The sequence below is a fragment of the Trachypithecus francoisi genome, unplaced genomic scaffold (genome assembly GCF_009764315.1).
Source record: "Trachypithecus francoisi isolate TF-2019V2 unplaced genomic scaffold, Tfra_2.0 Contig01440, whole genome shotgun sequence".
In the NCBI taxonomy this organism is placed as follows: domain Eukaryota; kingdom Metazoa; phylum Chordata; class Mammalia; order Primates; family Cercopithecidae; genus Trachypithecus; species Trachypithecus francoisi.
Window position 1 is genome coordinate 9,409,702 of NW_022681431.1, and position 110,299 is coordinate 9,520,000.

The window sequence follows — 110,299 nt, forward strand, 5'->3', positions numbered from 1 at the left end:
TGGGGGTGGGAGACGTCCAGGGGCGAGACAAGGCGGACGACTGTTGGGAAGAGAGGAAGCCACTGGGTGCAGAAGTCCCGGGGCGGCGACAGATCCCGGCCCCCATCCAGGAGCCCTCACCACGCGGACGAGCAGAAGAGGCAGCGCCAACTCCCACTCCAGCGCCCGCCAGCCGGAATGAGCGCGGCCCCTTTAAAAACCATGTAAACAAAGCTTTGTTCCCCCAGCCGCCCCTCCTTCGCGCTCCCGGGGCCCGCTCCTTCCTCCCACCCGGCGTCTCCGTGCCGCTGACGTTGCCCGCGCCTTTACGCCGTCCCAGCGGTGCTGCGCATTCTCCAACCACGGCCCGAGCCGCCGGGGCCTGCGCAGCTGAGCGGCGCTACGCCACGAGCGTAGCGCGACGAGCCCCCAGCGCGCAGGCGCAGCGGCGACGGCGTCGGCGGCGGCGGCGGCAGCGGCCCCGGCCGAGGTGCGCGCTGGGGGGGAGGGGGGGCCGGAGAGGAGCATGAATGGAGCAAAATGGCGGATCATGTGCAGGTGAGAGGAGCCGCGGGGGGGAGGGGGCGGCCACGGAGAGCGGCGAGTGGAGTCTGGGGCGCACGCGGCCCACAGGGCGCCAGCCGGTTCGGGGTTCGCCAGGCCCACGCCGCCGCCACTCGGGGCTCTGGAGCCGCCGCCCGTCCCGGAGCCCCGGGGCCTTTCCCGCCTCCCAGGCCGGGGGCCTCCTCCGTCCCCTCCCACCCGGTCCCACGCCTCGCGCGCGGGGCTGCAGGAGCAGGAACGGGCGTCCCGGCGCGCGCAGCCCACAACGCTTGTCAGTCACTGTCTTCGTGCCCGGGGGAGGCCTCCGTCAAGTCCTCGGGGGCCCCCCCCGCCCCACGGTGAAGCGAGGGGGACCCCCTTGCTGACTCTCTCCTGAGGGGGATGCCCCCATTACGCCCGCCATCCCTCAACAGATAACAAAAAGGAAACCTCGCGCTGATAAACCTCGCTCTCTGGAGTCTTTCCCGCCGCCTTCCTCTCACACCCCGGAATATGAGAGACCCCCCCCAGCCACCCCGGCCTCCTTCCCCCTCCCACGGATGCGCCCTTCGCTCCGACACTCCAAATCGCACAGCCCGGAGGGCCGAGCTCCCCGGTCCTCCAAAATGGGTGCTCAGGCCTCGGCCCGCCTCTCCTCGCGTCCTCCTAGCCACAGTGAAGGAGTTGAGCGCCCACACCTACCATGAAACACTGGGTGGAGGGGGGTGTGTCTGAAAGGAGAGATGCAGGGTTGGGTGCAGACGTTGCTCGGGAGGGTCTTGATCTGGCTCAAGAGCTGCCCCGAGCGTGCTGTGGGACCAGGCCACTCTCCTCAAAGACAGGCACAGGCCCTAGAAAGGGACAGCCCACACCAAACCCAGTAGCAGCTGGAGGACTGCAGGGTTTAATTTCTTGCAAACTAGATAAAGTTTTTCCTGTCCGTGCCTGAGATCTGATATTTTTGTGACAGTTGATGCACGTCCATTGTGGGGAACCTTCCAATTTTCTAGGTAACCAACTGCACAGGTTTTGTATTGTGGGAAGGAAAGATTAGAGGGCAACAAGTGTCGCCTTTATACTCTATGGCATCATTCCTCAAGTGAAAAGAATGATGTCATTCTTAATACGTCTACAAGAATCTGAAGTGATGTGACTTCTGCCCCTTTCTTTGTAGAAAAGGGACTAAATAAAATACTTAATTTTCGGGCCAGAGATCAGTAAAGTAGATCTTCGGAGTGTGCGGGACAAGTTGTCAGGACAGAATTATAGCAAGAAACGTAACCACAGATGGAAAACCACCGGATTTGTGTTTCAAAGTCACTACCTTGGCTTAATTCAGAAGTGGCAGTAAAAGTTGATACAAAGAGATGATGATAATAATAATAATAGTGTAGCACCTTGAGTTTTATAGCAGCCATTTCTAAGAAGCGTGAAAGATTTTACGTGATTTTTAAAAATTCTTGCATCTTACAAGACTCAGTAGGCAGGAATTACTTCTGTCATTTAAAGGAACAAAAACCAAAGCACAAGAATGATAATGAGATTTGCTTAAGATAAAGCTAAGTGTCCCAAAGTCTTTGGAGGTTGGATCTAGTGCACTTCCTTACTGGGGGATGGGGGGTGTCTATGAGCATTCTAGAACAGGCTTTGAGTAGATAGCCTTTCTGACCGTGCTTTGGCATGCAGAGAGGGTCAGTACTTTTATGAGTATGCATCGTGCTATTTGCTGCTTCCCCTAAAGAAATCTCTTAATGTGATCTCCCACATTTTTGAAGCGAAAAGGTTGTCGTTCTGTGAAAGTCAGGATGCATCAAAGCAATCTTCACAGCATTTGTCGCTCCAAGGAAGGTCTGTTTTATTTTTAGTAAGATGTTGTTCTCCCACTCACCACTCAGAAATCTACGGAAGTAAGAATTTATTAACTTTTCAAAACAAAGGGGAGCATCTTGGTCAATGTTTTATTTGTAACCTTTATTTACTTTTAAGAGCTGCAATCTGTTGGTCTAAATTAGTGCTTAGTGGTCTTCATATCACCGGGGTAAGTTTGTGAGTGAATTTTTTTCTTTGGAGAGAATGGGACATCCTGCTTTTCTTTGTTAGACCAGTAAGTGTTAATAGTATTGGGCACTCACAGACTTTAAGGTGGTACTTTATTGTGGCAGAAAACCTTCCTGTGAAAAAGATACACCCTTCCCTAGGTAGAATGAGTAATTAAAGGATTCATTCAAGACCTGTCTGCAATGAATTGTGGGGAGGGTGGCAGGGATATTTTTCTCATAACACTGATCAAACGTGAAGTTTATATAGGTGTCTGTTACAGATTCATGACTGATTATTTGAGAGCTGCATTTGTAGAACTAAATAGTCGAGTCATTACATATCTAGTGCTTTTCTGAACCACCAGGGTGAGCAGTTTTTTCATAATTGAGGCTGAGTGTCATATGATTCTCCGGTTCTCTCAGGCTTATGTCTTGGATATCTCTCTTCTAAGGATATGTGTTTTATGGACGATTTTAAGTGCTATAAAACTTTCGTAATGGGGAAATTACAATATTTGGTTTGCTTTTTAGCTCTGTTGATGTTATAGGGAAGTGTCTGTAGAAGAGTGCCCTTAAGCAGCTCCTCGATGTGATGGGTTTCTAACTCTTGGTCTCAGATAACCTTGTCTAACTTTCACCCTGAGGAGAGGGTAGTTACAAAGCTTTGCCTGGGAGAAAAAAAATCAAACTTATGTTTTGTGTTTAATTATCTTTAGTTGCCATTCCTTTCATGTTTTTTTTAACATACCTAAAGCTGGCAAGTTATTGCAAAGAGATGAAGACAATGCTCAGCAAACAGTGGTGATAAAAAAGATTAAGAAGGATCAGATGTTTTAATAGTGCTAGCTGGTGTTCCGGAGCTCGAGAGGAAAAGGAAAGAATATGATTTATATATCGAATATGCTATTTAATATGAATTAGCTGTACTATAAATAATGGAAATGAAGACTGATTTTAGGATTTTGTTGGAATTACTACATTGTTGTATTGGGTCTTATCCCAAATCCTGAAGTATTATTTAGTGGGCTCTGCATTATGACTATACTAGCAGAATGTACTATTTGCAACGTAGTCATAGTTTGTTTTAAATTCCAGGCACAGTCATTAAATATTGACTGCCAGTGTAACTCTAGGGAGTTGCGAAGAATCATTACAACTTGTCAGGTTAAATTTTAGCAGGGTGCAAAAATTCGGCCTGATGATAGCAAAAGTGATGGTTGTTTTTTCAGATTTTAACAATACACAAGGAAATGATAAGTGCTATGGGTAGTCCATTTTGAGAAGGGAGTTCCATATAACTTTTGAGAATTTTAAATGTGAAAAACAATAACTTTTCTAACTTTTTTCCAGTTCATCTAATACCAGAATGCTTAGTGTGTGCAAGGCCCTTTCTGTGCTGGGCACTGCAGAGGATTCAGAATGAGAAAGACACTGGAGCCAGACTGCTGAAATGTTCAATTCTGATGCTCTTTTGGCAGGCTTCAGGAGCACACACATAGATACGAGAAAGAATACATTGATTTCAAATCCCAGCACTTTGGGAGGCCGAGGCAGGCGGATCAAGAGGTCAGGAGATCGAGACCATCCTGGCTAACACAGTGAAACCCCGTCTCTACTAAAAATACAAAAAAATTAGCAGGGTGTGATTGCGGGCGCCTGTAGTCTCAGCTACTTGGGAGGCTGAGGCAGGAGAATGGCGTGAACCCGGGAGGCGGAGCTTGCAGTGAGCCGAGGTCGCGCCACTGCACTGCAGCCTGGGTGACAGAGCGAGACTCCGTCTCAAAAAAAAAAAAGAAAGAAAGAAAGAGTACATTGATTTCAAAACATGCTACATCTGTGTTGGATGATAAGCAATAACTATGTCCCATTACCCACTCCCACCCTGATATACCTCTTTCGTGGGTTTATACAAATAATACATGTATGTTTTATTTCATTATTTTACTTCCATTCACACTGGAAATGTCTGTATTTAAAACATATATATATATATATATATATTTACTTGATTACGCTGACTTTAGTATATTTCCTCTGAAAGCCTTGGGAAAAATTAAGAGATGTATATGTACATATGGGATCATTCAAACACTTAACACACGTGTAAAAAAATACAGTACAGTGATGGAAGAATCTCTAATTTAGATGAAGGTATAGAAAGAAGTATCAGGAAGATCCCTGTTATATGTCTACAGAGAAATTAGCTTCCATTTGACCGAGAAATTGATGTTCATAACCACCAGCTGTATTTTCTTTTTTCTTGGTTGGGTTTTGAAAGCAATATTGTACCACAGCCTTTCAAGGTGGGAAAGTTGCCAGTTTAAACCAATAAGCTAATGTCTGTCTGTAGGTAAAACTACTGAGGCTACTTTCCCCACTTCAGTATGTTAAGGAAGATAGTGTTTTGAAACTGCATGTTTTTTTTTAAACACCTAACATCTCACATTTTCTCAGGGTTAGGAATCTGGGAGTGGCTTAACTAGATGGTTTTGGTTAGGGGTCTCATTTGCAGTCAAACTCTTAGCTGGGGCTCCAGGCTGCATTCCACCTCAGGGTTTGACTTGAGGATAGAGAATTTTCTTTCAGGTTTACTCACAGTGGGCCTGGTCAGGCCTCAGTTCCTCACTAGCTGTTGTCTGGAGACTGCAGTTCGTTACCAGTGGGCCTCTCCTAGCGCATCATTTTTAAGGACTTCATTAAATTCTGCAATGATATATGCTGTGTATAAGTGACCCATCTTGTTATTTGTTTCAAAAACTTTTTATTGAAATATATACCTGCAGACAGAAATCCTAAGTGTTCAGCTTGATGAATTTTCACAAAGTGAATACTCCTTTGTAACCAGCACCCAAATCAAGTCAATATTACCGGTGCCCCAGAAGTCCCCTGATACCCTCTCAACAGCTACCTGTAGCCCCCCACACCCTACCACTAACTACTATCCTGTCATTTGAGTTTTAAATCTGCTTTTAGAACTTAAGCTGAGTAACTTGAGAGTTTTAGCTTCAAAGCCAGGGGGAGAAGCAGTACAGAGCAGTGATTATACAGCTTTGGGGGGATTTATTTCAGAATGTGATGGAAGCTATGTTAGTGCTCTCTGGTAGGGGTGGGGAGAGTGTGCCTACACAAAATTTTACCTACAATTTTAGGCCATTCATGAACCTTGTTAGAGTTTAAAGATAGGTGCCTTTTTAGATGAAAATGCTTACAACATTTTATTGAGAAACTGATTTACAAGTATTTCTGTTTTGACTTATTTGAAATCTAGTTCAGGACCATGATAGATGTTCCTGGAGAGTTACATGCAAGCTGAATTTTTAAATACTGAATTAAATTCTTGAGGATGATTAATGGTGACCACTTAAGCATCTACTAATATCCCATTTTTGTTACTGTGCAGACACATAGAAGGAAATACAATATGTGATAGTCTGCTTTCAGGGCCTTACATTGAATTGAGCATCATAACAAGCCTGGTCATTGAGTTGTGAATTTGTAATGAGACTGGTTTTGTCGACATGCCCCTGATTGAGGGGGCAGTTACTACCCCATTATATTTTTCCCCCATTCCAATACATCTGAGGAATACATTCATTCCTAACATTTATAGTGACTCATTACTAGGAAATTCTCAATGGAATGGGATTGGTACCCGGGAGGCATATCAAAATCTTGAGGGAGGAAGGACAGTTGTAAAAACCTAGATCCTAAGTATTTCTGATATTTGTTTCAATGGCTGTTCACCCCTTCACACATGTGTGCATGCACACAAGGACACACACACTTCTACTGCCATAAAATGGGAAGGATGTATTTAAGAGAAGGCAGAATTGGAAACTTCATGCCAGCATTAATTGATCTCATTTAATGCTCACCGCAGCACTGTAACATCGGTATAGAGATAATAGTAATAGAATTTTCCTTGAAATAAGGTGATTGAAAGACCTCGTATCTCTGGAAGACCGGAGAACTCGCTGTGGGAAGATTTAGATGATGTTCGTGGTGGTGGTTATTGTAAGAGTTACTGGAGTGTGACTTGGTTGGGCTTAGGGAAAGGGGGATACCAATATTAACTGAGTGTCTGTTATATGCCAGGCACCATGCTAAGCCTTTTATAGTGTTATGCCATTTAATTGGGAAACTCATTTGGTCTCTGAGCCTGGATTAAGTGATCTGTGAAGTCCCTTGTACTTCAGGCATTCCAGATGGGATTTCCAGTTGTCATCCTTATATTCTCTCCCCAATATACCACTGTGTTCTCAATTCTTATGTGCATGTTTGTAAAATTTCTTAAAATATTTATGCTCAAACTAACATTTCCGTTTCATCTATCTTAAATATCTCTTCCTCTTCTTGATGCCCAATTTCTAAAACTCCCAGAGTTTTTTTCTGTCAGATTAGTCATCTGTAGCATGTCTCACAAATTGAGTTCTCTCATGCCCCAAACAGTAACGAAAGAGGTCTCTTAGTTGGACAATAAGCAGTGAAAGATATTTCTTATGGGACAAGAAATTAACATTATTAGTCAAATGTTGATGCTGGTAGGCTGAGAAATGATTCTCACTTAAAAACCCTGGGTTTTAAACAAAGTCTCTTAGAAAAACATTAGTTAGATGAAAAAAAAAGATCAAAATAATTTTCTCTGGAAAATAAGGTTCCTCTGAAAACAAGCAGATTATTAAAATAATCCGTTATACTACTTCAGGAAATTGTAATGTTATAGCTGTGGTGGCCTTTTAGCTTTTAAGTATATGAACTTGTGTTGGACACATGCTAATCTCGTTGGTATTTGCATAAGAATGATATTTAAAGTGTGCAGTCTCAGAAAGAATTGAGAGTCTTGCTAGACATTTGCCCTAAAGTTTTAGTCAATTTATGGTTTAAAGGGGTGTATTTAAGGCTAGAAAAGGGAAATGAAGCGTTTTCTTAGGATTTTTTCCAATTCTATTTAGAATTGTTTGCAAAGTTTTGGAAGCATATGTCATGAGTTTGGCAAAAATTATTTCAAAGCTTGTTTTTTTTTTTAACCTCATTCACCTCCACTAACTCCTGAACTTCAGTGCTTTATTTCTGTCTTCCAAAAAGACATCTAAAATCAGTAATGAAATTTAACTTTAAGAACCTGTAACATAAAGTTTGCTCTGAAAAAGATCTGGGAAACCTGATGTATATTTCTCATATCTATGCATCTGTACTCAGTTGAAAAAAAATCTAAATTTTACCCAGTATATAGCCACAAATTATTTAGAATATAATGTTTTGTGTCAGTAGGTGATTTTTTATCTTCAGCTTGTCATTGACCCATCTAAGGATCCCTGCGAGGTCTTGTGAAAAACTAGCCTGGGGCATACCCAAGAATTTTAAAGATTAAATAAAACTTACTGGAAAATGTGACCTTGTTTTCCTTAGTCTTAATATTTTGAACTGATAATGTTCCAGAACTGACCAACTTTCTTCAGGCTTTCATAAAACCAGTATTAAATTGTTTTTAGGCGAATTAAACCTGAGCAACAGGGAGTATGTAAGGATAAGCCAGGCAGGGGCACAGATAGATGCTTATAGTCCCAGCTACTGGGGAGGCTGAGCTGGGAGGATCACTTGGGTACAGGAGTTCAAGTCCAGCCTGGGTAACATAGCAAGACCCCAAGTCTTAAAAAATAAAATAAAATAAAATAAAATTCAAATAAAATAAGGACATTATCCCACAGGTGTTACAAATGAAAATTTGTTGTAATGTAAAAGATTAATTACTATTTCTTGGAATTCTGCAGTTAGACACACTCCAAACAGGGAGAGCAGAATGTTGTGAGCAAGAAGTTTTAATTTCACATAATTCCTAAAACATGTCCATTCAGAGCTATTTGATTTAGGTTACTATTAATGTACCCTAAAGGTTCCTAGAGGCACATTTCCTGTCAATATTGATAACATTGATAGAGTGAGACTTAAAAACCAGCTTCTTTTTTTTTTTTAGATGGAGTTTTGCTCTTGTTGCCCAGGCTGGAGTGCAGTGGCATGATCTTGGCTCACCACAACCTCTGCCTCCTGGGTTCAAGCAATTCTCCTGCCTCAACCTCCCGAGTATCTGGGATTATAGGCATGCACCACCACGCCCGGCTAATTTTGTATTTTTAGTAGAGATGGGGTTTCTCCATGTTGGTCCAGCTGGTCTTGAGCTCGTGACCTCAGGTGATCCTCCCGCCTCGGCCTCCCAAAGTGCTGGGATGACAGGTGTGAGCCACCACGCCCAGCTGACCCAACTTTTTATCTGTTCCTCCCATACCTCTCACCTCTAATGTAAACAGCACTCACGAAAGTGGATATTTGGTTCATAAAAAGATGACTTTTGGGTAAATCTGATGCCAGTGGAATAAAATCTTTCCTTTTTACTCAAATTTTATGTGTACAGTAAACTACATCCATTTAAAGTGTACAAATTGACAGATACATACACCTGTGACTCTGGGATCGAAATATGGAACATTTCCATTTTGCAGTCTGTCCCTCCCTCAGCTCTCAGCCCCACACAACCCTGTTCTGCTTTCTGTCACTATAAATTAGTTTGCGTTTTCTGGAATTTTATATAATGGACTTACTGTGTACTCTTGTTTTCTGACTTCTTTCACTCAGCAAGGTGACTCTGAGATTCATTCTCATTGTTGCATAATAGGAGTGCTTGGTTACTTTTCATTGTTGACAAGTGTTCCATTGTATGAATATATCACAGTGGATGTATCCATTCACTCTTTGGGAGACATTCAGGTTGTTCCCAGTTTTTAGTCATTGTGAATAAAGGTGCTGTGAATATTCATATACCAGTCTCTGTATGGATGTACATTTTTATTTTTCTTGAGTACCTGGGAGTAGAATGGCTGAGTCCTATGGTGTACATTTACTTTTTTTTTTTTTTTTTTTTTGAGATGGAGTCTCACTCAGTTGCCCAGTCTGGAGTGCAGTGGTGCGATCTCGGCTCACTGCAAGCTCCGCCTCCTGGGTTCACACCATTCTCCTGCCTCAGCCTCCCTAGTAGCTGGGACTATAGGCACCCGCCACCACACCCGGCTAATTTTTTGTATTTTTTTAGTAGAGATGGGGTTTCACCTTGTTAGCCAGGATGGTCTTGATCTCCTGACCTCGTGATCCGCCTGCCTCGGCCTCCCAAAGTGCTGGAATTACAGGCGTGAGCCACTGCGCCCTGCCATGTATGTTTACATTTTTAAAGAAACAACCAATTTTCCAAAATGACTGTACATCGAGTTATTTCATAACTTCACCAATATTTAGTATGTCATTCTTTTGCCATTCTAGTAGGATCTTGTGTTTTTAGTTTGTACTTCTTTGATGACTGACATGTTGAGCATCTCTTCACGTGCTTACTGACATTTGTATATCTCAGGCTTGCAAACCAGGCTGGTGTTTTGGCCTGACAGCCTATTTTTGTATGGCCTGCACCCTGGAATAGCTTTTACATTTTAAATGATTGAAAACATCTAAAAGAATAATATTCCATGTTGCATGATAATTATATGAAATTCTGATTTCACTGTTCATAAATAAGTTTTATTGAAATATGCATTCGTCTCTGTATCCTCTATGGCTGTTTTTGTACCACAGTGGCAGATTTGAATAGGCTTGACAGACATTTTGGCCTAAAACATTTACTCTCTGGCCCTGTAGAGAAAACATTTGCAGACTCCTGGTAGATCTTCTTTGGTGATGGGTCCCTTCAAATCTATTGCCTGACTTTTGGGTGGAGGAGGTACCAGCCTAGTATGTTTCTAATCCAAGCCCAGTTTGACAGGAACTGCATCAAGTTCTTCAGTCGTGCCAACCACGTTTCAAGTGCTCAGTAGCCACATAAGGCTAGTGGCTACCATATTGCATAGTGCACATCTAAAATATTTCCACTATCATGGAAATTTCTATTGGACAGTGCTACTCTAGAATAAACTTGCCACTGAACCAAAGGGATTAGAAGCAAAGTGGAACATAGGTTATAGGATTGCTTTCCTAGATGTCAGTAAAAATAAGCTAGATCCTCGTCCTCTCAGATGTGTGTGAATGCAAATGGATATATTTTGTTATCCATGTATGTCCTGTTCTCTTGGCCAAGTGATGAGAGAAAGCAGTTAACTCGTAAAAGAAATTCAGAATTTTACTGATAGGAAATAGTTTTAGAAGAAAAAAACAAGTGTTAATGTATTATCTCCCAAAGCATTTTGCAAAGAACAAACCTTCTAAAATTCCTACATATTTGTAACTATTTTACAGATGACATGGAGGATATGGAGGGAAATACTAAACCATGAAATCACTATTTCCTGGTGCTAAGTCCTGATATACTAGCAATCCTAGTTCTCTTCAGCTTCTAATTTTAAAATATTATTTACCATAAAGTTTTTCATAATAGCATGAGCTTTGAAAATAATGCAGAATATTCTAAGTTGAAATGGCTAAGATAGCCTATTTTAAGATTGAATTTAAAGGGTTGTTTTTTTTTTTTTTTTTTCAGTGAAAACTGTTTTGTGTGACTGTGCTGAGGGGCAGGCATAACTGACTCTAAAGAGTGAAGTGAAAGTCAGTAAATCTATGATTACATAGTCATTCTCTTTGGCGAAAATATTATGTAATTATGCATTATTTTGTTCTTAACATAGAGATGTTTGTAAGTTTTTGGTGATTCATCACTCATGTCAATAACTTCCTAATCCATCCTAGAAATAAATGTTTTGCTGAAGTGGGAATATAAATGCACCAGCTAACACTGAGCAAGTAGGGGAAATGTGTAATGAGTAAATGTTTTAGAGGCATCCAGAAAGATATGTTTTAAAACAACTTCTGCCATTTCTGGTTTCAAACATGGTTTCTGTCACATTCTGTAATTGACCAGATATATTTTATTTTTATTTATTTTTTTCTGAGACGGAGTCTCGCTCTGTCACCCAGGCTGGAGTACAGTGGCCGGATCTCTGCTCACTGCAAGCTCCGCCTCCCGGGTTTACGCCATTCTCCTGCCTCAGCCTCCCGAGTAGCTGGGACTACAGGCGCCTGCCACCTCGCCCGGCTAGCTTTTTGTATTTTTTAGTAGAGACGGGGTTTCACTGTGTTAGCTAGCCAGGATGGTCTCGATCTCCTGACCTCGTGATCTGCCCGTCTCGGCCTCCCAAGACCAGATATATTTTATATGTACCCTAAATGTTCACCTATTTAATAGAATAGTATTGTTTAGAATACTATTATCCTCCTGGTTATTTGGTGAGATACACACATCAGTAAACATTCCCTCATTTGGCTGGTATTGTTTGGTCATGTGTTGTGTGCCAGATTGTTAGGCAATGGGAATATAAATGTGAATAAAATATAGTGTCCTTGTTCAAGGACCTGAATAGATAGAAATGTACACCAATAACGATTATAGAGCAAGATCAGTGATAGGACACTTTTATGCATAGAACATAAGACACAAGTGTCAGTCCTCCCTTGGAGATCCAGGAAAGCCTTCTTAAAGTGGTGAATCATTAAGCCAGATCTGAAAAGGCCTGGTGTTCTCCAGGTTGATAAGAGCACACCAAGCAAAGTACCATAGATAAAGCTATATATATGTTCACGTAACATTCCAGGAAAGCAAATATGGCTTCTATAGAGGAAATCAATGTAATGGTAGGAAGAGACCAGAACATGAAGTGCCTCTTGTAGCATAATAAGGAGTTTGTACCATAGGTGTGTAGTTGAAGGTTTTTAAGTAGAGTGACAGAATAATTACTGTAACAGTGGTATAGGAAATTGATTGTTTATCTGTTATCAAGTTGAATTAGAAGTCACTTTTTTTCATAGTGAAATTCCATTTCAGTAGTCTTTAGATGTTGTAAATATCTCAGATGTCAGCTGCTTTGTTGCCCAAGCTGGAGTGCAGTGGTGCGATCTGCACTCACTTCTGGGTTCAAGCATTTCTCCCACCTTAGCTTCCCAAGTAGCTGGGACCACAGGCACACACCGCCACGCCCAGCTAATTTTTGTATTTTTTGGTAGAGGCAGGGTTTCATCATGTTGGCCAGGCTGGTCTCAAACTCCTGACCTCAAGTGATCTGCCTACCTCTGCTTCCCAAAGTGCTAGGATTACAGCCATGAGCCACTGTGCCCAACCCGTGCCTATCTTATTTCTCTCTCTCTCTTTTGTTTTTTTAGACAGAGTCTCGCTCTGTTGCCCAGGCTGGAGTGCAATGGCACAATCTCAGCTCACTGCAACCTACGCCTCCCGGGTTCAAGCGATTCTCCTGCCTCTGCCTCCCAAGTAGCTGGGACTGCAAGCACCTGCCACCACACCTAGTTAATTTTTGTATTTTTAGTAGAGGTGGGGTTTCACCATGTTGGTCAGGCTGTCCTCGAACTCTTGACCTCGGCCTCCCAAAGTGCTGGGATTACGCGCGTGAGCCACCGCACCTGGCCCATGCCTACCTTATTTCTTATTAACTTACAGCAACTGCAAGACTTGAGTGAAACACTGATACTTTATTCTATTTTGTTTGCTGGAACAGCCTCAGATTCTGTTACCACTGACAAGAGTAAAATGTTTTTTACAACCAGCAATGAAATAGGCATGCATTTAATGCAAAAAACAAGAGGTCATAGTCTCAGGAGTTTGAATAAATCATGAAATGCTGACTACTCTGGCCGCCAATACCCCTTAAAGGTTTATACCAATTCTATCTTATCTACCCTTGGTCTGTTTTGTTTCTCCATCCCATGTTTTAACTGTTAGAAAACCGGGTTCATTTTCTTTATCTTTTATCAACTGTTGTTTCAAGGGTATCTAGAAAAAGACTTCTTTTTTAAAATCTTCTATTCTGTTAGATTATTTTATTTATTTATTTTGAGACAAAGTCTTGCTCTTGTAGCCCAGGCTGGAGTGCAGTGGCGCGATCTTGGCTCATTGCAACCTCTGCCTTCCAGGTTCAAGCGATTCTTCTGCCTCAGCCTCCTGAGTAGCTGAGATTACAAGCACCTACCACCAAGCCCAGCTAATTCTTATATTTTTAGTAGAGATGGAGTTTCACCATGTTGGCCAGGCTGGTCTCGAACTCTTGACCTCAGGTGATCTGCCCGCCTCCCAAAGTGCTGAGATTACAGGCGTGAGCCACCACGCCCGGCCAGAAGCTTTTAAATATGCTGTTTGCCTGGTCTTCCTTGTTTACTGACTTGATTAATAAAAAGCATTTTCCATAGATCATACAGCAGTGTAAACTTGAAAAGCAAATTGATATTTTACAAAACTGTTAAGGGAAAAATGATTTAGAATTCCAGAGAATGAGAAAACTAGCAATGTGTGGGGCATATATGTCAAAACTTCCTGAGAAACATTTACTTAATATTCTTTTTTGCTTTTTTTTTTTTGTCAGAGGGTAAATATGAAACCCTGAATTCTTTGCTTCTGTGAATCAAAGTTCAGGGTTCCAAGATTAAGTATTGTGATTGCTTTTATCTTTCTTCCCTTTAATGTTCTGTTTTGAATTTCTTATGCTTCTTTCTTGCCCAGACTTCTAAAGGAGTACACACAGTGTTTAGGGTTTTCTCGTGGGAAAAGAGATAAAGAGAGCTGAAAAGTTTCTTTTGAATTTTTATGCCGGTTAAAACTCTGTCTTCTTCCTTTATGCCTTTATTTCTTATCTCTTCTTTTATTATTTCTAACTTTTAAATGTTTATATAATAATTGGACCACAGGTCAGTAGGCCAGAGGGGATGCTAAATGTTAATGTAGTCTAGCAGCTAGGCTATTCGTTGTTTACACCTGTGATACAAAGCTCATACCTGTCTAAACTATAGGCTATTCGTTGTTTTTACCTGTGATATAGAGGCATATACATGAATAAATAACATACAAAATGGGAGCATTCAAGGAAAGTTGGCTGTAATGTATATTTAATATTCACATTGACTTCTGTTAGAGAATCAAAGGTGTGTTTCTACAGGCGAGAAAATATTCATTGGCATGTGGTATACTGTAGTATTTTACTTCCAGGATTATAGGCATATATTACATTCTAAGGTTTTAGAACATGGTGGAAATTTCCTTCTCCTTTTGCTGGATTTGTTTGTTTGTTTGTTTAAGATGGAGTGTCGCTCTGTTGCCCAGGCTGGAGTACAGTGGCACGATCTCGGCTCACTGCAACCTCTGCCTCCTGGGTTCAAGCGATTCTCCTGTCTCAGCCATCTGAGTAGCTGGGACTACAGGTGCATACCACTACACCCGGCTAATTTTTTCTATTTTTAGTAGAGACAGGATTTCACCATGTTAGCCAGGATGGTCTTGATCTCCTGACCTCGTGATCCACCCGCACGGCCTCCCAAAGTGCTGGGATTACAGGCGTGAGCCACCACACCCGGTCCCCCCTTTTGCTGGATTTTACAGTGTTATTGTTGTTACCGTTATTTAATAGATAATATACAGTTTGAAAATTTCTCTAATTTTTGGCTTCAAGGCCATATATATCATTACTTTCCTGAGCACATGTACACAAGTCTATTTAACATTGAAATATTACCCTGACTCTTGTTTTTAAACAGAGACAGCATTATTCTGTTAACAGTGTAACATTTTTTATATTATATTTTATTTATATGGTGGGTCTATTAAGAAAGCATTGTTCAGCCAGTTAACATTTCTCTACCAGGTCCACCCCTTTTGTTTGCCCATAGCTGAATATTTGTAATGTCTCATTTGTGAATGCAGAAATTTTACTGTGTATCCATGGTGTTCAGAATAATAACTGTTATCAGGTTGATGAAGTGATATTAGAATCACATAGTTTTTAAGCTAGAAAAAAATCTTGAGTATGATTATGCAGTAAAAATAATTCATACGCCATTTTTGTAGAGGGTAGCTAACTGTATATTGCTTGTTAGAGATAATATATGAATTTTTAACTTTTCCAGTCATCAAAATCTTAATTTTGTTACATTGTTAGCATAATGAAAGAAAATGTACAAGTAAACATGCTTAAGGTTTAAATGAGAAAATTTTTTTTCAGTTGTATATTGTTACGGGGCAAATACTGTGCTACATACTAGAGATAAAATGGAAAACAAAATAGACATGTCCTTGCTTTCATAGGGTTTATAGATACTCAGTAAATTATACCAATAAATATATATTTATAAATTGCAATGAGTGCTGTGAAGAAAAATGTTGTAATGAAATATTTTTATTTTGGGGTGACAGTATTCACTGAAAGAAGGGGACAGTGTACCAGACAAAAAGAAATGACATGTTGAAAGTTCCTGAGGTGAGAAAGACCTGGAGGAACTGTAAGGAGACATCCCGACTAAACCTCGAGGAGCTAAGGAGGCAGTGGGTCTCAAGAGACTAGCAAGAACTAGAATATGATAGATTGCTATGCAGGCATTCAAGTCAGATTTCCAGAGATTTGAGTGATTTATTAAAATGCGAATTCCATATATTAGGACAAAGCAAAGAGTGAAACCTTGTGTAAACATCTTGACTATGATTTTCAGTTGCAGGGACTCGCACAAGGTTAATTGTAATAGCAAAAAACTGAAAGTACACCACAAAGCAGGTTGTGACATCTGTGTGATTAATGAAGGAAAAACTTCATGTGTTTTCAGTTGGGCTGTTTGTTGGAATTAGATCATGAGAAATGATAAACTGAACTAAGGACATTTGCATTTTATGTAGGCATTACCGAGACCAAAATCCACACTTCCCGTTTGCATCAGGACAGTCACAAAGGAGCTTTCATGCTTACTGCTCTGGGTTTTAGTTCTCTTCGGTTTGGGCTCTAATTGATTTTGCCTACTCTTTAGTTAATACAGCCAGGCATCTAAAAGGATTTTTGTATTTAAATAGCAGCTGTAGATATTTGTGGCAGGAAGTTTCAATGCTAACTAGTTTGCCATATTGCTGGAACCAAAAGTCTCAACCTAGTTTACACAGTTTTCAAATGCATTATTTCTTTTGATTTTTATGTCAAGGTGCAGACTTCTTTCAGGTGAACAAACTAATTGGAAATTAAAGTAATTTGGACATTTTGCCTAAAGTCCTACATACAGTGAGAGTCAGGATTAAAACTCTAGTTAGCTTCACGTTCAGGTATCCTTCCAGTACTCCCTCCTTTCCATTAAATACAGATAATCTTAACTCATATGTTTGGCGTGTCCATTAGTTTTCACTGATTAGCTTGACCTTTTGCTTCTTTCTCATAGATAAGACTTTAAGAGGAATTTGTTTCATTAGACCGAATTTGGAGGGAGCATTGGATTTTGAAGCAAGATCTAAATTTTTTTTTTTTTTAGATGGAGTCTCGCTTTGTCACCCAGGCTAGAGTGCAGTGGCACGATCTCAGCTCACTGCAGCCTCTGCCTCCCAGGTTCAAGCGATTCTCCTGCCTCAGCCTCCCAAGTAGCTGGGAATACAGGCACATGCTACTGCGCCTAGCTAATTTTTGTATTTTTAGTGGAGACGGGGTTTCACCATCTTGGTCAGGCTGGTCTGGAACTCCTGACCTTGTGATCCACCCGCCTTGGCCTCCCAAAGTGCTGGGATTACAGGCTTGAGCCACCGCGCCCGGCCAATGCAAGATCTAAATTTTAATCCATTTAATAGTGGCGTGACCGTGGACAAATAACTTGAACCTTCAGAGCTTTAGTTTTCTTATATATAAAATGGTGTTGGACTTCCTACTAATTAAAACCATGGCCCTTCTCATGCCCATGCAGAGTCCTGTCATGAGGGGTGGTATGGGGCAAGATCTCTCTCTCTCTCTCTTCCCCCCCCCCCCATCTCTCTGTCTCTCTCGTCTGCAAATCCCACAGACTGAATCAGCTTTCCTCATTTTTTGGTAGTTGCCACTATTCTGTCCCTTGGGGTTTTCTTTTCTCAAAACCTTTTTGTGGAATATCTCTCTCCAACAGTAACAACAGTATTTATTGAACTCTTGTCACCTGTCAGACAATGTCTGCTAACCCTACCTCTGTTAAAATTACCTGGGACCACATTTGAACCTACTGAATCAGGGTTTCGTTGTGGCATGTTAATTTTTTTTAAGATCAACACCCTCAAGTCATTCCGATTAGCAGCCATTTGTGGATCGCTGATAATTATTCCTTTTACCATGGCCTCTGTCTCTGTCCAGAAGATGCAGTCAATCAACAGAAGAATTTTTGCCCTTTTGTTTCATAGGTGTAATTTGAATATTGTAGTCTGCAGTCTTGCCCAGTATGCAGGTCACTAGATTTCTACCCTGTAAAGAATGTTTGATGCTTGTTTTCACCAGTGTTACTATGTGTATTAAATGATACATATTCTAAAGATAGTCTCAAAAGATTAATCTCCCAATTTTGATGACTCTTCAAATTTTGTGAAGCCACAAAAGCAGCATTTCCTAAGTATTTGGTGTCTCATTGGTCTATCACCTATTGCCCACAACAAGGATTATTTGATCTTAAAGTTGGAAAGTACGTATTGTATCTTTCTCTTAGAAAATTTTGGCGTATATTAGCATACTAAAGACTCTTACAAGTTCTTCTGTTTAAAAATGGGTTAACTTCTGTTTAAAATTGGTTAACTGGGCAGTTCCCAAATTGGAATTTTTTTTATCGTGTAATCCTATTAGTGGCCAGTGTGAAACACTGCTCTATAGGTAGAATTTTCTGGGGGTTTTTCTCTTTTTTTTTTTCATTTGAAAAAGAGGAATAATATTTACTTCATATGGGGTGGTTTTGCAGGTGAAATGAGAGTTGAGGGGAGAGCATTGTTGAGTGGTTAACAAGGCAACGGACTACTGACCTAAGTGCCTTGCTGTTATATACTGGCCCTAGCAAAATAAAAGCTCACTCTGCCATCAACCTTTAGATCGCTCTTAACAGACTCAGACTTTGACTAATCTGTTAGTTCCAAAATTATACCTTATTTTTAATGCATAGCACAATAAGAGGTTAAAAATTTCAAAACTGCCTATCTTGTGGAATTTTTGGCATGGCTAGAAAATGTTTAGATTAACGTGTAATTTATATAATCATTGGTAGATTATGAACGACCACCATAGGGCGTACACAAATTCATATTAGTCGAATAAATGAATGAATCTTATTTGGATGTGTTAAATGTATTTCCAAAACACACTTGAGTTCAGTCATTAAACTGTTTGCTTTTTAAAACATCTTGATCTGTTACGTTTCAGGCTGAAGCACTTTTAATATCTTATGGTGATAGTTACCAAGAAGATTAAACCTCTTAGTACTCATATAATAGGGAAGACTTTTAATTGATGTTTTGCTGGCAGACTCCACAGGAGCTGAGTTTAGTGTACTTTTCAAACTGTGCTTGTCTAATTTCCTAGGATTCTGAAGTAGCTCATGGCTGTTTCCCTCTGTTCCCGTCACTGCTCCTGTCACTGCAGTGTCCCCATCTACAACAGCTGCCATTTGTCAGCAAAGGGAAGATACTTGTCTTTGGAGTTAGTTCATTAATTATTAAAATGTTCACTAAAATCATCAGAAGTTATTTATTGGTAACCCTGTTTAATTGTAGAGGATCAAGCAGAAATTGAAGTACCCTGGACCAAAAAGGAAGTCAGTATCCAATTCTTGGTATCTTTGTTCCTCTTTTATAAAAGCAGTATATATTTGTTAAGCAGATATGTTCAAATTAATCATCAGTTTTTGCAAGTAGAAATGTTATGTGAGTAAATGAGAATCTTAAAGATTTTGGAGTAATCTATAAAGTAGATATAAATTTTGCATTAAACTCCCACTTTCATTAAACTTTTATTACTAAAGTTTCAGAGAAATAAGATATAGATAATATTTATGAGTCTTTCATATCAGTTTTTTTTCAAACTTTCTTAATATATAGCCCCCCTTTAAATGGCTATTGGTGTCTCACAAGCCCTCTGGTATTGATTTAAATTATTTTGGTTTTAATGCAACAGATATTAACAAACATAAAAATAGATGTAAATTCCTCAGGGTTGTCTTCTTGTGCAACTATAAACTGATTTACAGATTTAAAACAAACCACAAAACCAATTATGTTCAAATTAGCAACATATATTTAATATGTTAGATGATAATGTCTATAATGCTGACTGATATACCATACTTTCTTTTCTTTTATATTTTTAACATTTACATAACATAAAACTTAAAATTTGAATGTTATAGAATTCATTGACTTCCAGTACATTCACAATATTGTACAACCATTAGCACTATCTGTCTAATTCACAACATTTTCATCACCCCACAAAGAAACCCTATACCCATTAAGCAGTCACTGTAAGTTCTTTTTTAGTTCAGTATATCAAGACTGCTGGTATGCCATGTGATGACTCAATTTTCTCACCATTTTTCTGCATTCAAGGCACTGAGAAACTCATTCATAATGTAATTTGGCTTTCACTTGGTAGGATGCATCGTTTACCTATTAGGTTCACCTCTGCTCCTTTTATTTAGTCCTCGATGATTAAATTATAGCTACTTGACACTAGTCACCCCTAAACAGGAATGTGAAAACCAAACATGATACAGTACTAGATATGAAGGTGATCAGCCAGATGATTCCGAATACCCTTATATTAACTTTTTAACAGTCATAAGAATGAAAATATATCATTAAAAAAAAAAACTCATAGAGAACTCATGGAGCACTGAGACTTATCTCAGGATCCCAGATTGAGAAATGTTATAAATGATTCTTGAGGTTTTATGCGTGCTGCTTAATGAGAATGAGGAGCCTGGGCCTTTTAAGTCTCGTATTATACTTTTAAATGTTTAGGATGATTGCCCTTCTGTCTGAAAATTATCTTTTTGGGAAAGTCTTATTCATGTCTCATTTGGTAACAGCAAGATTTTATTTACGTAATTTTTTTTCACTGGGAACATGAAAAATACTCCCCTTTGGAAATTTCAAGGTGATAATAAAATGAAATAATGTAGTTTTTAGCTCTTGTATCCTTATTTTGTTCTTTACATATTCTTTCTATCTTAAAAATAGATAGGTGTAGGTTTTGCCTATGGAATATGCCCATTGTTTTTAAGCAGTAACTTGGTTTTGGATTTTTTTTTTTTTTTTTAAGGTGGAGTTTTGCTCTTCTTGCTCAGGCTGGAGTGCAGTGGTGCAGTCGCAGCCACTACAAGTTCTGTCTCCCGGGTTCAAGCGATTCTCCTGCCTCAGCCTCCCAAGTAGCTGGGATTACAGGCATGCGCCACCATGCCCAGCTAATTTTGTATTTTTAGTAGAGACGAGAGTTTCTCCGTTTTGGTCAAGCTGGTCTCGAACTCCCGATCTCAGGTGATCCGTCTGCCTTGGCCTCCCAAAGTGCTGGGATTATAGGCATGAGCCACTGTGCCTGGTCTGTTTTGGATTTTTAAAGTTGCTTTAGGGCAGTTACTTCCAACAACCAAGTAATGATTTTTTAATGCCAAAATTAATTGAGTCACATTCATGTAGAATACTTGTAATATGAGCTGAGTCTAGATTTTTGTGGATTAATTTTTAAACATATCAGGAAAACAGTATCTCCAAAATGGACAACTTTTTTTAATACTACCTGAAACGATCAGAAGGTAAATGACAAAGTGGCAAGAAATGAAACTGAAGAGACCAAATCGTAACGTGCTTTATGAGCTAAGCTAATGAGATTTAGTTTTATTCTGAAAACCAAGGGGAACTCATTGAAGAATACTTTCAAATGTAATTAGCAAACATTTACTAGTCTTTTAAATTTTATCTGAATTTATTTTCTTTGTATATGTGTTAAGAACATTATATTTTATAATCTCCCTGAATTCTGTCGTGTTTTTGAGAACTAATGAGTTATCCTTTTCAGAACTGAAATACCTTTGCTAATGGAAATGTACCTTTTCAAATGTGAAGTTGATCTTCACACTCCTAAATCTAAATAGCTAAATCTAGTTCTTAGTAGCCAGAATGTGCTGTTTGAAAATTTGGCAGAGATTGATCAAATATGTTTAAATCCATGAGTTCTTAATGATATTTTAAAAGTAATAGTATTAAAAATAACACCACCTTCAGAGGATGGTAGAATACCAATACCAGTTCATTATCTTGAAAATTGATACAGGAAAAGAATCAAGTATTTACCCTGCCCTTTTGTGAGCTAAACCAATAGATAACCAAATAGTAGATGAGTAATAAAATGTTTTGTTAAGTGTATTCTGACTAATAACTGAAAAAGAAATGATAGAATTAAAGTATCACCATTTTGTAGTCCCCACTGACTGGAGAGACATGGGAAGTATGGGTAGTAAGCAACAGTGGCTCATGGGATTACACGGATCACGGGATTACAAAAAGATACAAAGTCAAAGTCAGGCTTTTTTTTTTTTTTTTTGGAACTGGAGTCGTTGCTCTGTCACCCAGGCTGGAGTGCAGTGGCATGATCTTGGCTCACTGCAACCTCCATCTCCTGTGTTCAAACAGTTCTCCTGTCTTAGCCTCCCAAGTAGCTGGAATTATAGGCATGTGCCACCACACCCGCCTTATTTTTGAATTTTTAGTAGAGACAGGGGTTCTCTGTGTTGGCCAGGCTGGTCTCGAACTCCTGACCTCAGGTGATCCACCTGCCTTGGCCTCCCAAAGTGCTGGGACTACAGGCATGAGCCACTGTGCCTGGCCAGTGGTCAGGCATTTTGATCATCCTGTATAAGTCTTGCCCAAAACACTACCTGTATGTAATCTTGCCATAGGTGGGGTAGAACCCCAGTCTGATCCAGTCTCTGGATCCATCTGTTAGTTTTCAGGAAATACCCCAAACAGAAGTACATGCTGGATTATACCAAGTATATGTAATCAGCACAACCTAAAACTAGGGAACTCTATAGGTCAAACAGCCTGGGTTCTTCAATAGGTAAATAACAGTCATGCCTTGGTGTCTATGGAGGATTGGTTCCAGACCTTCCCCATATATGTAAATCTTGAGGATACTTAAATCCCTGATAGAAAATGGATTAGTATTTGCATATAATAAGCATATCCTCCTATATGCTTCTTTTTTTTTTTTTTCTTTGAGTCAAGGTCTTGCTCTTTCTTGCAGGCTGGAGTGCAGTGGCACAATCCTGGCTCACTGCTACCTCGACCACGCCACCAGCCCACTCCTTGGACTCAAGCAATCCTCCTACCTTGGTCTCCCTAGAAGGTGGAACTACGGGGGGTGCCACCTGACTAGTTAAGAAAATTTTTTTTGTGAGACAGGGTCTGGCCCCATTGCCCAGGCTGGTCTCAAACTCCTGGGCTCAAGCAACCGTCTTGCCTTGGCCTTCCAAAGTGCTGGGATTATAGGCAGGAGCCACTGCACTCAGACTCATATACTTTAAATCATCTCTAGATTACTTGTACTAGCTAATACAATGTAAATGCTATATAAATAGTTGTTATACTGTATTTTTTGGGGAATAATGACAAGAAAAACAGTCTATACATGTTCAGTACAGACAAAATTTTGTTTTCCAAATATTTTCAATCCATGGTTGGTTGAGTCCATAGGTACAGAATCCACAGATACAGAAGGCCAACTCTATAAGGAAATGAAAGGGATGCTGGAGAAACCTATGGATTAAAAGAGACCTAAAAGGTATTTTCATTTGTTTGTTTGTTTGTTTTTCACAGACTCTATCTTCTAGGCTTAAGCGATCCTCCCCGCCTCAGCCTTCCAAGTACTAGCTGGGACTACTGGCGTATGCCACCAGTAGTGAATTTTCTAAATTTTTGTTGTTGTTGAGTTGGAGTCTCAGGATGTTGCCTAGGCTGCCAGTTTTTTTTTCTGATGGACAAAATAAACAAACTGTAATGTCGAAAGAAGCACACATAGATGCTAAAACCATAAAAAGAAAATGACAAGGAAGTGATTACTATAAAAGTCAGTAATGGGCCGGGCGCAGTGGCTCAAGCCTGTGATCCCAGCACTTTGGGAAGCTGAGACGGGCGGATCACGAGGTCAGGAGATCAACTAACTGGTTAGTCGATCCTGGCTAACACGGTGAAACCCCGTCTCTACTAAAAAATACGAAAAACTAGCCGGGCGAGGTGGCGGGCGCCTGTAGTCCCAGCTACTGGGGAGGCTGAGGCAGGAGAATGGCGTAAACCTGGGAGGCGGAGCTTGCAGTGAGCTGAGATCCGGCCACTGCACTCCAGCCCGGGCGACAGAGCGAGACTCCATTTAAAAAAAAAAAAAAAAAGTCAGTAATGGTTACTTACATCAGGGAGGGGAGGGTGTTATGTTTGGGATAAGGCACATGGAAAGGGCTTCTGGGGGTGGTTGGCAAAGTTCTGATCCTGGACTTGAATGATGTTCTTATAATATATCCTTATAATAATTCCATTGTTCATACATTGCAATATTGGAGAAGATACAGAGGTAGCAAATAGTATTCCTAAGTATTTCTTGGTAAATAAGATAAAGTAGATCATTTGTAAGTCCTACTGTGTGTAAAGTGGCGCAGGACTCCCCAGGGGGAAGCTTTTCATCATCTGTAGCAGCAGTTCCCAAATTTTGTGGTCTTAGGGTCTTTTTACACTCTTTAATATTTTCAAGGACCTCGAAGAGCTTTTATGTGGCTTACAGCTAAAATATTTGCTGTAGAAATTCAAACAATTTTTAGAATATGTGATTCATTTAAAATAACCTTCTTAAACCCATTATAGACATTATTGTGAAAAGCTTTTTCAAGCCAAAGCACACAATTTTAGTAAGGTAGCATTATTTTATAATTTTTTGTAAATTTCTTTAATATGTATCTTATTAGAGTACAGCTGGATTGTCATAGTTACTTCTGCATTCAGACTATTTATGATACATTGTTTTGGTTGAAGTGTGTGATAAAAATCCAGCCTCACACAGATATGTAATTTGAAATTTCATATGTAATATGAAAAGGGAGGAGTATTTTAATAGCCTTTTAGATAATTGTGAGTATTCTTCAACACTTCTTCAACAAGTGATAGTTTTGTAAAGGTTAATTGCAATGTGGAATCTGAAACCATATCTGAACTTTCCTTACTCCTACATGAAAACCCCTTGGTATGCAGCAGAAATATTTATTTATGCTTCCCATATTGTTGCATGGAATAGTACAAAGATGTGTCCTCAAGTTGAGATTTAGTAAAAATAATACTTTTTCTGCTTCTTTATGAAGGGCAGTCTTACTTTAAACTGGCTGGGTTTTTGTTTTGTTTTATTTTAAATGAGTGTGTGGCAGTGAAGAATATAATGGCTCCCACTCCGCCTTGATGCCACTGCCTTAGTTTGTGATAAAGTACCAGCTGTTTTATCCACCATGGCCTTTGTACCTTTGGTGTACTGTTTGTGCAAATGTCAGTACAGCAAAGTATATAAATAATGTCTTGGTATTGCTATGAAAATAGCTTAGCTCTTACAGACCTCCTAAGTTTCAGTAACCCCCAGGAGCCCATGGACCACATTTTGGGAACCTATGAACTGGAGAACTTCGTATATCCTCACTGGCTGTTATATCCAGCACTCTCAGGTTAATTTTTTAGAAAGGTGAAACTAACTTCTTGGATTTTTAGGGAATTGGCACACAGTACAGCTTTCCCCTGGCTTGTCAAGAATTAAGAACTTGATATTTTATGGCAGTTCCCTTCGAGTGTCATGAATTAAATAAAATATTTGGGACTTTAGTGTTAGAATGCTATGGTGATTGACAGCATGTTTTAAAGTATTCTAATTCACATCATGTGAGAAATGTATAGCCCCTTTTATTCTTTGGATTACTATAACTGAATACATTTTTCTCACAAGCGTTTCTTGCCTTAATTTATTTGAAGAAATTTAGATTTAAGGATATAAAACCAGATTTTGATACTATTAAAGGGTGAGTTATTTTGTTAAACGCGTAAAATATTCCTTATTTCCCTCCCTTGAGAGTAAATACAGAATCCTATTTTTTCCCTCCTGTTTTCCCACTAGTGAGGGTAGGGCTAAGATGAGAATTCTCGTTTTCTCACCTAAATATCTCACACATTTGAAAGACATCCTACTATTAAAAAGCATTTATTTATTGACTGCTTGCTGTATGTTCAACACTGTGGAATATCATGGGAAGATAAGTTATAATCTTACTAAACAGTCAAAGAAAAAGGCAGCATACGGTTAAAGTATTTAAAAAGTATATTACTGAATTTAAAGTTGTGCCGGAGAGAGTAATATGGTCTGAATATTCAGAAGAGCTTCATGAAGGATTTAAGACAAACTAATAATGTTCGTAGAAAAGGGAAATGTTAGAGACAAAAATGTTTCTGGAGTTTAACAAAGCATTTGATAAAATCTCTCTGAATACCCTCACAGACATTAGGTAATTGACTAAAATGTAAAATTTAATGCAGTCTCAAATATTCGTTGAATCGTTGAGTAACTAGTTGAATGGCCATACCCAAGAGTAGTAATCAGTGAATCACTGACAGCTAGGAGCAAAGTCTAAGGCCCAGGACTCTGACCATGAGCTTGTCCTGTATCAGTAACTTAGGTAAGGACATTCATTCAGTATGCATTTATTGAATACCTCCTGTGAGTTATACATTCCACATGCCATCAAAAATAAAAAATAAGGGCCAAACGCGGTGGCCCTGTAATCCCTGCACTTTGGGTGGGAGGCCTAGGCGCCTGGATCACCTGAGGTCAGGAGTTCGAGACCAGCCTAGCCAACATGGTGAAACCCCATGTCTACTAAAAATACAAAATTAGCCGGGCGTGGTGGCGCACAACTGTAATCCCAGCTACTCAGGAGGCTGAGACTGGAGAATCGCTTGAACCCAGGAGGCAGAGGCTGCAGTGAGCTGAGATCACACCACTGTACTCTAGCCTGGGCAACAGAGTGAGATGCCATCTCAGACATAATAAAATAAAATTTAAAAATAAGGAATATTCTTTCTTTTAATCTCAAAGGAATTATCCTTTACTCGCAAAGGAAACTCATATGAAAAACTGCTGGGATAAAAGTCTTAACATGCTGGTCATAGACAGAGAGGGGTAGATTATTTGATAAGAGCTAGAAAGATGTCTAAATTATACTGGAACAGTTCTCCAAATCTGACAAGATAAAATTTCATACAAATGCAAGATCCTGCAGGTAGGTCTGGAAAAACTGCATAGGTATAAAACAAGAAAGATATAGTTTAACAGCATGTTTGAGAAAAAATAGGTCTAATGAAATTTTTAGCGTGTGGCATGGTACATTATCTGAAAATCCTCCTACTATACAACACCCAAAAATGCTTAGTAAATAAAATATTGAAACAAATCCTTTTAAATACATAGTCAGCCTTACTCAAAGTAAGGAAAATCCCTTGGGAGCAAAAATGAGTAAGAATTCCATTTCCTATTGTATGGCAAACCAATTATTCTAAAGTGCCTTATCACTGTACTATAAGTAGATCCTCTTTAAATTTGAATAAGCCTCCTTTTTTAATGCATTGACAAGCTTGCAAGAAATAAGGGAAATCTCAATACCCTCACTCCCATTAATTAACTTAAATGAACCTGTTCAGCAAACTGGAGTGTTGGGAGTAGTGAAGTCAAAATTGCTGTAGGGTCAAATGCCAAAATGAAACACTTATGCCCGCTGCCAGATGAGGAAGCCGAAGCTGAGACTTCAGGACCCTAGAAAGCACCTTGGAGTTGTTAGCTCTCCATAGCCACTAACAGAAACAGGAAAATGGAGGTGCTCGGGATTTCCATAGATTTGTGTCAACATATTATGAGCTTATAAACAAAAACTACCACACACACATGTATCTGCATGGGAAAAGCCACCATAGAGATTCAGCACAAGCTGCAAGTAGCAGGTTTAGGTTACCCCATCCTCCCACACTCACACATCAGATACTGACTTCAGATACTGGAAAATCATCAGATACAGAATTTTAAAATAAGTTAAATGCTTAACAAAATAATATTTAAAAGGAAAAATAAGCAACCAAAAAGTGACAGTCAAAAACAAGGCATACTTGAAAAAGTATCAAATATAAGTTTAAAATATAACAGTTGAAATTTAAAACTCAGTGAATAGATTAGCGTATTAGATAGTGTAGAAGAGAACTAGAAGATCTGAAGATACTGTTCCGATTACAGCACAGGGTGACAAAGAACATGAAAAGTACAAATGGTTAAGAGACATGGAGGGTAAGATACCATGAAATAACTAGAAAGAGACTAGAGGAGAGGCTTTTCTAGAATGGAAAAAAAAAAAAAAAGCATGAATCTAAGTTAAAGAAGTTCCACATATACAAAACAGGATTTTTTTTTTTTTTTTTTTTTGAGACGGAGTCTCGCTCTGTTATCCAGGCTGGAGTTGCAGTGGTGTGATCTTGGCTCACTGCAGCCTCTGCATCCTGGGTTCAAGTGATTCTCAAAACAGGATAAATGTTAAAACTCATACCTACACACTTTATAGTAAAGCCACAAATATTAAAGACAAAACATCTTCTCAGAAAGAAAACATTACCTGCAGAGAACAGACTGGCGGATAAAGACATCTCAACAGCAACCTGGAAGCCAAAAGAGAAAAGTGAATGTCAGCCTAGCATTGTGTGCCCAACAAAATTATCTTTCAAGAATGAGGACACTAAAAGACATTTTTAGATAAACACAAACTGAGTTTACCACTAGCACATCTTTACTTAAGGAACTTCTGTAAGGGATATACTTAAAGAAGGAAAGTCCCATAGAAGTGTTTGGTTATGAAAGAAGTAAAGGTGACCAAAGAAATTGGTAAGCATAGGTAAATCTAAACATTGTATGATATAATAGTATTGTTTAATTTTTAGGGCTGTGGAGACAAAGCCAAAATAAGGGACAGTAACAGCGTAACACAGGAGACAACTGATTGGAGTTTATCTTCTAAGGTCACTGTTACTCAAGATGGAAGGAATAAGATACTGCCTAATTTGGGACTTTTTTTTTTTTAGAATATATGATAACTAGTACTGGGGAGAAAAATGGAATTCAAAAACAAGCAAAAACTTTAAAAAAGGAAAAATAGGACAAATATAGCACAAAGGAATAAGGAACAGAGGAGTCTGAGGTATATTAGTAATCACAAATATTAAGTAACCTCAAAATGAAATTTTGCATGAATTGAAAATAATAGTGTAAAGGAAATTAAACCTCACTAATACCATCACCACTACCCCTGCAACGTAGACACACATCATACACAATACTCAATAGGCTTTTAGATCTTGGGTGAAAACAAAAGAAACAGAGCTTTTAGAAGATAATAGAAAAGAAGATGTTTGGCCGGGTGCGGTGGCTCAAGCCTGTAATCCCAGCACTTTGGGAGGCCGAGACGGGCGGATCACGAGGTCAGGAGATCGAGACCATCCTGGCTAACATGGTGAAACCCCGTCTCTACTAAAAAAATACAAAAAAACTCGCCGGGCGCGGTGGCGGGCGCCTGTAGTCCCAGCTACTCGGGAGGCTGAGGCAGGAGAATGGCCTGAGCCCGGGAGGCGGAGCTTGCAGTGAGCGGAGATGGTGCCACCGCACTCCAGCCTGAGTCACAGAGCCAGACTCCGTCTCAAAAAAAAAAAAAAAGAAGATGTTTATGACTATAGGATAGGGAAAGATTTCTCCAACAGGGCAAGCAAAGGACTAATCATAAAGGAAGATAATGATAAATTAGGCTATGTTAAAATTAAGAATGTATGGTCATCAAGAGATGACCATACAAGGGAAAAAGCAATCTACAAAGTGGGAGGAAAGATTAATAACACATTCTGACAGAGGCCTTTACAGATTACAAGAGTCACTAAATAACAAAAGATTTAGCTTCTCAAGTTGTCTGTGCTTTGTGAAATAGCTTCAGAATATATACAGTAAAAACTGATAGAACTATAGGATAAAACTACAAAACAAACAAACAGAAAAAAAAACTAGCAGGTCTGAAGCACGGAGGAAGAAGGAGCACAGTGGATTTGAAAACCAGAGAGACCAGAGGATTCTCATTGAAGAGTAATGAGAGAGTAAGTTTAGAATAGATTAATGCAAAGTCAGATTACTTATCAAATTTGTAATAGCTCTTACTCTCATATATTGACCTAAAAGTGAAACCCAACCCTTAATTAGAAGCAGAGTGCAGATTTCAAAGTGCAGTCATGCCCTGAATAGCGATATTTTGGTCAACGATGGACCACATACATGACAGTGGTCACGTGACGTAAGATTATAATGTAACTGAAAAATTCCTGTTGCCTAGTGACATAGCTATCATAGCACAACATAGTACTTTAAACATACCTGCTTACGTGTTTAGATACACAAAGACCATTGTGTTACAGTTGCCTAAGGTATTCAGTACAGTAAGGTGGTACAGGTTTGAAGCCTCGGAGCAGTAGGCTATACCGTATAGCTTAGGTGTATTGCAGGTATGCCATCTACCTGCAATGCCATCTAGGTTTGTGTAAGTACACTCTGATGTTCACACAACAGTGAAATTGCCTAAGGCTGCATTTCTCAGAATGTATCCCCATCGATGAGCAAGGCATGACTGTACTTTAAAGGAGTTTTTAAATGTTTTTATATACTAGATTGACTCACATAAAATTGTCATTTTTACCAGTCAAAAATGTTTGGATATTTGGCATTTTCATATGGTTCAACCTAATATAAGATGAGGAACTGAGCTTTTCTAGTTTTTTTTTTTTTTAATTCATCCTTCTCCAGAAAAATAAGTATTGAGAGGCCAGAATTCAACATCCTATCAAAACCATCTATGCCAGAATCTTCCTGAATTCATTTAACATTTTACACACCAGAAGGCATCACAGGTTTTAGGAATGACACATTCTCAGGCTAGATAGATGTGGGATTATTTCAGAGAAACCATTTGGTTCCTCCAAGGATCCTTTAAAAAGTCACCCTAAAGAGCATAGCTACTGATTGTTAGACTCATCCATAGTTACTTGAGTCATTACCAGGAAATATGCCCCTTAGTCTGTGGGCTTCTGGCAGCAATCGCAAGTTATGGGCCCTGAGATGAGAACAGATGAAAGTTTCCACAAGTCACCTTAGTTTTCTAAAGGTTTACTGAGCTCTCTGTTCAAGTGATATCCCTGCTTCTAATTTCTGTTTTACTGTTGCATCACATTTTTCAGAAAAATCACGTGAATTGACATATTAGTTCCAAAATTAACGTTATACATAAAATTGTTTATTCTCACCCTGTGAAGTTTAATTTCTGCATTTATAATTAAGTGACTTTAGTTCCTAGGGTAGCACAAGTCATGGGGATTCCGTTGTTGCTCTGCCAACCATCAAAATACTGACCCAGACATCCTTAGCCCATTGCCTGCCTAGAGGCAGTTGCCCATATAGCTGCCCTTGTCTGAAGCCTACATACTGATAGCATGGCACTGATAATTCTTAATTCTTACTATGTGTGATACTTCTCCCATTGTTGCCACTCAGATGGAACATCTTTTTTATGCATTAATTGTGTCAGAGTAGTTACAGAAAGGGTTAGCATTTAAGAATTCAGTTAAAAGCAATGTGGTGGGGAAAGAAATTTTAGAAGAGCACTATGGTGAACACTATAGGAGTGTTACCTATAGTGTTAAAGGCCATGTGGTTCATGACTTTCTTTCCCCCATGTAACAACAAAGGCATGGCAGCCACTGCCCTCTGCCAGGAGTCAGGTGAAGCTCAGTCATGCCCAGGCTGGTGGTGGTGGTGGTTGTTTATTTTTGAAATGGAGTCTCACTCTGTCACCTAGGCTAGAGTGCAGTAGCACCGTCTGGGCTCACTGTACCCTCCATCTTCTGAGTTCAAGCGATTCTCCTGCCTCAGCCTCCCGAGTAGCTGGAATTAACAGGGGCATGCCACCGAGCTAATTTTGTATTTTTAGTAGAGACGGAGTTTCGCCATGTTGGCCAGACTGGTCTTAAACTCCTGACCTCAGGTGATCTGCCTGCCTCGGCCTCCCAAAGTGCTGAGTTTACAGGCGTGAGCCCCACCGTACTCTGCCCTGGGCTGTGTTTTTAAAAAGCACTTGACCTTGGTGTCTTCAGTCTCTTGCTCCCAGGTATTGTTCAGTTCTGAACTTGACTGAACACTGCTGGTCATTTTGGGTAGAGATTTGCAGGTAGACATTTAATGTATTACAGTTTGGGAAATCTTTTACGTTTCTAAAGAAGATGTGGGTAGTTGTAAGGACTTTGCTTTAAACCTAATCACCAAAGCAGAAACAGAAATTTAAGTTCCAAAATAAATTTTTAAGATCATTTTTAATCTCACTTGTTTCATAGACGTTCAAGGACATTTTCAAAGAAACACTTACCTGAAGGTTTAATTAGCTTTAGTGCCATTCATTGATGGAATATTTCATATTCCTAAACTATAGGATCTAATTTTTGTTCTTCTGAAGAGAACAAAAGTGAGAATTACTCTCTGCATCAAATGAGTAAGATTTGTTGGTTTGGTTATGTTGACATGTTTAGGTTGTATCGTGTGTGTTTTGGGGAACATTAACAGTGTTTTCACTTAAGCTGCTAGATTGTCAAATTAGTTTCAAGTTATCTTTATTAGTCTACAAATAATATTACATGGACTTTCCTTAGATGAATTCAAATTGATGTATCTTGCAACAGATGATTATTAATTTAAAAGAGTTCTATGAATTAAAAACATATAGTATATACATATATATTCCCATTTGTTTTTCAGAAGCCTTTCCTTGAATTAATTTGTGTAAAATTTATATTTGCCTTTTACTTTTTAGAAAATGAGAATACCAGTGGGATTTTGATATTCTACCATAAATTTATATAGAAAATGAGGTATATATAAAGTACCTAGGGCCTGGCGCGCTGGCTCATGCGTATAATCCCAGCACTTTAGGAGGCTGAGGAGGGCGGATCACTTGAGGCCAGGAGTTTGAGACCAGCCTGGCCAACATAACAAAACCTCGACTCTACAAAAAATACGAAAAAAAAAAATTAGCTGGGTTTGGTAGTGCATGTCTGTAATCCCAGCTACCCAGGAAGCAGAGGCTGGGGTGAGCCGAGATCGTACCACTGTACTCCAGCCTGGGCAACAGAGCGAGTAAAATAAATAAATAAGTAAATAAAGTAAGTAAGTAAGGACCTAGCACAGGGATCAGCACATAGTTGGTACTCAGCAAACTGACAGTCTTTCCCTTTTGAGGACTTTGTGGGCATTATCCAGAGAGAATCCTTGTTAGGTGACATAGGTAGATGTGCTCCCCTCTTTGGTTAAGTACCTCCTTTTCTTTTTTCTTTTTTTTTTTTTTTAAACCTGCGAGGCCTACCTTAATTACCCTTTTGAATACTGCAACCTGCACTTCTATATACCCACATATACTCTTAATCATCCTTACTCTTGTCTGTTTTTTTCATAGTATTTATCACCTGCTAACATACCCTATAATTTATTATAATATGTTTAATCAACCATTTAGAATTATGCTTGGCACAAAGGTACTCAGATATTTGTTGTTGTATGGATCCTGTTTCCCATGTAATGGAATGGAAACATTCAAGAATTAGGGGACTTCAGAGTCACATAGTCTAGGGCAGAGCTGCACATAAAACCACCAGTTAAAGCCCTTTTCTGATTTGCATGTTCAGTAGTCTGCTTTTCTGCCCATTTTGTTTGAATATTAGTGCAGCTTGTCAGCATCTGGTCACACTTAGAAGAACCAATAGCCATGTAAGTACGTTGTCAACTGTTTTGTTATTGTCTCCAGCTATTGCTGAGGCTTCTCAGAACCTCATGTTCTCAACCCAGTATTTTGGAAAATTCTTTCTGAAGAGTATGTAGGATATTGGAATTTACATTAAAGTCTTATATTAATAGTGAGTCTTATGACTGTCGATCCTTATGACTGTCGATCGTGAGGGGTTGCTGAATCCCTAGAAGTGATGGAGACACAGCAATTAATCAAAATAGGAGGGATTGATGATAACCAGCCCAGTCTCAGCAAATTTCAGTAAAAATCCAGTATCATCCCCACATTGTGGAAAAATGTCTCCTTGGCGTTAATAACCTGTTCAGCAGGTGTTACTTCTCTCCTTTCATAGGATGGCCTGCCTTCTTCCTTTGTGAAACTTTGGCCCAAAAAATATGCCACTTTAGGATGTGAGGGATGGTAAAATACCTATAGTCATTTCCTGCAGCAAGTTCTTAAATGAAAACTATTAGGAATATTCAAAAATAAATGTATTGGTATGCTGCACACTGACTTTTTTGTTACACAGTAACATATCTACTGTGTAACAACAAATCTGCTACAATTTACTATCAACCCTGTTCTTCAGGTGAATGAGTATTGTATTTTTTTTTTTTTTTTAATGGAAGCAAATGCTTGATTGAGCTGCAGGAACTTATAGAGAAAATATTTTCAACTGTTGAAGTATGTCAGAATTGTATTCAGCATTTTGAAAGGGGAGGGTAGAACACCAGAGAAGCTATATAAAATAGAAGACCCATACAGCAAATGAAAGTATACTTTGCTGACCTACCTGTAGAGACATATGTTTGGATGGGTGGCAGGCAATAATTTAGAAAAGTAACAGTAGATTATTTAATATGAGCATTACTTAGAAATGACTTTATAAATCTAACTAATTGAAGGACTTTCTATATAGATCCTCTAGCAGAAAAATATTTTATACCAGATAGGTACAGTATGGATTCTAGTTTAGAATGGCAGAGAGCCACCCTCGGTTACATTGGCTTTGACAGTGAATGTCAGTGTTTATAACACCTGTGTTTTCAGCTAGAGAATTGTAACCATTCTGTTGCCGTGTCAGGTGGTAGGGAGTGGGAGTTGGGTGTGAAAGCTAGGATATAAAATGTCATGTTTTAGTATTAAATATTGATTAGTAAACCAGCCAGTATTAAGATAAAACTCTGGAAGGAAGACTAGGACGTCTTAAACTGGCAAATTAGATGTTTTTACTAGACTTTATTTTTTAGAACAGTTTTAGGTTTATAGAAAAAATGAGCAGAAAGTACAGAGTTCTCACATACCCTGTTACCCTGAACATCTTGCATACTGGTATATTAACAATTGATGAGCCAATATTGATACATTATTAACAACTGAAGGGCACTCTTAGTGTTGTGCTCTGTGGGTTTTGACAAAGAGACAATGACATATGTCTACAATCATAGTATCAAAAAGAACAGTTTCACTGCCTTAGACATCCCCTGTGCTCTGCCTCTTCATCCTTCCCTCCCTGCCTCTGTCACCATCATTTATCCCCCCTGCAAACTCCTGGCAACTACTGTTCTTTCTGCCGTCTCTATTGTTTTGCCTTTTCCAGAATGTCGTATAGTAGTCGGAATCATCCAATAATGTAGCCTTTCATATTGGCATCTTAAACTTAGCAATATGCATTTAAATTCCTCTGTGTCTTTTTGTAGCCAAGTTTTGGTAATTATGAATAAAACTGTTATAAACATTTGTTTACAGGTTTTGTGTAGACATAAGTTTTCAAGTCATTTGGGTAAATACCAAGGAGCGCAATTGCTGGATCATATGGTAAGAGTATGTTTAGTTTTGTGAGAAACTGCCAAACTGTCTTGTAAAGTGGCTGTACCATTTTGCATTCTCACCAACAGTTCCTGTTGTTCCACATCTTTGCCGGCATCTGGTGTTATGAATGTTTTGGGTTTTAGCCATTCTAATAGGTATGTAGTAGTATCTCACTGTTACTTTAATTTGCAGTTTCTTGATGATACATGATGTTAACCATCTTCTCATATGCTTATTTGCCATCTGTATATCTTTGGCGAGATGTCTGGTCAGATCTTTTGACTATTTTTTAATTGGGTTTCTTATTGTTGAGTTTTAAGAGTTCTTTGTATATTTTGGATATCAGTCCTATATCAGATTTTTGCGAATGTTTTCTCCCATGTGGTAACTAGTCTTTTCATTTTCTTAAGCAAATTAGATTCTGTTTGCAAATGCAATTTCTGTCAATCCTGGAAATTTTACGAACTAGTAACATATTATAGAAAGAAAAGGGGCACTGGGGAAGATATTCTCTGGGTCATTTTATGTATTTGGCTAACCTAATAATAAACCTGAGTATAATTGCTTGAATCTAAAATCCTTTTTATCTAGTCATTGTAAAACATGATGATAGAGCTTAGTGATTGATGGCCTCAGAGAATTGATGATTGTGTGTTTTTGATTGCTTCCTTTGCTCTATTATATATAATGCAGTGTTTAAATGGCGGTTTAAATAGGATTCTGTACAAAATACACCCAATAATCCGTTTTGAATGTTGTATCAAATTGATAGTAAAAACATAAACTTAAAATAATAAATGTGGGCCGGGCGCGGTGGCTCAAGCCTGTAATCCCAGCACTTTGGGAGGCCGAGACGGGCGGATCACGAGGTCAGGAGTTTGAGACCATCCTGGCTAACACGGTGAAACCCCGTCTCTACTGAAAAATACAAAAAGCTAGCCGGGCGAGGTGGCTGGCGCCTGTAGTCCCAGCTACTCGGGAGGCTGAGGCAGGAGAATGGCGTAAAACCCGGGAGGCGGAGCTTGCAGTGAGCTGAGATCCGGCCACTGCACTCCAGCCCAGGTGACAGAGCAAGACTCCGTCTCAAAAAAAAAAACAAAAAAAATAAAAATAATAAAAAAATAATAAATGTGGGCTGCGTGCAGTGACTTACACCTGTAATCTCAGCATTTTGGGAGGCCGAGACAGGTGGATCACGAGGTCAGGAGTTTGTGACCATCCTGACCAACATGGTGAAACCCCATCTCTACTAAAAATACAAAAATTAGCCAGGTGTGGTGGCGCACATCTGTAATTCCAGCTACTCAGGAGGCTAAGGCAGGAGAATCGCTTGAACCCGAGAGGTGGGGGTTGCAGTGAGCTGAGATCTTGCCACTGCACTCCAGCCTGGGCAACAGCGAGACTCTGTCTCAAAAAAATTAGATAGATAGATGGATAGATAGATAGATAGACAGACAAATAAATAAATAATAAATGTGTCCCTCTGCGGTATAGCTTACATAAGAACTCAAAAACAAATAGTTCTTGGAAACCAGAACTTAATGAAGTGAGTTTATACAACTCTTTCTCATATTTTGACTCCTTTGATATCTAGCCAGTAGGTTATCATTTTCTGAACTTCAGAAGTCAGTTGTTTGACCTTGCTTGCTATATGGTAAACACTATTTGTAAAGAAAAAGTTGAAAAGATATTAAATTGATCACATCAATTTAAGTTATTTGAGATGTTGGTTAACATTCTTAGGAGTACTGAGCTATTACAGGATTGTTCTCCCAGTATAGACCTGCTTATAAAAATGCAGTTTTTAGGGAAATGGTAATATAGCAGAAAAGTTTTATTTACATACGTGGTTGTTTCACGTTGCAAATTTGGGTTCTCAAATAGCTGGATATTGGCATCCTTTCTTCAAGTAATCTGCCTGGCCTGTATAATCTTTCATACTCAGCCATTTTCATAGTGGAGTACGTTGTTTTGGTCTTTTAATATTGTCCATGCAGAATCAAGTTCCATAAAAGGCATTAAAAACCTTCTTTTTTATAAAGAAGGAGTGAAGGTGGCAAAAGCCAAGTATATTGGTTTTTTCTCCTCCTTATCAGAATTCAAACTGTCTTTTGTCTTTGGAACATTAAAAATGATGGTGCACCTTTGTAGAAAAACTTTCCAAATTTAAAATACAGTGTTTACTTTGTCAATTGAGGGCTTTTCTGTGCACTAAACTTCAACATGGATTAAGTTGAAATCTTAAATGAGAATTCTCATCCAGGTATTCTGTCCTCAGGTTAAAGCAGGCAGTAATGGCAGGGATCTTGGTGATGATTCTGTGACCATGACTTGTCCCTAAAGCCACACTGCTTGAATAAGACCTGGTTGCTCTTAATGGCCAACTCACAGTTGTTGTCCTGTGCCCTTCGCCGTCCTTCCAGAGGTTTCCTTGACATCCCTCTTCTCTGTTGGGTTTCATAGGATCAGCATGGCCGTATAACTCATGGCCTGTATTCTTACCCTTTTTTTTTTTGAGACGGAGTCTTACTCTGTCTCCAGGCTGGAGTGCAGTGGCGTGATCTCGGCTCACTGCAACCTCCGCTTCCTGGGTTTATGTGATTCTCCTGCCTCAGCCCCCAGAGTAGCTGGGACTACAGGTACCCACCACCACGCCTGACTAATTTTGTATTTTTAGTAGAGACGGTATTTCACCATGTTGGCCAGGATGGTCTTGATCTCTTGACCTCGTGATTCACCCGCCTCAGCCTCCCAAAGTGCTGGGATTACAGGCGTGAGCCACCGCGCCCAGCCCCCGTGCTTACCTTTTTATGGAACTACACTTTACTTTGCCGTGAAGCATATTCCTTAGTAGCTCTTCAAAAAGGGGAGCGTGGAGGATAGATTTTTGTGGCCTTAAACCCCCAAAGATAGCTTTGTTCTAATCACACGATTCCTTCCTTGACTGAGTATAGCCTCCTATGCTGGAGCTCTTTCTCTAGAGGATTTCATAGGAATTGTTCTGTTGGCTTCTTGTGTCCAGTGTTCCTTTTGTGATGTCCAGCACCATCTGATTCCTGATCTTGTTTTGTTTTCTAAGTTTCTGTCTCTGCTAAAAGCAGCTTATAGAATCTTCTCTCTGTCATCAGATTTCTGAGGTTTCCTAGTGGTGTGCCTTGGGTGTGGGTTGACTTTCATGTATTATGCTGGCATTAGGTGGACACTTCATTCTGGCAACTGATGTTTTTCAGTTCTAGGAAGTTATCTCAAATTATTTTGTTCATAACTTCCTTTCCTTCACCATTCTCTGTTCTCTCTTTCTTTTTTTTTTTTTTTTTTTTTTTTTGAGACGGAGTCTCACTCTGTCCACCAGGCTGGAGTGCAGTGGTGCGATCTGGGCTCACTGCAAGCTCCGCCTCCTGGGTTCATGCCATTCTCCTGCCTCAGCCTCCCTAGTAGCTGGGACTACAGGTGCCCGCCACCGCGCCCGGCTAATTTTTTGTATTTTTAATAGAGACGGGGTTTCACCGTGGTCTCGATCTCCTGACCTCGTGATCCACCCGTCTCGGCCTCCCAAAGTGCTGGGATTACAGGCATGAGCCACCGCGCCCGGCCTCTGTTCTCTCTTTCTGTAACTCCTGTTAATTGGATGTTAGACCTGTAGAATTGGGTCTCTGATTTTTTTAAATTTTGCTCTTTCCATCTTGGTCCTTTTGCTCTGTTGTCTGTGAGATTTTAACTTTATTTTCCCACCTTTCAATAGAATATTTTGTCTCTGTCATCGTATGTTTATTTTCTGACATCTCTTTTTATGTTCTTTGAATGTCTTCCTTTTTTTTTTTTTTTTTTTTTTAAGCACATCTTGTTATTCCACACTTGCAATATTGGGCTTAATTATATGTTTTCATCTTTCATTTTTTGGTCAAATTTCCTTCTCCCTGTATAGTTTTTACTTGTTCCAGATTGCTTTTTGTGTGCTTGTTTAGCTCTCTATCTTCCATGTTGAAGGCTTTCTTCAGATTTCTGATAATACTGGATTATTTGCTCATGATGAAGATTAAGATAATACAGAGTTGACTGGAAGCTCTGAAAACGTGGCGAGGCATGTCTGCTGAGGCATCACAGGAGACTAATCGGGTGTGCCATTTGTGGGGTAACCTGCATATTAGTGTATCTGCAACTTTTTGCTTTGTAGCTAATGAGATTCTCAGGGGAAAATCTTCCAAACTCCTTCCTAAAGAATATGTCTGCACACTGAAATTTCTCGGTGGAACCCCGTGAGGGAAGACTCAGCAGCACTCCCACTTCATTGACCTATTTGTTACAGGGTGCCCATAGCTTCAGATGTGCTTTTGACCGGCTTGGTGTCTCCCAGTCCGAAGAGAGGGACAGTTGCTGAGAGGCATACAGTGAGGACGACTCTCTGGGAATCTTAACTTCTCAAAGATACTTTCACCCTGTTTCTCCTTCTTTGGGCCACCCCACTTCACCGTAACATCTGAGCATGTAGTGTAAATGAGGTTTGTTTTCAGCTTTTCTCACTGCTGGCTAGGGATTTGGCTTTCTTAGGTCATTTAAGTCAGTTACCATTGATTTTTCTATATTCCAAAATTATGTTGCTATTGTCCCGTTCCTGTCTTCCCTATCTATCTTTGTGGGATCGTGAAGGTTTAGCTAGGGGTTTTGTTTTGTTTTTAATACCTTTAGTGTTGTGTTAGTTAGGTTTTGGGAGGGAATAAAATTAGTTATGTGATCAATCTGCCATTTTAATACGAAGTTCCTTTGAAAGCTTTGAGAGTTAGACTTACCCAATGTTAAGACATTCTTAGGAAGCTCTTACTCTGTGCCAGACACCCTTGTACTTTCCATTTCCATACCATTGCATGCACTGTGCTCACTAAAGTCATAATTCATGCGCAATTAATACAAATGGCGATTTAAGCAAACATTTGAGACAGTTGTACGGACATTAATATGGAAATTACATAGGCTAACAGATACTTCTATTTGAACAAATACCTTTAAAAAGTGGCAATAAATATAATTAAGTTTCTATGGGGAAGTATGTGCTGAATCGCGCCCAGTGATGCCAGAAGTAGAAATGATCCTCATTCCTTGTTGTCATGTTCTATAAAGTCACCGAGAACACAATTAGCAAATACTGACCCATTGCTCCTAGGGGAAGTATAGGATTAGATCTAGGCCAGCTCCTGGTCACCACATTTGCATCAAACAAGCAATATGTAACCATGTTTCATTTGTGTTTTTGTTTAAAGATACTTTAACACATATTGTTGATTTATTAACATTAAACTAATGGCCAAAAGCACAGTAACTCATGACTGAATGAAATTTATCTAACACACACAATTTCACCATAAGTTACATCACAGCCTTCTTGCACTTAGGAGCTAGATGTAGACAGCATTTAGCACTCTGTGGGCCATTTTAAGCAGTGGAATTAGCAATAAAAAGCACAAAACTGCAAGAAACAAGCAGTGAAAAAAAAGACCCAAAAAGGACCTTACAGTTGTTTATGTTGTGAAAGCTGAAATAAGAAGGCAAAGCAAGGCCAGGCATGGTCGCACATGCCTATAATCTCAGTGCGTTGGGAGGCTGAGGCAGGCAGATGACCTGAGGTCAGGAGTTGGAGACCAGCCTGGCCAACATGGGGAAACCCCATCTGTACTGAAAATACAAAAACCAGCCGAACATGGTGGCGCACACCTGAAATCCCAGCTGCTTGGGAGACTGAGGCAGCAGAATCACTTGAACCCTGGAGGTGGAGGTTGCCGTGAGCCGAGTTCACGCCACTACATTCCAGCCTGGGTGACAGAGCAAGACTCTGTCTCAAAAAAAAAAAAAGAGAAGGCAAAGCATGGCAGTGTTCAGCCTCAGCTGGGAATGTGTAAGTCAGGGAACTCAAATTGTTGATCACTCTGTCCATGTGCATGAATGACTGCGGAAGCACCCTGAGTGAATATCGATTTGATGATTACAAATATATTTTAGTGAGTAGGTGAATTCACAAAACAGAATCTCCGAATAACGAGGATCAATTATATATTTTATCCCTCATGCCCCTGGCCCTACAGGGAAAGGGCGTTTATAATCCCCTTAGAAGAAACAGTGCAGATTTTGTGTGCATTTATGCAAGCAATAAAAAAGCTGCTGTTCTCCAGAGGTTTTGATAGCCAGTATAATCGATAATAGCCAGTAATAATTAGCAGTGCACACACATTACTTCATTGATTTTTACAACCTTGTAAAGTGGGTGTTATTTCTATGTAAAAGAAAGAGAAAATGTTTGAATGATTTGAGTAACTTAATCATGCTCCTACACTAGACGGAGGAGTAGGGATTTGTCTGGCACCTAAAATCTTACCCATTACTCTGTATGGAATCAACTCCAAAAGAAACCTTGTTCCTGTTGCTAGGTCACTGAAGTTGTTTGTGGGTGAAGATCCTATGCTACAATCACAGGGATATGAGTGTTACCCAATTTATTTTTTAAAATATCATTCTCACTTTAAAAAAGAAAAAAAAGTCCTAATCATCATTTTCATGATCATTTTAACTTCGGTATTTGTTTACTTGGAATTCTGATTCACTAATATAATTAAAATATGAAGGATAGTATATTACAATCAAAGAATTTTAGAACTGGAAGTATCTTTTAAAAATCATGTAATAAAATGCATTTACTTTACCTATAGAGAAACTGAAGTTCCTGAAAGTTAACTCACCCACAGTCACACCTTAAGACCAGTATCTAACAATCCAGTATCAACCGAACTCTTCTTTGCCTAAGTTTTATGTAGTTCCTTGTGTTTCAACCAAATTTGTTGAAGCAGTAGTACCCAAAGGTAAGCCCAAATCTGTTGTCCTGTCATGCATGCTGCTTTATAAATTTGATATCCAGGAATGAACCACTGATAGGAGATAAAATTGCAGGAGGTCAAGAGGAGAAAACAGCTGTCTACAGAGGAGCCATGGGGAACTAAAGAGAACCTGCCCAGGAAAGCACTCCCTCTGTGACCCTTTGCAGACCCAGTGCTTTCAGAGCTTCTCATTTTTCATAGGAAGCTGGAAAACGAGATAGTGTGAAATATTGCCAACTGTGTCACTTTAAAACCACAGTGCAAGACAAAAACCAAAAATGACTGTGAGCCTGTTTCAGGGCGCCAGATTGAAACCTTTTCTTTAGCGGATTCACCTTGCCCTGCAGCTTTCATTACTCTGCGCCATTAGTGACAATGAGAAGGAATCCAAGCTAGTTTCTAGTGACAACTTAAGTGAATGCTTTTGGGTTAAACTTACAAGTCAATAAACCGTTAAGTGACTTAGGTACATTCTGGCTGTTTACTTCATGAAATAATTTGTTTACATGTGTTTTGACCACATATTACCCATAACACAAAGATCATCTGTGTTTATTACAAGTTAGAATTGATTAGTATTTTGAAGTAAGTGTAGAATTTTGCAGTCTCATATGGTAGCAGACTTGCCATCCTTATCTCATGCACGCCAGGCTCTGGCATAGCATTATCACTTGCTGAAAATGTGTGTTTTATCTTGTTTTACCGTAGTAGACATACACAGCATCTGCAACCAAAAGTGTTACTCACTGTCTTAGCCTTACCTTAGTTCTTCCTGAGAAATGAATGGGAATCGTGGTTATAAAAGCATTTAGTGTTGTAAAACTAAAGCATTCTGAATCTGAAGTGCATCTGTAGGTTGTTGATGAAAACTTATTTTCCATTAGTATTAAAAAGTAGTCTATGACAATAAGTAACTAGAGAATTTGGGCAGAACTATGGCATTCATCCATACATATACAAAAATACATGAATTATAAATGTACAAATAATTAAAATATGCAAATTAGAAATGCACAAACTCAGTGAATTTTCACAAACTGCACATGCCTGGGTGACCAGCACACAAATTAAGAAATGAAATATCCATACTGCTATTGATAGGCATTTAGCTTTCTATTTGGGAACTGTTAACGTTTAATGCTGCCATGAGTGAGCTTAGTATGCATCTCTATTGAGTGTATATCTAGGAGCAGAATAGCTGGGTTGTAGGGTGTTTTCTGTTGTTGTTGTTATTTTTTGAGACAGAGTCTTACTGTGTCACCCAAGCTGGAGTACAGTGGCATGATCACAGCTTACTGCAATCTTGACCTTCCAGACTTGGGCAATCCTCCTGCCTCAGCCTCTTGAATACTTGGGATGACGGGGCACGCTGCCATGCCCAGCTAATTTTTTTGTTATTATTATTTGTAGAGACAGAGTCTCCCTGTATTGCCCAGGCTGGTCCTGAACTCCTAGTCCTCCCACCTGAGCCTCCTGAAGTGCTGGGATTATAGGTGTGAGCCACTGTGCACAGCCAATATGTGTACCTTTACACTCCCAGTTTTCCAATGTATTTGAATCAATTCAGACTGAATTAGCAACATACGAGTTCTAGTTGTTCCGCATGCTAACACTTGATGTTGGCTTTTTCATTTTAGTCATTTTTTTTCATTTTGTTTTGTTTCTCTGAGACAGAGTCTCACTCTGTCGCCCAGGCTGGAGTGCAGTGGTAGGATCAGTGGCAGGATCTTGGCTCACTGCAGCCTCCACCCCGAGTAGCTGGGACTACAGGCATACGCCACCACATTCAGCTAAGTTTTGTACTTTTAGTAGAGATGGGGTTTCATCACGTTGGCCATGCTGGCCTCAAACTCCTGATGTCATGTGATCTACCTGCCTCAGCCTCCCGAAGTGCTGGGATTACAGGTGTGAGCCACCACCCCCTGCCTCATTTTAGTCATTCTAATGGCTATCTCATCGTGGTTTCAATTTACATTCCCTGATGATTATTGAGGTTGCACACCGTTTCATTTGTTTATTGGCTGCTTGGCTTATTCTCTTGTAAAGTACGTAAACAAGTATTTGGCACTGACTTGGTAAACTTTTTCCATAAAGTGAGTTTAAAAAATAAATAGTGTGCATTTATAAACATTCAAAGAGCAAGCTAGTTTGCCCTGTGAACTCCATTGTAGTAAGTAACTTTTGAGAGGTCTACTGATACATCTGTAAACCAAGATGACTTTGGCCACCACGATTGCCTTTCGTATAAATTTATAAACAAGAAGAACCCTTGAATGTGCTTTTCAGGCCACTGAGGCTACCAGCATTGGTAAGAAAAAAGAAAATAAAATTAGTAATAAATGCAAATGCAGTTTTTTGTTTTTTAGTTTTGGGAATAGCTTTTTGTCTTTGGTTTTATTAATTGTTGTATGAATTCTGATTGGTAACAGAATCAGCTGTTAATTAGTAAAATGTTACTAATGTGAAGAGTTAATTTAGGAAAAGAATGTAGCTTAAATTGCCCTTTTAAAAAATGCTTATTTTTACAGTCGTTAGGATTTTTTTTCTGCTTACAGAGGAATACGTGGTTGTGGTCAAAATTTCCAAGGTTACAGAAATTGAATGTTCTCACCTCCCAGAGACAATTAAGTTTGGTTTGTGTTCATCCAGGTTTTCTTCTATAAATTTACTAACATGTATCACAAATGGTAATATACTCAACATACTGTTTTGCCATTTGTCTTCTAATTAACAATAATTGTTGTTACTGAATTTTTAAAGTTTCTTTTATTATCTATGATAATTGGATACTCAATTACTGACTATAAGAATGCCTTGTTAAATAGATAAAAATGTAATTTATATGTCATTTAACCTTCTAGGTCCTTAAAATGATTCATTTTCTGGCACGGTCCAGTATAAATATTTTAATTTACTCAATACAGTGTTTCCCAGTACACAGAAAAATTGCAACTAAGGGGGATGTAAATTAAAAGGGTTTGTTAAAAGGGTGAAAGTGGCTTGGGTTTTTGACCATTCTTTTTATATTTGTGGCATTAGAATTGTGATAATTCAGCTACAGAATTGGTAAATCTACTCTAAGTTTGCTAGAACTTCTCTGGATTGAGCCTATACTTTGTAACATGATGGCAGCTTCTGCTCATCTCTGATGGCCGGGTGGCAGTCAAGTTAAGAATGTGCTCTTTAGAACACCTGCAGATCTGACTGGTCACCCAAGGATTATGCTTGTGTCTAGTTCAGTACTCAGTATTATTGGGAGTGTCATTAACTCCTTCCTAAAAGCAAGAGTCCTGGTCTCTGATTGGAACTCTCCATGTGGATTTTTTTTAAGCAGCGAGGCTAATTTTAAAATATAGACCGGGCACGGTGGCTCACGCCTATAATCCCAGCACTTTGGGAGGCCATGCTGGGCAGATCATGAGGGCAGGAGTTCAAGACCAGCCTGACCAATGTGGTGAAACCCCATCTCTACTAAAAATATAAAAAATTAGCCAGGCGTGGTGGCACACGCCTGTAGTCCCAGCTACTCAGGAGGCTGAGGCAGGAGAATCGCTTGAACCCGGAAGGCAGAGGTTGCAGTGAGCCAAGATTGCACCACTGCACTCCAGTCTCTGGGCGACAGAGTGAGACTCCATCTCAAAAAAGAAAAAAAAGAAAAAAAAAGTATAACCACTGAGCTATTTAAAGAGCAATTCTATACAAATAAAGTAAAATCTGAGGTATTCTGCTTTGTGGAGTAATATAACATCTAATGTACAAACAAAATCTTTATTTTCCCCTAATTTAGAGGCAACTTGCCAGACAAATTATTATATTCCAAGGTCTGTAATCTCAACAAATCTCGCCTTATGTTGAAATAAGAATAACTTAGCTGCATATCCTCTATCCAAGTTAAATAGACTAAAATACTGGTGTTGCTAGATATTAAAGAAGATGCATTATTTTAATACCTTCATCATAATTGTTGTTGGTGAAATCGGTCTGATTCTAGGTTTGGGAATTAATCCTCTTGAGTTTCTTATGCTAAAAAGCAGTATTTTGCTAGCTGAAGATCACCTTTCACTTTTATAAAGCATTTTACCAAATGTGCTTTTCTGTTTCAGCAAGACCAGGCAGAATTTTCTCCGTGGATTATAGGCAATTTTTCAGGAACAGAAAATAGACATTCTTCTCTGGAGGATTTTCTCTGACCAAAGTGGCATCACAGAATAGATATCCTTAATAAGAACTGGCGAAGAGGAAAACATTTGACATAGATGTTATCATGCCAAGGAGAGTGCCGTGGTGTGTTTTTGGCCACCCTTAGTGTGAAGTACTAGTTTTAATAGCTAATCAAATAATTGTAGGATAAATTATTTTATGCTAGGCCAAAAAAAAAGGTGATTCAAAGTAACCTAACCATTAGTTTTGTTTGGGAAACGCTGGTAACTAAAAAACCATAAATGTTAATGTCTCATTCCTCTCTCCTTCATTGGTCGTGTGGGCAACCCAAAGAAAAATGACCCTGTGTTTCAGATGTTTCCACTAATTGTTTGGGAAAACAAAATTGTTTCCCATTTGTTCTTCTGGGAACAAAAAAAATGGAGCTGTCGTTCTTCAAACTGTGTAAATGGTCAAATTGCATTTTTGTTTTTTAAACAGTCTTGTTTCCTGAGCTGAGAATGCATTATCAGACTTACCCTGCAGTATGTTTTGTCTGCTGAATTAAAGCAAATCAAAACAAAACAACAACCAAAAGCCCACCATAACCTGCATGTAGGTTTTTAGCAGTAAGGAATTACCTGTGACAGATGCTTAGCCATTGTCATGTGAACAACTTCGTTGTAATAAACATAAACAAGAGTTGCATGGGGGAACCATGGGAACTGATTGATCAGACTTTAAGGAGAGCCATTATACCGTAAGCATCAGGAATGTTTAGGGAGTGTCTGTTCAGGATGTTGGAAAGCTCAAAGTGTGTGATGGCTGTGGAGGTTCTGAGGCTGCTGCTACTCCTGGATACCTGATGCCGGGTTTTATAGCAGCTTACGTTTTAGTTACAGTGTCTTTCTCTTGATATCTTTCTTGTTACCTATTTTCCTAAATAATTTTTTTCAATACGGTCTTGAGCAGTACTGGCAAGCATAAAAATGGCTTTTGCATATATTTTATGGAATGTATGTAATTAGCCTTATCTTCTACTTGTGTTCATAAGCCATATGAATAAACTCAGGTCCTACTTGTAGAACTTTATTGCTTGAGATCTGACATTGCAATTGCAATTTTCTCCGTGCTCTTGAATTGAAGAAGATATTAAATGGGACCCCTGGAAATCAGAAACAGGTTAAACATAAACCTAATCAAAATCCCAAGATTATTCGAAAGATGGTTTGTTTTGTTTTAAGGGCAAGGTTGTTGTTTTGTTCTTTTGGGGGCTCTCTGAAGTGAGACTGATGATCTTAGGGTGTCAGTATTCATCGTTCTTAGGGTGTCAGTATTCATCGTTCTTGTTTCCTTACAGTTAGTGTTGGAAATTTATTAATCAGGTTGAGTAAAATATGAATCCTGCCCTAAGGGCTTTCCTACTTAGTGGAAAAGCTGTGATTTATAAAGACACAGTGTAATGAAATAAAGTGATAATGAAAAGCCTTGGGCAGACTGGCTGTGTAATATATTTTAGGCAATTTACACAGGTTGGTTTAATTATTATTATTTTTGTTCTTGTCAGAATTGTCCTTTCTAATAGTAGGATCTCTAAGACTATCCTTGCTACTGGTGAAAATAGGCTCCAGTTTTTTCTTAAAGTCCAAACCATTCCTTTAAAGGCTAACAGATGTTTACCCTCCACTTCAGTCAGTGAAAGGTGATATTTAAGTATAGTCTTAACTAGTTACTTTCCTCTTTGCCTTTAAATACCACATTAAGTGCACGTATACATGCATCCCTGTGGGTTTTTGACCAAAGCACACAGCCATACCCCTTCCTTCCTCCCTGGAACTGGTTCAAGATTTGGAGAGAAGAGTTTGCTTGTGGGTGTTTCCCTTGTCTTATCTCTGAGTGAGCATATGCTAGGGTTGAATGTATTTTGATCCTTTCATTTTAAATTTGGAACCGAAGTAAGAGTTTAAAGTGCAACAGAAGAGAGTTTGCTGAACTTTAGACATGAGGGATCCAGGGAGGAAGGTGCGTAAATACATCCTGAAGCTTTCTCTAGAGGTTTTCTCATACAGGTGACCATCTTTACACATATACAGTATTGTAAGCTAATAACTACTATTCAAAGGAATATTTAAAGCTATATGAAAATGTATGTGGCACTTATGTCATGTTTATGTGCTTAATTTTAGTAGCCGTGCCTCTAGTATTTCACACTTTTTACATTAATAGCAGAATAAGTAAATTCTGAATTTTTATTTGAAAGCCTTTTAGGAAAGCTTAGGAGGCTGGGTATTTGTAAGGGGAAAAATGTATCATGTGCAATTGATCTTCAAGGGAATGATGAAAAAGTATATAGGCATTTTAAGCATTTTATCATTTTGTCTTCTATAGCATCAGATAAAGAGACCTATAAATGGTTATTAGGTGAATGTTACCCAGGTCCTCCTCAGAGTTCAGAAGCAATTCTTTCTTTACTGATTATTATTTATCTTTGTTCGTTAATTTTAAGCACAGTTGCTTGCATTTGTAGTAGGCTGAACTGATTTCTTTCCTGACTGATCTTTTCCAGAGCCTGGCCCAACTAGAGAATCTGTGCAAACAGCTGTATGAAACCACAGACACAACCACTCGACTCCAGGCAGAGAAAGCCTTGGTTGAATTTACCAACAGCCCCGATTGCCTGAGCAAGTGCCAGCTACTCCTCGAAAGAGGAAGTGTGCGTAAGATCTGAAAATCCTAAAGGATAACAGGCACTTAGGAAACTTTATTCTGGTTGTGTGTGTAGGAATAGCTTGGGATAGCTTCTGTCTCCTGATTTTTCTAGGTGTCCCTGACTTATTTTCACTTTTAAAAAGTACCATACCTACCAGGTTGGCATAACGGCCATACAGCCTCATCAAGAAAATCTCTTTGAACATGCATTTCTGTTCTGTAATTTTTCATCCTAAATTTCCAGAACTTGTTTTCTGCTTTTACATTTAAGTGCCATATCCTGTCCTTTCCAGAATAAGATAGGACTGTAGATAAATGACCTTTTTATTTATTATATATATATATTTTTTTTTTGAGACGGAGTTTCACTCTTGTTGCCCAGGCTGGAGTGCAATGGCACAATCTCGGCTCACTGCAACCTCCACCTCCCGGGTTCAAGCGATTCTCCTGCCTCAGCCTCCCGAGTGGCTGGGATCACAGGCATGCACCACCAAGCCTGGCTAATTTTGTATTTTTTTTTTTCAGTAGAGACGGGGTTTCTCCATGTTGGTCAGGCTGGTCTCGAACTCCTGATCTCAGGTGATCCACCCACCTCGGCCTCCCAAAGTGCTGGGATTGCAGATGTGAGCCTTTGCGCCCAGCCAATAAATGACATTTTTAATCTGAAGTCCTAGTACAGGATCCTCAGTCTTCTCTGTGTTTTGTGTCCTCTCTGCCACAGCTGCTGTTTATTGCCTTACAAGTCCAGGAACAGTGACCTTGACAATGAAATTACAGGAGATTGTAGGATTTTAAATGGAATTAGAACCTCCTCCAGCTTAAAAATGTCATTGCAGTGATCAAAATAATGTTCCTAATGAGATATAATATGATAAAATCACTATCTTTGGCAAGATGGAAGTGTTGGGAAGGGCAGGATCCCCCCAGGGTCCCATGAAAGGGCATCATGAGAGGCAGATCCCAACTAGACTTCAGCAACAAGCACTGGCCTTCTTTAAATAAAGTGGCAACGTACAGTGCAGTCCTCATATTTTTCCTAATCCTCAAACAGCTTCCCAGTCGTGCTTAACTATATTACGCTCTTTCACAGATGAAAGAGAAGACACCAAGAAAAGGCACATATATTAGCCATCGTTCTTGTGTGTGTGAAAAAAAATGATAATGCCATGTGGTATTCTGAACAACAGTAATCCCTAAAGAATTAGTTAATCAAAATTTGCTTTCCAAAAGTTTCCTTAAGACTAGAATGAAATGTGAAAAAATGAAAGTTAATTGGTTGAGAGGATAGAATTCTAGTTGACTTTATTTTTGACTTTTTATGAGTATTAAAATATTGTTTATACAATAAATAGAACAAATTATGATTGGTTGAAATTATCCCTTAGTAGCTGAGGGATATAACTTTTTCCCCAGGTATCTGAATGATACAAAGTCATGGTCAGAGATTGTGTGGTGGTCTGTTCTGAGTTTTATGCACATAGTGTTTTATATATTTCTCTTAAATCACTTGGTGTTTGGATTGATGCGCTTGTATTTGTCCTGTGGGAGATGCCCAGCTAGCTCTGCCAGCTAACTCCTGCTGGAGCGACAGTACAGTCTCTCTCACTACTAATCGTATACCTGGTGGTATTATGTAATACTAACATAAATGAATAGTCTGAAGGACTACCATCTTAAGGACTTTCTGTGTCATAGAAAATTGTCCTTGACCCTTGATTAAAATACTTTAATGGTTCTGAGCCTGTTCCTGTTTTATGGCATTGTATATAATATAGCCACATGGAGGAATTCTTCCATGGCTCCTTCTTAGGCATTTTGATCAAATGGAATGCTTTGAGTCTCCATAAGGTTAAAACTTGTTAAAGCCACATTTGAGAATGTGATGAAGCTATTCCATTGCTTAAGGCATAATTTTTATTTCTCACAAATAACCTTAAGTTTACTTTTAAACTATCATATACATTCCCCAGCACAATAGCTGATTGATAGCTGCACTGATGGAAAGATAAAATTTGGAGATTAACTATACAGCGTAGTATGGTGGTTTCCTCTAATAATTCTTTTCTTTTTTCTCTAATATCATGCCATAGAAATATTTTGAGGTGAAACTGTTGGAAATATCATTATAACAGATACTGAGGGGAGATTTCTTGGTTTAAATGAGGGGAGAGATTTTTTTTTTCTAATCTCTCTCTTTCTGAAAAGATGCCCTCTAGTGTCTGTCCCTCAGAGTGAAGCAGATATCTGTATTAGATTCAGTTTGATCAGACTACTACTTTATCTTCCCCGTTGTTCATTGTTGAAGTCAGCTAAATAAACTTATGCTATGTGGTTCATTTTTCCTCAGAGCAATAGACCCTCTAAAATCCAGAGGATCAAATCTGCCAAAACTGATTGCCTTTTCTTGAGTCTGAGCACAGATCTCCAAGTTAAAAACCTGTGGCTGGCTTGCTCAAAACAATTTTAAGTCCTTTTTCCCTCTCTTTTCACAGTCCTCTTACTCCCAGTTACTGGCAGCTACATGCCTTACCAAGCTTGTATCACGCACAAACAACCCCCTACCATTGGAACAGCGAATAGATATTCGTAAGTGGAAAATTTTCTGTTCTGTCTTGAAGAAAATAGTTTGTTTAGTGATGTGCTAGTAATAGTCAAATGTATGTGTTTGTTCAATGATGTGCTGAGATTGCTAACCATACAAAAATGTCTAGAATCCAGCTTGTTTCCAGAATTTGGGGCTTATGAAAGTGAAGGGCCCAAAATTATTTCTGAATAAAGCCTAAGTCCTCCCTTTTGTCATCAGAAGATTTATTTCATTCATCTTTTCTTTACTGTCACTAATACCTAAGAAAAACATTGTTAACGATTTTTAATTCTGTGTAGACCACATTCTTTAGCTACCTAGGAGTAGAGTCAAAGTGGCTATACTGCAAATTCTTCACGTGACAAAATAAAATTCTGAATTAGAGCACCTACTAATCTTAAATTTGGAACAGTAGCATAAAGAATTAAGACAGTTTGGGTTAAATAGTCTAAATTTATAATTTCTTGGCCATTTAGCATATCTAAAGATATACACCCTTCTCTGGCAGAGCTTTCTATTATGTGGATTGGTTTTGTTTGTTGTTTTTTTTTAATAGGGAACTATGTGCTCAACTACCTTGCCACTCGGCCAAAGTTGGCTACTTTCGTGACACAAGCACTTATTCAGTTATATGCCAGAATCACAAAACTGGGCTGGTTTGACTGTCAGAAGGATGACTATGTCTTCAGAAATGCAATCACAGATGTCACAAGGTTTTTACAGGTACAGTGTATATATTGGATGTAATGGGAATGGCAGAGCCAGCATATACATATATATAAACATACACACACGCTTATGTGCTTATCTACTTTTTAAACATGACACAAAATAGAACTATTTGATATATTCTCTTCTACATGTTTTTTACCCTTAGTATGTCTTGGTAGTGTTTGCATGTTGCCAAAAACAAATCTTGTCTCAGTGTTTCAAATCCCTATATATGGTCCCAAGTGAAAATATGATAATTTAACTAATTAGTTAATATTTTATAGATGGGCATTTCCTGGGGGTCTTTTTTGTTTTTTTTTTTGAGTGTTAAATTAATACTTCAGTGAATAGCCTGGTACATTTATTTTGAATAAGTGTGTTTGTAGGGTCAATTCCTAGCCTTGGAAAGATATTTCCAAGTTATCCTCAAAAAAGCTATACAGCGTGTACTTCATAATGATGTTTTGGTCAACAGTAGACCACATACACAACAGCAGTCCCATAAAGTTATAATGGAGCCTAGTGATGTTGAACTGTCTTAATGTCGTAGCACAATTTATTTTTTAAGTAAATTTAGTGTAGCCTAAGTGTACATATTTATAAAGTCTGTAGTGGTGTACAGCAATGTTCTCAGCCTTCACATCCACTCACCACTCACTCACTGACTCACCCAGAACAACTTTCAATCCTGTAAGCTTCATTCATGGTAAGCGCCTATACAGGTGTAGCTTTTTTGAAAAAAATCTTTTACGCTGTATTTTTACTTTATCTTTGCTATCTTTAGGTACACAAACACTTACCATTGTTATAGTTGCCCACAGTGTAGTCATGTGGTATACAAGTTTGTGCCTAGGAACAGTAGTCTGTACCATATAGCCTAGGTGTGTAGTAGACTGTACCACATAGGTTTTTGTAAGTACACTCTATGATGTTAGCACAACAGTGAAATCCTCTAATACATTTCGTAGAATGTATCGCCATCATTAAGTGACTCATGACTGTATCTACTTCCACCAACAGTTGATAAGAGGACCTGCTTACCTCAGCCCTGGAAGCTAAACTTTTTACTTTTTCCCATTTAATAGGTTAAAAAAATTGGTATCTTATTGTTTGGGTTATGAGTGAGACTGGACAAATTTTCATATGCTTGTATTTATTGCTTATATTTGTTTTTCTGTGAACTTCTATTTATATCTTAAGCACATTTCCTCAGATTCTTTACGTTTTGCTTATTGTTGTATACAGTCTCTTTGTAAAATGTGTTGCTTACTTGTCATTTACTTTAGTGATGTGTTTTGCAATTTACCTTTTTAAAATGTATATGCTATAATGTTTATGGGAATTTTTTTAATGTAAAAGTTTTAAATTTTGATGAAGTCAGATTTCTCAGCGTTCCTTTGTGGTGACAGTTAGGTTTTATGTCCAGCAAAACAACAGTTTTAAACTATGATTCCTTGCTGCCTTGTCTAGGCAGTTTTACTGATGACACAGGAGCCCATCATTCAAAAGTATGAGTGCATGCCAAATGCCATAACCGAGCACCCATGACAGCTCTTTCTATCTTATGCTTTTTTTTAACCAGGATAGTGTTGAATACTGCATCATTGGTGTCACAATTTTATCTCAGCTAACCAATGAAATTAATCAAGTAAGTGCTACAGCCTTCCTCATTGAAGTAAGTGCCATATTTTTTCTTAGTATTGGTGTTTTCTGCTGTGTGTGGGATGATCTTTTTTGGCAGTTGTGTGCTTTTGCGGTAAGTGATTAATGCCCTTTTGAAACAAAATAGTTCCATTGGGTTTTCCTCTGTAAGTGCAACTCACTTTTTGTCCTGTTCGCCCTCTGCCTCCAGGTTATTTTCCCCTTTTCCATTTTAGCTTTTTTTTTTTTTTTTTTGTTACTAATTTTCATTTTAGAGATAAAAGCGATCCCAGCACTTTGGGAGGCCAAGGCAGGCGGATCACCTGAGGTCAGGAGATCAAGACCAGCGTGGCTAACATGTTGAAACCCCGTTTCTACTAAAAATACAAAAAATTAGTCGGGCGTGGTGGCATGTGCCTGTAGTCCCAGCCACTCGGGAGGCTGAGGCGGGAGAATCGCTTGAACCCGGGAGGCGGAGGTTGCAGTGAGCCAAGATCGTGCTATTGCACTCCAGCTTGGGCAACAAGAGTGAAACTCCATCTCAAAAAAAAAAGGGCGAAATACTACTGCTTTGCCTATGGAAGAGAATGACTTCTAAAAAGGGACCATAAAGGTCGACCTTTTGTGTGCCCTTTCTGCTCCTGTATACCTTAAAAGTTTTAAATGGTCATTGATGTCACAGAATACTACAGAGGAAACACCAGTGGCTTTCTTTTGCCCTGGCTATATTTTAGTCATTTACTTTTTTATCCAGCTAAAAATTTGTGATTATAGAACAGGCCCGTATCAATATTAGTTATAACATCTCACCCTTAAGTTGGAAGCATATTAATGATATTAGCATTACTGTTGCTATTGCTCATAATTCTGCAGACATTTTTATTAACCCTGAGAAATCTTAACTGTGAGTTGGTCCTATTTCAAATATGTTAGCTTAGAGCCTGTGAAAATTGGGAGTCCATGTTGTGTTCTCTTGCCACATGGATTCCCCATTGTGATCAGTAATTACCAAAATAATAACAGCTTACACTTTTGAGTGATCACTGTTACCACCATTCTAAGCACTTTATAGTAACTAATTTTATTCTCGGAACAGTCATATGAGGTAGGTACTGTGTTTATCCCATTTTCTGGATCAGGAAACTGAGGCACATAAAGATGAAATCATTTGCCTAAGGTTTCACAAGCAACCAATGTGATTCAAACCCAGATAGTCTTATCCTAGGGCCTGTGTTCTTAACAACTAATTTGCTGTTTAACCACTCTTACCTTTGCAGCAGAAGAGCAGATGCATTAACTAAGGATAGAGATTGTGGACTTAATGTTTTCCCCTTTGAAGCTTGGCCCCACAGAGCACATACATTTTGATATATGTATAATAAAAAACTTTTCAAGATTTTACTTTTCTAAGAAAATGATGAAATTGTGTGTACCATTTAGTGTGTAGTCATTCTCTGTATTATGATCAGGATAACAGATTATATGATATATAATTTAACAAGACCTTTATTATCTAAGACACATGATAACACAATGACAGAAGCAAAAATTGGAGAATATTTTGAGCCTCTAAATCATTTGAATTTTCCATTGTTTTGTGATTGTCAGATTCAAAAAAGAAAGTATATTTCTGTCACTATTCTTACTTAGAACCTAGAAATAAAATTAGGAAGACTTGTTTGTCAGTAATCTTGGCTGCCTTACACTTTAATGTGGCAAAAACAAAATGAGTCTCCTCTTGCATGAATTGATCAGTAAACAGAAGAGATTTAAGCTTTCAGTACGTGGTTAGACTGAAAATACTCTTGACAACTTTGAAGTTATTTTATTCCACATGTTGAGTTACCTACTGTGTGTTAGGACTAGGAGCATACTAAAGAAGTAAAAGATTTAGTTCTTAGCCACAAAAACATTTATAATTTAGCTGAAAAGACAAGAACAGCGAAATAAGTAAGAGGCCAATACAACCACTTAAATTAAGTTTTCTCTTCTGCAGTATAGACAATATGTTGAAATAGGTTAGAAAAGGAGGCAAATATTATGGGCTGTTGTCATTTGGAAATTCTGCAGTAACTTCACGTTGAGGTTTTGTTTTTATTTTTGTTTTTGTTTTGAGTTTTGCTTACCAAAATCAAAGCCTCGTTACTCTGTCTGTGGGTGTTTAAGAGACAGGATCTCACTCTGCTGCCCAGGCTGGAGTACAGTGCAGCCATGAATGCCTGGACTGAAGGCCCTCCTGAGTAGCTGGGACTTACAGGCATGAACCACAACACCGACTTTTTTTTTTTTTTAATTTTTAGAGGTGGTGGGGGGGTCTCACTGTGTCTGCTTCTGGGCTCAAATGATCCTCCTGCCTCAACCTCCCAAAGTTCTAGAATTACAGAGGTGAGTCACCACACCTGGCCCATTAAGCCACAGTACAACATGAAAGTAATTATCAATAATGTCTGCCAACAATTTAAGTTTTACCTCCCTGAATACAAAGGAAAATAAGAATTTGCAGCAGATTATCCATCCTTTTGTTTTCCTTCTGTAAGCTAGAGAGAAAGGATACCCTGGCTATTAGCAGTTTACTATCCTACATCCTTTCACTAGATATGGTTTCACAATAATTTAAATGTTAAAAATGTATTTTATGTTTATGTTGCTCTTACTGAAAAATCCTTCTAGCTTATTTGAAGTCTACATGAAAAATTCTTTTTTTGCAATTAATTCTTTGCATTGGTTTCTTCTTTTTCTGCACAGGCAGACACCACCCATCCTTTAACCAAGCACAGAAAAATAGCCTCTTCTTTTCGCGATTCATCATTATTTGATATCTTCACACTTTCCTGCAATTTACTAAAACAGGTGAGCATGTAGTTTGGGTTATGTTTCCCAGTTTCTTTTGAAGGAATGAGAATGGATGCGAATTTGTTAAATGTCAGCTTTTAACTGACCCCATGAGAGTTTATGCATCTCTTTAATCATCATCTCTTACATAAGACTCATTTGAAGGAACTGGTCAGAATGACCACTGAGGTTGGAGAAGTGATTGTCACTCCCCTGTTTCAGATCAATTCCTCTAGGTAAAGAGAAGTAAGTGAGCACTTATCCCATACTCCTATCTTAAAGGGATCTGGTTTACCTAACTCAAAGTTTGAAGTTCTGTTGTTGCTGTTTTTATAACCACATAAAATATTTCTATATGGTGTGAAAGCATGTTAGTTTTATGGTGTTTGGATTCTTAGCGCTCTGAAAGTAGGTTCAGACTACATTGTTAGCATACAGAAACCAGGCTGGTTCCCCTGTCCCCCGCTGAGTTAAAAGCAGCACATAAACAAGCAACATCTGTAAGGAAAAGTAGATTTTGAATTTTTAACATCCATTTAGATTTAATAACCTGGAGGGGTAGACAGTATCACATAAGGAAATTACCTGTGTTAAAATCGAAAGTTGGTGTTTCAGTTCATTTATTGAGAGAGCTGAACTGAGAAAGAAGTGTTAAGCTGGGAGTTCCACACAGTTGCAACAGAGCTCAGATGCTTTGTCCCTATAGAAAGCTAAATAGGGTTGGCCTCTGGCTTTTTGTTCATTTTTGTGGTTTTGTTCTCATTTTCCAACATTTCCCAGTTTTAGTTTTAGAAGCCAGTTTGTATTCTTTCTGTTATTCCAGTTAACGATATTCATCTTTTTCCTCAATTACTTAGTTTTACCTTAGAATTCCCAGATAATCCTCAGGTTAAGCAAAGCTGCCTAGCAAAAGCTGTTGCACCCCCTGGAGGGGAAAAGCTTTTAAGAAAACTAAGGATTGAGTCCTCCTTACTGATACCATCAGAACAAATAATTAGCCAGCCAGTCACGGAGGCTCAGCTAGTATAACCTTGGAAGGGACAGGCACAGTAGCTATGGCCAGTCCTCACCTGTAGTCTGCAGGTACGTTGCAGATGAGTAAATAAAATTCAGTGATGATTTTAATTCTGGTTTGAGAGATTTTTGGTAATGGTGGTTGTAAAAACAAGGAAAGAAAGTAGGGCAGGGTGTTAAGCATCCTCAGAGCTCCCTCCAGAGTTTAATCCCTGCCCTGTCTAGAAATAACTAGGATCTTACATGCCAATAAAATAATCACAGGAGCCGTATTGCTTCAGAATTCTCTGTGACCATTATGTCTACATTGTGTGAGGAATAAGTGTAAGTGTTAAAACGGGGCTTTCTTTAAATACCAACTTCATGTTTTTATAGTAAATATGTTTTAATAGTATATAAGGAACTAGGTATTTTCATAGTAACAGGTGATAGAAGTACGGTATCTTTGGAGAGAAGGGGACATTTTACTGTGCTCACACATAGCCCTCCATTTCTGACTTAACAGCTTTGTCGAATCTGGTAGCAAGCTGGGAAGAGAGGAGTGATTTTGGGGGCTCATTATGTGGTAATTTTTACAGGCTTCAGGAAAGAATCTAAACTTGAATGATGAAAGTCAGCATGGCTTGCTCATGCAACTGCTCAAGCTCACTCATAACTGCCTCAACTTTGACTTCATCGGCACTTCCACTGATGAGTCTTCAGATGACCTGTGTACAGTGCAGATTCCCACCAGCTGGAGATCAGGTAACAGAACTTCCTCCACCTCAAAGGCTGTCACTCCCCTACAGAGTATCTGTAGGATGATCTAAAGAACTCCTGGCAACCCCTGTGTATTCTTTCTTTCTTTTTTTTTTTTTTTTTTTTTGAGACGGAGTCTCGCTCTGTCGCCCAGGCTGGAGTGCGGTGGTGCAGTGGCGCGATCCCGACTCACTGCAAGCTCCGCCTCCCGGGTTTACGCTATACTCCTGCCTCCGCCTCCCAAGTAGCAGGGACTACAGGCGCCCGCCACCTTGCCCGGCTAGTTTTTCGTATTTTTTAGTAGAGACGGGGTTTCAACCGTGTTAGCCAGGATGGTCTCAATCTCCTGACCTCGTGATCCGCCCGTCTTAGCCTCCCAAAGTGCTGGGATTACAGGCTTGAGCCACTGCGCCCGGCCAACCCCTGTGTATTCTGAGGGAGAATTGAGAAAAAATTCGAACGTCCTTTTTGTTTGTTTGTTTTTTAAAGACAGGGTCTCACTCTGTCACCCAGGCTGGAGTGCAGTGGCACGATCACTGCTCACTGCAGCCTCAACCTCCTGGACTCAAGCAGTCTTCCCATCTCAGCCTCCCAAGTATCTGGAACTACAGGCACATGCCACCACACCCGGCTAATTTTGTTTGTTTATGTTTTGTAGAAGTGGGGTCTCACTATGTTGCCCAAGCTCATCTTGAACTCCTGGGCTCAAGTGATTCTCCTACCTTGGCCTCCCAGAGTGCTGGGACTACAGGTGTGAGCCACTGTGCCCGGCCAGTAACATCTATTTTATAATGTAGGGGAGGTTGTTGGAGTGATCTTATAGATATACCAGTGTCAAAGAACTTTTAAAATTGCTGATTAATAATAGTTATGTATTTCACCTTGCATTAATTGCCCAGAGACTTCTGTAATCTAGTTAGGATAATAACTATCTTTAAAAACAAAATCAAACAGAACAACTTGTTCTTATGTTTGTCTTTGTATTCCAGAAGGATAAAAGTTTTGAATTCTTTTTATGGACAGAGGTGTTCAGATTAAGTTCTCAGAGAATTGAAAGAATGAATCTGTTTCTTAGAGAAGCTAAAATAGTACTTTCAAAAAAAGAAAAGAGGCCGGGCGCGGTGGTTCACACCTGTAACCCCAGTACTTTGGGAGGCCTAGGGAGGCGGATCACGATCTCAGGAGTTCAAGACCAGCCTGGCCAACATGGTGAAACCCCGTCTCTACTAAAAATACAAAAATTAGCCGGGCACGGTGGCGCGTGCATGTAATCCCAGCTACTCGGAAGGCTGAGGCAGGGGAATCGTTTGAACCAGGACCTGGGAGGCAGAGGTTACAGTGGGCTACAGAGGGAGACTCTGTCTCAAGAAAAAGAGAAAAGAAAAAGGAAAACCGAAAAGCCCCTATTTGCTTATCACTTCCAAATGAAATAAATGCTCTGTAAGATAAGTAGGCATAAGGATGTGCTCCCTGATGTACAGTACTGGAAGTATGCCAGCGGCAATGTTCATCTCTAATAAAGTGATGTCTTTTGTCTTTTTCTTCCCCAGCATTCTTAGATTCTTCAACCCTGCAGCTGTTTTTTGACCTGTATCATTCCATCCCTCCTTCATTTTCACCTCTGGTGAGTCAGGACTACTGTTTCTTAAAGCAAACCTATTTCTAGAAGATAGCAATGGTGAATGAGCCTTATATTCATTTTGTTTTATAAAATTATACAAGTAAAGCATAGAAATACTAGGCTAGTTATCTAGTCATTTGAGATTAAGCTTGTAGCCTAAAGGTTCTAGCCATAAAGTCTTAATTATTTTTAAATTATTCCTGTCTAAAGGCCAATTCCTGCAGATGGTCAAGCTCTTTTGGGTCTCATCGTGTATCTGACTTATGCTGTTCCTCAAATGGCCACAGGCTAGCACCTGGGGATTCACCTAATACTGTCTAGTTGAACTATTAAGATTGTCCTGACTTAGAAAACCCCTCAGGTGTACATTAGATTGTCATAAATGGAAACTGTAATGGGAAGGCTAATTTGCTAACTTACCCTGAATAACATTTGAAAGCTATTGGGAATGGTGTATTTCTCCTGTAAAGCCATAATTAACCTAAAACCTCAAAATTCATTCAGATTCTAAAATACTATTGGTCTGGTATTTCAGATGGTTGGTGTAAATTACTGGTTGGTGTTGTACACAAAATATATAAAGAAAACACAGTGAAGTAATGAGTGGTATGCGTAGTGTTTGTGCAGTAGAGGACTTTTCTGGTCATTGTAGCACTTCTCCAAATTAATATAGACCTTTATGGTCGCTGAAACATGATTTCAGTGTTGTCGGATGTATCGTTAAGGTTACTGCAAGAAAAGATAGCACAGTCAAGAGGGATGATTAAGAAAGTACTACCTGCAAAGGTATGGTTAAAATTAAGGGACACCAACACGGGGTGGTGGTGCATGCCCCTGGGCTGGCAGTAGTGGGGAGCCTCAAAGGGCAAGTGAAGGAAATCTGGAGAGAGTTGAAGCTGTGGCTTAGAGGAGGGCTGGACAACAAGAACCATGGCCATCACTAGAGAAACTCTGCCACCATATAGCCAGGTGGATGGTCGGAAGAGGGGTACCTACCATCTTCCCTCTGCCCTCTGATCTCCTGCTCGTGCTTTCCATTGGGTGAAGTCAACTAGAAGCAAGAGGGCAAGGGAGCTTGGCTGCTGTCCTCAACAGAGGTCAGCCTTCTAGGGAATAGGGCAGGGTAGAGAAGGGTCGAAAGCAGATCTAGAGGGGCAAACAGAGAATATAAATACCTAACAGCAGGAACAGGGGGAAATATCTTCAGGGATAAAGCTGGGTTGTGTTTTTTTGTTTGTTTCTTTGAGGCAGAGTTTTGTTCTTGTTGCCCATGCTGGAGTGGAATGGCACGATCCATGGGTTCAGGCGATTCTCCTGCCTCAGCCTCCTGAGTAGCTGGAATTACAGGCATGAGCCACCATACCCAGCTAATTTTGTATTTTCAGTAGCGACGGGGTTTCTCCATGTTGGTCAGGCTGGTCTCAAACTCCCGACCTCAGGTGATCTGCCTGCTTCAGCCTCCCAAAGTGCTGGGATTACAGGCATGAGCCACCACGCCTGGCCAAAGCTGATTTTTTTTTTTTTTTTTTTTTTTTTTTTGAGACGGAGTCTCTCACTGTTGCCCGGCTGGAGTGCAGTGGCACAATCTCAGCTCACTGCAGCCTCCACCTCCCAGCTTCAAGCAGTTCTCCTGCCTCAGCCTCCCAAGTACCTGGGATTATAGGTGCCCGCCACCACGCCCAGCTAATTTTTTTGTATTTTTAGTAGAGACGAGGTATCACTATGTTAAACTGGTCTCAAACTCCTGACCTTGTGATCCGCCTGCCTCAGCCTCCCAAAGTGCTGGGATTACAGGTGTGAGCCACTGCGCCCGGCCGATATGCTTATTTCTTTATAGCATGTATTGACATAAGCACATAATATCTACATGTCAAACTCAAGATTAGCCAAGAAAACTAAATCTAAAACTTTAAAGTATAAATTGCTTGATATTTAAAGGGTGAAGTAATATATCTTAGCAAGAACAAAGATGCCATTGGAGTGGTCAAAGGAATTTGTACCTAAGAGAATTTCCAAACTGAATTTAAAGTCTGGTTGGATCTATGCTCTTTTCTTTTCTCTTTTTAAAATAATGTTGTTTCAGATATCCTAAAGAAGGATATTGTAGGAGGTGGAACGTTTCTGGTGAAAATAACTGTATAGTCTTTTTAATCATTGTGTTTGGGTTCTGCCCTGCATTTAGGTATTATCCTGCTTGGTACAGATTGCCTCAGTCAGAAGATCCCTGTTTAACAATGCAGAGAGGGCCAAGTTTCTCTCTCATCTTGTTGATGGTGTTAAACGAATACTGGAAAACCCACAGGTAAGTTTATCTGAGAATTTACATATGTATAGGATTAGTGTGCGCCCAGCTGTTATGAGTCAGAAGGAAATCCATCCCAAGGTCCAGTAAACAATTCAGACTGTTGTTCTTCAGGGAAGACTGATGTGAATCTCTATTTGTAGGCCAATTCTGAGAGCATTTGCCCAAAAGAGGAGCTTACATCCTCCAGCTTCAGAAATGTAGGAGTTACGGGAAAGAATCACTTTGCTATAAGGAAGAAGCTAGTCATTTTTCCCCCAAGAAATTAAGAATCTAACATCGCCAGGCACAGTGGCTCACTCCTGTAATCCCAACACTTTGGGAGGCCAAGGTGGGCATATCACTTGAGGTCAGGAGCTCAAGACCAGCCTTGCCAACATAGTGAAACCCTGTCTCTACTAAAACTACAAAAGAAATTAGCTACTAAAACTACAAAAGAAATTAGCTGGCCATGGTGGCACGTGCCTATAATCCTAGCTACTTGGGAGGCCGAGGCAGGAGAATCACTTGAACCCAGGAGGCGGAGGTTGCAGTGAGCTGAGATCGTGCCATTGCACTCCAGCTTGGGTGACAGTGAGACTCTGTCTCAAAAAATAATATCTAACATTTGCTTTTTGATTTTGTTTACCATTTTTAAAAAATGTTTATTGGTAACCTAAGTATATAGGACTGCTTTTAGGTGGGAAGGAATATACTTCTTTCAAATGTTCGTTTCATAACTCGATTGCCCTTTTTGTCTTTTGAAGTCCCAGTGATTCAGTATTTTTTTGAAAGTATCACTTCTCGGCCTGGCGCGGTGGCTCAAGCCTGTAATCCCAGCACTTTGGGAGGCCGAGACGGGCGGATCACGAGGTCAGGAGATCGAGACCATCCTGGCTAACACAGTGAAACCCCGTCTCTACTAAAAATACAAAAACTAGCCGGGCGAGGTGGCGGGCGCCTGTAGTCCCAGCTACTCGGGAGGCTGAGGCAGGAGAATCGCGTAAACCCGGGAGGTGGAGCTTGCAGTGAGCTGAGATCTAGCCACTGCACTCCAGTCCGGGCGACAGAGCAAGACTCCCCCTCAAAAAAAAAAAAAGAAAGTATCACTTCTCTACACTAGAAGAAAATTAAAAAGCAGTTTATTTTAAAATATACTCAGTTTTGGCCCTCTTTTTAAAATTCATTCATTCATTCAACAAATTATATTGAGTACCTACTCTGTACCAGGGATACACGGGTGAACAAAACAAAGTCTTGTTCCACATATGCTAACAGAGGAAGGCATATCAGGAAACATACAATTAAATATACTGGTAGAATAGATTTTAAAATATCTGTAATATTTGTTATAACTATATCATATAAACAATATATGAATAAATTACAGTAAGTGATATAAATATATGAAACATTTGTATAACTTTGCTAACTATTGGTTAGTTTTGCTTAATGATCAGTTTGACAGATGTGGAAATGAAAATTTCATTAGATTCCTTTTGTTGGTAGCAATCAGTAAGCAGACAGGCTAGTCACGTCTTAGGTCGTGCCCACTTCTGCCATAATGAGCTTTACTGCCTCAGTGTGATCCTCCTGGGCTTCTGTTTCAAACTCTGTCCGTAGAGGCTAATAATGTCATCTCATGGGATTATTATTGTGAACATATGAAATAATAAATGTGACTGTCCCTTTTCAAAGTGACTTTTTTAAAAATTGTTTCTGAACGTTATACAGACGTATCATTCTGAATCATGACCTGTAGCCCAGAAGTTAAAAAGTAGATTTTACCCCTTCCCCCATGCCATCTCAAGTATACATCATTCTTGAAGTATGTTGTCACATTTTACATTTTATTTTTCTCCTCTGCTATTGCCAGAGTTTATCAGACCCAAACAATTACCATGAGTTTTGCAGACTACTGGCCCGATTGAAGAGTAACTATCAACTGGGAGAACTGGTAAAGGTGGAAAACTACCCTGAGGTCATCCGATTGATAGCCAACTTCACAGTGACCAGCCTACAGGTTTGTCTTTGATTACTTGTGTCTTCCTTCCTAAATACTGTAATCTCTTCTCTTGCTTGTTGGTTTTAACCATGTAAGAATATATTTTTTTTATTGGCAAAGATAACCATAAATACAGTATAGCCTTGCATAGTAGTTACTGTTGTGGCCTGTGATTTATATTTACACAAGTGCAAGTAGTGTGGGGAGAGGAAAATGTGGGAATTACTAGGATAATATTTAGATTCATCCCAGAGAGAATTCCCTCATAGTCACCCCAAAAAAGCCAAGGTTGGAACAGGGAGCTAGACAGAAGAGTGCAAAGAGAGTTGATGCCCTATCTTTCTTAGTCGTGTAATATAGAACAGTGGGTCTTAAATTTTATGGCTTGTATCACAGTCATCTAGGGGACTGATGAAAAAATATAGATTCTTGAATCTTATCCCCATAATTTCTGGTTCACTAGGTCCTAATGGTAGAGCCTTGGTGTGTCTAACAAGTTCTTCAGGTGATTCTCATGCATACTAATGGTTGAGACCCACTTACACATTGCTTTCCTTGTGGTAAGGCTTACACAGCCACATAGAGCAGCCCTTCTCATTAGATGCTTACTCTCTGAAATACTAATAAACACATTTAATTAGTTGTCATACACAGACCAAAGCCCACAAAAGTCTATCCTCTTTTTTAAAAAAAGAAAAAAGTCTTTATCTTCTATGTTGATGGTATGGGACTAACGTGTACAGTAATGAAAAAATGTGCCTTCTGCTTTTCTACTTTTCTTTAGCACTGGGAATTTGCTCCAAATAGTGTGCACTATCTTCTGAGCCTGTGGCAGCGTCTGGCAGCCTCTGTGCCGTATGTCAAAGCCACAGAGCCCCACATGCTGGAAACTTACACTCCTGAGGTCACCAAAGCCTACATCACGTCCCGGTTGGAATCTGTGCACATCATACTGAGGTAAGGAAACTTAGCCTCATTCATTCCCTCACCAGTGGTCTATTGTCACACTTCCTAGAAATCAGACGCCCCATTGGCAAAAAGGTACTCAAAGGTTGTCTCATTGGAGCTGCTGCTGTTCATGATTCTTTTTCCTTGTCAGCAGAGTAGCCTGAGAGCATAAAGCCTGATAGAATGGTCTTGTCGCTTGAATATTTATATTCTATTCATATTCCCCCTTTTCACTGTCCATAGCAATATCTTTGAATACCGAGTATATCCATATAATGTTTGTCCTTGTCACTGTTTTTCTTTCAATGTGAGAAACATTTATAAGGTATAGGTGATAAGAATTATAATGTGTGACTTATAGGTGCTTAATGTGAACTCCTAAAGAAATAAGTGGATAAAGATTACACAATCTAGTTGTCAATTCTAATTCCAGAGCTAGAACACATAAGAATTCTAAGCCACTGATCACTGATTGCATTACATTCACACATGGTTTCTGTCTACATTGACTTAACTGAACCAAAAACCTGTAGCTAAAGAAGTGTCAAGCCCTTTCAAAAATGACCTATATTAAATGAAAGTATCCCTGTTTAGGTAGCTTTCTTGTTTTCACTGGCTGTTTGTCAAGAGAATTTACTTGGAGTCTAAGGGTCTGGGGCCTTTTTAAGTTGGGTTCTTAATTTGCTTAGCCCCAAGTGCATTGAATAGTCGTGAGTTATAGTCTTAACTGTTTATGACTTGAATCAGTTCAAAATCTGAGTATTCATGAAGTTCACCAGCAAGCCTTCTCCTGTCACCTCCATAGCTTCCACTCCTGAGGATTCAGCTGGCTTCAGTGAGGCGTTGTTGGGGAGTGGTTATATGTTTGTAGGCTCTGGGGCCAGATGGCCAGTTAGTAGCTGTGTACTCTTGGGCAAGCTGCTCCATTTCTGTATTTGTAAAATTCAAATAATAATAGGCCTATCTCATAAGGTTCTTACAAGGATTAAATTAGTATGACCTGGCACAGTGTGTAGCACATGGTAAGCACACAGCTAGTTTTAGTGCTGCTGCTGCTGCTCCTACTGCTGCTGCTGCTGGCATTATCATACTGCAGTGTAACAATAGAAAAGCTCCTCAGTGGACAAGATGTTAAAATCTAGGAGCCGGCAGATAAAGCAAGACCTAGTACAGGTCCACAATGCCTTGTCTGCAATTCCAAAGTCAAAGATATGACAAAAGAAATTTCCTCATCAGTTTGGAATTAGAATTCACTTGTTACAAAACTGGATAGGAGTTAGTACGAGACTATTTATAGTTTTTTTTTTTAATTCTACTTAGTATGACCATTTATAATATTCATAAGTTTTGCTACAGGAACATTGAGTTTGATGTGCCACAAAGCCCATCAAGGGTTTTATATGATGTGGTAGAAGCATCATACTGCCTTCCTCCAATCTGAACAGTTCTGAATTCCGAGACACATCTGGCCACAATGGCCTCCCACACAGGACTGTGTACTTATCCTATAGTTTACTGTAGTCAGGAACAAGCAGAAAGACTAAGAGTCAAGAGGTCAGAGAGGTGAGAAGGGCAGGACTTTGAAGTTTAAGGCAGAAAAACATTAAGAGTTGAGAATTCAGATTGTAAGAGTTGATGCCAACAAGCAGAATATACCTAAGGGAGACTGATGCTAGGGCAAAGACATTGGCCTTCTGCCTCATTAAACATTCTTCCTTGGGAAAAAGTAATGTTGGGATGTAGGCCTCTACAGTCGGAAATGGTAGCTAAGTGAAGAAGTCAGAGAGCTGCTATAATGGGGAAATCAGTAGTCATATTTTAAGAGAGCTGCCTTCCTTCTTCCCTTGGGAATAGAGATGGCCTGGAAGATCCTCTGGAGGATACGGGCCTGGTCCAGCAGCAGTTGGACCAGCTGTCCACCATTGGGCGTTGTGAGTATGAGAAGACCTGTGCACTCCTCGTGCAGTTGTTTGACCAGTCGGCCCAGTCGTACCAGGAGCTGCTACAGAGCGCCAGCGCAAGCCCAATGGACATTGCAGTGCAGGAGGGTGAGTGTGCAGCATGCTGGGAACTCAAGACCTGTAAGGAGATATTGTCCAGTACCCCTTCGCTCATTGCCACCTCTTTCCTACCTCCCTGCAAAAGGATTCTTTCATCATCAGTTACCTCCATATGCCCAAAAATCTTTATGAATGAATAAATCCCTCAGGGGACTAGGGAAGAAGAACTGAAATCACATCTGCAGTGGGATTTTGTTTTAAGAGATGAGGTCTCGCTATGTTGCCCACGTGGGCCTTGAACTTCTTGGCTCAAGTGATCCTCCTGCCTCAGCCTCCCAAAGTAGCTGGGACTACAGGCATGTGCCACCACTCCTGGCTCCTGTCTACTTTTTAATGCCCCACAGCACAGCTGGGACCAGGCCAAGAGGTTTATGACTACTAAATAAAGGCCTAGGGGAAACAGGGAGATAAGTACAGACAGTAACCTGGGCTTCCTCTTTTCACCAGGCCTGGCTGGTGTTTGTAACGTAGCACTGTGCCCAGCTTGGGTGTTTTAACTCTAAGGAAATACTACACTAAAAATAATGGCCTTGTCTGATACAGGAACGTTGGTTACCTAACGAATTTCCCCCTTAGCATTGCTCTTTTTTTTTTTTTTTTTTTTGAGACGGAGTCTCGCTCTGTCGCCCAGGCTGGAGTGCAGTGGCCGGATCTCAGCTCACTGCAAGCTCCGCCTCCCGGGTTCATGCCATTCTCCTGCCTCAGCCTCCCGAGCAGCTGGGACTACAGGCGCCCACCACCACGCCCGGCTAGTTTTTTGTATTTTTTTAGTAGAGACGGGGTTTCACTGTGTTAGCCAGGATGGTCTCGATCTCCTGACCTCGTGATCCGCCCGTCTCGGCCTCCCAAAGTGCTGGGATTACAGGCTTGAGCCACCGCGCCCGGCCAGCATTGCTCTTAACCAAAGCAGAGAAGTAGCCATTCTCTGTAAGAAAAGTTAAGACTTTATGGTTTCACCATAGTGTTCTTAAGATTAAGGAAGTTCAGAGTGAGGAATGTCTTCAAGAAACTATCACTGGAGGTGACACTGGGTCTGTCTCCTGGTGCAGGAAGGCTGACATGGCTGGTTTACATTATTGGAGCAGTGATCGGTGGCCGGGTTTCTTTTGCCAGCACTGATGAGCAAGACGCCATGGATGGTGAGCTTGTCTGTCGGTAAGTGCTCCCTACAGAAGCTCTCCACTCCACCTAGCTGGCACTTCTCCACTCCCCGGTAGGGTCCTCTCCACTTACAGAACATAATCTTAACATGCTAACTGCCCATGAGACACAGCTTTCAAGCCTTTTATAAGTGCCGCGATAACTTTGCCTATGATCTTTACTTTAAAACAAAACAAAACAAAACAAAAAAAACAGTAATTCAGCAAAGAAATAATGGATACAGAATTAGGAAAACTAAAGCAAAGATTCTCTGTTAGGTCTGTTTAAGAACAATATCTCAGAGTTAGTAAAATATGGATTGCTTTTGCCATCCCAAAATAAGTCTAAAAGGAAACTGTGGTTCTTTAAAGTTCACCAGCGATGGAGTTACAGAGTTCCTACATCCTTTCAAATCTCTTGGCTGTACATTTCAAGTTATTTTGTATCTGTGCAGTTCTCATTTTATCAAAACTGTTTTAAAATTTTTTTGGAGATGGAGTATCGTTCTGTCACCCAGACCAGAGTGCAGTGGTGCTATCTCAGCTCACTGCAGCCTCTGCCTCCCTGTCGCGGGTTCTCCCAGGTTCAAGCAATTCTCCCAGGTTCGAGCGATTCTCCTGCCTCAGCCTCTCAAGTAGCTATGATTACAGGCATGTGCCACCACATCTGGCTAATTTTTGTATTTTTAGCGAGACAGGGTTTCACCATGTTGGCCAGGCTGGTCTTGAACTCCTGACCTCAGGTGATCCACCTGCCTCGGCCTCCCAAAGTGCTGGGATTACAGGCATGAGCCACTGCGCCCGGCCTTCAATATATATCTTCTGAAAATCCTCATTTGTTTCTTTCCACCCCCATTTTGTTTATCAGATGCCCATTTGCCCAGAGGTCCCTTAATCCTGACAAAAGTCTCCGTAGCATTTTCCCACTGGCGTTTTTTGAAGAGTTGAGCAAAACTTTAAGAAAGAATGAAATCTAATGCCTTTCTGATTCTGCAGCCCAGTTCAGTACTGTGTGTGTCATAATATAAATTTAGTTCAAACAATGTCTTGCAGACTGGTTCTGAGCTTGAGTGTAGCAACACAATGATGGAGTCTCATTCACTCATGGTGTGTCACAAATAGTTAACTATTCCCACACTCAAATGTCAAATGACTCACTTATTATGACATCTGTATTTGCATTCAATCACTTGCATTCCAGTATCCTTTCTTTTGGGGAGAGGGTACAGAGAAAAGGGATGAAGTCACAGGTAGCATTTCTGCTAGTAATCCGTGGAAGTATTACCTACCTGTGAACATCATCCTTCATGTGTCACCATTCCTTTCATGGCTCTGTGAGAAAAAAAGATCGAAAACTCCTGGTCTAGTCCTGTCTCCCTCATTTATATAGATGAACTTGGTTGCAGGAGGTTGCTCTACCCAAGTACAGGCATATATGACCATGTCAAGATAGCTTGGGTTGTCTAGAGTAACAAGGATGTCCTGCTGTTGAGAGAATCATTGCTCCTCTTCCTCCAGGGTGCTCCAGCTGATGAACCTAACAGATTCTCGTTTGGCCCAGGCGGGTAATGAGAAGCTAGAGTTGGCCATGCTGAGCTTTTTTGAACAGTTTCGTAAGATCTACATTGGGGACCAAGTGCAGAAATCCTCTAAGGTAACAGCCTGTTAATTGGCTCCCCTTAGTTCTCACTACTTCTTACTTGTGCGATTGCTGATGGAGGGAAACAGTTGCTGATAGTTCACATAACTTCCAGATTTCAGGTAACAGGACAGTGCAAATGTTTTCTCTTAGCTTTTAAATTCTGGGAGATTCGTCAAAGAATTGGGCCCATTTCTCTAGTGCTTAACAAATGGCCAGTCCAAACATCTGTTGTTCTCCCACAAATGGGCAATTCTTAGTCTCCATGCATGAATTAATATTCAGAACAGCAGAAGATTTGGACTGTCTTTTTGTAATTTCAGGATTGAAAGGGACCAGTAAGATTGCCCAGCATCTGTCCAGTAATACTTAGAAACTAGCTTATCCCTTCAGTAAAGTCCTCTCTGGGAGTCTTGTCCATTTTCTTCCACATCTTACCCACGAGTATGGACAAAAATAGTATCGGGATGTGATTGTTCTAATTAATGTGTTCTGGTTACTTTCTCTTCTTAACACCAGCTGTACCGCCGACTCTCAGAAGTTCTGGGCTTGAATGATGAGACCATGGTCCTAAGCGTCTTCATAGGAAAAATGTAAGTGTTTCAGCTTGCCACCAGCAAGAGTCCTTTGCAATCCTGTTGCAACTGTAAAATGTGATCTTGGCATTGTGCTGCCAGTGCCTGGTATTCCAGCATTGATCGTTTGCGTCAGAAAATTGTGCATTTGAGTGTGTGACAAGCTGTGCTTAGAGATATGGCCCGGCCCCAGAGCATTCCAGGCTTGTACAGGCAAGGATTTAATTTTGTTCTTGCAGAATCTCCTCTTTAGCCTCTGGAATCACAGGTGAAACCCTGTCATGTCATTAGTAAAACAGACCTCCACCCCAGTAATTGCTGCTCAGCCCCTCACCCAGTTGCCGTGCTCCAGGGATGCCCAGCATAGGCATTCACTTTCTGTTGCTGATTTCCTCTAGTTATCCCCTCGAAGGGGAAAGCCCCACTTAAAAATGGGCTTATTCCTCCCAGAAAACATCACACCCTTTAAGAGTGTTGAGTCTCCAAAATCTAGTGCTGCTGTTTGAACTGTCTTCAGAGTTGGAGCTCCTAATTGGCCCTTTTTTATTTTTTTACGTTATACCCCTTCAGTTACATTTTGCCCTTTTTAGGAGCTCAATTTACCAAAGCACACGCTAGGAGCCAAATATATTACCCAGGGCTGTGTGCAGAGTGACATTTTGCCTCCTACCAACTGTCCCAACCCTAAACACTCACATCCATGAGCTGGTTAATAATTTAAGATGGAAAAAGCAAAGGGGGTCTAAAGGACTCTGCCAGCCAAGAATCCAGAAGCAAGGGCTACTAGAATTCTGCAGCTGACAGTGGATGGTGCAGGTGCAGAATTGCATACGTCTGCATGTTATCACTGCCGCAGAAATCTCTTACCCTTGCTGCAGAAATCAGCCCTGGAGTGCCCCAGAATTCCAAGGGCCTGGGTATGGGCCAGTGTAGCTTTGGAACCAAGTAGTGAAGATTATCTGAAGGATAATTTTTCTAGTCAACCAAATGTAAGTACAGAGATTTCCTACCCATCTTTTTTTGTGGTCGTGATGTCTGTGAATTGGTGGTGCAGATGTGTGGTGACTTTTGATGAATGACTTTCTCTTCTCCCAGCCCTCAAGGAAACCAGCAAATCAAAAGGGTCTCCTGCTTTTTTTTTCTTTTTGTCCTCCAGCATCACCAACTTGAAGTACTGGGGCCGTTGTGAACCAATCACCTCCAAGACACTACAGCTTCTCAATGACCTCTCCATTGGATATCCTTTTCTAAGCTAGTTTCTGTGCACAACAGAAAGTGGCATGCCACAGTCTTAGAATCATGGCCTCCTGCTCTTTCCACTTCAGTTTAACTTTACTGTGTACTCACATATCTTCCATTTTCCTAGGAGTCCAAAAACGCCAATGCCCATGCAGAATATAGGAATAATTTCAGACCCCAAAAATGAGCCGACACCCGACCTGATAGTTTAGTACAGATTTATCCCTGTCTATTCCTACGTTCCAGAAGTGCATAGTAGCCCCATCTCATAGGTACACACTCTGTGTGACCAAGCTTTTAGTATCCTTAGTAGAGACAAACTCCTTCTTAGGTTGTCCCATCAGCTGGTTGGTAGAAACATCCTGATTCCAAACTTTGTGATTGAAGTAATGACTATACTTCCTCTTGACTTGAACTAGATCTGCTATAAAGTTTGAATTGCTGTAGGGCAGCTTTTCACAATCAGGGGTCCACAAGAAGGGTAAACCCTGTAAAATTATTGAAGTGACTTTATTCTCGCTTCTCCAAATACTGTATATAGCTAGTACCATTCTAAAGAGGAGAGAAGTTCATTAATTATACACAATATATGCCTCTTAGGCAGGGGTTTAGGGCCTAATTCTCTCTTGGAACACCCGCTTAGAAAAGCCATTTTAGGATATTCATGATTGTTTGGGGAAACTGCTAGGTTTATCTATTTTCTTACAAATAGGAGTTTGATATAGGTGTTTTCTTATTGATTAAATAGTGTTTAGAAGAGAACACATTTTTTCATATTTGGCAGTGGTATACTCAAGTGTTTTTTTTTTTTTTTTTTTTTTTTTTTAAAGATATTTGGGTAAACTGTTCTTTATTCTGGAAAGTTTCCGTCTGCCTTAGAGTCTCAGTCTGCTTCACACTTTCCTTGACCTTCTTCCTTTGTCTTTACGTACAGTAGTGTAAGGAAGCTAGTGAAGCTTAGTGCGGTACAGTTCATGCTGAACAATCACACGGTGAGTGATTTTAGCTTTTTTTCCTGCCCCTCCTAACACCCATACTTTCTTGACACACAAAGGAGATATTTAAATTGAGGTCCTGGGTATTGCTACAGCAAAGACTGTGGTCCTGATTCCCACCACACTGCCAGATTACACTTACTGTCATCAGAATGGCTCTTTGAGATCCAGATGATCTGAGTTATGGTGAAGTCACCTACTGCTACTCATACTGCAGATAAATTAGTAATAGTAACAATGGTAGCCTGCCTTCAAAAAAAAAAACCTTCAGATCCTCAAGGAATGACTACATAGCCATTGGCTTGAAAGGGCTCAGTACTTCTCTGATTACTGGCTTGCATTCTTCCTCTAACTCATGTTTTTACCTTTAACTTGTTTTCTTTTTTTTCAATAGAGCGAGCACTTTTCATTTTTGGGTATTAACAATCAGTCCAACCTGACAGACATGCGGTGTCGGACTACCTTCTACACAGCACTTGGGCGTCTCCTCATGGTGGATTTAGGTACCGTAAGAAATCGTAGTGGCTCATGAAGTCATCTGGCACTATTCTAAATTTTTATTTGAGGACTGAAAACTAGATGTTGGGGAGGGCTTTTCTGTTATTTCAACGTAACAAAACTATCTGAAATAACAGTCTAATTTCACCAAGAACAGAGCATGCTGTCGAGGTCCTTGTAACTGAAAGAGAGTAACAGTCTGCTCCTGAAGTTTTCATCCGATATGCAGTGGCTTTAAAATTTTCTTCATATTCCTCGGGTGTTAAATAAAGGAATTGAGATTCCTAAATGTATCTTGTTGGCCAGATAATTTCACCCCACAGGGAGGTGTACACCCACTTGAAACAATCAACACGACTTTTTATTATCCAGTTTTCTAGCACAGATGAGCCAGAAGGGCTTAATCACTTTTGTAGCAGTAGTGGTGATACTAGCATTTTCATGTCAGTTAATAACTAAAGCTCAGTGGTATTACTCTAATTTTCAGCTGTTTAAATTTAATCCTACCAAAATAACATAAAACCTTCTAGGTTTATGAAAGATGACTTTTTAAAAAATTGAGTGTGAATGAAACCTCTGTACCCATTTGAAGTTTGAGTCTCATCTAGTTCTCACGCACCAGCTTCATTCTTTTCTCCACTGACTTGCTAATTCTCAGCAAGGCAAAATAAATGAATAACATGGTACCTTATACATATATGAATCTCTGATACTGTGGCTCAGCATCAACAAACCTAGCCTAGACTAGGTGATTTCTGTCATCTTCTAGTTTAAAAATTCTGTTTCTGGCCGGGCACGGTGGCTCAAGCCTGTAATCCCAGCACTTTGGGAGGCCGAAACAGGCAGATCACAAGGTCAGGAGATTGAGACCATCCTGGCTAACACGGTGAAACCCCATCTCTACTAAAAAATACAAAAAACTAGCCAGGCGAGGTGGCGGGTGCCTGTAGTCCCAGCTACTCCGGAGGCTGAGGCAGAAGAATGGCGTAAACCCGGGAGGCGGAGCTTGCAGTGAGCTGAGATCCGGCCACTGCACTCCAGCCCGGGCGACAGAGCGAGACTCCGTCTCAAAAAAAAAAAAAAAATTATGTTTCTATATATACATGTTATTCTTAAATTGCTACCAATACCTGTTGGGATAATAAAGGGACCCCCTTGAGTTCTCCTGGGTCTGCTCATCTTTCATCCCATCTTCCCATATATGCACTTGAATTCTTGGTATTGGGGTTATACCCTGGGATGTTTCCTTTACAGGAGAGGATGAAGATCAGTATGAGCAGTTCATGCTGCCACTCACAGCAGCGTTTGAGGCTGTGGCCCAGATGTTTAGCACCAACAGTTTCAACGAGCAGGAGGCAAAGGTGAGTCAGCTTCTGGTTTAGGGCAGTCCTTCATTGAAAATCGTGCTTGACCGTAAACTATCCACTGCCTTAGCTTTTTTTAATATCTTGTACTTCTAGGGTTTTGGAATTGCAGAACCAGATTTGTAAACTTCTATTTTTATATTACAATGTATTTGCTTGAGTAGCTCTTAGGATTTTTTTAATCTGAGTTTTCAAATATATTAGCATAAAGTTGTTTACAGTTTTCTTACTGCCTTTTTAATCTTAGTTTTATCTTTAATTACATCCCCTTCTCATTTTTAATACTGCTCATTAGTGACAAGTTGGGTTTTCTTAAAATTGTGGTAAAAAACAAAGTTTACCATCTTTACCATTTTTACATGCACAGTTCAGTGATGTCGGGTATTTCTACATTGTTGTGAAATAGATCTTCAGAATCCGTAATTTTAATATGGAACATTTTCATTATTCAGTTTTTTGTGATTTCTAATATCCACTGAGATTTCTTCTTTGACGCTTGAGTCATTTAGAAGGTTTAAGAATTTCCACATATATGAGTTTTTATTTTTAATTTTGTTTTAGAGACAGAGTCTGACTCTGTTGCCCAGGCTGGAGTACAGTGGCCTGATCCTAGCTCACTGCAAGCCTTGAACTCTCAGCTCCTGCCCCAGCTTCCCATGTGGCTGGGATTATAGGCATGAGACACGATGCCCAGTGAATTTCCACATACATGGAATTCTAAGTTCTTGTTTTCTAACTCTTAGAATTGTCATTTCTTGATTATTGCTTTCCTCATCTTTTTACTTCATACATACTGTTCTCTTGACCTGTGTCAAAATCAGAAGACACCAGGATGTTAATATTGGTAGGACTTTTTACAGTATTCCTCAGGGCACCAAGGCTGAATGGTAGAACTACCAGATAGCCAGGGTATTGCCAAAAAAAAATGCCAGGCTTTACCTAACATTCTAAAGCTCTCCTTTTTCATCTTTAGCCTTTTCTTTTTCCATCTACAAATCAGCAGGGTAGACAGAAAGCAATGCTTAATCCAGACCTCTCTTCCCTTTGTACTTGTGTTTTAGAGTCTGAGATAGGTACCATTCAAAGCTTGGGTTATTCTGGAACATATTAGCAACTGTAGGTTAGAGTATCAGCCAGTATCAAGGATTTAGGGATATCAGTGAATATCAGCCCTGTTCCCATTATATGGTATTAGTTTCATGTAAAGCAAGTAAAATTAACCAAAAGAACAACCTTGGTAGTGGACTACAGCTATCACCCACTTCTTTGTCATGTCCCATGTAGTCTTTTAAGATACTGACCAAGTCTTAGACTGGAAAACTGAGCTTGTGGTATCAGCTTAGGAGAGAACTGTTTGCTTACAAGCAGACTGTTAACAGAAGTGATGTTTTTGCCAAATGTGTCAAGATCCCCAAATGTGCAACCTTCTTGAGCATATTGATGACGACCAGATTTTGTTGTTGTTCTGTCTCCACGTTTGGAGACAAATCCCAAACTACGATTTTTAAAGTAGTTTTATTGCTGTTCATGTCCCAAGTAAAAGTTTTATTGAGAGAGTGAGTATTGGATTTGGAGTCTTGGTGTTATGTATGAGTCCTGATCTGGGCCCTCCTACTACCTGGCAACATGACTGGGGGAAGATTTTTGGCCTCTTTAAGCATCAGTCTCTTTTTCTGCAAATGGAGAGTACAGATTAAACATAGTCTCATCTAGATGGCCCACCCAAAGGGAGAGGTGCTGTGTAGACTCCTCTTTGTCTTCCTCTTGGCAGGGCCTGCATCTGACTTCCTTTAGGGTATAAACCATTAGGGTATATATGACTCTTCTACCTCTTCTTCGGGACTTCTGTTTTTCTTTTTTGCTTTTTTCTGGCTTTTTGAATGGGTTTCTTTGCCGTGTGTTTCTCTGTCTGTCTCTTTGTCTCTCTCTCCCTTCCTTCCTCCCTCCCTCCCCTCTTTCCTCCCTCCCTCCCCTCCTTTCCTCCCTCCTCCCTCCCTCCCCTCCTTTCCTCCCTCCCTCCCTCCCCTCCTTTCCTCCTCCCTCCCTCCCCTCCTTTCCTCCCTCCCTCCCTCCCCTCCTTTCCTCCCTGGGTGGACCCAAAGCCTTTTCACTTTTTACATGTGATATATTACTTCAATGTCTTAAAACCTTATCAGTCTCTATTTTTGCTATGAACCAGGAACCTATTTTCTTGGCGAAACATACTTCCAAAGCTAATTTTCTTGGCATAACAAACTTCCAAAGCTAACAAACTTCAAAATTCCAAAACAAACTTCCACTGCTAGAATGAAAATATGCCATTCTAGCATAGAAGAGATTGAATCAGAATATTTGAGAAGGAGTGTTTGTTGAACAGTGAGAGGAAGAACTTGATGACACATGTGTGGAATCCTCATTAGACTGTTGCAGTTTTGTCTTCTATTTTAACATTTTTGCCTTCTACTACAGCGAACTCTAGTTGGCCTAGTAAGAGACCTGAGAGGGATCGCTTTCGCTTTCAATGCCAAGACCAGCTTCATGATGCTCTTTGAATGGATGTATCCTAACTCAAACTAGGAGCACACTACAGCATGCCTTAATTGGAGTGTGATTGGGTGATGGGGTCCAGAGAGGGTGTGGGAGGAAGGGAGGGTAGTGAGGCGAAGAAGATGAAGAGTTACCCAGAAGGCCTGCATGTGTCCTGGAAGTCACCTTATGACAGACATAAGGTTGTATGAGGTTAGAACATGAATGAGGTAGTCTCCCAGTTTTTCTTTTGGATCTCAAATATAAATGCCTGCAGAACTATATACTACTGTAGACCTATTGCTTTTGCTATATTTGGAGAGATGTTTCAGTCTACTAAAAAAAATAAAGGCCGGGCACAATGGCTCACGCCAGTAATCCCAGCACTTAGGGAGGCTGAGGTGGGCGGATCACGAGGTCAGGAGATCAAGACCATCCTGGCTAACATGGTGAAACCCCGTCTCTATTAAAAAATACAAAAAATTAGCCGGGTGTGGTGGCGTGCGCCTGTAGTCCCAGCTACTTGGGAGGCTGAGGCAGGAGAATGGCGTGAACCCGAGAGGTGGAGTTTGCAGTGAGCCGAGATCGCATCCCTGCACTCCAGCCTGGGTGACAGAGCGGGACTCCGTCTCAGAAAACATAAAAATTAAAAAAAATAATAAAAAACAACTTTTACAAATTAGGAAGTCTGACTTTACTGACTTCATACCCTTATGCAGATTGTTTCAAATCCAGTTGCCTCTTTAATAGTTATGTAAAGGAAATGAGCTGATCCCCTATAATACCATAGAAGTGATGAAAGGATAAGTAACAATATGAAATACGTCATACTCTTCAGAAGAAAGGCACTATGTAAACTAAAATGTATTATTAGATGCCTTTTACAGGTTAAAGAACACAAAATCACTTTAGTATCTTCTGGTTAGAAAGACCCTAAGATTAGCAAGCAAGAGACAGGAACTTAAAGAACTGTAATTTGACAAGTTTGTGCTTGGCTAATGCTGAAAAACTATTTTAAATTCTGTACCTTTCTGGAATCAGAAATCTTTCCTTAGCTTCTCATTTACAGATATCCATCCTATATGCCAATTCTCCAACGGGCAATTGAGCTCTGGTACCATGATCCAGCCTGTACTACACCTGTACTCAAGTTGATGGCTGAGTTAGTTCATAATAGGTAAGCAGGAGGCAGAGCTTGCAAGGGCACATCTGCCCTGTTATCTGAGAGAATTTGCTGTATCTAGTGCTTTGGGCAGATTGTGGGAGATAATAAGATTTGCTGCTACATTTTAAAATTTGAAAAGTTTTTGTGTTTTTGTTTGTTTGAAAGAATAGTATTCCTAACTACACAAAACCATAGTCAACTGCAGGAAATAAGTCACTTTTTTTTTTTGGCGGGGGTGGTGGAGACTTGCTCTGTCTCCCAGGCTGGAGTGCAGTGGCGCAATCTTGGCTCACTGCAAGCTCTGCCCCCTGGGTGCACTCCATTCTCCTGCCTCAGCCTCCCGAGTAGCTGGGACTATAGGTGCCTACCACCACGCCCGGCTGAATTTTTGTATTTTTAGTAGAGACGGAGTTTCACTGTGTTAGGATGGTCTCAATCTCCTGACTTTGTGATATGCCTGCCTCGGCCTCCCAAAGCGCTGGGATTACAGGCATGAGCCACCACGCCTGGCCAGTAAGTCACCTTTAAAAAGAGTCTCCAGTGGGGCACGGTGGCTCATGCCTGTAATCCTAGCTCTTTGGGAGGCCAAGGTGGGCAGATTGCTTGAATGCAGTAGTTCTAGATCAGCCTGGGCAACATGGTGGAACCCACCTCTACAAAAAATTAGCTGGACATGGTAGCACACAACTGTAGTCCCAGCTACTCAGGAGGCTGAGGTAGGAAGATCGCTTTAGCCTGGGAGGCAGAAGTTGCAGTGAGCCAAGATTATGCCATTACATGCCAACCTGGGTGACAGAACAAGACCCTGTCTCAAAATAAGTAAAACAAAAAGAATCTCCAGATGTCCATTCTTAGGAGAAGTAAATTTGGCAACGAAGATTCTGATTTCCTGCCCACAGATACAAAAGTGAACGTCTGGTAATGGTGTCTTGTCCATCACATTTTATGGTTAGAGACATTGAGAAGGATAGGTATTAGAATACCCTTCCTTAAGAAAGGTATTTATTAGAGAGATTGTGGCAGGATCAATAAAAATTTGCTTTTAAAAAGTGAGAAAGATTTTCAAAACATCAAATTAAGGATAGTGAAAAAGAAAAGTCTAGCACCTTAGCTTTCCTAGAATTTCAGGAGTGGGCATTGGTCTCTCATGGCAGTCCTGAGAGAATTAATAAGGTCTTTATTTTTATTTATTTATTTATTTATTTTGAGACGGAGTTTCGCTCTTGTTGCCCAGGCTGAAGTGCAATGGCACTATCTTGGCTCACTGCAACTTAGGCCTCTCGGGTTCAAGCAATTCTCCTGCCTCAGCCTCCCAAGTAGCTGGGGTTATAGGCATGTGCCACCATGCCCAGCTAATTTTGTATTTTTAGTAGAAACGGGGTTTCTCCATGTTGGTCAGGCTGGTCTCGATTTCCCGACCTGAGGTGATCGCCCGCCTCGGCCTCCCAAAGTGCTGAGATTACAGGCGTGAGCCACCACGCCCAGCAGAATTAATAAGTTTTAAAACTGCCTTATGGAATGGGTAATAAAGAGGCTGTAACCTCCCAGGAGACTTATATTCAAGAGTTACTCATTTATAAAATAGATACTTGAGAGCATTTACTCTTTGCCAAAACTTTTTTTTTTTTTTTTTTTTTTTTTTGAGGTGGAGTCTGGCTCTGTCGCTCAGACTGGAGTGCAGTGGTGCGATCTTGGCTCACTGCAAGCAAGCTCCGCCTCCCAGGTTCACACCATTCTCCTGCCTCAGCCTCCTGAGTAACTGGGACTACAAGCGCCCGCCACCACACCTGGCTAATTTTTTTGTATTTTTAGTAGAGACGGGGTTTCACCATGTTAGCTAGGATGGTCTGGATCTCCTGACCTCGTGATCCGCCCACCTCGGCCTCCCAAAGTGCTGGGATTACAGGCATGAACCACCGCGCCCGGCCTCTTTGCCAAAACTTCTTAGCCACTATGCCAGACAAAATCTCTACCCTCTTTGATTTTACAAATGGTGGGGAAGACAGACAATAAAAACAAGTATGAAAGATCTTTCCAGTGATTAAGTGCCATAAAACAAAATAAAACAAGGCAGTAAAAATAGGGGAATTGAAGGACAGGAGGGTCAGGGAAGACCTCTCAGAGACAGTAATATTAACTAGGATCTAAATGGCAAGAAAGATTCCAGTAGCCCTGCAAAGATAAGGAGTCTTCTAAACAGAAAACAACTGCAGGAGTCCTGAGATAGGACAAGCTTGTTGGGACTTGTGGTAGGAGCCTGGTTGGTGGGGGAGTCTGTGGGAGTGGGTCAGACCAGCAAGCGGAGCCAGATCATCTAGCACCTTTGCACAGCAGTGATGAGGAGTGGCATTGATTCTCATCGCAGTGGGAAGCCACTCGAGTGTTTTCAGCAAGGGATTAAAATGATCTCATTTAAGTTTTTTAAAGGCTACCATGTGAAGAATGGGACTGAAGGCAGATAAGAGTAGAAGCAGAGAGAATGTAAGGGAAAGGTGGATTTGGGGTTATTTTAGAATTAGATGTTGATGGATTCAGTGTGGGGGTGTAGGAAAGAGGAAGTAGGAAGGACTCCTGGGCTTTTCAGGTCTTACCAACTTGAATCTAATAAAGCTCATCAAAACATAGAGCAGACAAAAGAGTCAGGAACTTAAAACCAAGATGGTTACAAATTTTGGCCTTCTCTGTCTGACTTCTTTTGGACCATTCCAAGTCCCTATGCATCTTTTCTTCATATAAAATGGTAACAATGCTTTGGCCCCTCCCTCAGTTGCCACTAAAGCCATAAAGGTGAAGGGCTCTGCATTAGTATCAAGAGGCGATGGGTAGAAAGTATACTTTTATGCATCTTTTCTTCATATAAAATGGTAACAATGCTTTGGCCCCTCCCTCAGTTGCCACTAAAGCCATAAAGGTGAAGGGCTCTGCATTAGTATCAAGAGGCGATGGGTAGAAAGTATACTTTAATCAAGGCCAGGCGCAGTGGCTCACGCCTGTAATCCCAGCACTTCGGGAGGCTGAGGTGGCCGGATCACAAGGTCAGGAGATGGAGACCATCTTGGTTAACACAGTGAAACCCCGTCTCTACTAAAAATACAAAAAATTAGCCGGGTATGGTGGCTGGTGCCTATGGTCCCAGCTACTTTGGAGGCTGAGGCAGAAGAATGTTGTGAACCCAATAGGCGAAGCTTGCAGTGAGCCGAGATCGTGCCACTGCACTCTAGCGTGGGTGACAGAGCAAGACTCCGTCTCAAATAAAAGAAAATATACTTTAATCAAATAAGAATTTTCAAATAGTAATTTTATCTGCTGCTGCATTTTTTTTCTTATAAATGTTTTTAATTTGAGCAGCAGAATCTGAATCTAGCATGTTGGTCTTCAAGGTAGAAGCTACTTCATGGTTAAATGTCTATAACTTGGTTATTCTCATATTAGGATAGGCAATTGCTTATCTTAATGTAAATACAGGATCACCCAAGGTACTCAGATGAGAGCCTCAAGTACCCCAGTCTTCCAAGAAAACACCTCTTGACTTTTTCTCCTTCTGTGCTCTCTGCTCAGATCCCAGCGACTCCAGTTTGATGTCTCTTCCCCCAATGGCATCTTACTCTTCCGAGAAACCAGCAAGATGATAACAATGTATGGTAAGTGCTTCAGATAATCATGCCTCTAGAAGTTAATTCCAGCTGAGTCACCACACTGTAACCAGCATGTGGGTCTCCAGCCAGCCCTGGCAGGAGCCAGGACTGCATTCCTATTTATGCTAATACGTGTGTATTAGAGTGCCACCTGTCACCAGGGACCTGCTGGAACTTGTATGCCTTTGGAGTAGGAAGGCTGAACTAAACGAGTGCTTCTAATGTGGTTGAATAACATATATGACATATCTACTCAGGCAATCGCATCCTGACACTAGGAGAGGTCCCAAAGGATCAGGTCTATGCTCTGAAGCTCAAGGGCATCTCCATCTGCTTCTCCATGCTGAAGGCTGCTCTCAGTGGGAGTTACGTCAATTTTGGAGTCTTTCGTCTCTATGGAGATGATGCCCTGGACAATGCTCTGCAGACCTTCATCAAGCTGCTCCTCTCTATTCCCCACAGTGATCTCTTGGTAAGCCTTACGCTGCATTGCCAGAATCTTGTTCCTCATCACATTCAGCCTTTTTCACCTGAGACCGTGATTAAACACTGCTCTTGAGAAACTATATAAGCTGGCTCCTTTTGCTGTAACTAAGTCATCTGTTTTCCCAACTGAAAGGAGCTAAGCTATTTAAGATCGTCTCCCTGCATGCTGGAGTGCATAGTGCCTAAGCTGATTTTCTTCTTCCTCCTCTCCCACAGGATTACCCCAAGCTCAGCCAGTCTTATTATTCACTACTGGAAGTCCTGACCCAGGACCATATGAACTTTATTGCAAGTCTGGAACCTCGTGTCATCATGTATATTCTCTCTTCCATTTCTGAAGGACTTACTGCACTTGGTAAGCACCTGGGTGGGGTGAGTTGGTAGCTTTGTTTTTTACCACTTAACTAAACAGAAAGAGAGAATCTTGCGCCAGTGTCCAAAAAGATCACTGCCTTGGGGGTTTGGCCATAACAATAAAGTATATAATGCGCAGCACATGCTCATCCAGCAGACACTCACTGATCCCCTCCTAAGTACAAGGCACTGTGGAAGCACTGAGGATACAGTGATTAACAGCATATAGTCCCGTCCTTAAGGGGCTTATCTGGTGGTAGAACAGACACATGAGCAAACAACTGCCTGTTTACCATACTTAACCACTTAAACATTACAATAGGGGTGAGTACAGAGTGCTACACAAGCCCTCAAGAATACCTAGACTCCTGGTTATGAGGAGGTCAGGATCAAGGAAGACTGGCTGGAAGACTTGGCATCAAAGCATAAACCTAAAAGCTGGACAGGTGTTACCCTCGTTAGCCAGGGAGGGTTCCTAGCAGCAGAGACAGCAAGTGCTTGCACCTGTAGACAAAAAGGAACCAGGAAATCCAGATGGCTGGCACACTAGTCCAGAGGAGTTAGGAATGAATTGAAGCTTTAGAGATAAGCAGGAGCAAATCTGGAGATCTTGAGGGGGATCTGCCCATAAGCCGTATTAGGCTGTTTGAATTCTGTCCTGAGGGCCGTGGAGGCTGGGGAAAGGTTTCATGCAGCTAGCTCCATAAGAAGTTTTTTCATCCTAGTCCATATGGCTCCTGTCAACCATTTTGTTTCTAGGCTACCTTCCAACAATCTTTTTTTTTTTTTGAGACTGAGTCGCTCTGTCGCCCAGGCTGGAGTGCAGTGGCGAAATCTCGGCTCACTGCAAGCTCCGCCTCCCGGGTTCATGCCATTCTCCTGCCTCAGCCTCCCGAGTAGTTGGGACTGTAGGCACCCACCACCACACCTGCCTAATTTTTTTGTATTTTTAGTAGAGACGGGGTTTCACCATGTTAGCCAGGATGGTCTCGATCTCCTGACCTCGTGATCTGCCTGGCTCGGCCTCCCAAAGTACTGGGATTACAGGCATGAGGTACCGTGCGTGGCCCAACAATCTTATGTGTTCAGGGAATAAAACACATTTTTATATTAAGCTGAACAAAACATAAGTAGGAAGATTAAGTCAACTGCCAAATAGTGATGATATATTGCAAATACACATAGACTGACTTTTGGATTATCAACTGTGGTGAATTATCCATGCCTCTGTGCCACTTTGATACACATTGACTTCCATCATTCTATCAGGGTGCATAGCCATACCTAGTACAGTCCAATCAAGGTATCAGCCCTTGCTTTGGAAGACTTTTTTGTATCTTATTGAAAATACAGGGACCTGGCCGGGCATGGTGGCTCACACCTGTAATCCCAGCACTTTGGGAGGCTGAGGCAGGCAGATCACAAGGTCAGGAGTTCAAGACCAGCCTGGCCAATATGGTGAAACCCCATCTCTACTAAAAATACAGAAATTACCTGTAATCCCAGCACTTTGGGAGGCCGAGACGGGCAGATCACGAGGTCAGGAGATCGAGACCATCCTGGCTAACATGGTGAAACCCCGTCTCTACTAAAAAATACAAAAAACTAGCCGGGCAAGGTGGCGGGCGCCTGTAGTCCAAGCTACTCGGGAGGCTGAGGCAGGAGAATGGCGTAAACCCAGGAGGCGGAGCTTGCAGTGAGCTAAGATCCGGCCACTGCACTCCAGCCTGGGCGGCAGAGCAAGACTCCGTCTCAAAAAAAAAAAAAAAAAAAAAAAAAATACAGAAATTAGCTGGGCGTGGTGGCACGTGCCTGTAGTCCCAGCTACTCTGGAGGCTGAGGCAGAAGAATCGCTTGAACCCTTGAACCCGGGAGGTAGAGGTTGCAGTGAGCCGAGATCGTGCCACTGCACTCTAGCCTGGGCGGCAGAACGAGACTCAGTCTCAAAGAAAAAAGAAAAGAAAAAGAAAGTAGAGGGACCTTTGCATAAACCATCAGTCCCGTAGGAATCAGAGACTTGTTTACTCTTTTAAGGTTCAGTCCCTTAGTCCTTTGGCCTCACCTCATCAGAGTTCTGTCCACAGGTTGTGCTATACTGTTGCCTTTGTAAAGACGTATAGATGAGTCTGCAGCTCCCCCAGTGATGCTTTGGAGATAAACAGATGATGCAGCACACCCTATTCTAACAAACAATAAACATTCAGAGGCTACATCAATCTGGGTTTAATTACATTCCACTGGTAACTCAGAGCATAGGCTCATAAGCCAGGTTTCTTGGATTCTAATCACAGCTCCTGCAGTTACTAGCAGTTGATCGTTAGGCCGATGCATAACCTCTCCTAATTCTAGTTTCCTCATGTGTAAAACAAAAAACCTACTTCCTGAGTTCTTGAGAGGATATATTAGAGATAACACCTATAAGGTACTTACAACAAAATCTGGCACAAAAGAAGCACTTGCTGAATCAAACTGTTTGTTATTTTGTGTGAGGCAGAAGACGTATGTACATCCACAACACATTGAGCCAATAATTTCAGTATTTTTTATTACCACATACTCACTTTCAAACTTAGAAATTGAGCCCTGCTATACAATGAGGGTGAGAGGTTAACACGAGTCATCTTGAGCAACCGCCTTGGCTGAATTGGCCACAGTACCCTAAAGGATCTCACCCAAAGATAGTCCATATTTGCTCAGGCCACCATCAGCAGCTCTGCCCTACCCCTACCTTTGTTTCTTACAGACACCATGGTATGCACAGGCTGCTGCTCCTGCCTAGACCATATTGTAACATACCTCTTCAAGCAGCTATCACGTAGCACCAAGAAGAGGACCACACCCCTGAATCAGGAGAGCGACCGCTTTCTGCACATCATGCAGCAGCATCCAGAGATGATCCAGCAGGTAAGAAAGTGGAGGCATAGGAGGCAGTGATGGGGTGTCCCACAGAGGAGGGACCTCTGCAAGACAGGGGAGCCCACACACGATTAACATAACATCTCATCAGGTTCCTGCTGCTGAGATGAAGTCCGTGTCTTAAAGTTGCAGTGGATTTTGAGTTTGCCAGGTAATCACTGGATGTAGAAAAAACTCAGGTTCTGGATTATTATTCTTGAGTGTCACAACGACCCCTGTGCCCTGGACCTATCTCATGAGCACTATCCTCTATCCGTGAAAATTACTTTGCTCACCCACTGCTCTAAATAGAGCAAGAGTTAGCAGCATCCAGCTTTCTAAAGGCCTGCGTTCCTGTTTACAAAACAGGAACAAGAATGTAAGACAGAAGGAAATAACTGGCCACAGAGAGATCAAACCATATGCTTGCCTTTATTTTATTTGTATGTGTCTTGAAGTAACTTACAGAAATACATGCTAGATGAAAATAGATAAGGAAATCGGATCAGTAACTATTGAGATTTTAGCCAGTATTACCTTTGTCCACACTGTTCTCTAAAGAAGCAGAGAAATAAATCAGAACTCCATCACATTCACAAAATGTCATAAAACTGTCAACTCTGAGTACCTGGAAGGGATCATGCAAGGTGGTTTTGCTTACTGTAATTTTGTTACGTGACCCCATCCCATTCCCCACAAGTCGGGGTGACCTGGAAAGATCCATTTGTAAGTGAAGTAATCAAACCAATTTTAAGAATAAGAAAGGAAATGAATATCTTAGAAGAAAAGGTAACCTTGAAATATAAGACTCAGATGAAGCTTCACAAACTCTTTGTCTGATTTACCCTATACAGAAAAGGCCTTCAGCCTAATACACTCCTGTATTTGGAATCTGTCGTTTTATCTTGGGTAGCAGTACATTATGTCACTGCCTCAAATTTTCCATTTTCAGATGCTGTCCACGGTGCTGAACATCATCATCTTTGAAGACTGTAGGAACCAGTGGTCTATGTCCCGACCACTACTTGGCTTGATATTGCTTAATGAAAAGGTGAGAGAGCCGGCTCCCTGGTGCGAACCCCAGAAGCAGTGGCAACCACGCACTTGCTATCACCAAGCACTGGGAGAAATGTGTATAGAAACACCCCATGGTGGTGAAACAGGGAAAATGGGTCATTTACTGAGCATGTCCCTTTCAATTCACATTTGTGCTTTCAATATCACATAATCACTTAACTGTTAGAAGTCAGCACGTGTGGTAGCTCACAGACCCAGGATAAAGGAGTGTTTCCCCTAGGCAGTAAAAGAAACCTTTCAAGGAAATAATGTACCTGGGTATCAGAGGATCTAAAACCTAAGTTCCAGCTCTAGCTCTGCTATAAACAAGTCTTAAGATTCCGATAAAAGAAAGGTCTGGATCAGATGACCCTTTTAAAGTACTTTACAATTTAAAAATTATTTATTTTCTTACTAGGATGAAAACATATTATCCCGCAAGTGCTTGCCTGAATTTTTTTTTTAAGTGTCCAATTTTAGTAGATACTCCATTCCTCCTTAGAGAAGAACATTCTTCAACCCTGCAGATGACAGAGGGCTAATCTGCCTTCCCCTGCTTCTCTTACCTTCTGTTCCACTCCTTGCCCCACAGTATTTTTCTGACCTAAGGAACAGTATCGTGAACAGCCAGCCACCAGAGAAGCAGCAGGCCATGCACCTGTGTTTTGAGAACCTGATGGAAGGCATTGAGCGAAATCTTCTTACGAAAAACAGAGACAGGTGAGTATAGAGCGTCCTGCCTAGAAACCTCAATTGCTATTTTTCAAATCAACGAAACAGCCAGTTCCTTTAAAGTGTTTGTACATCTGTGTTTGGAGGCCATCTAAAGCAGTGCTATCCAATAGAAAAGTGAGCCATGTTAAACAGGCAAAATTCATTTTAATAATATATTTTATTTAACCCATTGTATCTAAAATACTGTATCAATGTGTAATCAATATTTTAAAATTGTGGGTTTTCACATTCTTTTTGTACTACATTTTCACAATCCTGTGTACTTTACATTTAACAGCATATGTCAGTTCATATATTTTCATCAGAAATACTTGATCCGTATTTAGATTTCATAAATTTACAGTTGACAAAGTAGGTTCCTATAATACCCAGATTGTTTCAAACATACCTAGGGATTTTCCAATAACCGCATTGTGTATCTGGGCTTTGCAATTAATTTTTAAATTTTATTTAATTTTAATTAATTTAAAATAAGGCATTTTAATTTAAAATTAAGATGCAGTTGGGGAGCTGAATGTTAAATTGTATTTAATTTGGATTCATTTTCTCAGTCACACTGGCCATAATTTAGGGGCTCGGTAGCCGTATGTGGTTATCAGCTGCCCTATTGGACAGCACAGCACTACACCACCTGGTCTTGCTGCATTAAGAAATGAGATGACTTCATTGGCTTACTGCCCTCACGTGTGAGAGCAACTTCCTACCTCTGTCAGTGAGATTTCTTTTGTGCTGCCATGAGCCCAAGGTAGCCCTCAGGGCCCCAGATTTGACCAGATCTCTAGGCCAACTTTCTCTTAGAGTCTTAAGACTGAAATTAACTGATCTTTGAAACAGAACCCATCAGTTCATACATTCTACTTCCCATGGTTTAAAAAAAAAAAAAAAAACTGTTAGGCAAATACCTCCCCCCTCCCCCACCACTCTCCTCCCCCAACCCACATGCATCCTCTCTGCAGGTTCACCCAGAACCTGTCAGCATTCCGTCGAGAAGTCAACGACTCGATGAAGAATTCCACTTATGGCGTGAATAGCAATGACATGATGAGCTGACACCTCCTTGGACTCTACCTGTACAGAGCAGCGTCCCTTGGGTTTGGCCCAGAGGGGCGAACAATTGCAAGGGAGAGGGCCTGGCTGATCCTGGCTCTTTTCTCCAGGGGTGTGGGGAAAATGGCAAAGGTCAACTAGCTACATCCCCAGGGAATAGGGGTGTGAGTGCACTCACTAGGGGGCAGGGCGCTGCTGGTTCCTGGGGGACTGGGTGGGAAGGGTGGTGGGAGGAGATAAGAGACACAAACTGAGACTCCAGCCTCTGCTCCTGGGGCCACCCAAGGGGGGAGAACCCCTAGTGTCCTGCCACAACCTGCCTTGTATAAACATGTACATTTTTTCATAACATTTTGAACAAGGTTTATATTGACTCAAGTTTAAAAACAAAAAGTGTGACTGAAAAATTTTTACAGAGTCTAGTGCACCAATGCTGATGTGAGGGGTTGTGTATGCGAGTGAAGAAAATGTGTATTCTGGTGGCCTGAAGCTTTACTGGACAAGGATGTGTGAGAGTGCAGAGATATATTTAGTGACACAGTAGAGAGGCAAAAAAAAAAAAAAAAAAAGCTAAAATTCCAAATGTATATTTTTTCGTATTGCCCTGTCCTCACCCAGAAATAATCACTTCCTGTTACTGTATTAACCCTTGTTATTAGGAACTCTAAGCCATGCCAGAACACCGTCCCTCCCCTTGGACCATATAGATTCTGCCCTGGGTCCCTAGCCCCTTGCAGTGATAAATAACTCCAGCTAAAAGTGTTTGGTGTTCTTATCTCCATCGTCTTTCCTACTTTGCTTACCCTCATCCTCAGACAGATGCCTCTTGCTTTTAAAAGTTGGATTTAACGACGTGTTGTAGGGTTCTTGGTCTCTGTGAAGGTAGAGACCAGAGAGAAGGAAGTGAACCCACTGCTCTCCTGTGGAGCAATGTGGGTGAGTCCACCAGAGGCCCTGCTGTGTGTGGCCAATAAATTTTAGTCTTCCCCAGCCCTCGAGGCAGTGTGTGTGGATGTATGCGTGTGGATATTTATATATGTACCCTGCACTCATGAATGTATGAACTGGAGGAAGTTACTACAGTGGAGGGGTTCTTAATAACAAGGTCTACCTAGCATGAAGTATTTAACATTCTCCCACCCCTTAAAAAATATACATTTTTATAAAATGAAAACCATAATAAATGTTTTGAATATTAAAAAAAGAAATAACCTACAGAGGAAAATTAATGGAGAAAGCTATTTGCCTTGTACTTTTTCCACAACTGTTGCTGCTAGTTGTACACATCTCTAGTTCAGCTCTTGCCCACAGGACACTCATCAATTAGGTTTTATTTTTATTTCTCTCCTTTACCCCCAGAAACAAGCCTGTTAATTTTTTTCCCTTCTCCTCTGGCGACTGTGTGATGAATCCTTTCTTGCGTGATCAGGTTGCGGATAGACTTGTAAGGGTGTTTGCTGCATACAGTGTAAGCATTGTGACCGCCAATAAACTTCAATGGTTTCTACTGACCTGGCTTCAGCAATCATGTCCAGTGTGCGTCCCAGGACATGTCTCACTCAAAACACGTGAATATGTGTGAAACCTTCTTTAAAAGCCCGTGAATGACAGGGGCCCCTCCACTTGATCAAATTCACTTGTTTCTCATTGCACAAAGTCTGACTCAGTTTCTTTCAAAAGTATATGATTGATATATCTCTGTCAACAAAACCAGTCACATGCTATTGTCCACAGCTATAAAGCAGAAGCCATTCTACTTTTCTGTTAGCTTTCAAATAATAACATGGCTACTAGCAGACAAGTAGTAACTGAAGAAAGCCCACTGTGTTAATATTCTTACATCAGCTTCTCTGATGTGGACTGGGTTTCATTCATTAGACTATGACAAGTTCAGGGGCAAATGTTATCCCCCTGGAATACTTTGCAGACCTCACAGGCCAGATTTATCAAACGAGGAACGCTTGTTAGCAGAGACTACTTCTAACCCCTGCACTATGTGTTCAGAGTACCTGAGTATGAGGAAATTTGATTGCCAGAAACACAGAAAAGTATTGAGATACAGACGTGTGTGTACCTTAATGCAGGTTTCCATCCCATGAGTCTCAGGCGCTAGGGTGCCATTCTTATCCGCCTTGTGTAGATGTACTACTGCCTTTGCAGTTTCAGTTTTCTGGGAACTGCTATAGCTGCCTCAGTCCTAAGTTATTTCAAAGGCAAAAAAACTATTCTGATGGCTACAAGGCAAATGGAGTTGATTCATCTTAGCTGAATTCCATCTCTAAGCCTAACAAATATTAAATGGTGAGTTTTCATTAATATGCATATACTTCTGACACATGCCCTGGAATTCTGATTCTATAGTTAGGTGACACACAATAACTTTCTCATGGATACTTGAAGAGGAGTCCCCTTTCCCCAACTGTTTTGAGATGCTGATTAATCAGCAAAACCCCAGACCTCTCCCTTCCCTGGGCAAGAAACTCACCAAGGATGGTGGTCTCCTCAGTTCAGCCCTGAGTGTAGTCCAGTCACGAGGAGCCATGATTAAAATCTTCCACAGCTTCATTAGATTTCTTAAACAGTGAAGCTTTTCCCTCCTCTGCCATGGTTAAAATTTTCCACAACTTCATCAGACTTTTTAAACAGTAAAGCTGTTCCTTCCTTTGCTGACAATTCAAAGAGGGGGTCCCAAATCACCTTTTGGTCAGAAATGGTCGGCGATTTCATATGATTCAACCTAGTAAATGTAAAAGTTGGTTTTCTTTAGATTTTGATTTCGCCAGAAATCATGAGATTTTATTCAGTCAAAACAAAAGTGTATTTGGGAATTTCTAGGTTTATTCCCTAGGCACTGTGTTCATCAAGTAAAGTGTCTTTAGATAGTGTTTCCTGACACAAACTATGCCTTATATTGAAAACTTTCTTTACTACAGATTATTAAATTGTATTCGTGTTTTGTTGGCTCAGCCCATGGGTTATCTATTCCTACTAACTTGTAAATCAGACGAAGAAGGGATTTGGCCCAGGATTGCAATTTTAAGTTTTTAAATTTGAAGAAGTAATGACTTTGGGCATACGTGTCCATTTTCTAATGATAAGTGACAACCTAAGAAGTAAGTTTTTCATTCTCTAAAACATTGGCTTTATTAAGGGACTTTTTCCCCTCCCCACAACCCCCCACTGGAAATAATGTTTTAGTACCTTTTGAAATTTCAGCTAAGTACATCAGACCACTTTCCAAAATATCCATGCTTGTGGGGTAACGTGAATTAAATCTAGAAAGCCAGAAAAACTCCCTATATCATATTTGCCACCAGCCAACCCTGTCCGGGCCAACCCTAGCCCACGATTTTTGGCTAGATCTACAAGCCTAAATTGACATATAATGCTGCCAGAACTGTCAAATGCCAAAGCCAAAAAGGAGAGGAAAGATAGTTATAGGGACCCTGTAAAAGCTACAAGCTTGTTGATTAGGCCTTGAAAACTGTAAGTGATTATAACTACTTAAAAGTCCTGGTGGTTCTTTTAAGTATTTGAAAGGATGAAAATGTGTTCATCAGCCATAATTAGATACTAGGTCATGTCTAAAAAGATTCTTGCCTCTGAGGCTTGTCCTCTGGGTCCATTACATTTATCTTGGGTGTCTTTATCCTGAACTCACTGGTCGGCTGCCACTTGGGTGCTTTTCAGGAAGAGCAGATCAACTAAAGGAATCAGGTGCCAGACAATGGGACGTGAGACTGTCAAGGTAGAGGATGAAATTAAGTTTGGAAAATCATTCCCCTTCCTCAGAAAAGCCTTCTGATTCTCAGGACAGCCTGACTGCTATCCCTTGTCATCTGTTCATCAAATACTTACTCAGCATCTATTATGGGCCAAGTATCTTTTTGATGGTCAGCAATGGAAAAGGAAACTCAAAAGCAGAAAAAGTCATTTGCAAGGCAAATTTATCTCCGTTCTTCTGTTTTGTGATCACTTAGTAATACAAACTGACTCTAAAATGTAGTAAACAGTACTTACAAAAGCACTATGCACAATTATTTTAATTCTACTTGATAGCCATGAAGACAGCTCAGCACACTTAAGCATACGGCAGCACCCATATGGCCTAAAAGAATGGCAAAGTGGGAAATCTCTTGACCCTTGCTATGGAATCACAAAGTTAGCAAGTCAGAGCGTCTGGATTCTAGGTCTGGAGGACAGACTCAGGATAGAAACTAACTAATGGGCAGTGGATCAAGCCTTATGTAAAGCTCGGAAGGGACAATAAAGAGTCTAACGGGCACTCCCTACAGCTAGTGAAAGGGTGGGAGAATATAAGAGCCGTGGTCTCAAAGTCAGAAAACGCAAACTTCTCCCTAGTTGACTATACTGTGTAAAGACAGTAAAGCATCTTCTCAAGGCCAAATTCAACTGGAAAATGGTTGAGAGTGCCAACTAAGATGATGGAAACAAAACCACTTTTAAGTTTAGAAGAATGCAGGCCATTATTTCACTAGGAAACTAGGTATCTACCCTTTAACACTTTGCAGTCCAGGGCATGTGTCACAAGTTAAAAACTTTTATCAGCCAAGCTACGAATGCTGCACCAGAATTCATACATTCAACTATGCGGATGCAACCACGATCTCTGCCTCCATATCCTACCCCCGGCCTTTGCAGGTCTGCAGAACCCTCTCTTCCCAGTCTAAATTTGCATGCCCTTTGCTCGCCTACCGTTTTCTAAACCCCAAATTGGACCCAGTCCCTCTCTCAAGTCTCCCCTTACTGTGCCCGTTCCTAAGAGCCTTAGAGCCCACCTACTCTTCTGTTTGGAGTGTTCCTAACCTCAACCCCTGCCTGTCCCAGTAGCTAAAGTGTGCTCCTTACGAGATGCGCCCAGACCATGGTGTCATGGCCAGCGACAAGGATGTGCAGTTTCTGGGGCGTGTACAGTAAGGGGAGTGGTGGAACTAATTTGGGTGAAGCCCCAGCAGAGAGATGCCAGACTGTCTGGTTTATGCGGGTTAACCTCACATCGCTGCCATAGCTCGCTACAACAATGAAAAGAGCAAAAGCTGTTGACACCATCCCGCCTGCACCCTGCGAAAGAAAGGGCGAGTTCCTACACCACCCGGCCTGACCCTCCCCGGCCAGCGCCGCAGCCCCGGAAGTAATTTCGGAAGAAGTTTCTTCCACCGGGAGGTGGCGCCTGCGCACTCAAGTGTCCGCGCCCTCCGGTCCGGCTCTCGCCCCGCTTACGCTGCCGCGCGCAGGCGCAGTCCAGACTCGGTCCTGGCCGGGGTTTCTAGTGTTGCCGCTGGGAGAGCGAGGTCATAATTGCTTTGCGGTGCTTTGCGGGAGCGTTCTTGGGGAAGTCCAGAGCTGGGCACCTGCGGCCCTTGGGTCCCCACGGCGCCGTGTGCCTGGCAGAGGTTCGAGTTCACAGCAGGCAGCCGCAGTGCTAATAAGCGGCCCTGTTCCCGGGCTGGGTGCAGCTGCTAAGGACAAGGTCCCTGCTCCGAAGAATGTGGTGGCGTGGGGATACCCCGAAAGGGACGGCCATAGCGCACACGAGATTCCCTAGGGTTCGTGGGAGGGCATGCAGGCGCAGACCCCGCAGGGCTTGGCCCGCCGGAGAAGGCAAGGGAGAGCACTCGAAGCTGCACAAATGGCGTGGCTGGAGGGAAGGTGCAGCCTGGTGTGTGTCTGGATGAGGGCTGGCACAGGAGCTTGGTATTTGATCCTGAACGCTCTGCATTTCCAAAGGCCACTTGGCAAAGCAGCCTGGTGACCAGTCTTTGTTTAGCCCACCAGCTAGTGGGGAATACAGACGTGGACCAAGACAAGGATTGCAGGGAGAGTTGGGCGATGTTAGGAGAGGAGGGCTTTGTGATCAGTTGCATTTGGCGTAAAGAGGATTCTAGTATGATTCCCAGATTCCAGGATAGAGCGGCAACTGAGTAAGGAAGAGGGAGTGTGGAGCACTTTGGGGATGAGGGTGCAGGAGCGAAGGCACCGTGCTGGGTGAGCCTGAATGGGACTCCCATCCAGAGAATTCCTTGCTCTTGCAGGCAGAGCACTGGGGAGATTGCTATAGAAGAAAATGCCAGTCCCACAAAAGCTAAGAAAATAGTATAAAGGGGGCCACAAATGGTGGCTCATGCCTGTAATCCCAGCACTTTGGGAGGCCGAGGCAGGAGGATCTCTGGAGCCCAGGAGTTCAAGACCAGCCTGGGCAACATGGGGAGACCTTGTCTTGATTTTTCAAAAATAAAAATAGTGGTAGAGGGAACACCTCCCAGCTTACTTTGAAATAAGCAGTTTCCAAATACCAAAACCACAGACATTAAAGAGAAAAACAGAACCTTTTTAGACCACTATCCTTCATGAACACAAATGCAAAACTCCTTAACAAAATAGAAGCAAGTCAAATCCAACAGTACATTAAAAAAGTGACTGGGCACAGTGGCTCACATCTGTAACCCCAGCACTTTGGGAGGCTGAGGTGGAAGGATGACTTGAGTTCAGGAGGTGGAGACCAGCCTAGACAACATAGTAAGACCCCATCCCTACAAAAAATGAACAAGACTCACGAGCATATTGGCACTTGCCTGTGGTCCAGCTACTCTGGAGGCTGAGATGGGAGGGTCACTTAAGCCCAGGAGGCAAAGGCTGCAGTGAGCTATGATCCCAACACTGCACTCCAACCTGGGTGACAGAGCAAGACCCTATCTCAAAACCAAAAAACACTGGGGTGAAGGGGAGGCATATAAAATGACCAATGGGATTGATCCTAGGAATGCAAGGTTGGTTTGACTTTTTTTAATAAATGTAATTAACCACATAAAATAAAGGATAAGTAATGGCTCATCTCAATAGATAAAGATGTGACAAAACTTAATATCCATCCATGATTAGAAAATAAAAACTCAGCAAACTAGGAATAGAAAGAAAACAATCCAATAAAAGACATCTATGGGCTGGGCGCGGTGGCTCAAGCCTGTAATCCCAGCACTTTGGGAGGCCGAGACGGGCGGATCAAGAGGTCAGGAGATCGAGACCATCCTGGCTAACACGGTGAAACCCCGTCTCTACTAAAAAATACAAAAAAAAAAAAAAAACTAGCCGGGCGAGGTGGCGGGCCCCTGTAGTCCCAGCTACTCGGGAGGCTGAGGCAGGAGAATGGCGTGAACCCGGGAGGCGGAGCTTGCAGTGAGCTGAGATCCAGCCACTGCACTCCAGCCTGGGCGACAGAGCCAGACTCCGTCTCAAAAAAAAAAAAAAAAAAAAAAAAAGACATCTATGAAAAACCAACCATTAACAACATACTTAAAAGTGAAAGACTGACTGATTCCCCTAAGATCATGAATAAGGCAAGGCTGCCTATTTTCAACACTTCTATTCAGCATTGTGCCAGAGGTTCTAACCAGAGCAAAACGGCACAAAAAAGAAATGACAGGCACACAGATGAGAAAGGAAAAAGTAAAACTGTCTTTATTCACAGGTGTCATGATTTGAGGTGTAAAAAAGCTGTTGTAACAAGGGAATTTAGCAACACAGAATAGAATGTCAACATACAAAAAATTTTATTTCTTTATACCAACGATAAACAATTACAAGGTGAAATTTTAAAATACGTACCTGAATCTTAGCTGAGAATATTTTTTTAAATTAATTAGCAAAATATATACCATTTTCTGTGGCATCCAAAAACATGAAATACATAATAAATTTAGCAATATATGTGCCATATCTGTACACTAAATTCTATAAACCATTGCTGAGGAAAATTAAAGATTTTAATTAGTGTAATATGTTTGTGAATTGGATGAATAAAATTTGTGATGTCAAGTCCCACTAAAAATCCCAAGAGGTTTTTTTTGTAGCAACAAGTTGAATCTTACATTTATATAAAAATGCAAAGAATCTGGAATAACCAAAACAATTCTGAAATAGAAAAAGAATCCTAACTCATGCTACCTAATTTCAAGGTTTACTATAAAGATGCAGTAATCAAGACAGTGTGGCATTGACACTAGGATAGGATAGACATGCAGATCAGTGAAGTAGAATAAAGTCCAAAAACAGAACAACATATATGGTTGATTTTCTACAAAGATTCCAAAGTAATTCACTAGGAAAACATTATCTCTTCCAGAAATAGTACTGGAGGAACTGGATATGCAGTTGAGGGGAAAAATAAACTCTGATCCTTATCTAACACCATACACAAAAGTTAACTCAAAATGTACGACAGATGTAAAAGATAAAATATTTCTTTTTTTTTTTTGAGACGGAGTCTCGCTCTGTCGCCCAGGCTGGAGTGCAGTGGCCGGATCTCAGCTCACTGCAAGCTCCGCCTCCCGGGTTTACGCCATTCTCTCGCCTCAGCCTCCCGAGTAGCTGGGACTACAGGCGCCCGCCATCTCGCCCGGCTAATTTTTTGTATTTTTTTAGTAGAGACGGGGTTTCACCGTGTTAGCCAGGATGGTCTCGATCTCCTGACCTCGTGATCCGCCCGTCTCGGCCTCCCAAAGTGCTGGGATTACAGGACTGAGCCACCACGCCCGGCCTTAAAGATAAAATATTTCTAGAAGAGAACTTAAAACAAAAATAAACAACTTTCATTACCTTGGGTTAAGCCAAGATGTCTTAAGACATCAAAAGCATGAGCCATAAAAGGAAAAAAAAAAAAAAAAAAAAAAAGAACTTCAAATTTCAAATTTTCTGCCTTTCAAAAGACACTTTTTTTTTTTGAGACGGAGTCTCACTTTGTTGCCCGGGCTGGAGTGCCGTGGCATGACCTCGGCTCACTTCCCGGGTTCACGCCACTCTCCTGCCTCAGCCTCCGAAGTAGCTGGGACTACAGGCGCCCTCCGCCGCACCTGCTAAGTTTTTGTATTTTTAGTAGAGGGTTTCACCGTGGTCTTCATCTCCTGACCTCGTGATCCATCCACCTCGGCCTCCCAAAGTGCTAGGATTACAGGTGTGAGCAACCACGCCTGGCCCAAAAGACCCTATTTTTAAAGTGAAACAGCAAGCCACAGATTGGAGTGAAAAAAATCTTTGAACATATATATTTGACACAAAACAGGTATCCAGTAAATTAAAAAAAAGAAGGGCCAGGTGCAGTGGGTCACACCTGTAATCCTAGCACTTTGGGAGGCCAAGGTAGGAGGATTCCTTGAGCTCAGGAGTTTAAGACCAGCCTGGGCAATATAGTGAGACTTCATTTCTACAACAACAACAAAAAAATTAATTAACCAAGCATTGTGGTGCATTCCTGTAATTCCAACTGTTTGGGAGGCTGAAGTGGGAGGATCACTTGAGCCAGGGAGGCAGAGCCTGCAGTGAGCCATGATGTTACCACAGCACTGCAGCCTGAGCAACAGAGCAAGACCTTGTCTAAAAAAAAAAATAAAAGAAGAAAAAAGAAACACACACAAAACTCACTAAGAGTAACACAACTTCAAAATGGACAAAATAGTTGAACGTGCATTTTGTAAAATAAGATCTATAAATGACCAATAATCACCTTGAAAAGAAGCTCAGAATCACTTGTCATCAAGAAAATGCAAATAAAAACCACAATGAAGTGCCACTATACATCCACTAGAATGACGACAATTAACACCGAATGCCAACTGTTGGCAAAGATGTAGAATAATTAGAATTCTTATACACTGGCCGGGCGCAGTGGCTCACGCCTGTAATCTCAGCACTTTGGGAGGTCAAGAGATCGAGACCATCTTAGCCAACATGGTGAAACCCCATGTCTACTAAAAATACAAAAATTAGGCCAGGCACAGTGGCTTACACCTGAAATCCCAGCACTTTGGGAGGCCAAGGCAGGTGGATCACAAGGTCAGTAGTTCAAGACCAGCCTGGACAAGATGGTGAAACCCAGTCTCTACTAAAAATATAAAAATTAGCCAGACATGGTGTGGGTGCCTGTAATCCCAGCTACTCAGGAGGCTAAGGCAGAGAATTGCTTGAACCTCGAAGACGGAAGTTGCAGTGAGGTGAGATTGCGCCACTGTACTCCAGCCTGGGCGATAGAGCAAGACTCTATCTTGGGAAAAAAAAAAAAAAAGTACAAAAATTAGCTGGGCATGATGGCACACACCTGTAGTCCCAGCTACTTGGGAGGCTGAGGCAGGAGAATCGCAAGAATTCTTATACATTATATGTAGAAATGTAAAATGGTACAGCACAGCCAGACGTGGTGGCACATGCCTGTCGTCCCAGCTACATGGGAGGCTGAGGTGAGAGGAGGCTACAGTGAACCGTGATCATGCCACTGCATTCCAGCCTGGGCAACAGAGTGAGAACCTGTCTCAAATATAAAAATAATAAAGAAAAGGGTACAGCATGTCAAAGTAGTTTTGCAGTTTCATATAAAGCTTAACATATGCTTACCATATATCCAGCAATTCTGCTATTTACCCAAGAAAAGTTAAAACATATATCCAAAGGCTTGCTCTCAAATATTCATAGCCATTTTATTCACAATTGTTTAAAACTGGAAAGTTCCCAAATGTTCACCAACAGGTCTATCTGACAGGGACTTACTGCAAGGAATTGGCCCATGTGATTATGAGGACCGACCAGGAGAGTCTGAAATCTGTAGGGCAGGCCATCAGGAAGAGCAGCTGGGAAGCTGAGAGGAGCATGGAGCTGAAGCTGCAGTCCCCAGGAAGGACTTCAGGAAAACCTCGCTTCTGTTCCTGAGGTCTTTCAACTGATTGGGTCAGGCATATTCACATCATCAAGGGTAATTCCCTTAACTCAAAGTCAATGAATTGTAGATATTAATCACATCTACAGATTACCTTGATAGCAACACATAGATTAATATTTGCTTGAATAACTGGGTTGATAGCCTAGTCATGTTGACATATAACTCTAACAGCAAGATGATTGGATAGACCAATTGTGGGATACTCCTCAACCAAAACCAGAAACAAACTACTGATACAAGCACCGGTATAGATAAATAAATCTCAAACACATTTTGCTTAGCAAAAAAAAAGTTGACAAAAAGACCCTGTAGGATTCTACTTATATCAAGTTCTAGAACAGGCAATACTAATCTGTAATGTCAGAAAGCAGATCAGCATTTGCCTAATGCTAATTAGGCATGGCAGGGGGTGGGGTGGGGGCACTGACTGCAAAGGGAAACAAGGAAAGTAGGAAGGGACAATGGAAATTATATCTTGACTGTGGTGATGCTACATGGGTGTATACATTTGTCACAACTCAAACTATACAGTTAAAATGAATGCAGTTTTCTGGGGTTTTTTAGACAGTCTCACTCTGTCACTGGAGCGCAGTGGTGTGACCATAGCTCACTGCAGCCTCAAACTCCCAAGCTCAAGTGATCCTCCCACCTCAGCTCCCAAGTAGCTAGGACTACAGAAGCACGTCATACCACCTGGCTAATTTTTTTTTTTTTTTTTTTTTGAAACGGAGTCTCAGTCTGTCGCCCAGGCTGGTCTTGAACTCCTGACCTCAAGCCATTGTCCTGTCTTAGCCTCCCAAATTTCTGGGAATATAGGCGTGAGCTATTGTGCCCATTCAAGTGCAGTTTTTTGTATATAAATTATTTTTCAATAATGTTCATTTTAAAAAAAGCTAATTCCTGCACAGCAGAATTCTGGTTCATGCCAAAGAGATAGATGCAGTTCCTCTGGCACCATTTTAGAAAAGACCACCCAGGCCTGTGTGGTGGCACATGCCTGCAGTCCCAGCACTTTGGGAGGCCAAGGCAGGCAGATTACTTGGGGCCAAGAATTTGAGACCAGCCTGGCCAACATGGCTCTACTAAAAATACAAAAACTTAGCTGGGTGTGGTGGTGCATGCTTGTAATTCCAGCTACTCAGGAAGCTGAGGCACGAGCATCACTTGAACCTGGGAGGCAAAAGTTGCAGTGAGCTGAGATCACACCACTAGGCTGGGGGACAGAGTGAGACTCCATCAAAAAAAAAAAAAAAAAGAAAGGAGGGAGGGAGGAGAAAGGAAAAGAAAGAAAGATGGACAAGACCTAGACATTTTTCCAAAAAGACAAACAGCCAACAGGTGTATGAAAAGATGCTTCAACATCACTAACCATCAGAGAAATGCAAATCAAATCACAATGGATATCATCTCACACCTGTTAGTACAGCTATTATTTAAAAAAACAAAAAATGGGTCGGGCACAGTGGCTAATGCCTGTAATCCCAGCACTTTGGGAGGCCAAGGCAGGTGGATCACGAGGTCAGGAGATCAAGACCATCCTGGCTAACGTGGTGAAACCCCGTCTCTACTAAAAAATACAAAAAAATTAGCCAGTCGTGGTGGTGGGTGCCTGTAGTCCCACCTACTCGGGAGGCTGAGGCAGGAGAATGGTGTGAACCCGGGAGGCGGAGCTTGCAGTGAGCCAAGATTGCACCACTGTACTCCAGCCTGGCTGACAACATGAGACTCCGCCTCCAAAAAAAAAAAAATGGTGGCTCACGCCTGTAATCCCAGCACGTTGAGAGGCCAAGGCAAGAGGATCACTTGAGCTCAGGAGTTCAAGACCAACCTGGGCAACATAGTGAGACCCCAACTCTAAAAAAAAAAAGAAAGAAAGAAAGAAAAAAATCAAGAAATGTGTTGACCTAGTGGTGCACACCTATAGTCTCAGCTACTCAGAAAGTTGAGGCAGGAGGATCGCTTGAGCCCAGGAGGTCAAGGTGGCAGAGAGTCATGATCATGCCACCACACTCCAGCCTGGACTACAGAGGGAGACCCTGTCTCAAAAAAAACAAAAGAAAACAATTGTTGAGGATGTGGAGAAACAGGAACATTTGTACATGCTTGGTGGGAATGTAAAAGCTGCTAAGGAAAAGAGTATGGAGATTCCTCAAAAAGTTAGAAATAGAGGCCAGGCATGGTGGCTCATGCCTGTAATCCTAGTGCTTTGGGAGGCCAAGACGGGAGGACTGCATGAGGCTAGGAATTCAAGAGCAGCCTGGACAAATAGCAAGACCCCGTCTCTCCAAAAAAAAAAAATTAACCAGACATGGTGGTGCATACCTGTAGTCCCAGCTACATGGGAGGCTGAGGTGGGAAGATCGCTTCAGCCTAGAAGTTCAAGGCAGCAGTGAGCCATGATCACATTGCACTCCAGCCTGAGTGACAGAGTGAAACCTGTCAGCAAGAAAATTAAAAATCGAACTACCGCCAGGCGCAGTGGCTCAAGCCTGTAATCCCAGCACTTTGGGAGGCCGAGACGGGCGGATCACGAGGTCAGGAGATCGAGACCATCCTGGCTAACACTGTGAAACCCCCGTCTCTACTAAAAAATACAAAAAACCAGCCGGGCGAGGTGGCGGGCGCCTGTAGTCCCAGCTACTCGGGAGGCTGAGGCAGGAGAATGGCGTGAACCCGGGAGGCGGAGCTTGCAGTGAGCTGAGATCCGGCCACTGCACTCCAGCCTGGGCGACAGAGTGAGACTCCGTCTCAAAAAAAAAAAAAACAAAAAACAAAAAACCAGCCGGGTGAGGTGGCGGGCGCCTGTAGTCCCAGCTACTTGAGAGGCTGAGGCAGGAGAATGGTGTAAATCTGGGAGGCAGAGCTTGCAGTGAGCTGAAATCGGGTCACTGCACTCCAGCCTGGGTGACAGAGCGAGACTCCGTCTCAAAAAAAAAAAAAAAAAAAAATCAAACTACCTATGTTCCAGGAATCCCACTCCTGACCATATATTCAAAGGAACTGAAATCAGAATCTCAAAGGGATATCTGCACTTTTGTATTCATGACAGCATAATTCACAATAGCCAAAATATGAAAACAGCTTAAATGCCCACTGATGGATGCAGGATATAGAAAATAGTACATACATACAATGGTATATTATTTAGCCTTGAAAAAGAAGGCGATTCTGTCATCTAGGACAACATGGCTGGACCTGGAGGGCATTATGTTTAATGAAATAAACCAGACACAGAAAGACAAATATGCATGATCTCACTCATGTGGGATCTAAAATAGTCAAAATAACAAAAGCAAGGAGTTTAGGAATGGTTGCCATGCCCTGGGAGGAGAGGAAAGCAGGGAGGTGGTGGTCAAAGGGTACAAAGTTTCAGTTACGCAAGATAAATCTGAAGTCCACTATGCAACACGGTGTCTAGAACTAACAATACTAAGTATAGTAAGTACAGTAGTATACTTACTATCTGCTAAAAGAATAGATCTTACATTAAGTGTTCTTCATGAAAAAACACAGGCCGGCCATGGTGGCTCACACCTGTAATCCCAGCACTTTGGGACGCTGAGGCAGGTGGATCACCTGAGGTCAGGAATTCAAGACCAGCCTGACCAACATGGTGAAACCCTGTCTCTACTAAAAGTATAAAAATTAGCTGGGTGTGGTGGTAGGTGTCTGTAGTCCCAGCTACTCGGGAGGCTGAGACAGAAGAATGGCTTGAATCTTGGAAGCAGAGGTTGCAGTGAGCTGCGATCATGCCACTGCACTCCAGCCTGGGCAACAGAGCGAGACTCCATCTCAAAACAAAACAAAACAAACAAAAATAATAATAATAATAAAGAAGGCAAGAGAAAACTTCGGGAGGTGATGGATATGTTCATGGCCATGATGGTGTTGAAGGTTTCATAGGTGTATATTTATCCCCAAACTCAACAAGATGTATACCTTACATATGTACAGCCTTTTACATGTCAATCATACCTCATTAAGGTGGTTTCTAAAAAAAAAAAAAATCAATGAACTTTATATATGGATGAGAAGTTTCCTAGGTGGAATTGCAGGGTAAGAATACCAGGAGAGACAAAAAACATATAATCGTCTCAATAAATGCAGAAAAAGCATCTGATAACAGTGTACATCCCTTCATGATAAAAACTCTCAACAAGTTATGCATACAAGTAATATACCTTAACATAATAAAGGCCATATATGACAAACCCACAGCTAACATCATACTGAATGGGAGAAAGCTGAAAGCCTTTACTCTAAGAACTGGAACAAGACAAGGATGCCTGCCTTCACCAGTCGTATTCAACACAGTTCTATAAGTACTAACCAGAACAACCAGGTAAGAGAGAAATAAAAGGCTTCTAAATTGGAAAAGAAGGGGCCAGACGCAATAGCTCACACTTGTAATCCCAGCACTTTGGGAGCCCAAGGTGGGCAGATCACTTAAAGTCAGGAGTTAAAGACCGGCCTGGCCAACATGGTGAAACCCCATCTCTATTAAAAATACAAATATTAGCCAGGCATGGTGGCGGGCACCTGTAATCCCAGCTATTCAGGAGGCTGAGGAAGGAGATTCGCTTGAGCCCAGAAGGCAAAGATTGCAGTGAGCCAAGATCACACCCCTGCACTCCAGCCTGGGCATCAGAGCAAGACTCTGTCTCAAAATAAAGTAAAACAATAGGCCAGGCACAGTGGCTCACACCTGTAATCCCAGCACTTTGGGAGGCCAAGGCAGGTGGATCACGAGGTCAGGAGATCAAGACCATCCTGGCTAACACAGTGAAATCCCATCTCTGCTAAAAATACAAAAAAATTGGCTAGGAGCAGTGGGGGGCACCTGTAGTCCCAGCTACTCGGGAGGCTGAGGCAGGAGAATGGCATGAACCCCAGAGGTGGAGCTTGCAGTGAGCATTGATCGCGTCAGTGCACTCCAGCCTGGGCAACAGAGTGAGACTCCGCCTCAAAAAATAAATTAATTAATTTAATTAAATAAGACAATAAAAAGAAGTTGGAAAAGAAGTCAAATTGTCTCTCTTTGCAGATATGATCTTATGTATAGAAAAGCCTAAACAATCCACTGAAAAACTCCTAGAACTGATAGACAAATTCAGTGAAGTTGCAAGACACCAAAATCAACATACGAAAATCAGTAGTGTTTCTATACACCAATAATAAAATAGAAAAGAAATCAAGAAAGTGATCCCATTTATAAGAGCTACAAAAAATAAAGTCCCAAGGAATAAAATTTAACCAAGGAAGTGAAGGACCTCTATAACAAAAACTACAAAACACTGATGAAGGAAATCGGAAAGGACACAACAAAATGGAAAGACATCCCATGCTCATGAACTGGAAAAATTAATATGGTTAAAATGGCCATACTAGGGCTAGGCACAATGATTCGTGCCTATAATCCCAGTGCTTTGGGAGGCCTAGGAGGGAGGATCACTTGAGCCTAGGAGTTCAAGACAAGCCTGAGCAACATAGTGAGACACAACAAAAAAATTTTACAAATTAGACAGGCGTGGTGGTACACACCTTGTAGTCTAAGCTACTCAGGAGGCTGAGGCAGGAGGATCGCTTGAGCCCAGGAGTTCAAGGTTACAGTGAGCTATGACTGTACCCCTGCACTCCGGCCTGGGCAACAGAGCAAGACTCTGCCTCAAAAATAAAAAATAAATAAAATATAAAAATAAGAAATAAAATTAAATTTAAAAGGCTATACTACCCAAAGCAATCTATAGATTCAGTGCAATCCCTATCGAAGTACCAATGACATTCTTCACAGAAACAGAAAAGACAATCCTAAAATTTGTATAGAATCACAAAAGACTCCAAATAGCCAAAGCAATACTGAGCAAAAAGAATAGAGCTAGAGGCATGACCCTACCTGACTTCGAAACATACTACAGGGTGGGCAAGCTCATGGCTGTAATCCCAACACTTTTGGAGGCCAACGTGTGTGGATCACTTAAGCAGAGGAGTTTGAGACCAGCCTGGACAACATGGAGAAACCCCATCTCTACCAAAAAAAAAAAAAAAGTAGCCAGGCATTGTGGCACACACCTATAGTCCCAGCTACTCCAGAGGCTGAGGTGGGAGGATCACTTGAGTCTAGGAGGTGGAGGCTGCAGTGAGCTGAAATGGCTCCTGCACTCCTGAGAGATACCTGTCTCAAATATAATTATAAATATTATATACTACAAAGCAATAGTAACCAAGCAGCATGATATTGGTATAAAAACGAACACAGACCAACGGAAAAAATGGAGAACCCAGAAATCAATATATGTACTTATCACAAACTGATTTTTTGACAAAGGCACTAAGAACTTACATTGGGCAAAGGACATCTTCTTTAATAAATGGTGCTGGGAAAACTGGATATTGATAATAAGAAAAGTAGACTCCATCTGTCATCACATACAAAAATCAATTCAAAATAGATTAAAGACTTAAACGTAAGGCCTGAAACTATACTACTACTAGGAGAAAACCAAGGGGAAATGCTTCAGGACATGGGTCTAGGCAAAGATGTTATGGCTAAGACTGCAAAAGCACAGGCAACAAAAACAAAAATAGACAAATAAGACTATATTAAACCAAAAACGTCTGCACTGCAAAGAAACAGTCAACAGAGTGAAGAGACAACCTGCAGAATAGGAGAAAATATTTGCAAATTATTCATCTAACAAGGGACTAATATCCAGAATATACAAGGAATACAAATGACTCAACCGCAAAAAAACAAATAATAATATTAAGTGGGCAAAGGACATGAATAGACATTTCTCAAAAGAAAACAAACAAATGGCCAATAGGCATATGAAAAAATGCTCAGCTGGGCGCAGTGGCTCACACCTGTAGTCCCAACACTTTGGGAGGCCACGGAGGGAGGATCACAAGGTCAAGAGATCGAGGCCATCCTGGCCAACATGGTGAAACCCTGTCTCTACTAAAAATACAAAAATTAGCTGGGCATGGTGGCGTGCACCTGTAGTCCCAGCTACTTGGGAGGCTGAGGCAGGAGAATTGCTTGAACCCAGGAGGCAGAGGTTGCAGTGAGCCAAGATCACACCACTGCACTCCAGCCTGGCGACAGAGCAGGACTCTGTCTCAAAAAAAAAAGAAAGAAAGAAAGAAAAAAAAAAAAAAAGCTCAACATCACTAATCATTAGGGAAATGCAAATTAAAACCACAATAAGATATCATCTCACCTCAGTTAGAATGGCTGTTATCAAAAAGACAAATGCTGGCGAGGATGTGCAGAAAAGGGAACTCTTATATACTGTTGGTAGGAATGTAAGTTAGTACAGCCATTATGGAAAGCAGTATGGAGATTTCTCAAAAAACTAAAAATAGAAGTACCACATGATTCAACAGTTCCATTACTGGGATAAATAACCCTAGAAATACTGATTCCTAGGAAATCAGTATCTGATTTCCTTTCCTTTGGATAAATAACCCAGTAGTGGGATTGCTGGATCATATGGTAGTCCTATTTTTAGTTTTTGGGGAAGTCTCCATACTGCTTTCCATAATGCAAATCAGTATCCAAAGGAAAGGAGGGATATCTGCACGCCCTTGTTTATTGCAGCACTATTCCAAGAGCCAAGATATGGGATCAACCTAAGTGTCCATCAACAGATGAATGGAAAAAGAAAATGTGGTACCTGTACACAATGGAATATATCCAGCCATAAAAAAATATGGAAGCCCTCTCATTTGCAGCAATATAGGTGGAACTGGAGGTCATTATGTTACGTGAAACAAGCCAGACACAAAAAGACAAATTTCACATTCATTCATGTGGGAGCTAAAAAAAAAAAAAAAAAAATGAAATTAGAGAGTAGAATGATGGAATACTAGAGGCTGGGAATGGGTGAAGGGATGGAGAGAGATTAATGGGTACAAACATACTATTGGATAGAAATAAGTTGAAATAAGAAATAATAAGAAATAAGTTGATAGTACAGTAGGGTGACTATAGTTAACAATAATTTATTGTATATTTCAAAATAGCTAGAAGAGAAGACTTGAAGTGTTTCCAACACAAAGAAATGATAAACGTTTAGTCAGGCCGAGTGGCTCACACCTGTAGTCCCAGCACTTTGGGAGTCCTAGGCAGGAGGATCACTGACGTCAGGAGTTCAAGACCAACCTGGCCAACATGGTGAAACCCCATATCTACTAAAAATATGAAAATTAGCTGGGCATAGTTGTGGACACCTGTAAACCCAGCTGCTCGGGAGGCTGAGGCAGGAGAATCGCTTGAATCCGGGAGGCAGAGGTTGCAGTGAGCTGAGATCACACCACTGCACTCCAGCCTTGGTGATGAGAGTGAAACTCCGTCTCCAAAAAAAAAAAAGAAATAATGTTGAAGGTGATGGATACCCCAGTTACCCTGATTTGCTCATTACACATTGTGTGCAAGTATCAAAATCTCATATGTACCCCATAAATATGTACAATTACTATGTATCAGTTAAAAAAAAAGTTAATGAGGATGGTACCAGTATTATAGCCCCATTTAGCTGATGAGGAAACTGAGGCACTGAGACATGAATTAACACACCTGAAATCACAGAGTCCAGACTTGAACCCAGACTGTCCAGTTCCAGGCTCCCAGCTCTAGGTCATGACCTCAGGGTCATCCCCCTCCCGTGCCTCAATTTAGCCTTCAGTGTGAATCCCAGCTGCAGCCTCACATCAGTGTGATTATTCACGGGGAGGGTAGCCTGGGGCCACTGAAGACCCGTTTGCTTTGAGCACTGCTCTCCAATGAGGTTCGAAGCCCTTTGAGGGGCTGTTTCGTATTCACTGCGGGATGCACAGTTGCCTGGCTGGCGGAATCACCATTTGTTGAGTGAATACTTGAACGTCTGTGCATGGCATGCATGTGCCTGCAATTTGCTCATCTTTACCACACACTTGGCTGCAATGGCTGTCACCTCCAGTAGGCCCCCTGCCAAGGACAGAGAGCTCAGGGACCGTCAAGGAGACTGGAACTGCTCAGCTGGGGACAGGGAGACTGGAACTGCTCAGCTGGGGACAGGGAGCCTAGGGGGCCCTGGCAGGCCCCCAAGCCTCTCCTGGGTTGTCCTGGCCAATTCACAGGGAGGTTGACCCCAGCTCCCAGGGATAAAAGATTCTGACCTCTCCGTGGCAATGAGCCCCTGCACCAGAGGTGTGCGGGAGATCCCTGGTTATCGGAGGTGTCTCCAGGGTATATCAGCTGAAACACCACCTTCTCTTCATTGCCCACTGAGCCTGGGACCCGCTGCTGGTCACGTGCTTGGCCCTGTAGCGTCGCTAGCCGTGCTCCCCAGTGTGCTCCCCGCCCCCTGCCGCGGAGCCTCCCAGCTCCCCTCCCCACCCCACCTGCCCGCTGTGGCTCTCCGCGGGAGATCTCACCGTTCTGGACACAGGGCTCGCTCTCTCTCACTGGAGACTTGGAAGGACAGGCTGTCTGGGCCTTAGGAAAGGCCCATGCTGTATAAGGCATGGGGAAAAGAAAGGAAGAAAGGCAACGAACAAGGAGCCCTTCTAACTGCCGCTTCCTGCTGGCCTCCCTTCCTAAGTTGGGCTAAGGCTTCCTCTCCATGGGCTGGGGAGGGGTCGCCAGTAGGCCTCGGCGGGTCCTCTTTGGCTCGGACAGCGGTTCTCACGAAGGGTCCTGGGCCGGCATCATCAGTTTCACCTGGGAACCGGTTAGAAAAGCAAATTCCCTCGGCCCCACCCAGACCCACGCCAAGGGCAGCTGTGGAGTGGGGCGCAGCGATGCGCACATTAACAGCCCTCCAGGTGATTCTGCCGCGCAGAGGAGGAAACAATGGGAGAAGGGAAGGGGAGAGGCAGGCGGCTTCTTTGCGGCTGATTGGACACCTGCCCTTCCCCTTCCAAGGCTTCTTAGCCCGGGCTTGGGCAGCAGCTCTCCGGTCAGCGGGGAGGAGGTTGCGCTGCGCTCCGGGAGCGCCAATGGCGTGACTGGCCCCGCGCGAAGCAGCAACAGTAAGGCTGGGTGGGGGGAGCTGGGACCTAAGCCGCGCGCACACCCCTTTCTCTGCGCCTGGTGGAGGTGCACAGAGGCTTTTGAGTTAGGCCCAAGCGCAGCCAGGTGACCTCCCCGCGGGCTTTCAAGCCTGGGCTCGGTGGACAGCTCCCTCTCCCGTGAGTCCCGCGGTCCTCTCCGCGCCCGACCGAGCCCCGGGCTGCGCGCCCCGCTGGGAGGTGGGTACTCGTCCTCCAGGAGTTGCCGGTGAGCCCTTGACGGTGGCAGGCACTCTCCAGCCGCGAGCGACTCCTCAGTTCCTGCCGATGCCTGCCGGCCTCTGGCATCCTCCAGTCGAGGGTCAGGGTCAGGGAGCAAGGCCTCACGCGGGCGCCCTCCTTGCAGCTGCCCGGCCACCCCGCTTCTCCGCCCGGAGCCATGAATCTCAGTAGCGCCAGCAGCACGGAGGAAAAGGCAGTGACGACCGTGCTCTGGGGTGAGTGAGGACTCAGGCTACTTCCCAGAGCCACGCCCCACCTCCGGTGCGCGGCAGCTTGGGGCCCAGGTGAGCCCCTCCCTCGGAACGAATAGAGGGCCCCACTTCCCTCCCTTTCTCCTCCGCAGGCTGCGAGCTCAGTCAGGAGAGGCGGACTTGGACCTTCAGACCCCAGCTGGAGGGGAAGCAGAGCTGCAGGCTGTTGCTTCATACGGTAGGTGTTCCCAAAAGAGGGGAGGAGGATAGAGTCCGGGGACTTTCTGGTCCCAACAGAGGACTATGGGTTTCTCCCGTCCGCCATCAGGGTGATGAGGGGCCTCTGTCTATTTTCAAACCCGCGCAGATTTGCTTGGGGGAGAAAGCCAAAGAAGAGATGCATCGCGTGGAGATCCTGCCCCCAGCAAACCAGGAGGACAAGAAGATGCAGCCGGTCACCATTGCCTCGCTCCAGGCCTCAGTCCTCCCCATGGTGGGCCTTTCCCTGCTGGCTGGAAAACTGCTGCCAGC

At 41.3% G+C, this 110,299-nt stretch overlaps 2 protein-coding genes across 11 annotated transcripts in view; both read left to right on the plus strand.

Moving 5' to 3' along the window:
- The first annotated feature begins 358 nt into the window (after positions 1-358).
- On the plus strand, positions 359-90,176 carry XPO7 (exportin 7). 9 transcript variants are annotated; one of them, XM_033227286.1, is made up of 28 exons: positions 359-537; positions 48,675-48,821; positions 51,310-51,403; positions 51,958-52,124; positions 53,695-53,787; positions 56,499-56,603; positions 58,178-58,343; positions 59,888-59,961; positions 62,141-62,260; positions 64,116-64,262; positions 65,029-65,201; positions 67,047-67,240; positions 68,302-68,407; positions 69,910-70,045; positions 70,550-70,623; positions 71,762-71,842; positions 72,773-72,836; positions 73,234-73,342; positions 74,592-74,698; positions 77,150-77,238; positions 78,276-78,383; positions 81,930-82,012; positions 82,264-82,478; positions 82,709-82,847; positions 85,590-85,750; positions 86,694-86,792; positions 87,390-87,517; positions 89,939-90,176. In XM_033227286.1, exons 1-28 carry the CDS (start codon positions 520-522, stop codon positions 90,159-90,161), a joined length of 3,420 nt encoding a protein of 1,139 aa, XP_033083177.1. In that variant the 5' UTR covers positions 359-519; the 3' UTR covers positions 90,162-90,176. The 9 variants fall into 9 exon arrangements, with proteins under 9 accessions (XP_033083177.1, XP_033083194.1, XP_033083214.1 ...); XM_033227303.1 differs by lacking the exon at positions 89,939-90,176 and adding an exon at positions 88,489-89,155 and having other exon boundaries at positions 417-537; XM_033227323.1 differs by lacking the exon at positions 89,939-90,176 and adding an exon at positions 88,489-89,149 and having other exon boundaries at positions 417-537; positions 53,695-53,760.
- Positions 90,177-108,632: 18,456 nt separating this feature from the next.
- NPM2 (nucleophosmin/nucleoplasmin 2) overlaps positions 108,633-110,299 on the plus strand; it is a 12,443-nt gene continuing 10,776 nt past the window's right edge. Inside the window, exons 1-5 of one of the 2 annotated variants that reach the window (XM_033227375.1) lie at positions 108,633-109,109; positions 109,210-109,316; positions 109,702-109,792; positions 109,921-110,006; positions 110,136-110,261. In XM_033227375.1, the coding sequence (XP_033083266.1) occupies positions 109,735-109,792; positions 109,921-110,006; positions 110,136-110,261 (270 nt within the window). In that variant the 5' untranslated portion in view covers positions 108,633-109,109; positions 109,210-109,316; positions 109,702-109,734. Of the gene's footprint in view, positions 109,110-109,209; positions 109,793-109,920; positions 110,007-110,135; positions 110,262-110,299 lie in introns of both variants that reach the window. The other variant, XM_033227365.1, reaches the window with a different exon arrangement.

Coding starts and splice junctions, on each gene's coding strand:
- XPO7 (XM_033227276.1), top strand. CDS start 48,110: ATGAGGGATCCAGGGAGGAAG. Junction 70,046..70,549: donor AAGTGCAGAAATCCTCTAAG/GTAACAGCCTGT, acceptor TCTTAACACCAG/CTGTACCGCCGACTCTCAGA. Junction 85,751..86,693: donor ATCCAGAGATGATCCAGCAG/GTAAGAAAGTGG, acceptor TTCCATTTTCAG/ATGCTGTCCACGGTGCTGAA.